Consider the following 143,866-nt stretch of genomic DNA (forward strand, 5'->3'; position numbering starts at 1 on the left):
AAATCTGTGACCAAAACATTTGTTGTTAACACACTGATGATTTTGATAATGAACATCTTGCTCAGCAAAAGAAAAGGGGGAAAAGAGGATTTCAGTGAGATTAGTCATCTTTTGTTTGAGATCCAGCTGGGTATTGCTCTACCTGTGGGACGTGGTGAGTGCTCGCCTTTGTCTCACTTCTTTTATTTTCTTTTACTCATCTTCTACTGCTTCAATTTTGAATTTTTTTTTTTCTTTTGACCACCAAGTTTTCTTGGTTTTATTTGCCCTTTCGTCTTCCCCCAGGCCCCTGGAGTTCAGGCTGGAGGGCAGTGAGGGGATGACTGTGCTGTGTTGAGCTGAACACTGGGGATAACCCACATGGAAACCTCTTTGTCCATCACTGTGGCAGCAGTGACACGATCAACACGGACACTTCTCTGCTTTCTAGGTCTCTCAGTTCTATGTGATTTCTTCACAAACTTCTGCTAAAGAGTCCAAATTACTGTTTCCTCATCCTCATCAGTACCATAATTTTTTGTTTGCCCAGTGCATGCAAATTGCTCTCTCTTTTCACCCTGTGTGTTGTGAATTTCTCTTCTCCTTCATATCTTCCCCTGATAGACAGGTTTCTACTTTCCTCATGAAACAATATTATAGTTTAAAGAAGTCCAATCATTGCTTGTAAGACATCTGTGGAAAGGGTGAAAAAAGTGAGGATTGGATGTGCTAAAACTGTTAAAAGCTAAAAAAAATATTTCTTACTGGAAGAAGAAATGGAAATCATTGTTCAATGGAGCTTTGCTGATTTGGGGTGAAGATCAAGGCTTTGTTCATTGTAGGGAGAAGGTGAGTTGAAATACCCAAGACTAAAAAGAAGAGACCACTGAAAAGAGAAAGCTACTGGAGTGAAATAATTTTGTTTTTAAAAACGGCATCCAGAAACCTTATCTTTGACACATAAGAACAGACACATAGCCAAATATGCTGTAACCTGCTTAGGTTTCCAAAGCAGCAAATTAAACCAGTGGGCTATGCAGTGAGTGTCCATTCAGATGAGCAAAGCTCATTGAACACAACAATACTGTAAGAGAACATGTTGAATACTCAATGCACCAAATAATCTGCCTTCGATACAGAGACAGTCACAGCTTCAGGAAACAAGGCAGCAAACAGTGTTTGTGTGATTTGGGCAGGGAGACAGGGAAAATATTCTGGATGGGAAAATGATAAGCAAAACTACCCTTTTTCCATTGTTTTATGTTTTCCTCTAATAATATTTTTATTATATTAATACAAAAGTCTTATTTCCAGTCAGGACACCTGCCCCAGGAGAAGATTGACTTTGACTTTCTGGATAGAGGTGTTACTTTGTATAGAGTTTTTATCACAGAATTACAGAATCATGGAATATCCTGAGTTATCCCTGGGAAGGGACCCATAGCGATTATCCAGCGCCGCCCCTGTCCCTGCCCAGAGCCCCACCAATCCCACCCTGGGCATCCCTGGCAGCGCTGGCCAAAGGCTCCTGGAGCTCTGGCAGCCTCGGGGCCGTGCCCATTCCCTGGGGAGCCTGGGCAGTGCCAGCAGCCTCTGGGGGAAGAACTTTTCACATATCCAACCTAACTCTCCTCTGACACAGCTCCAGCTCTTGGGTGATGTAATGTTCCCTGCGTCTGTGAGCCCTTTGGGTGCCTGAGGAGTATCATCCCACTTGTTTTCTCCCTCTCCCTCTGCCCAGGAATCAGAAATATCATTCTGGGTGGTGCCAAATCCTGCCAGACCAAATCACAGAAGCCTGTTCAGGTGTAGTGGTGAAAGACTCCCAGAACTGTTGCATAGGTTGAGTTGGCAAATCCCACGTGGCTGCACTGCAGGTTCATGGAGCCTTTGCTTTAATTTCAAGCCTCATGTAGGACACAAGGGTTCCCCTTCTGTTTCTGGTAAATGCCAAGAGCATCAGTGAACAAACACACTGATGATAACCCCAAGCACCATTTATTTGTTTAAACAAGGGCTTTGACCTTGTTTATATGTTCTGTGTAAGACCCAGGTCCTGAATTTTCCCTGCTATGGAGTTTTCTCTGCGGCCTTTGCACCAAGGGGATCTGGGTGAGAATAATTTCAGTCTTTTATTTGAGCCAGTGTGACAGAATCCAAGGTGGCTCACCAGGAAGTGTGCTTTGTGGCTGAACAGTCACTTGGAAAAGTGATTTGGAAACAGTCACTTGGAAAATCGGCAGATTTGGGTACCCAGTAAGTGAGAGAAGCTGAGCTTCAGCCCTGTTGTAGCAGCTTGGAGTTTAACAAAACAGCTGCTAATTTTGCTTGGGAAAGATTTGCTGAAGATTTAGCTTAAGACAATGTTCTGTAGCCACAGGGGATGGATAAGAGAAGGACAGAGTGTCCTTGCAGGCCAGAGAAGGGACTGTCCTTGCAGGAAGGAGGGCATCTCCCATTGTCCTCCTTGCCCCACATACCCCTCATAAGGTGAATGATTTTCATCTGTCAGCCCAGCCCAGGGGTAGTGTGTGGAAGCCTCACATCACAGCATTGTTAGGCTCTGCCCCTACACCGGGCTGCCTTTGCTGATCTGCTGGGGTTCACCTGGGTGGGGCATGCCCTTGAATCAGCCGCATCTCCATTGCTCACCCCGAGCCAGCCCCAAGCCCAGTGGTGGGATTGTCACCCGGGGGCACAACTGAGATGGGAGCACAGCCGGCTGCCTCCAGAGTTAGTTCAGCTCGTTCTGCTCGGCCTGGCTCAGCTCGGCTCACCTCGGCTCGGTTCATCTCAGCCTGGCCCAGCTCAGCCTGCCTCATCTCGGCCCAGCTCACCTCGGCCCAGCTCAGCTCAGCTTGGCTCGGTTCACCTCAGCCTGGCCCAGCTCAGCCCGGCTCACCTCGGCCAGGCTCACCTCGGCCCGGCTCATCTCGGCTCAGCTCGGCCCGGCTCAGCTCGGCTCAGCTCGGCCCGGCTCAGCTCAGCCCGGCTCAGCTCGGCTCAGCTCGGCTCAGCTCGGCTCAGCCCGGCTCGGCTCAGCTCGGCCCGGCTCAGCTCGGCCCGGCTCAGCTCGGCCCGGCTCAGCTCGGCCCGGCTCAGCTCGGCTCAGCTCGGCCCGGCTCAGCTCGGCTCAGCTCGGCCCGGCTCAGCTCGGCTCAGCCCGGCTCGGCTCAGCCCGGCTCGGCTCAGCCCGGCTCAGCTCGGCCCGGCTCAGCCCGGCTCGGCTCAGCCCGGCTCAGCTCGGCTCGGCTCAGCTCGGCTCAGCCCGGCTCAGCACGGCTCAGCCCGGCTCGGCTCAGCCCGGCTCAGCTCGGCCCGGCTCAGCTCGGCTCAGCCCGGCTCGGCTCAGCTCGGCCCGGCTCAGCCCGGCTCGGCTCAGCCCGGCTCGGCTCAGCCCGGCTCGGCTCAGCCCGGCTCAGCTCGGCCCGGCTCAGCTCGGCTCAGCCCGGCTCGGCTCAGCCCGGCTCGGCTCAGCCCGGCTCAGCTCGGCCCGGCTCAGCCCGGCTCAGCTCGGCCCGGCTCAGCCCGGCTCGGCTCAGCCCGGCTCGGCTCGGCCCGGCTCAGCCCGGCTCGGCTCGGCCCGGCTCAGCCCGGCTCGGCTCAGCCCGGCTCAGCCCGGCTCGGCTCAGCCCGGCTCAGCCCGGCTCAGCCCGGCTCAGCTCGGCCCGGCCCCGCTCTCCCGGCGCTGTCCGCGGTGCTGAACGGCGCCCGCCCGCGGCTGGGGAGCGGCTCGGCCCCGGCGCAGCTCCCCGAGGAGAACCGGGATCCATCCCCTCAGTGGGATCCCCCATCCTGCTCTCCCATTAGCTCCCGGCTCGGCACAACCAGCCGGGCGCTGTCCGGGCCCGGGAGGAGAAAACTGAAGGCAATGGGGGGAAAAAAAATAAAATTAAAGAGATGGGGTCCTCCTGAAATGGCAACGGGCCCCGCTGCAGCCTCTTCCTCCTCAAAGCCCCTCGGATACCCCTCGGCAGACAAGTTTCAGCAGCATCCCGCGGCCCTTCCCGGTCTCCCCCTCCCTTCCCACGGCCCAGGCTCCGTCTGGCCGGAGCTAAAGTCCCTCCTTTCTGCCCCCGCCCCTCCCCTTCTCTAATTATGTACAAAACACTTCTTAGAATAAAATGGCCAAGCCGGGGCTCCGCCCTGCTCTCCTCTTCCCCATTCATCCTCTTCAGCCAGCTCCAAGCCCCTCCCCTGGTGGCAAGCCCAGCCTCTCGCTTCCCTCCTGGAGCTCTTTTCATTTTTATTTCTAAAACCCTCTCCATTCTCTCTGCTGCCTCTGCTCTTTCCTTCTTTCCCCCAATGGCTACGAACTGAGCAGCAGAAGAGAGGGGGGGGCACAGGAAGGGAAGGAAAAAAAAAAAAAAAAGGCAAGAAAAAGGAAAAGGAAGAAGGAGAGAAGCGGATTTTTTTCTTTTTTTTTTTTTTCCCTTGCCTCTGTCCTTAATGCCCGCGATCTGGATCAAGGAAGGGGATTTTCTGTCTGAGCATGAAAAGGACTGCTAGAGCCCCAGGATTTTCACGCCTGCAGTATCAGCCCCGCACCCAGTATGCGAGCTGGACAGAGAAGCTCTCCCACAAGTTCCTACCGAGCCGAATAAAACCCGCGGGCGAGCCGATCTCCTCCACAGAGGGACATTAGCATCAGGTAAGGCAGAGCGAGCGCTGCGCTGCGGCTGCGGCGCTGCCCCTGCCCGGGGCCGGCTCCCCCGTCCTGCCGCGCGTTGTGTAACGCGGCCCCGCTGCTGCACCCCCGCCCTGGGCAGCGCCGAGTGACCGGCGGGCTGGATGGACGGACGGATGGTTGGATGGATGGATGGATGGACGGATGGATGGATGGCCGAGTCCCGCAGCTCCGTTAGCCGTTCTGCGTGCGCGGTGCTGAGCGAGGGGCCGAGATTCGCGCACTGGGAAGGCTGGGAGCGCTGCTTTTTACTGGGGCAGCCCCCTCGGCCCGCAGGATGCCCGGAGATTTGGGGTTCAGCCCCGGCTCGGCTGGGCTGGCGGCTCGGCGGGGCTGGCGGTGGCGGTGGGAGGCAGCCAGGATCCATCTGTATTCCGGAGTATCGATACATCCCGGAGCAGGGGGAGACCGTCCCCAAGGAGATGGTGTCATCTGCACTTAATCCAGTGCTCCGCTTTCGCAAGTGACAAGCAAATCGCGGAGGAAAAGGAAAGTCTGTCGCCTCGAATCCCACACTGGGCTGATTGCCTCTACTTCCAGCGGGGATGGGAGACAGCGGCAGAGCCGGGGGAAGGTAGGGACGGCGGGGAGCTGTACCGCACGGTGCTGGAGATGGGTTTTCCCCACGTTCATTTCCCCTTTCGATGCCGCTTGCTAGGCTGGTGTGGAGCATAACTTTGTCTTTTTGCAGTCCTTGGGGAATGGCGGGACGGAGGGCAATCTCCGTGCCATTGCATCATCCCCGAGGTCCAGCACAGCCTGGGTCTAAAGCCCCAGAGACGATCTGGGGAGAGGAGGGGGGTTATAGGTGTGCGTGTTTTGGCTTTGGAGAGTTCCCCCGTGCTGGTGCTGAGGGCGGGGAAGGGGAGGAGGTGTCGCTTCTCGGATGCAGTCTCCTCTTCATGGAGGGAACCCGGCAGCAGATGAAATGCTGGCAGAATCGGTGTCTGAATTTAGCAGTGTGATTGACATCTGCACTAGGCAGGACAGAAGGGTCCTTCATGCTTTACTCTGGCTGCTCATCTGACTGCATAAGGATAATTTCTTAACGTCAGTAAATCTGCTTTCCCAGGAGTTGTAGAGAAGTATTTGGGAGACAGTGAGAGGAGGAGGGATCGAGTAAAGAGGAGATGTGGCTTTGGTGTAAGGAACATGAAAGGTTTTTGAAAAAAGATTCCTTATAAAGGAAAAATATCGATCAGCTCTGCTTGTGAGTAGCAGACAGACAGCCCTGGACTCTCTCCCTCCTACACACCCCAGACAAGGCACCGCGGTCTCCCTGGAGCATGTAGACGCCGAGCACACCCAGCACATGCCACGGGGCTCAGAGCCCCAGCCCGTGCTCAGACACAGCCCCTCGGGCTGGCTCTGCCCTGGGTGCGAACAGCTCTCCGGGCTCTGCGGCCCTGCAGCTCCCGCACGCTCAGCCACACAGGTGGGATCTACACACACGGGAACGGGCAGGAAAAGCTGCAGTGATATTTTTGCTATGTAAATCAAACCTTCAGAAGTTCGCATGAGCACACACATGCTGTCTCCTTTGCAGGGCTCGCAGTAGGTGGTTTGTTCCTCCAGTGTAGCTTTCTCTCTAGTAGTTGGCTCCAGGCATTGATTTGGGGTTTGTCTGACTCCAAAGCCCTTTGCAACTCAGCAGAAAACCCTCTACATTTGGTGTGTCTACGTTTGTTTTATGGCTCTTTGCAGATTCCCAGACTCGGGAATGATTTCACTGCTGGAAAGGCAGACGAGCAGCAGGCAGGGAAGCAGGGAAATGGCTGGGGGAGCGGTGGCAATTCCATACTCGTCATGCCTTCTCTGATCACGAGCTGGAGTCTGAGAGTATGGGAAGAGCTCTGCTGGAGTTGCATAGCTTTTTAATGTGTGTGTGTGTGTGTGAGCACTCTCTAAGGCTAAAAGACATCCATGACTAAAACAACAATGCAAAGCTCCACTTTCTCTCTTACCCAGGTTCAGAGAAAAACACTCTCATCCTCAAGGGACAGATACTGCCTTTGCATGCCCGTTTGATCAGAAATGACAGAGTGGGCACAGGGGAGATGATGTCACTGGTGTTAGAGGTGTTTAACACTCCCCTCTGACCTTCCCCCCCTTCCCCTCTTTCCATAGGGCCTAGTGAGGAGACAAGCCTCCAAGAGCAGGAATATAACGAGGCTGACTAAAGTCCGTGCTAAAACTTTGGAGGGGAGGAACATATGGTGAATTGGCTTGTTTTAGGTAAAATGTGTCCCAAAAGAAAGCGCACTAAATGTGTCTCTGTTCCCTCCTAACCACCACTGTTTACTACACTGGAAGTGTGTGTAAGGCGGATGCTAAACACGACGTGGGAATGGGTCTGCCAGCAGACAATAGTCACTGTTGTCTGTGTGACAGAAATAGTTCAAAGCCAAATCCTCCCATCTTCCCTCACGCAGGAGCCCCACCACCTTTTGCAGGGTGCATTGCTTGGGAGAGCACGGCAGGAATGGCTCCAGAACCAGGGATCCGCACCCAGCTCCTCCAGGAATGGATGTGGGGTTCTAGACTTGATCCAGGAATTGGTATTTACAGCTGATGCAGAGATGTTGAAAAATCAGCTTGGGGAGGGAAAGGTGTGCAGGAAAAACTGCTGAAGAACATAAATTGGGGTGAAGAACCCCCCAAGCACGGCGAGACATGGGGTTCAGAGGTGGGAAATCGGGGAAGAATCAGGAAATTCTCTTCCTCCGGTAGGGAACACCCCCCACACCCCACTCAGCCCAGCACAGCCCAGTACAGCCCAGCCCAGCTCAGCCCCACTCAGCCCGGCTCAGCCCAGCTCAGCCCAGCCCGTCTCGGCTCAGCCCAGCTTGGCCCAGCACAGCTCAGCCCAGCCCAGCACAGCTCAGCTCAGCTCAGCCCAGCCCAGCCCAGTCCAGTCCAGTCCAGCCCAGCCCAGCCCAGCCCAGCTCAGCTCAGCCCAGCTCAGCCCCACTCAGCCCGGCTCAGCCCAGCTCAGCCCAGCCCGTCCCAGCTCAGCCCAGCTTGGCCCAGCACAGCTCAGCTCAGCTCAGCCCAGCTCAGCCCAGTCCAGTCCAGTCCAGTCCAGCCCAGCCCAGCCCAGCCCAGCCCAGCCCAGCCCAGCCCAGCACAGCCCAGCCCAGCCCAGCCCAGCCCAGCACAGCACAGCACAGCACAGCCCGGCTCAGCCCAGCTCAGCTCGGCTCAGCCCGGCACAGCCCGGCTCAGCCCAGCACAGCCCGGCACAGCCCGGCACAGCCCGGCTCAGCCCGGCACAGCCCGGCAGCTCCAGCTCTGCGGGCGCAGCGCCGGGCCCAGGAGGGGGCGCTGTGGCTCCACGCAGCGCCGGGTGCGGAGCGGAGCGGGGCTCGCCCGCACCCCTGCCCGCATCATCCCTGCGCTTCATCCCTGCACACCATCCCTGCACACCATCCCTGCCCGCATCATCCCTGCACACCATCCCTGCACACCATCCCTGCCCGCATCATCCCTGCACACCATCCCTGCACACCATCCCTGCCCGCATCATCCCTGCACACCATCCCTGCACACCATCCCTGTCCTCATCATCCCTGCCCACACTCCCGGCAGCATCCCCTGCTCGCCCCCCTGCCCTCAGCGCTGCCCGTACTCCTGTCCGCACCCTTGTCCTCAGCCCTGCCCTCTCCTGCTCCGCTCCCCAGCCGCGGGTGAGGCGGAGGGGCCGGGGCTGGGCGCTCGCAGCCGGCGGGGCTCTGCTCCCGGAGCCCAGGTGCGGCTGGCTGGGTGCGGGTCGCGTCCTGGGGCCTGCGGGGAGCCGGCCCGCGGCGTGCAGGGAGCGTTCACCCGGTGATGAAATGCAGCTACTTCTGGGACAGAGCCCAGCAGCTTTTCCATGCCAGCAAATACTACAGGGGAAGTGAAAAATCACTTCATGCATTGGAAGTGCAGAGATGAACTTAGTGAGGCAGAATATAAATTACCCGAACTGAGGGAGCTTGTGCCCGGTTGTTTGATTTACACCGTCCTGCTTGCAAAAAGTATCATGAGATTTTTAACAACCATAAGGACCTTGGCCCATTTCCTTCCAGGCCACACAGAGCAGCTTTACAGAATATCCACACACACACGCATATCTCGCCTCTAAACAGACCCGTGGGCTGGGATCTGCTCCTGTGGTTCTCCCTCGTCCCTGGAAGATGGTTGTCAAACAGGATGCCAAGTTATAGAATGGTGCTGGGCTGAGTCGGGGCAAAACGTCTCCTCCCGGAATGTGTGCTGCTCCAGAGTGCTCTCGGATGCCAGGGAGGGTTTCCCCTCCTTGCTGTGCTGCTGCATGGCCACGTCCAGCTGATGTGCTGGGCCTGGAGCACGTCTGGCCAGGACTACAGCGGGCTTGTGGCTGCAGGTGCTGTGGGAAAGGGAAATGTTATCAAGGACAGAGACCTGGGGAAGCAAACTGGATATACCTACTAGATACTTCTGCTTGGAGAGAGGATGGGCAGGGATGGAGCAGACAAATGAGGTGACATTCCCAGGGCTTGGAGTGGGCACAGGACAGCTGTGTCTGGGTTCATGAGCTAAGCTATGCAGTGCCAGGGAAGGACTGGGGAGGGAGGAATGGTAGAAAGAGCAGAAATCAGAGGAGCAGCTGATTTAGGCTGAGCTGAAGGCTATTGAAGGAACTTAAGTTCATTTCGGGAATGCTGGATCACATCCCAAGTGGAGGTGGCATAAACTGGGTATATGAGCATGTCATTTTGGAAAGAAAACGAGTCAGGGCCAAGATTCCCCTGGGCCTGGGCTGGGCAGTTCAACACAATATTTACAGTCCCCTGCTCAGGGAGCTGTTTTCCTGCAGCCTTGAGGCAGGACCTGCAAGGAGCTTCACAGGAGAAAGATGATTTTTTTTTTTTTTTTTTTTTTTTTTTTTTTTTTTTTTTTTTTTTTTTTTTTTTTTTTTTTTTTTGCTATTTGTTCTTCTGAAGTCATGTGTTCTACATCCATTTTATTGTTGCCTGCCCAGTGCAGCTGGCAGGGCTCAGCTCTGCACAGAGCTGCTGCTGTGTCCACTGCAGTGCTGGCTGAGTGGGACTCACGGGGTCACCAGTGGTGGTGGCAGGTTTCTGGGTGTTGACACAGCATTCTCCAGTGCTTGAACTCTCACACATGTGATTGCTGGCTCCTGTTCCAGAAAAACCGCCAGCTGCACTGCTGATGGATCACCTCTCCCAGTGGCAATAGGAATAACAGTAAGTCATAGGAGAGTGAATAATCTAGAGAGGGTCACCTGCAGAGGAGGATGGAGTGAATTGCCTTTGCCAGGCACATGCTGTTGTTCACTGGTGGAAATGCTGCGGTAGAAACTGATGTGCCAGAAGCACCAGTGCAGTTTTGCAGCCCTAGAACCGTTCTGTGTGTGTGTGTTAGCAGTAGGCACCATTCAGGGAAGTATTTCAATGACAGAGACATCTTCTCTCCCAGAGAGTCACAAATTACAGCAAAGCCAGCTCCCAGCTGACACACCAAGCTTGCAAACCAAGTATGAGAGGTTCTCACACATAAGAGAAGCTCCAGAATACCAACAGAAACCAAACAACTTTTTTGGTTGGATATCAAAAGAGAATATAGGAGTAGAGGGAGCTCTCACTCCCATCCGTTCTCTTTGCTCCCAATTTCCAGTAGAGTAGCTCTGGATCCTGTGGTCTTTTCATGCCTGGGACCTGCCTCATTGCTATCCTGATGGGAAGTATGTCCTTTACTGTGGTATTTAGAGAAGATACATCCTGAAGCCTTTCGACAGGTCTTTTTACAGCCTGGACTTTTATATCTTTGCATGTTACAGCTGGAATATGTTGTACAGCGAGTTCCCGTGAAAAGCTTGCAGCCTCTCGCTGTAAATCACCGCAGCCTGTCAAAGCCAGCGCTGCTAACTGGTTCTGTGGCGAGTGAGGATCTCCTTCTTAGGCTTTGATTTAGAGTGTGATTTAGAACCTGGCCTGTACTCTGGGGTCTGCTGTGTCCATCATGGTTTTGGATGCAGTTTTGGCCAGAAGTCCTGAGTCGGCACAACTGATCCCATTTAGCCATTTCTTTACCCTGCCCTCACTGAGTGTGCGGCTGTCAGATACATTGCTAACACTGGAGACCCTTGTGGTAATTTCTCCTTGCAGCTGTGGATGCTGATTTGCTAAGCAGGGTGGAAGACGGGGAGTGTGAGCTTTAAAATCATTGCCTCGTGCAGGCGGCACATTCCAGGTGAGGCTGCGGGAAAAAAAACAAAAAAAACACAAATAAAAGGCGTTTGTGGAAAATTATGAAGTGTCTAAAACTAACTAGGGAAAAATGAACAGAAATGAGTTCAGGGAGGAGGCTGGGGATTCAGAGCAGGCAGGAGGAGCAGGATGAGAAGGTGTGGATCCTTAGCTGGACTTCTGGGCTCAGTGGCACAGACAGCAGCAGGGCAGGATGCGAGTGCAGGAGCAGCCAGGCTGCTCTTGACGCGTGGCTGCTCTTCAGGCAGGTACAGATGGTGAGCGGGTGAGCAGAGCCCTCAGACATATGCTGGGCTGCATATGTGGCTCTGGGTCCCTCCTGGCTCAGACCACCTCCCTGCCTGGAACAGGAATGTTCTTCCAGCCATTTCCCACACGGCTCTGTGCTGGGGGAGGTTTGCAGTCAAAGTCAAAGGTGTGTTTCGAGGGAGCAGTGAGAGCTTTGGAGGGACAAGCTAAGATTGAAGAATGCCTAAGAAATACTGAGAAAGTCAAAGGGAAGAACTAACAAAGGCAGCACAGTGTTTGTGCTAAAATTGTGAACAGAGAGAAGAAAGCAGCAACAAGAATCCCTATAACATAGCCTTAAGATGAGCAGCTATTTCTAGAATTGCTTATTGTCATGTTGTCCAAATTCGGAGTTGCTTCCACAAAACAACTCCAGGCTTTGCTGTTTTATGCTGGCGAATGCTGATAATGTGTTTATCTGCCATTTCCACTCTCCTAAAAGAGAACTGTAAAGTATTTGAAAATGATGGACCATGTTTTAGGCCAGTGAATAGATAAATCTGGTCAACCAGGGAAAAGAAAACAATTAGGATTTTTCCACAATATTTACCTGAAGTAATCAAAGAGTGGAAATTTGAGTTCTAGAAATATTTAGATAAAACCCTTTCTGTGCAGTTAGAGATACATGGGCATCAATCCTTTTATTTGCTTCTTGTGGGGAAGAGCTAAGGTGAAAAGACTGACTGGAACTGGAAGTGTTGCTCAGGGAATTCGCTGGAGGGTGAGGGATGAAGGAGAGATATATTGTGCTGATGAAGCTGGATTGGGCCTTGTTAAGACTGGAAAAAACTGAGAAGTGTTCTAACCACAACAATAGGACACTAAAGGGATCAGAAAGACATGGATGAGAGCACTGTTACTCCTGGGAAAACCTTTCAGTTGTGTGTGGATGTGCAAAGTCAGTGGTTGTCTGAGGACTGTCATCTGCAGTGCCAGATGGAATATCCTGTGTGTGACTATTTCTTTATTGATTCCTTTCATGCTCTGTGTTTCCATAACATTCTGCGGTAAAGGAGAAAGTTACGAGTCATCTATGGAAGTATTTTTTTGGAGGGGAGGGTTTAGATCCAGGACCACATAATTTCCTTGGGAGTCTCCAGCTTTCTATGGGAAAGAGAAGGGATGAATATCCATATCTCAATTCTCTCCCCTCTTTGTCACTGGATAGATGTCAAAATCACTCCTCTTGTCTCAAAGGCCCTACTGTTGCAGGGTGTGTCACTGAGTGCTCAGATGTTGCTCAAAGTTTATCAAACACAGACTTTTTTTCACACCTAGGCTCAATTATCACCCACCCAGAGCAATCAGAACCACAAAGAGCCTTATCTTGCAATTGGAATCACACAGCTAAATTTTTAATTACTGCCCCATGGACATAATGAAACTGATTTCCAAGCCCAAAGCCTAAGCAACAGCAAATCCATTTACACGCTGAGTGCAGAGTGAATCATGTTTATGGTCCATCAGTGTTCAGCTTCTTTGTTCCAAAATGCTGGTCAGGAAGGCAGAAGAAATATTCCCTGGGATATTATAAAGACTAACATATCATCAGAGGGAGAATCAATGGAGATTGATGGCAAATTAGATGGACACTTGAGACATTAAAAGGAAGGATGGAAAATAGAAGTGATATTATAATTGAACCATATTAATACATTTTAAATTGCTTTACAAATATTAACAAGTTAAATAAGGGAAGCCTTAAAATAACTAGTCTGGGAAAGCTGGGAGTAAGAAGGGACGTTTGGGCTCCAGTACAAAGGTATATGAAGGTTAAAATGAAAAGTGATCAGAAGTATTTTAACACTTTGATGATAGAAGAACAAGGGGACGCATCAAAATTAAAGGGCATAACTTTTAAAGCAAATTAAAAGGAAATAGTCCTTTCTTCAGTGCATAGTGAAGGCACACAATTCCCTGCTGCAGGATGTCGCTGAGATGAAAGTCCGAATGGATTTGAAGTGTAAAAAGCTACATAACTTTGTATCAATTAATAGCATATGCAGCCTCACAATCTGGGACAATGGTAATCAGGTCTCAGGCTTCAAAGCAAAGGATGACCATCTTCTGGGGTCAGGAAGGACATTTTCTCTCTGCATAAAAAGAACATAATATGGTTGGCCAGGTAATGTGACTGCCTATAGTTGATCCACTGGAAGCTAAGTCAGCAAGAGATTAGCAAATTGCTTCTGTGGGTGCTGGATTAAGGTATTATAAAAAGGTTTTCATCAATGCCAGACAGAATATCAATCCAGCAATCTCTTCTTCTGTATCAACTCCCACAAAAATAATTTCAGTGATTAGAGCAGATATTGAAGTAGAACATAAAACGGGTGGTTACAGGCAGCAGCAGTGACCCTGAGCTGCACAGCTCCGTTTCCTCTATCAGCAGCAGCATCTATGGGATGGCACAGAGCTGGGATGAGCCTGGAGTCTCCCAGCACCAGCTTCTGCAGGGATACAAGCTCCCTGGGCCCAAGGGCCTGCTGTCTGGACAGAGGAGAAGGAAAAGAAACAGGGAATGCTGTCACCTCTGCTGAGTGCCAGAGGAAACAGCACAAGGCTTGGAGAACAATCCAAATCCTGTCAGTAGAAGCATTTCAGTTTGCAATCTTGCCTTGACAGATTTTGAAAGTAGTTAGTGGCAAGGTAGCAGAACATTATAGAAAACAGGAGCTTAAATACTACCATGGGTTATGGGAAACATTTGGAAAATCAGCCTCCAATGTGTTTGTAAGGTGTCACCTTAAAGAATCTGACCAAGCTGATGTAGGGAGGCTGTGACAGAGATAAGTGGGTGTATAAAATCCTGAGACTTAACCAAAGCAGCCTGGTATGAGTGATAGGGTGGACAGAGATCAGCTATGGAGCTGTGTCCTCTCCCCATATTTTCTCCACAGTCCCATCCCCCTGAGGGTCCCAGGGTGACTCCTCCTGTCTGCCTTGTGTTGGGCACAGTCCTGTCTCCTGCCCAGGGTCACTGTTGTGGTTTGAAAACAAACCAAGTGAGAGGCTCCAAGTCAGAAATACAATTTAATGAGAAGAAAAGGGAAAATAAAATAAAACTAAATAAATGCAATAATACAAAAAGACCACTGACAGAGTAAGAATACAACCTGATCAGGGTGATGGAAGCAGTCCAGGTGAGGTGATCTTCCTGAAGCAGTGATCCCATAGAAAGTTCTGGTAGCTCCAGTCCTCTGGGAATCCAGTGGGTGAGGACTGCTTGTACTGTCCCAAATCTCAGTTTATATCCAGGTGAGAATGCTTGGCTCCTCCCCATGGGCGGAGCATCTCCCAATGGGATGATGAGTCATACAGGAGGTCCTTGATGGCCCATTAAAGAGAGATAACTCCTGGAGGGAATTATCTGTGAATCATGGGCAAGGCATTGATGGGTCATTAACTGAAGGCACCCCAGAGGGAGGGGGGCCTGGGAAGAGCCCTGTTCCAACATTGGATTCATCAGTTCATGAAGATGGTGATAGAATAATCCTATACTACAACCCAGAAGAGTCACCCACCATCACCATGCTGCTGGGAGGGAGGAGGAATGTGCCTTTCCCCATAACTTTCCTCTCCATCAGCCATTCTTTCCCCTTTGCTGAAGACAGAGGTTGGGTGAAGAAAGAACAAGTCTGTTGAGTACAGACAGGGAAGTTCGGCTTCAGCAGGTGACACTTGCTGCGAGCCACTTCTGTAGTGGCCGTGAGCATCTCCAGGTGAAGAGAGAAGGAACTGCTCTGCCATGGTCACGCTATAAAGCAGAAAGGTGGGAGGGATGGGCAGCTGATGGCTGTGAGGAAAACACATCAATAGATGGGATAATGTTCTGACAGGTGTGTGACTGGGAGCAAGGAGGGGGCCGCTGGCTGGTGGGAACACAAAGTTTGCTGGTGGGACAAGTGTCAATGCTCAGACAAATTGCCACATCGGATAAACAGTTCCTTTGCTTCCTGGATGGCAAAAAAGAGAGGGATGTGAGTGGCAGGTGCAAATCTGCTGGTAAGGTGTTGTGGAGGTGTGATGATTACTGTGCTCATGGCCTGGGCTGGGAAAGATGGACCAGGGAGTTTTTGTTCTGCAAAATTCACCAGAAAGATGTATGCATGCAAAAAAAAAATCGCTATAAGGTATGACTGCAATTTACCTGCATTATTGGAAGATTGATTTCTGATGAAAGTAGCAGAGAAAGGAGGGGAATAAAATTTTATGGATTGCAAGAACGGAGATCAGAGGTCTAAAATGGCAGCTGTTAGTATTCGTGAAGGATTGGTTCAAATGGGACTGCAGAGACCAGTGCAAGCTTCTGATTTCCAACCATCTGCATTTAGAAAAGAGAGGGAGACCAGCAGGCTGGCCTTGGTGAAATTCTGCTGGATTTCCCCCGAGAATCAGAATTGTCCCTGCATTTCAAGTACCTGAAAGCCTTAAAACACTGACAAGGCTGAGAGGTGAGGTGAGGGTCGAAAGCAAGAATAGTTGACAGGAATAAGTAGATTGTAGTCTAGGCTGGATAATTCAGGGATCTGTAATAAAACTGCCCAGTGACAGATAGTGAATAAAAGACTACAGGTATATTATGGTTAACAGAGCACAGGACAGATGTGTCTCTGAGGAGGATGAGATAAGGAGAGGAAGGCAGCAGCGGGCTGTTTGGGGATGCAGCAGCACCACCATGTGAATAAAGCAGCGCTGTAGCAAGATAGTTCAATCATGATGCTGTCATTGACATGTTATATATGACCTTGAGCAGGTCACTTAGGCTGGGAGCTTTGCAGAAGAGCTTTTTAAATGCATGTGTTTCCATGCGCTAGAGCTGAACCCCTTCAGTGCTCTGGCTCCGAGCCTCCAGCTCGCACAGCGGATGGGAACTACCCAGGGAGCATGGATCCAAGTTTGGCATGAGGGAGAATCTGGATTTTTTAAAAGAATTCAGCAGCCACTGTCCTCAGGAAATATAATCCCCCAAAGGCTGGTAGGCAGCTGTGCTGACTCTTTGCATTTCCAGAGCTGGGCAAAAGCAGTGCTGGTTTGACTCTCTCTCCCCTCCAACCCAGTAAAATGGCTCCTTCTTGAGAAATCTGGCCTGAATTAATTTTGCTCCTCATTGCCTAAGATCACTGGCAGAGCTGGTCTTTTACTGCAATAGATAAGGGAAGAACACACTAATTGCATCTGTTTACCTCTCTTGCAGACAGGAATGAGGATTTTACATACACAAAATATAAAATGAAGTTTGCAAGTAACACACACACACGTACACACACAGACAGAAATGTGCATTGTGCTTTAAGAGTGCTGAATTAAGGCTGCTGTTTCTATTAATCCTTTTACCAACTTCAGCATTTGCAGTAAATAGCAATTAACGATAAAGCTGCTTGCATTAAATAGAGGAGCAGAAGAGGCTGATAGGTCCTTCCCACCAGTGGATCCTCCTGCAGTGCTTCTCATTACTTTAAGTTTGAAGACAGAGACTTTTGTCCATGGCTGCACATTGTTTTTTCCTCACTGCTGCTCCTCTGAGGCAGCTTTTCTGTAAAGCCTTGACATCAGTGAGGTGCAGTCCCCAAACCCTCGTGTGTCACATCACAGGGACACGCCTTGGATGCTGGGGCATGACCCTCCCTGGGGTGCTGGGGCAGTGGTGGGTGGAAGGGCTGGGGACAAACACACTCTGCTGCCCTTGCATAGCACTGCTCTGGTCTCCAGACCTTCATCAGTGACATTTGGGGAAAAGAAAATCAACAGGAGGGCTGAGACACACTCCGGATTTTATTTTTTGTTGTAAGTTTAAAATTCTGGGCACTTGATGTGATATGAGGACTGATTCCCAGCTCAATAATGCAGTGTTTTTGTGGTCAGAGACTCAGGATGCATTTTCCATGCCTCACATGCAGAAGTGTGCAGCATCTGCTGGGACAGCATTGCAGGACTGTGGGAGATGACAATAAAGCACCAGAGGATTTGTGCTTGCTCATGTTGCCCAACACTGATATTAATAAAACAAAATATGCCCAGAACCAGGTGACCTCTGAGGGGAAGCTTGTTTCCTCCTGGAGAAACTCCAACTAACACAGGGATCTGAGATCTTTGGCACTGTGGGAACATCCAGAGATATTTAGATGCTCAATTCCTACACACATACCTAATTCTCTTTAAATCCTCTGGGTGCAGGAAACTGAGCAGGTGCTGCTTCCCTAAATACCTCCAGGACCAAGCAGGGTCCTGTGGTGGAGAAAGCAGACACAAAAAGGGTGCAGACAGTGCCTAAGGAGCAGGATCCCTGGAACAGGCTGTTCCCATCCCTGTGTGCCTGTGTCTCATTCCGAGTGCTCTTCAGGGGTTTGAGTCAGGGCTGGCTCATGGAAGGAGCTCTGCTGCTTTTTCTTTGGCTTAATGTCACAGGCACTTGGACATCACACATTCCAATTTTCTGTAGGGACTTTGTGCCTGTTTGGGTCTGTGCTGATTATTAAAAAAAAAAAGAAAGAAAAAGGAAAGCCAGAAGAAGTGAAAAGGAAGGATTCAGAGAAATAGAGGGTGAAAAGGGATGGTGTCACTGTCTTAAAATAAACCAGCAGCATATGGCAATTTCTAATGGAAGAAGTAAATTCGCTCTCAGATTATTTCCTGGGAACTTTTCACTCCTTTTTAATACAGGGCTTTGCTCATCTATTTTGCTGTAATTCTAATTATTTCATTTTAAGTTCTGTGATGAATGCAGGTCTAGATTAGAGACAGCAAAGGACTCAGAAAGTCGTCAGCTTAAGGAAACTCAGCTCACAGAAACTCATCCTTGCTGAGATTCCTCATGTTGTTATGAAGATCTGACAGACAGTTATTGGAATTCCTGGTAGGAATAGGTGAATAATGATTTCTTTCTTTCTTTCTTTTTTCATCAGTTTAGTTCTGGAAGAAACAATGAAGGGAAAAAATTACTTTTAGGTATTTAAATATAATTAGTGTGGCGGGGGAAGAACGAAAAGATTTTATATTAGAGACTAAAAAGAAAAGACAGTAGAAAATCACTTCAAAACTTAGATTTTGCATAAATGAATGACTTTTTTTTTTTTTTTTTTCATAACCACATAATTTCCCTTTTGGTAGGTTTTGGTTTTTTTAACATTTCCTCCTAAATCTACCTTATAAACATCTCATCATAAAGCATTTACATTAAGAAACAATGCAGTCATGATTATTTTGATTTTTTTCCCCATCCCACTTTTTGACAGCCACTATCTAATGAATTAAATCTGAATTAATAAACATTGGCAGACAATCCCCAAGCACTTTTCTGAGCCTAATTTTAGGATGTGCTAAAAACAATGTCTCGCATCCTTTAGTGCCTGTGATTGCAGTTTCCTTTTTGCTGCACACAGTTAAAGACAATTCCTACCTCAAATAACAGATACTCAAAGGGTCTAGAGTGATGGGAGATAAAAGGAGAAAGTAAAAAGATCTGTCTGAAGTAAATCAGGAGCAGAGCCATATGGAGAAGAGTACGGGCTTGACTCCATTCCCTGCTTTTTCACCAGCCTGGGGATTAATTATAAATCTCTTTCTCACCCATTAGATTTTTCTCATACTCCTTCTACTCCTGCACTTTCTCATTCACACCTTCAAGGCTTTGCTACTCTTCTTTTAATCCAGCTTCCCTGACTCTCCAATTTTTGCACACTTTCCTCCATCCTCCTCTGCTCCTCCTGGAGAAGATTGCTAACAAAGTGGCAAGCGTTAATAACATCTCTTGGCTGTGCCCGCTGCAGTGGAGAAAGGAGGAGCAAGGTGGGTGAAGGAAAGCTGCAAAGGAGGAAGAGGATGATCTGAACTGATTTCAGGCTCTGGATGAAGGTGCAGGAAGGCAGAGGAAGCCCCTGCATGCTCAAACCCCTCATTGCCATGGGAGCAGAGCCTGAACTGAATGTCTCAGGAGGAGAACAACAACATATCTGCAAGGTGGGATTTGTCTCCTCAGGTATTCAGGGGCCAAAGCAAAGATTTCTAGGACTGGGAGATGTGTGAGGGGAAGCAGCAGCCCCGTGCCCCGTGCTGTGGCAGGAGCTCAGAGCATCCTGCCTTGATTTTTGTGGCTGGGTTTGTGCACAGGGACTTGTGGTGCAGGAGTAACATCAGCTGTGGATGTGCACATTCCGTGAGACGGGGGTAACAGTGCTGGCTGTGCTGGCAGAGCTTCCACAGCCATCTGCTCTGGGACGTGGGGTGCCACCTGAGCCTGGGATGTCACTGTCACCATACCTCCTGCCAGCTTCCTCCAGCCCTGCAGGATCCCCTGGTTGTCACTGCAGCCTCTGCTCTGTGGTCACTGGGCAGAACCTGAGGCTTTAGGGGGCTGAAGTGTTTAAGAGGGGACATAAGAGAGCCCCTGTTTTGGGCTGGCAGCTGCAGCTCCCTGAGGAGCACAGGCCAAGCCCACAACAGCTGGTGGGGACAAACTGTGTTGGTCCTATGGGAACAAAGATGTTGTCTAGTCTGCAGGAGGAGGGACAAAACAGAGGTGTAAATTAGAGGGAAGTTTCCTTGAGCTGCTCTGGTCTCAGAATACTATACCAGGGATAAAATGTCCAAGAATAGCTCTCTGTCATTGTAGACAGGCACATAAGCCATGATAGATAACTTCAGGCTATGTGTTCATGAGCACAGCAGACTCTAAATACCCTTCTTTCTTTGGAAACTCCTTCCCAACACCTTTGATTTTACAGGGATAAGCCAGCTATATTCCTGTTCTGCATTTAATTTAACACTCATACAAAATTATGTATCCAGCCAGCTATTTATTATCTAATTTGATATCTGCAGTTGAGGAAAGACTATTTATCCTTTCCCACAGCAGTGTCTCTTTCTCTGGCAGCTCTGACTAGCTGCTAGGTGCCCTGGGGAATGTCAAGGCAGAATTTGTTAATCATGACCAGCCATGGAGGTGTTTTTCAGATTTGGATTTGGCCAGCTGATTGCACAGGATCTTCCTGCGAGTCAGGCTGTTGAAGACACAAATGTGATGCTCGCTCTGGATTGCTTTCAAAGTCACTTTGGGAAGCTGCAGGGGTGTGCAGGATCCATCCAGGGTGAGGAGTTCTAGCAGGAGAATGTGGAGGGGAACTGCTCACTCGCTTTGGCAGGACACCATGCTAGGGGAACTTTAAAGCACCACTCAGCATGTCCTGTCCTTCCCCCAGCCCACAAAGTTGTGAATCTCTCAGCATTCCCGTGGAAGCCTTGCAGGCATTCATTCTAAATGTGTCCCTTGGAGCAGGAGGAGCTGTGATGGCACCTGGCACTTGCCAAACTGGAAGTCACCCCTCAGCCTGCCCACGAGTGATGGCAGTGCCGGCCAACTGCACAGGTTGTGCTGAAACTGCACTGTTTGGTTTACAAATAGCTCTCAGTTCTTCCAGAGCTTCTTGCCTCCCTTTGTAGAGCTTGGTTGAGCATGTGCTGTTCTTCCTGGTCAGTGATTTCCTCCTGGCATTGAGGAAAGGTCAAGTGTCCACGCCAATTCCTTTGGATCTGTCAGCAGCCCTCAGAGCCTCTGGTGATGAAGGGCTCACGGTTTGCAGAGTCTGGCAAGGATGGGCAGTATCTCCCTGCAGGAGCATTCCTCCCTTCCAAAAGACACTCCACAGTGGAACTTGGAGTATTGAAGCATTTCCCTCAAGGACTCTTCCAGGGGGTAATTCCATGCTCAATTGTACTGTTGCTGTCACAGGGATGGGGCTCCAGTACTACAGATGTGCTGGTGACAAGGGGTAAGGTCAACTTTCAAGTAAATTATCCACAGTTTTCAAAATTGATCATCCTCAAACCTGCTTTCCTGCCTTTGACTTGCTCCGCTGTTGCCTAACACAGAGACAAATTGAGGTACTTTGCTCCTTCCCCACCCCAGAGATGAGGCCACACACACAGAAGCGTCAGCTGGGATGGGATGGAGACATTTGTGGGGCGGGGATGTGGAAACGTCGGCTTTTAATGGAAGTCTCAGACTCCAGCAGTGCTCACTATTAGCCAAGAGCTGTAATCCATAGTGACAGGCCAGCTGGAGCACGAGGACACTTCCAGGCACATCCGCATTCAGAGGTGCACTCCTGGCAGCTGCGTGCGGGATTCAGATTTCCAGCCGTGGAGCCTGTTGCACCAGGCATGTCCCATTTGGAGGAAAAGCACACAGGAAAGGCCCTCTGCCACTGGAAATAAATCTCCAAAAGCTGGGGATGCTTCTTTTTATTCCCACTGCACAAACACAGCTCTCTCTGAGAGAGGTGGTGAGGACTGATCCTTCCTTAGGAAGGAGCAGCCCACGGTGTGTACTGGGAATTCCTTTAACCCTGATGAAAGGGAGGAGAGGAAGGAGAATGGTTCTGCACGGTCGTGCTCTGCTCTCTTTCCACCACCATCATCCTCAGGGGACTTTCTGCCTCTCTCCACATTTAAAATGGGCTCTGTGTGCTCCAACCACCCTGCACTGCCTCCATCTCTGATCGAACCTGTGGCTGCATAGGGCTCCTCGGGGACATTTTCTTGCCTGAGATGAGGAATTGATGGGTTTGCCTCATTGCGGGCTCAGCTCCGTGCTGCACTTCCTTCCCTCCCTTTTGCATCTTGCTTTGCCCCTCTTTTCAACCCACTTTTCCCACCACCTACCCAGACATGTTGGCAGAATTCACAGGGAGCAATTCCCCTCTGCTACATGCAGGGGAGCAGAAATATAGTTTCAGACAAGTGAAAAAAAAATCAGGTAGACTTCTGAGAAGGAGGTGGAATATATCTTTTAAAAGTACGTAAGTGGTTTGGAAGACAGAGGTCCCAGGAGGTCAATGGTATTCAGATTTTAAAATCCCTGATGCTCATGAAAACATTGCATACAAATTCCACTCTGGGAAAATCTGCATTTGCTTCTTCTTCTTCTCCTTTTTTTTTTTTTTTTTTTTTCTTTAAGAAGCAGAGGAGTTGATTTTCTGGTGTGCAGAGGGGAGAGGAGCTGTACTTTGCTGTCATTGAACTGCTTGGAAAAGGGGCAATTTCCTTGGGAAATTCCCGCCTTTTGATATGTGGTTGGTTTTTCTTAAACTTCAATGTGAAGGACAACCATGATCCCACAAGGCTCTTATGACCTAAAAATTTAAAAGCAATCATAATTTGAGATCATTGGTATCTTCTGTTCCTGTGGTGCTGAAGCACTAAGATGCTATGGGAAATGTTTAGCATCGTATGATAATACATAAAATAAACAGCATCAAATATTTGATGCAATAGATAATGGATTCTGAACATATATCAATACAATACACAATATGTAAAAATGTCAAAACAAATTAATTGAAATAACACAAAAGTAATGTGTTAATTTCCTCAAAATTAAACATGAAGAAATGAAAATGAAAATGAAATGAAGAGATAAAATCCAAATGATTTGTTTTGACACTTTAAACATGAAAAAAGTTTGTCAAAATTGACATGTTCCCATGCAACATTTTGATTTGAAGGAAACTGCATTTTCCTGCAAAAAAACTGTTCTGTCAAAATTTTTTGACCAGCTCTACGTACAGCCTTTCTAAACAGACAAGCATCACAGCCAAGACTCTCAAACGCTCCAGGTGGTCAGGAGATGGAATAAGCACAGAGCAGAACAGTCTCAGAGAAGGAAATAAATAAAGCTCACAGCTAGAGGTAGCCTCAAATGTGGGCAACAAAGGGCTGCAATGTTTGAGGTGCTCAGACTTGAGTGGTGTTGAACTTTAATCCCAGACAGGACTGAATGCCTTCAGTTGGTAAGTTTTTTTAGCATATCCGTGTTGCTGAACTGGTGCACTGATGGGCGAGGGTGTTTATGATGCCAGTGCAGATCCTCAATATCCGCTGGGATTTTCTAGTTCTTGGCTTTGGTTGGAGTCTAGCTGATACCAGCCTTCTGTGCTTGACAGATTAATACTGGTGAGGATGAGATGGCTTTATTTTCCACACATCCTTCTGTCCCAGTGGAAGTCCCAGGTTTAGGCCTCGGGGAATAGGTGGAAACGCAGTGCTGCAGGTAGATTGGCTCTGGGATTCAGGGCTTCTGAGAGCAGCTTGGGTAGGAGTTCTCCCACCTTCATGATACACAGATTTTAAATCTTCTCATTATATAAATGCAGTTCCAGGTTAATGTGAGTTTCTAATTTAATACTCTGTTCCAAATTAAGAGTTAATATGGTATTTGATTATCTTTTTGCAACGAGATCCAACCCAAGGCTCATTGACTTCAATAGACTTTCTGGGAAAACCTGCAATGGCAGAGCCTGCACTCCAGATTTCTGACTTCTGCTGCAGAAGCAGCCCATGAAATGCTGTTAGTTGGGACTAATACTCATTCTTGCTCACATTTCTAGCCTGAGTTGATGTGCACTGCATCTAACTTCTCCTCTGTGGGATGTTAGGGCTGCAGAAGGAGCTGGTGGTGTCAGCCTCAGGTGCCAGCCCTGAATACCTAAAGCAGTCATTTGTGCTGCTCACCTCTAAGTCATTTCCCTGGGAGCTGCAGGGGTATGGAGCCCACATCTGGGACCAGCTGTGCTCAGCCTGGCCCTGCCTGCAGCTCTGTTTCCCCACAGAAGCCTGAGTCATGCCATCCTGCTTCCAGAGTGCCCTGGCAGGGCTCTGAGACAGTGCCCGCAGGAGCCAGGGGGACTAAATGCACAGAGACTTTTATGGCCACTTCAAATTCCTGATCCACTCAGTGGGATAAGGAAGATGGAGCTGCCCAAGGCTGGAATTTGCACCTGACAACTCAGAGTCACTTTTCTCTCCCCTCTTCAGCTGTCCCTGCTGCTCTTGGCTCCATGCAGCTGAATGGTGGTGAAATAATGGTGCCCAGGGGAAGCTCCAGTGGTGCTTTTCATCCTGGCAGGCTGTCATTATCCAAGCAGCAGGAGCTGTACCAGGAGAAGGGATGGCCTGTGGATTTTAACCCCTTGTGCTCCTCCAGTAAGAGTGGAGGAGCACAATAACTTGGTCAAAGGGTGAGCTCCATTTAGAGAGACAAGATAAATAGGAAGATAAACCATTTGCAAGGATTAAGTAACCTCAGTTTCCTTTACTGAAATTAGCAGTGGTAGTTTGCATTTCCTAAGCCCTGTGGAGTGGGGTCACTCCATGTGGGGCTTAGGTGACAAAGTCTCTTCCCAGGAATGAACTTCAGAACAGAAATTCTGCGCAGACTATCAGGTGTGGGATATGAATTGGCTTTCTTGGATTGAATATTACATTATTGCTCTCCAGAGGAGTTTTTGGCATCACATTTTTTTCCTCAGCTTCTCAGCTTGCAGGTTCCAGTTGTTGTAATGGAATATGTTAGAAAGGCAAGACTGGCACCAGGATGGAGAAGTTGTGAAAGCAAAAACCAGGATCTCTGGACTCTACCACAGGTCTCATTAAACTGAGCATTCAGATTACTTTTTCCTAAATTTCCAGTAAAAATTGCAGGGAATAGAATGATTTTTGTTCAGTTTGTAGTGTCTGGTTTGCAGGTGTTCCTTTTTCCAAACTGTAAGAAAAGTATTAAATGATTTGGATATTTCCTCTTCTGCATAAATTACAAAATCTATTTCAGCTCAGTCAAAACACACAGCTTAAGAAAACACTTGATTTTGATTTTGAATATATGTTACTCAACATGTAATGAAAAACAAAACACAATCTTGAACTGATCCCTTCCAAACAGAACACTCCACACATTCTGTTCCAAAGAAAAGCTGACTTTATCAAAATGCCTTTCCCCCCCCACCCCCCTTAAATCAACAAATTTCTACAAAGTGTTTTGTCTCTGATGAATTGGCATTTTCCTGACATGAAATGAGCAATCCAAAATAATTCTAAGCAGCTTTCTGGCAAGCCCCAGCTAATTCTGGAACAGTAGCATGAAGGTGCGTGGGAAGGGTACTGCAAGGAGACATAGCACTGAGCTGAGACGTCAGAGATTTGGGTTGAATTCCTCAAGCAGTTCTCAAATGATCTGGGACAAGCCATTAATCTACCCAGTGTCTCAATTCCCATCCTGGTGAATGGAAAAAAGCAGCGTTTCCCCATCTCCTAAAGCTACTGCAAGGGTAAAAATCTATTAACATCTGTAGAATTACTGGACTTTGATATGAGGTGCATAAATACACAAGGAGACAGAAAGAGCTGCATTTTTCTGTAACTTACAAAGAAATTATGGGGAAGTGCACTAGCTAGGACAACACTTCAATAATAGTACGGATAATTTCAAGTTCAGGGCTGTGCTTAATAGAAATCACTGCTCAGCATCTGCCATATATATTTTTTTAAATAAGCAGCTCAGAAAAGTGCAATTTATCATTATTATTATTATCATCTATATTCATTCTATCTCTGCCACTTCCCAAATGAGAGGAGTTCCTCACAAACATCGACAAAAGTGAGCTCATTATTCAGTCTCCCTATTTTTAACTCCCATTGGTGACAATAGCTATCAAACTCCTGCCAACAGTCGGGCTGCTGCTGGGCGGGATTAGCTCACTGCTCCCTCGCCTTCCCCCATCTGTCCCCAGCCACCTGCTGGCCTCGCTCTCCGAATAGACTGGGAGCTTTTTGGGGCATAGCCCTGCTGGTTACTGGCTGTGCAGCACCCACTGTTCCAGTCTGTGTTTATCAGGGTTAGTGCAGAGTCGCTGAGTTATGGAATGTGTTGAGTGGGGAGGAGAGGAGAGAGGAGCAGAGTCAGCTCCTGCCCAGAGCCCCACCAATCCCGCCCTGGGCATCCCTGGCAGCGCTGGCCAAAGGCTCCTGGAGCTCTGGCAGCCTCGGGGCCGTGCCCATTCCCTGGGGAGCCTGGGCAGTGCCAGCACCCTCTGGGGGAAGAACCTTTCCCTGCTCTGCAGCCTGAGCCTGGCCCAGCTCCAGCCCTTCCCTCCCATCCCATCACTGGTCACAGAGAGGAGAGATCCCTCCCCTTCCACATCTCCCCCTGGGGAACCTGAATAACACAACGTCTCCTGAGCCCCCTCTTCTCCAGTCTGGACAAACCTCAGCAGCCTCTCCTATGGCTTCTCCTCTAGACCTTCACCATCTTCACCTTCACCCTGTCACACTCCATCACAAACCTGTGCACGTGTGTGTGTGCACGAGCAGAAGTTCCTTTTGATTATTTTCCCAGCCTATGGAGTGCTGTGAGAAGGATCTGCTTTCCACACAGAGCCCTGCCCCGAGTGCCTGTGGATCCTGGAATTCAGAGCAGTGACTGGCGCCTTAGCCAGCAGATTTATCATCGGGGTTTTGGGGGTTTGACTCCCTCTGTCCAGCACCATCTGATTCTGTGACTTGATGGAGTCACCTGCTACTCTTGCTTCATTTGAGGCCGCCTCTCATCTTCCTCATCATCACACCAGAGTTTATAATTAGCTAAAGTGTAGGGACAAACAGAGCAGGTACAGAGCTGTTACCATTGCCATTCTCACCTCCTTACAGGCAGGGAGTAATATGAGTTTCTGTACAAAACCTGCTCCCTTTAGGCTGGTGATTGAACTGCATTAATAAAAGAGGGTTTGTGGGGTGGTTTTGGTTCACTGAATATTCTGATAAGTTGTAAGCAAAGTGCTGATAAACTGAAAAGAAGAAAGAAATCTTTTCTCCTATAAGTCATTTGGGGTCAAAAATGATATTTTTATCACTGCTGCATCTTAAGGGGGTGGAAATACAAATCAGAAGGAGAAAAAGCTCCAGTAGTTTCAAATAGAGATTTGGAAACCTTTCCCCTTGGAGCTCTCACAACCCAAACACTGACATCTCCCAATCATTATTTTTTTCAGCATGAGCAATTTAGCAAAAGTGAATTTGTGGACTCTGTTGGTATTTTTGGAGAAGTATTTCTTATCTTCTCTCCTTGCCTTTCCTCACCCAGAAAATATTTCAGCTGATGAATATCCCGCAGGTCTAACCACTCATGCATATTTAAAAACTGGAGTGGTTAAAGAATAATGCAAATTTAGACACTGATCAGAGCAGAATTACTGAGATTTGGGGAGGGATTAGCCAATCACTGCCTGAAATAGTGAAATCCCACTTCCCTAAAGAAATAGCTTTACAACCATTTGGGATTTTACGACGTTGTATGCCACAGACACCCAGAGAGTCCGAGCCACTGCTGAGTTGCAGCTGCAGCCCTGACTCAGTCAGATATCAGTGTCTGCAGTCTGAGCTATAAAGACATCTAGGTCAGAAGTGCCCAAATTCTGTTTTCCCAGAACTCAGGTTTATCCACAGCAGTTCATATGACATAAACTCTGACAGATTGGCTTCGCTCTCCATCACATTGCCTGCATTCCTGTGGCCCTGACAGAGGAAAGATGTCCCCAGCTTGGTGGGGTTGCTGGGCAGGGTTTCCAAAGGACAAGCAGGGCTGCTCCTGGGTGTTGTCTTTCCAGTATTTTCATAGACCATCTCTCAGTTAGGGGCAGGTCAGAAATGTTACTGCTCCACAAGTTAAATCCTAAAGGTGTGGGGCAGCAATTAGCTGTCCCGGAATCTGAGGGCACAAACTCGAAGCAGGCAGAGCTGAATAAAATCTAGAGTAGCACATCCTGTACTTAAAATTAAGGGTACATTTAATCTGTTCGCTGAAATGAGGTCAGACATTCATCACTTTCCAGGGTTGAGCTCTAAACTAACATAAGCTGTTTCATCCCTCCCCTGACACTTCAGTCTCTTACTAATTTATCAGCATCCTAAAGCCATGTGTGAAGTTGCTGAAGAGCACAAGTGTTTCAGATACAAATAGCAATTGTTAGCCTCTTCCCTCTGGTAAATGGCAGCAGGCAGAAACCTCTCTCAACCTGCCAAGAGCCAAATGTGGGACACGAGGAAGAATTATTGGTGCATGAAGCTTAAAGAGATAGGGGACTTATTCCTGTGCTGCAAATAATGTGTTCAGTAATTTCTCTTCCCTGAGTCTGCATTTCTGATGGAAATAGTTCACAACAACGAGCACGGGAGAACAGAAGAGATGTGTGTGAGGTCAATTTGGATCTAATAGAAGGGATAAATGAAAGGTACAGGGGTTAGGGGAAAGGTAGAAAATCCCAGGAGGCAGAGGAGTGTTCACAGCAAGTGATGGAGAGGCAGAGCACCTGTGTCCTGTCTGCCTGCTTATAGCAGGGATCTGGGGCTGCACAGCCTCCCTTGGATGAAACAGACCTTGAAAAATAATTTTGTGCAAAATGTATCACTCTGAGCTCTCCCACTGTATAAAAATTACCTTTTAAGTGGCGAAGTAGACATCCAGCTCTATTCTTTATTTTTTTTCCTATTTCAAGAAACAATGGGAGTAACAGCACTTGCCTGCCTTACTAGAGTGCTGAGAGCTTTAATTAATGTCTCTAATTCAATTTGAACTCCTTGGATAAAAGGCACTGCCTTGTGACAGCAAAAGTATTGCCGAAAATAGAATATAATTAACACACAGATATCAATCACAAAGAAATTAAGTGTACATTCAAATACAACTTGCACTTTACAGAAAATACTTGCCTATTTTTCCTCTAAGAATCCTGAATACTCATAAGATAAGGAATATTTAATGTTCCAGGCTGAGTTGGTATTAGAAAAAGCCACCCAGCAAACTCCAAGGGGCTTTAAGAGGGATCTCCATGTGCTCTGGGGGATGTGCCTCCATGCTGGATGGTGCTGGAAAATGACTGTACTGTGACTCAGAGTCAGCACATCCAACATTTTCTTCTCCCACTGCTTGTTTGCTGTGCACTGCAGCCATGTCCTGGCTCACCCACGGACCATGTTTATTAACAGATGTGATGAGTGCATGATGGTGTTTGTTGACACAAGCCAGAAGGACCCAGCTCACTCACTGCTCTGCTTCTCAATGGCATTTAGGCTGGATTTTGTTAACTGCTGCATTGCAAAGCTTGCTGAAATGGGTGTCACTCACTGTAGGACAGAAACACCTTGGGAGTCAGGTGGGCAGCACGTTTGTGTTTTGGAAGGTGCTACAGCCCAATTCTGGCCTCTCCATAAGTTCATGGTCTGAATAATCCCACAAATACCATTGTGACTCTACATTGATAATTGGAAGGTTGAAACCAAGACCCGACATGTAAGGGCACTGCTCAAGGTCATAGGGGGATTTGGGGGGAGAGTTGAGTAAAACACTGGATTCTTGGGTCAAAACTCAGTGTCTGGCTCCCCCAAGCCTACCCTGGAGTCCACAAACTGCTTCTGTGCCAGATTCAGCTGTTAGTTGGCCTTGGGTCACCCACCCAAGGGCTCTAGACTTGGAGGCATTCCTTCCCTGCTTCTTCCCTGGTTCCTTTTGCTAAATTCACACAACATATTTCACAGCAGTGGAGCCCCATAAAGACACCTGAAAAATTAACTTCAGATTCAGGCTTGTTAGGAGGTAGATTGAATGCACCTCACACTATTGCCTTAGACACAAGATAATCCCACTTTACTAAGCTTTATAGGTTCCACGGGGACCAGCCCTGTGGAGTGGATTAATCTTTAATGTGAAACAACATCTCTATGGCAGCTACAGGGGGGAAAAAGATACTAATAAAAAATTAAAGTTGATGTTGTGATAGTAGTCTGGACCCAGTTGTGCTCCACCATCCTCCATTGCCTCAGGCACCATTCCCTGCTCTCAGAACTGAGCCAGGCAGCTTCCAGGATGGAGATATGATCATTTCTTCAGTGGTCTCAAGGCATGTTCTCCCCATTTCTCACATTCTGAATAAGACCCATCACAGCCCCAATCATCCTGACTCCAACTGTGTCCCAAAGGAAAGGAAGAGGGGATGAACAGTTGTGTGAGAGAAATTAGGGGCCATCTCCCCTCTTTCACAAGCTATTATTTTCCCAGTGTATGGTATTCATATGTAGGAGGACACACTGGGATTTCTCTGAGGCCCGTTTTGTTTGGCTTTTCTCATATTTCAGTTCTCACTTGCTCTCTGCTGGAAACTGGAGGGGGGCTGTCCCCCACTTGGGTACATAAGAGCTCCCTTCCTCTCTCTGCAATATAAATCCAATAGACAGTGAAATATTTAAGGGAAAAATGATCCAGGCTGGCAGATGAGGGGAATAGCTCTGGGTGACTTCAATGAACAGACAACCAAGGGAGCTGGAACAACTCGTACAGAGCAGCTGATTGTTATCTGCACACCCAGCCCATGGCAAATACGCGGAGTTTGCAGTTGCTCACCCTGATGAGACAAGAGCAACCAGGCAGGGAAGGAGCCTGGGTGGAGAAGCAGTAGAAATACACTTCTGGACTGCAGTTTGGAGATCCTGAGGGTGGGATGTAGCTGGGAGCATTCTCCTGTAATCACCTTGGGCTCATGAGTGAGTGGAAGCAGGGATGTTCTGTGGAACACTTGGAATGTGTTCTGCTGCCCTCAGAGCGAGGCTAGAAACTCCCGTTTTGTAAGGAAAAGTAGAACCAGTCTCTGTGTGATGTGAGGGACTAAGCACTGAGAACTGCCCTGGTTAGGGGTGAAATGGGAGTCAGTGGAGAAGGCTGATCTTAAAAACATGTCTCCAGAAAAGGAACAACCTTCTCAGCCAGGAGCTGCAGGTACCAGCAGGCTTAATAACAGTAATATTCCATCTGCAATTAGAAAGAAGTTTACATGGGGCCAACGGAAAAATCAAACATTGGCTGACTTCCCCATACTCGATTTTTTTTACTTGATTTTTTCCCCCATTTCTTCCTGTAATGCAACAGCTGAGTGCCATCTTTAACCAGACTTACACAACTCAGTTCTGAGTGCTGCTGAGCTCGCTGCAGCTCCTGGAGCACATGCTGTGCGCACGTGCAGGCTCCCACACAGTCTGGCACACAGACAGGGATCCTGAGCTCCAGCCCACCTGCACAGCAGCCTCACACACCCATTGCCATGGGGTGCAGCCCTGCCATGCTCCAAGGAATGCTCCTGGAGCAGAGGAGATGGCTGTGCTGGTCTGTGCTCTGCTGCCCACCCCAGCCAAGGCTCACACACAGTGCTGTGGCACTCACACACTGCTCCAGCACACCTCTCCTACACTCTTAGCAAAGGCTTCTCTTCCTGGGAATTACAAACTTTTGGAGTGCTTATAGAGGACTCAGGCTCCATATCAGAAGGTTTTCTGGAGATGTACAAAGAAGCCTGCCATGAAACCTCACTGTGGCAAAGCTCTGAGTAGCCTCATTTCTCCTGCTTTAAGAAGTATCTGCAGTCTCTCTGCACCGTGTTTTACAGACACAGGTGGGTCTCACCTCTCCTGAGGACAGCTTGTGTTCCCAGGGCCGAGCAGCCTGAAATGCCACAATGTTGGCATTCCCCCCAAAAGTCCAGGAGGCAGGAGGAGGAACCAGTTGTGAGTGTGGACAGGATTTTTTCCAAGCAGCTCCCAGGGGCGAGGAGCACAACCCAAGAGGCTGAGCTGCTGCAGCAGCCACCTTGTGCTGTGGAAGCAGGAGGGGACCATCCTGTGTGCAGGGTGACAGCCCAGCAGGGCCTCACCTGCCACCTGGGGCACGGTGCCAGCAGCCTCCCTGTGGGGGAGGATGAGCTAAGGGCTGAGAATGGGAGTCAGGAGAGCAGGGCTCTCTTCCAGCTGTATCCATGGCTTGCTGTGTAACCTTTGGCAAGGCACCTTACCCCTCTGATTGCCTTCCCACTCATCATATGTCTTGTCACATGCCTGGGAGAGGAGCTGGCTCAGCACAGGGCTGTCCTCAGCCTTGCTTTGCTGCTCTCCCACTGTGGCAGGAAGAGTGTGACCTGCTCCAGGTGCTGGGAAGGATCTTCCTTGTTGAATATGCACCTTCAGTGTGTCACCCTGCAGAGCCTTGACCTTGGGAAGAGCCTCGAGGTGCCACCATAATTGAAACAGCAGCAGCCCCCATCCCCTGCACCACACACACCTCCCCAGCAGGAAGGCAGGGGGAGGGCATTTTTCTGTGTCAGAGTTTGGCAGGATCTCAGCCTGTGTCTGTGTGTGTGTGTGTGTACCTGTCCATGTGTGCTCGTCGCCAAAGCCTGGGTAATTATTTTGTTTTATTTCTTTTTTTGGCAGCACTTGAAAGTGAGAGCTGGGTCTTTATAGATTGCTCAGGTTGCACAGAGTATGGATTACAGATCATCAGAGAGACATGAAAGCAGAAGACACATTTCTCTGGCACAGCATTAAAGGGACAATAAAGGGGTAATTGTAGCCTAGGGTGCAGCTACCCCCTGTGCCTGGCCTTCACTTGCCTTTGCAGCACTGTGCAGAACTTCACGAGGGAAATGATGGAGGGGCTGGGGTGAGGATGTCTCAGGTCAGGACCTGGTTATTTCAAAGGTGATATATGCTCAGGAGGTTAAAGGCACCACTTAAATACATGAATAAAACACTGCCAAATGCTCTAAGCCGTAACACAGGCAAACTGAAGTCTTTTAAAAGTTGATTTTTCACGTCTGTTTTCGCCCTGAGAGAAGGTTGTCAAAGGATCAGAGCATTTTTAATCTCTCTCTTTCTCTCCCTCCTCCCTCTCCTCCCCTCCATTTCTCTTTCTCTCCTTCCTCCTATCCCCTCTCTCTTCCAACAGGACTCCACAGAATGGAGCAAGAATGAGAGGAACAAGGCAGACAGAAAAGCATGAACTGGAGGCTTGTTGAGTTCCTCTACCTCCTGTTTATATGGGACCATATACTCATACAGCCCTCCCACCAGGACCCAGCAGCTACCAACCAACATGTCTCCAAGGAGTTTGATTGGCTTATTTCAGACAGGGGGCCTTTCCACCACTCACGGAGCTACTTATCCTTTGTGGAAAGACATCGTCAAGGATTTACAACCAGATATAAAATATACAGGTATGTCGGGCTCCTGCAGCTTGGAGGAGGCTTTTGTGCTGGGAGCTTTGCCAGTTCCCGTGGGCTCCAGGCTGGGACTTGATGGGAGATGCACCATTGTCCCTATCTCACCCGGAAAGGCTGCTTTGGTTCCCTCAGCTGGCAATGCAGATTGCTTCAAAGGCTGGGCTGGAGAGCTCTGAGAGGGAGATGAAGGCACTGCAGTGTCATGGCAATGTGCACAGCGCAGAGAGAGATGAAAAGGAGCTGAGGGGGTGGGTGTTCTTCATTCGTGGTGACAGACAGTTCACAGGCAGGTTCCCAAGCAGCTTTTTTTGAATCAATGGAGCTCTGGACAGCCCAAGCCGCTGCACCAAACTCGTACATGTGAACTGCCAATAGCTGCAGGTTCACATAAAGATGTCACCACGCACGTCAGTGTGACAGTTCTCACACTGCTGTGTAGGAGCCTTGGCTGTGTGCTGCCTGCCACACATCTCTGAGCACTTATCTCCATGTATAAATTGGACTTGGCTCCAGAACTGTGGTCTTGGTTTAGATAACTGCAGAGAGTTAAAACAAGCCTACAGAGAATAGGCAGAATTTGGATTTGATTTTGCCTTCTAGGTTTTTAAGCCTTGGTTGTTGCTTGTTTCAAACTCTTCTTGCCAGCTGTGCTATCTAGAACCACATTTTTTTCTCTTCATTTTAATCTGAAAAGCTGGGGTGCTCAAATGAACATCCTATTAAAGCAGCAAACACTTTGGAATGAAGGGGAATAAGCCAGCAAGTGTCAGGAGATTTGTGCTGAAACCCAAAGAGACTGAAAAACTCTCCCAGCCATGTGTGCATTTACATAATTATATGGTCCTGTTGTGCTTCAGAAAGACACTTGCAAACACAGCCATGCAAAGTGGTGGGCAGGGAAGTGCTGGTGAACAGCCCATGGCACTATGCACATGGGGACATGGGCAGCAGGGAAGCACAGGGATCACCTGTGTGCAGGGAGTGCTGTCCCATGGGCACGGAGCCAGAGGCACAGCAACAGAGATGTGAGAGGCATCAGCTCTGTGTGGGGAAGAAAAATGAGTTGTTCTTGTCCTGTGGCCTCCAGGGAGTGCATGCAGCACCCCCTCTCCTTGCAGCATCAAGGGTGGGTTAAAAATACTGTCCTGGCTTGTCCTCTCCAAAACAGCTCAGGGGGAAGACAGCCCCAAGAACTCAAAGCTGTGCTGCCTTGCTTGTGCTGGTGAGCTCTCACTGTCTGTGCACAGAGAGCAGGGAAAATGCCTTTCCCCAAAAGCCCTTTTCCCTGGCTGTGCTCTGCCCAGCTGCCCTGCTGCCCTGCCTGCCAACACACAAAGTGACCCAGGCTGCAGATCCCTGCCCTGCTCTTCGCCTCTGGCACTGGCTCTGCCCTTTGCTAAAGAGCTGTGCAGCCCAGGATGCCACCACAGAGTCTGCAGGGGCTGGGGGGAGAGAGTCACACGATGGATGTGTTCAGACATATCTACAAACTGTCACTGTGAGTCAGGCCACAGATCCATCAAGCCTGGGATCCTGTCTCTAAGCATCACGGAGAAACGGGTCTAGAAGGACCTTGAGAGGTCATTTAATCTGTGCCTCTTCCCCAAGGCAGGCTCCGACATACCTGTGCCACGTCTGACAGAGGTTTGTGGGGAGCCTGTGAGGTCTCCTGTGATGGAGGATTCACACCCTGAGCAGGCACTCTGTGCCATGGCTCTGCCTCCTCCACTTTTATAAAAGAGCCAGAATCTTATTTGTCTGTGAAGCCTGTGATTTCTCATTTTATCTGTCAGGGGGTAAGGAACAAATTCCCCTTTGGTTTGTAGGGAACTAATATGAATTCGAGGTCTTACCTCAGTTCAGGATGACCTTTATGCATGGGGAGTGGAAAGAGCTCTGTTTTCTCTATTTCTGCTAAATATTGCTAGACCATTTATGAAAGACACGTGGAGCAGGTGGAGAACACAACACCCTCCTTCCAGCATGGGAGAAAAGAGGCATCAGGAGTCTGTGTTCATGGGAGGTGTCTCAGAGGGGTCTTGCAGATAGTGACCGTGCTGAGGAAGTCACTATTCCCAAAAGAAACTGGAGCTAAGACAAAATCCAGTGGAAGTAGTTAGGGAGAGAGTTTAGAGAGGATTGCAAGGGCTCCCAGGGCATCTCATGGCCAAACACCACACACTGAGCTGGAGGAGGGAGCTGAGTGCTTGGGGGATGGCAGCCATGCGTGTGGGGATTGGAAATACAGGTCTGGGAAAAACCTGCTCCCACCATGGTGGGCTGAGGAAGCAGGGAAAGCCTCATGAGCTTCAGCAGAGCACATGGAATGATCGGGTGGGAGTCTGGCTGGATGCTGGAGGGCTGTTTGGTTTTAATATCTGGCTCTGTTGGCAGAACTGGTCACTTTAAAAAACTGAGCCCATGCATTTTTGAAGGGATATCAGACTCAGTCTGGCTATGGAGCATTAGTGGAGCCACAGCCAATTCTCACAGTTAAGAGCTAGACTGTGCAGACACTCCCCTAGAACATTCCATTTTACTGAGGCCCACAGGGGTAAAATCTCATTTTGTGGGCTCCTTAAATTGACTCAGAGAATCTGTAAAGCTGCTGGGATTTTGTCAACTGTTTAATTCCAACATAGGAGCTTCTTTCCTACCAAAAATTTCTCTCAATTGCTCTTTGCACTACACTTGCCCAAGGGAGGCACATATCCTGCATTAAGGATATCACTCCTTTCCTTAGGAAAGCAGCTGATATGGAGCATGGGAATTTTCGGTGCAATCTTCTCCTTCAATGCCCCTTTCCTCCCAGACTTTTTTAGATTGGCTGGATTTTAGTTCATTGCTCTGTCAGGCAATTGCTTGGGGCACTTGTGATTTTGCTGAGGGAGGTTTGGCCTGAGCCCTTCTCCAAACCAGCCACAGTGACCCAGAGTTTGGAGAGGATGTGAAATCAGGCCAGAGGACTTCACCCATCCTTAATTGAAACCCTGTTGGCTGTTTAGTGATTTCCCTGGTGTCCTGCTGTGTGGGAACATGGACACATCACATGAGGGCTGTGTCATTTACACTAGAAAACCACCAAGGCAAAGACACTGGTGGTGCTAAGAGCAGCAGGAGGCAAAATGCAGGGTTTTCTCCTTTCTGCCTGTGATGCTAAAGAGGAAGGAAGGTAAAAGCATGGAGGAGTCCTCCTTCCATCACTACTGAAGTCCAGCGCTTGTCAGCAGCAGGCACAGAGCCTGCTGCAGTGGGCAGGACTATTTTATATTCTGCATTAACAGAATTGCTGTAGAACCTCAGTGCTGATGATCTCTTTCACAGGAAGCCTGGATCCAGGTCTGGCATCCTAGCATCAAAAGCCAGTTCACTGTTACAACCTCCAAAATCTTGTTCCCTCCTTCCATGCATTTCATTTCCGTGGATTTTGGGTCTCTTTCTTGTCAAACTTGGATCACTGATTTTCCTGGTACCCTCAAGTCAAGGCTCACACCTTGCACGTGGCATTAGGAGGAAGGCAAGCAAAGGGGGAGATGTTTTATATTAAATCATGAGCAGTAGGAGTGGATACAATTGCATTAGAGAAGCACATTAGTCAGCATTGATTCATACTAATAAGGGTGGTTTAGGGGGGCCTCTGGCAGGAAAATGCTGCTTTGATCATTATCTGTGAGCGCTGGTGCTAATGCAGATAGGATGGCAGATGCTGAGAGTGGTTTGTGGGATATCTGAATATTCATTATCACCAGCCTTGTTGTTAGTCCTCGTCATGAGAGCCTTGGGTACAAAGTACTGCAGGAAGGCTGGAAAACAGATGAAGCTCAGCTTGGCTTTGGGACCAGGGTCCTGCTCAGACCAGGAAACATCCCCGTTACCACAGAACACTTAACAGCTTCAGCCCACTGCTTTGAAGTATGTTGTCATGTCTTTTTTTTTTTTTTTCCCTTTTTTTTTCCTTCTCTCAGAAGTTATTTAGCTACAAGGCAAAGCAAGAAGTGGGCTGAGCACTGGAATACTCCATGCAAATTGCCAGGCAGAGGCACTGGCAGAGGAATTTCCCTGATGATGCTGCTCAGTTGAAGCAAGTTCTAGAAAAACGACAAAAAAACCCACAAAAAACCAAACCAAACAAACAAAAGCACAAAAAACTCCAAAAAACCACCCCAACAAATAAAAACAACCCCCCACAAAAAAACCCCAAACCCCCCAAAACCAAAAAGAAACCAGCGAAAAACCAACAAAATAACCCTAAAACCCAACAAAACACCCCCCTCCAAAAAAACCCCAATCCCCCAACCCCAAAAGAAAACAGCAATAAAACAACAAAATAACCCCCAAACCCAAGCAAACAACCCCCCCCCAAAAAAAAAAAAAAGAATAAAAAGACTATTCTTAAAAGATTTTTTTTAAAGATGCCTTGTTGTTCAGTATCAGAGGTGAGAGGCAAAGAGGAGCGAGGTGAGATGGGTTCATCCAGCTGAGCAGAGAGGCTGCCAATGCCAGTTCTGTGGAAACCAGGGACAGGACACAGTGCCTTGGAAAGGGGAGCTCACAGGTAGAGTGGCAGAGAGTTGACACAGGCAGAATCTGGATTTTTGCCCCGCAGGCTGGTGGTGTGGCTGTGGGTGAGCTCATTTCTGCATGCCTCAATTCTCTTCCACCCCCCGAGAAGGGGAGGTGAGGAGATGACAGCACTTGCTGCTCTGCATTGCTGGGTAGACTTAATGAAAAGCTGCAAGATGTTTGGACATAAGGGACAGCAGCAATATAAAATGGATGGTCACACGGGGCTGCAAGTGGAATGTGTGTGTGCAAGGAGAAATGCATATTTTCCATGCATGGGAGTTTAATTCCATTTTCTGAAATGGCAATGGGGATGGGGAAATCTGGCTCTCTGTGTAAGAGAGCAGGGAAACCCTGGGGTGTAAAAAGGAGATCTGCTCGCCTTGTAACTTCTCCTGCAGTGGGACCAGTTAGAGGCTGCCTGATTTTATGAAACTTGCAAATTGAGAATCCTTCTGAGACCTCTGTCAGGTCTGCTTAAAATACACCAGCATCTGTGGGGGAGGTGATCCCACAGCAGCCAGTCCTGCCCCAGCCTCCCTTTGCAGTGGTGGGACACAGCCAATTGCTCACACACACTTGGTACAGCAAGGGCCCAGAGAGATGAAAAGGAAAAGGAGCTACTGAGACAGGAAAGTTTGGGAGTAACTGGCTGCACAAGCTGGACAGAAATTGGTTGGAATGCTGCCTGGGAGAAAGATTTTTTTTTTTTTTCCTCCCAAAATATTGTTTCTTCAGAACAGTGCAGGTCTAGGACAAGTCAGTGGAGAGGTGAGAGGTGTCTTCATCCTTGGTGGCTTTTAAGGCTTGGCTGGACAAAGCCTCAGCTGATGTGCTCAAGAGCTGGTCCTGCTTCAATCGGAGGTTGGATTAGGGACCCCCAGGGTCCCATCTGACCAACATTTCAGTGATTTCCCTGTTTCTCCAGTTCAGCGTGGACACTAAATTGTGTGCTCATAAAGGGATTTGCACTGGTGAATGCATCCAGCTGCACTAGAGATTTTTGTTCTGTCCTAGAACACCCACAAATCTCAGCAGCTACGTGCTCCCTAAATGTGCCACTGCCTTGGTGAAGAGGAAGAGAAGGATCCTGAAGCCAGGATCTTTGCTGTGCATGCAGCATGGGCTACAATGGACTTAGAAATGCATATGCTGTTCTGCTGCTTGAATTTTCCCTTAGAGGAGAAAAAAAAATAAAGAAAGGAGGAAAAAAGATTGGTCTCACAAAACTGTCTCACAAAACTTTCAGAGTTTTATGGGACCACAAATTAAAAACAATGAGCCAGATTCTCTGTGACATAAATAAGTGAAACTGTTGACTTCAAGGTAAATTCACCAATTTATGGGCTGGAGAATGTGTTCCAGCACATCCAGCAGTGCCCAGAGCTGCACACACAGCACCAGGCTTTGTCCAGCTGCCTGCCCTGGCTGGGAGGACAAGCAGCTTTTATTATTTCTGAGCAAAACCAAAATGAGACTCTTACATCAGGCACTGGGCTTGGCCAAGCTGGTCAGTGATTGTGGGGGTTTTATGGCTGGTTTTATATCAGCATCACAGGTCACAGAATTGTTTTGGCTGGAAAAGACTTCTAAGATCGAGCCTAGCCTGTGCCACATTCCCACCTTGTCCCCAGCCCAGAGCTCTGAGTGCCACATCCAGGAATTCTTTGGATACCTCCAGGGATGGGCACTCCAAAACTCCCTGGGCAGCCCCTGCCAAGGCCTGAGCACCCTTTCCATAAAAAAATTATTCTTGGTGTCCAACCTGAACCTCCCCTGGCGCAACTTGAAGTAATTTCCTCCTGTCACTTGTCACTCAGGGAGTTGTAGAGAGCAAGAAGGTCCCCCCTGAGCCTCCTTTTCTCCAGGCTAAAGTTTACTCCACCCTACAGAAGTCTGGCCTTTCCTGACTGGAATTCCCAAGCAGATTTCATGCAAACTTGTGATTTTCCAGAGCTGAAGAACTGACCTGGGAAAAAAACAGTCTGACAGGAAAAAAACCCAAAGAAAATAATAAAAAAAAAAGGCAATTTTTAACTTGATCACTTTCTGTCTCATTCATTCTGTGGTCAGGGGATAGCAAAGGGACAGGATTGTGGAGATTGAGACAGGAGGGTGACAAAGGGCTCTTCCCAGCAGCAATGTGCTTTGAGGATCTTTTAAAGTGGTTGTGAAGATGTTCTGGTTGGGCTCAGTTCTGCCACAGACAAAATCTATTAGATTCCATCATCTTTTCAGGCTGTTCTTCTCTCCATTCCTCATTGACTGTTTTTTGCTGTCTCTTTATTGCATTGGATTGAACTCGCTGGTCACTAGAGCAGTACAAATAATTGATTTTGTGGTTCACTGGTTGTACAGAACACAAATAACATTAAAATGGGTTGATATGAAATGGATGTTTGTTCAACTTTTCAGGAAAATGAAAAAATTAAAACATTTCATTTCAGGCTCAGTGAAAGTTTTGAACCTTGCTGTTTATTTTCACTTTATTTATCCAATGAAATATTTTTTGCCATTTTTAAGGTGATAAAGTTCATCTCAAGATATGAAATCAAGTAGTGCCACTTCAAAAATGTCAAAAGAGGAACATTTTGATTTTGAGTGTATTGTGTTTAGCTGTTTGTTCTTCAGTTTGAATTTGCAAGGAGTTTTTATAACCTTGAGTTAGGGAAGGACTAAAAAAAAAAAAAAAAAAAAAAAAAAAAGAGACTGCCTGTCCTTATTCACTCTGTGACTTTGAAATCTTGAAATTCCCTAGGGTCCAGCTTTGATTTTCCCTGGGTTCAGCATCTTGGGATAAAGAAAAAAAGCCTGATAATAATTTCCCCAGCAGGGCTGGGCAAAGGAGGGAGAGCCAAGAGGAGAGCAGGATGCAGCTGTGCCTGGGAAGGCTCCTGGTGCTCCCCAAAGGCAGGCTGCGTGCTGTGACAGTGACAAACTGCACTGCACTCTCAGAGCCTCTCTCACACACCCTGGCGGGTTTTCAGTCCTGTTCCACTCCACTGCATGTCTGGAGCATCCCAGAAAACACCGTAAACGGTTCTTCTGAACCAGCATTAAAGTGACTCTTAGCTCAGGTGTGAACTGGTGGGCACTGTTAGGGGGTTTATTCTTTACCTGGGCTTTTCTAGTCATACTGAAGTTCTGCTGACAAGGTTTTCTTTTTATTAGGGTTTCTCTTTATTAGGGTTTTATGTGTTTAAAGGGGACATCAGCTCTTCTGTTTTCCAGTCAGAGGCAAGGCTTTTTAGGAGAGACAGCCCATCGTTTAAGGACAGAGGGAGCTGAGATGAACGGAGGTTCTTTTCTCCGTGTGGGATGAGCAATGGAAATCCATGCTGGCAAAAATACAGAATCTCCCTAGTTTATATTATGCCTGTAAATGAGTGATGTACATTGGTTTGTAATCAGTAAGTGCCATGTAAATAAATGTGTGTAAACCAAAACCTGAAATCCATTTCCATAGTGCATGTAAACAATGAAGCCTCCTAGTGTTGTCTTTAATGTAAATGCTCATCTAAAAATGACATTACTACACGTTTATGCAACTTTACGAAAGCCACAATTTACATTCCTGTCTCAGCATCTGTAAAAGCAGCTGGCAAACAGGACCCTTTCAGTGATGGGCATAAAGCAGACAACTCCATCAGGCAGCATCTCCTTCAGCCTCAGCCTTCATTCTTCATGCAGTGCAGGGGCTGCTGCTGTTACATCCCCTGCATAATGCAGCTCCCTGCATATGTGCAGCTTTTGGTGGATTTGCATAAGCAGAATGAAGGCAGCAGTAGGAGCTGGCGGGGAAAGGCTGGGCCTGAGCTTTGTGCTGGGGTGTCTGGGCAGGCACAGAGCTTGGCCCTGGTCAGGCTGGAGGAGCAGCTGCTCTGGCTGCCTTTGGGCTCAGGTGGCAATGGCTTGGGAACAGCCCTGGCAGCTGCATTGCTTGAGAGAAGGACACACCTCTCCTTCTCTTTGATATTCTTGAGAACAGAGGGCAAGAGGAAGGATAAGTGGCACCAGCCTTTGATGTGCCTGGAGATGCTGGAATATGGGAGCAGAAACTCTGCCCAGGCTCGGGGAAGGGCAGCCCTGTATCCAAAGGTGGGGGCACACACCCAGCCCACAGAGATGGTGTGGAGCGAAGCAGTTAAGATAAGTTCTCTTTCTGATGAGGCTCCTGTGGGCAGGACACATCAGTTCCTCTGAAGAAAAGCACTCCTGTGAGCTGTGTGCCTGGAAATGCAGATCACTGCCTGCCTGCCCTGCCTGCTGATCCAGGGATGCTCTTGGCTGGATTGGCCGAGCTCTAGCACAGATCTCCAGAGCTGCATCTTCCAGCAGGAAAATTTCCCTTCTCCATCCATGACAAAATAGTTTGATCCTCCTCCCAGTGAATCCCAGAAGAAGCACAGAAATATTTTAGTCACTGAACCTTTCCAAAGAGGTCTGCATCCTGCTGGGCTTGGACAAGGATGTCCCCATCCTTCCCCATTGGACACTTCCTGCATGGTGGAGCAGTGTTCCTCTCCACATGTCAAGGGGAGCTGTGCCCAGCAGGGCTGCTCCCAGCATGCTGTGACAGCAATGACTCTGCAAATTCATCTCAAATTCCTCCAGAGCAGCAGACTATGGTACAGTGGCTTGGGAACATATTTTAAAGGGTAACAAGGCAAAGAGAACCTTTAACTCTCTTTCTTTAAAAAAACTTATCTATATCTATATCTATATCTATATCTATATCTATATCTATATCTATATCTATATCTATATCTATATCTGTTTTTTAAAATTATTCTTCAATAATTTTATTAATTCTGTTTTCAAACCAGGCAGGTGCTTATTTCAGCAGAGAAGCTGTTACATTAAAATAAAAAAGTAATCCTGTTAGACAGAATACTTTTGTTCTGGCACAAGTAGCACTGGGACAAGGCATTATAGGTCTTTTTCTATTTATTTCTAGGTCCTTCCAATGTTTCCCTTGGGTTCCAGAAAGGATATTTTTTTCCCTTTCTTTTTTGCTGAGTGCTACCCACCAGGGTCTGTAAATGGAACAAGATGTGTCCCACTAGGGCAGCCTGAGCCATCCAGGCAGCTTTCCTGGGCTAAGCTGCTGAGGACAGGTACAGAACCCAAGGACACAAGGAAACCCTGAGATCAGCTTTGCCTGCAGCACGGTTTGGGTCAGCCCTGTGTGCCAGGATCTCCTGTGCAGACTGTGAGATCAAATATTCCTGTGCAGAGCCAGCACTTCCTTTGTGCCACTGCCCACGTGTGCCCGGGGAAGGAGCTGACACAGCATCCAGGTGTCCTGGCACAGCATCCAGGGCTCCTGGCACAGCATCCAGGGCTCCTGGCACAGCATCCAGGGCTCCTGGCACAGCATCCAGGGCTCCTGGCACAGCATCCAGGGCTCCTGGCACAGCCCAGCTGCCCCCAGGAGAGCCCTGGGCAGGTGACACCTGCTCTGCTGCAAGGCACGGGGCTGATGGAGGCAGCATTTGGCTGCCAGGGGTGTGCACCAAGGCTCTGCTTGCTGGTGGCCAAGCCTGGGAGCTCTTGTGACCAAACCCATTTCACACCAGCAGCTCTTCACCCTCCCAGCACCGGCATGGTGGCCAGGAAGTATTTACAGGAAGCTGCCATGAGGTTTCCTTCACTGTGGAATTGTTTTTTTTTTTCCTGGTCAAATACATCCCATCAAGTGAAAAACATGGAGAGAGGGAGGAGAGGAGATGGGTGGCTAGGAATGGTGTTTATACCCACCCAGCTCTCTGGGCTGAGGCACTGCAGTGCAGGCTGCTGGCAGCTGCTGCCTCCCCCTCCTCCTCCTCCTCTTCCTCCTCCTCCTTCTCCCTCCCTGCCAGACTCCTCGCAGCTGCCTGGCTCTGGAACCACTGTTCCAAGAGGACAGAGATGCTCCCCAGCCCCACTCTCCATGGTGTGGGAAAGCCTCTGACATGCACCTGCTTGACAGGGAAGCCTTGAGGTCCAGCAGTGGCAGCCGCCAGCAGGGCCAAGCTGGGCGTTCCAGAGGGATGGGATCCTCTAAAGGATCTGTGATGCTTCTAAATCAAAGTCCTGCTGACAACACAGAGCACTGAATGTCTGCCTGGGGATCTGCTCCTACAGTCATGTGATGACACCAGAATTTAAGCTTTAATTAAGAGATGAGTGAAGGCAGGGAGGGAAGAGTCTCTAGTCCTTATGGCTACAAAAGAAAGCCTGGAAACATGACCTGAGTGCAACCAACATCTGCTTTAATGTGCAGATGGCTCCCAGCAGAGGGGTGAGCAGCCGGGAGAGGAAGGCGTTCCATCAAATTCTCAATCAGGTCAAGCCAGCTTGTGCTTCTGCATGCACTCAAAGAGTGTTTTTTGGAGAGAGAGTCAGGAAAAGCTGTGCTACAATAGAATTAGATAGAACTGTAGAAGCCTAGAAAGGCTTGAGTTGGAAGGGACCTTAAAGACCATCTAGTCCAGACACTTGCCGTGGGCAGGAATGCCACTCATGAGGTCAGGCTGTTCAGGGCTGTCCTGCAGCTTTTCAGGGCCAGGTTTCTCTCAGCCCCTCCAAAACTTCTGGAGGTGTGAGAGCTGCCTAACTGAACCTGCCAGTGGTGCACAGCATTTTTTAGGCAGCAGCATGGAAATTCTCTGCTCTGGGATAGAGGCAGGAGGTGCTTTGCCTCCTGGAGCCCCTTAGCCCATATTGAAGGGACACCTTTAATGTACCCTTGTATCAACATCTGCTGGCCCCAAACCCCACACTGTGCCTTCTCCTGCCATCAGCTTCAGCAAGGGTAGGGAACAACCAGGCATTTCAGAGGCCAGTCAGGGAAAAGCCTCTGGATACTCTCCATCTCCAAGGGATACACAGGCCTTGTTGAAGGAGAGCCCCGTTTGATGGCTGTGCTCCCACCAGGGTCTGGAGGCTCCAAAATGCCTGACATTGCAGCAACCTCTCATTCCCCTGAGTGAGGGTCATGGAAAAGCCACTGAAGAGTTCCCCTGTTACAGCTGGGACCAGTCTCTGGACTCTGACTCAGTGAAGCATCCTGACATTGAAGCTTGTCATTCCTGCAATAAAAGAGTCTCTTTGCAAGCTGCAAACACAGGTTTCATGGGCTGGTAGTGGCTGGCAGCTCTGCTGGAGCGTGGGCTGGGTTTGAGCACTGATTTGAGATCTGAACATCACACAGCACTTGGGGCATTCAGGTTGGATGAGGATGCACTGACCAGTGAGGGGCTCATCCTCCTCATGGCAACCTGCAGGTGGAAGATGCTGTGTTATGTCAGGAGAGCAAAGTCTTTTATTGCTTGTGCATCCCTGCAAGTTGTTTTCATTATCCACGCATCCCTGAAAGGTGTTTTCATTGTCCAGGCACCCCCGAAAGGTGTTTTCATAGCCCATACACCCCCACCCAACCTCACTGTGCTTTCCTTCCCCTTTCTCTCATTCTGGTCATTTCCTTTTCAGCAAAGGCAAACCTGCCCAGTGAGTATTCAGCATTAAACATTTCAGTGTTAGCTTCCAGCTCTTGAGTGAAAACCCCAGAAAGAACATTACTTTTAACTCCCCTCCAAATGTCTGGGGCTGTCCCTGGGGAGTGCAGGTGCACAGCCAGGGTTAGGCTAATCAGAGAGCTTGGTACACAGGGAAAACCTGTGTTGCATGGTTAAGAGCAAGCAGGAAATACAGGAATAAGACAAGAAGTTTCTCAGCTTCATCTCTGATTAAAGTGGAATGAATAGTCCCACACTCCTTGTTCTCCTTGTTTCCCTTCCCCTGTTTTCCTCCCCTTCTCCCCCATTCATGTGCAGACTGTGAAAGTGTCAGATTCCCCCCTCCCAGCCAGAAAAGCCTCCTCTCTGTTCCTTGGGAGTATTTGATATTTGGAGTCTGTGCTGTACTGTTCAGCAGTGAGTGTTGCCAAGTCACATGATGAACTGTATCTCAAGACTATTTAATGTCTCTTCAAAGCCCACACTTTCAGAGTCCTGTGATTATGTAAATGTCTCAACTCAATTTTTAAAGTAAGTTTATGGCCCTCATAATTGCAGAGGAAAACTTGATAATACAACTCCTACATAGTCAGAAAGCAGAAGGCAAAAAAAAAAAAAAGAAAAAAGAAAAAAGAAAAAAATCCCCTGAAATTTATCAGATTTTAGAAGTCTTATGAATTTTAAAGCCAATCTCTTAATTCTTGACTTGAGATTGACTCATGATTTTCAAACTGCCACCAGTGTGGCTGCAGGGATTGTAAGGCTGCTTTGTTATCTTATTAGGTAACTTACATAAAATATCCAAGCCCATGGAGACTCAGAGATGGAGTATTGCATCTCAGTGCTCATCTGGAGACAGCAGTGTCTTTTCTGTGGAGCTGGTGAGGATCTCCTCTTAATCCAGGTCTCCAGTCACTACTGCAGCATAAATATTTCCCCAAATTATATTAATGTTAATCATATGAATGAGAATAGCCATAATATTGATCTTCATAATACTTAGGTTATTAAATTTGAGTTTGAAGGTAGTTTTGTGGTGTGATTCATAATAGAAAATCTCCTCAGCATGCATAAGCAGGGAGAGAAGGCCACAGAGCAATAGCACTGCAAACCCAGAGAGAAATATATTCCAGAATTTTCCATCCTACCACACAATTGCACAGGGAACAGACACTTGTGGCTAAGTTAGCAGTGCCACAACTGAAGTTTTGCTAATTGCTGGATGATCTCAGATGAGCTGGATTGATCTGAAAGGAGAAAAAAGCCTTTGAATGTTGAAACTAATAGTTCCAATATTTCAATGGGTGTACACATTACCAGGGGTTCTTTATTCATCACAGAATCACAGAAGGATTTGGGTTGGAAGGCATATTAAAAAAAAACACAGTTCCAACCCCCTGCCATGGGCAGGGACACCTTCCACTGTCCCGGACTGCTCCAAGCTCCATCCAGCCTGGGCTTGGACACTTGCAGGCATGTGGCATCCACAGCAAGACTCCTGGAATGCTAGCAGACACAAAAGCAGGGATGCTGGTGTGATAAGATGAAGAGGGATCACCACTGGCACTTGCCTTCCCCAGCAGGTTCACTCAGGCTGTGTCATTTTCTCTGGGAGCCACTCACACAAAAGGGTGGGGAGGTGACAGCAAGTAGGGCTCTGCTGGTCACTCAGAGATGGCTTTGTGCCCACAGCACCGTGGATGTTTGAGGTGCACACAGCTTTTGAGGTGTCTGCAGCGTCTTGCACAGCTTATAGTGGATTAAATGAAATCTGGGAATGCTTCCCTGTGAAATGACTCTGTAATAAGGGACAGGAATTAGCAGCTCTTCCAGCATGTAAAAAAAGAGGAACCAAGAGTGTGCAAGAGGCTGAATGCTACTATATAATAAGCTTACAGGATAATTGCCAACTGTACTTGGACTTAATTTTCTCCTGCAGAAGAGTCATAAAAATAAGTTTATTGTTTTCACTCCAGGGAACTGAGATATTTGGATCAGGTCTTTAAAAAAGACAGTACTTTATCTCCCCCTTGAACATATCAGCTCTGTTGGTGACCATCTCCTGCACGATTGTGAATGAGCATGGAAAGGAAAAGATTTTCTGTGCATAGTGGCAGTCTGTGAGCTGGCACAGAAGTATCTCAGGCCTCTGTCAAGGTCTCTCAGGTGTTTGTAACACTGAAGTAGGATTTTCACTCATAGTGTTTGTGACTGTGCACTGAAAGAAGAGCAGAACTGATGAAATTCTACGAGGGTGGAGGAAAACAAATAACAGAATGGAAAGGTCTTTGTATTTTAGGTGCAATAAAATTGTCTCGGTGAGGTAGAAAAACATTTTCTCCACTGCAAGGTTGTGTCAAAATGCTTTTTTTGTTAGCAGTAGAGTGTTTCAGGCTGATGAATTGGGTTCAACATATTTTTGATATCCTAGTCTCTCTGGTCACCAGTGACTACTGTGAGAGCAAGAGATCTAAGAAATGAGCTATTTTGACAAAATTTTGTCTAGTGAAAACATTAGAAGCTGTTCCAGATTCTTCCAACATGGAACAGAGCCAGATTCTGCATGCCTGAAAGTAGCTGCTAAAAGGAATCCTCTCCTGGGCAGCTCCAGCCACAGCTGAAGCTGGAGCTCTCCCAAACGTGAGTGATTTAAGCTTTGTCTGGAGACACAGAACTGGAGCCCTTACCAATTACAGATGAGTTATCCTCAGAAGCCACAGGGAGAGTGCACAGGGACTGAGGAGTAAAGGATTAGCCAGTGCACACAGAAATATTGAGCAGCTCACTACTACCTCCTATTGTGCTCGTGCCAGTGGAAATCCTTCTCAGAACGGCATATTTTATTCAATTTTTAAGAGCTCTCAATTTTTCATTTAGGAAGGGAAGCTGGAGCAGCGTCTGATCCGTAATCAATCAGCCCGCCCTCACAGGAAAGCTCTGAGGAAGAGCTCTTGCTCTTTGGTTCTTTATCTTCTCTGAGAACTCACAGAAATTGTATTTCTGAATGGGCTTGAGAGGGAGGGAGAGGGAAGAGCACAGCCAGGGCAATCCTCAACTAAATCTCACAGACCTCCGTCCTGTAGTAAATATCCTGTAGTAACCAACCCTAGGGACAGTATCCCAAACAACATTTCCCCAGCCTAGAATGTTTCAGATGTGCTTGGCCCAGACTTTAAAAAGGTGTTTAACCACATTTTGTGGGAAAATAACTGCTTAAGTACCAAATTCCTGTAGATTTTCGGGGGCATTACAAAATCAGGAATTTTTAAAAAGGATCTGCTGTAATCTGAAATGAAGCCATCCGTAACATAAGCCATGAATTTATTCTCCCTGGTAATAAATCACTAGAAATATGCAGTGATAAAAGGAGGAATAACAGACACGGCTCATCCAGGGATCTCAAAGCTCTTTGCAGCCATTAGAGTTCTTTAGGATAGCAGAGGAAAAGTCTGGGCTTTGTTTGTTTGTTTGGAATGAATAAATTAATCATTAGTAAAATATTATGCAGTTCATCAGATATATTATTCACTAGCTATTTGTCAAAATAACAACCAAGTCATATATATCATCAGAACTAAACATTTATTATGTGTGTATATCTAGTCCTGAGATGATTTATTCTGAGATGATTTATTATTGATCAGTTAAAGGTTCATTCTCTTGAAAGTTGAAGGTCAGGAGCTCTTGGTGAACTTGGACCATCTCCTTTTGCTGTGGTTTTGTTCAGGACCTGACAAAAGCAGAATACTGCATCTGAGTGTCCTTTTGGCACTGCCTCAGTAGATCAGCCTTAATTCTGATTATCTCTAGCCAATGCTAGGTCTATGTCAGGAAAATCCATCCACTGACTCAAACTCAAGCTGTGATCTGAGTTCTCTGCATACTTGCAGGATCGGTGTCTGATCCCAACACCAATCCCTTCTGAGTTATCTCAACTGTTTCGTGTCTCCCCACCTCCCATTTGCTGCACAAGAGGGTTTAGGGCTCCCATCTCCCTGCTCCATGTGATAAATCACACAATTTCAGAAATACTGGGGGAGAACAGAGCAGCCTTTTACCAGGTCCTTCCCAGCTCCCTCTCCTGTGCCAGTGAGCTGGACTTCTTCCAAAAGTGCCTCAGCAGAGCAAAGCTATGTGACTGACACTGCCCAACTCCCCTTGTCATTCGTGACCAGCATCCCAGAAGGTTGCAGCTCCTTCCAGGCCTTTATTGGAGTCAAACTTTGCAGCCTCTCCCTTGGGTTTTATTAGGGAAGCTGGTGCCAAATCACCCAGCTCCCTCCTACTCAATAAAAAATGTTTATAACCCAGTAAATTCTAACATATCAGCAGCTTGTTATGGAAGGAAAAGATCACTGGGAGAGAAAGGGGGAAAAAAAAAGTTACCCTTCCATTGGAAATGCTGGCTGGGTACAGATGAAGGAGTCAGCACCAGGAAAATATCTTTTGATATGATAAGTCTCATAATAGAAAATGTTGCTGCAATACAGGCCTCGTTTCTTCAGATAAATATTTAATATAGATCACTAAAGATTAATCGAGTACAGAAAAGTGTCTCTCCTATGGCTGGTGTAAAGAAAACATCTTCTCGTTAATTTATCATGGAGCCTGAAATGAGAAAAATCCTATGGAGAGAAATGCAGGGTACGGTTTCCATAGAGAAGCAGAGCACCACACCAGAATTTATTTAGTGTGTGGGCAGAAGACTTCCCAGAGCCAGCTGCAGCGTGGTGTTCGCGTGATGAAAACTCCCGGAGCAGGAAGAAGCCTCACAGAGACATTCGTCGTGTCTTACTGCTCTGAGTCCTGCACACCCCAAGGCTTCCTGAAAACGGTGAGACCTGAGCAGCTGTGGGCATTCCAGAGCCTGGAGAGAGGCTGTGCACTGGCAGGTGTGTCTCCCCAGCTGCTGGCTCGGGAAAGGGCATCCAGTGCTTTGGGAGCAGGGTAGTGGCCCAAGCTCACTGTGGGGAGAGCAGCTTGCAGGCTCCTTGCTTTTTTTCCAGGATTCCTGATAACCGTGTCCCTTGATGACTCCGAGGCACTGGGGCATTTCACAGTAGCAGGCAGCCAGGAATTCAGGGTGCTGCTGTGGGATTCCCATCTCCCACAATGCTGGGACACGTTCAGTTGTGATGTTCTGACATGTCCCTCTGTGACGGGTAAAGGACAGGATCCCTCTGCTTTCTTCCACCGCCCACAGAAACCATCATCCCAACCATTTGGCAGCATTAAATAGACAGCCACAGAGAATAAATCATAAATAGCAGCAGATACAGTGTGAGGGGGGAAATAAGAGTCACAGGCAATGGAGGAGAGATAAAAGATCCAATTTCAGCTGAGACTGAAATGGAACAAAGAGTCAATGAGATGGAGAGATACACGGGGGTTGTTCCAGATGGCCAACTCTACTGACATGGAGCCTCTGGCACCACCAGCATCTTGTGATGAACTTGTGAACCAAGAGGTACCTCTTGTTTTCAGCTGAAGTGGGCAGGAAATTCCAGCAGACCTGTCCCTGCTCAGGAAATAAAGGAGCTCCCCCATGAAAGAATATTCTAGAGAGCAGAAACAACTCTGCAGAGAAGGAGGCTGGAACATTTTTCCACCTCTCCAAGAAGCCCATCCCACCATGTCCAGTTGTTTCTCCAGAGGTTAAGCTTTCTTTTTCTCTTTGATCTTTCTCTGGAAAGGACACCTTCCTTGTTTAGGGAACATTTTTGCCAAGCAATTGGAAAATGTGAGTCTGCATGTTTAGCCCTCCCCAGCAGAGAGGCCGAGGGGAGGAAGGTTGAATGCCACCAGTCACACGCTCTGTGCATGGCGAGGAGGTGAGCAGGGAATGGAGCTGGCAGGAGCATGCAAAGGCATGGCCTCCATTTCTGTGCCATGTGCAACTCCAGGGGTGTCTTCTGCCTGAACTCACAGGGCACCACAAAATCCTAAACCTCTGGGACACTGCTTTCTTTGCAGTCTGCATCTCTCAAATCTTGACTGCTCCCAGAAACCCAAAGAACAACCAAAACCCTATATAATAATTTTCTCTGATTCTATCATGGACTGTTGGACTCCATACAGGTGCAAATGACCAGCAGCTCTAAGCTGGGACTGTCTAGAAGAAAGACCAACAGATTTTTAATGGCAGTCGGGATGGTTGCAGTTGTTTAACACAAAACTGTTCTGCGTTTAGAACATTTATTTGTGGCATATGGCATAGATCTGGCCAGGAGAATTGCAACGGCTAATTATCAACACTTAATGCACCCATCCCACCCCCAGGATAACCCATGGCTGGCCAAGGGGCTCTGGTTTTGTCCCCTGGCAGCACCAGGGCTGCACTGCAGCTCAGTCCTTGTCACCTTGGTCTCTGACTCTGCCTGTCATGCTCCGCACTCCCACTGCAGCGAGCCGCCGATATAATCTGTGGAACACAAATATGATTTTATAATAAGTTTTCTATGTGGCCAGGATAAAATGCCAAACAGAATCAGCAAACAATCAGTCAGTGAGACTCGGCCCTGGCAATGAGTGCATTGCTGGGCACGGTCCAGTGCCCAGGAAGATTGAGGCTTTAAATACAGGCACCACCTGCCCTTCCAGAGACAGGGAAAAGTGGGGCAAGGAGAGGACACCCAGTGCATCTGCTGTTGGGAGCAAGTTACACCAGGAATAGCATCAGAGCTGCACAAAGACACCTCAGTACGGGGTGGCTTCTCCCTCTGTGTGGAGATGGGATTGGGCAGCAGCTGGGCTTTGGCAGTGGCAGTGGAAGGAGTAGGGACAGGTGCAGGGACATATCTTAGTGAGATAAATGTGCACTTGTTTTGGAGGCCTCTGGGTGCTGCTCTTGCACAGAGCCGGATAATTCCTTCCTCCCACCGTTTTAGGAGCCTCCCTGCCCTCCATTAGGTTTTCGGGTTGAGATAAGTTTATATCAGTTTATATCAGGTTCTATGCCCTGCCGAAGAATATGGTGCAGGACCCTGTGTCTGTCCTGCTGTGCACACTGCAGGAGCTGGGGGAGAGAAAAATGAAAAAGAAGGCTGGGAATCATGACGAGGGGAAGGAACTCCACCAAAAAGCAAGAGAAAGGAGAAAGCTAGATGCCTGGGTGTGGAGGGAAGTGCTGAAAGGCATCCCACTGGCTGGAGCATCACTCAACTACTCTGAGGATTTATCCTAGTCCAGAGAGGGCAGAACTGTGTCCCAATGATACAGATCTAACCCAGGGCAAGGAGGCAGCTGTGGTCCTGTCCCCTTTCCTCCTGGCACTTGCTCAGGCACTGGGGATTGTGAGGTTTCCAGTCAGTAGGAGACAAAATCAGGACCTGCTCTCTACCAGACTGCAAAGATACGGCTTTTTATTTTCTGTTCTTCCGGTATTTGTAAGAATTGAGGGATTCACATTAGCTTTTTTCCTGTCTTCTTTAACCACTCCAGGCTTGAGTCATATAATTGTATAACTCACAACTTCTATTTAAAAAATAAGAATGCGGATTGCAGAGGAAAGCCAGGAAATACAAGTCTTTAAATCTCAAAACACAGAAGGCAAATAAAAAGCATTGCAGATATTGTTGTTTTGCTCAATAGATAAATATGTACATATGCATGTGCTTCTAAATTCTGGGGTTCAGTTCATTCTTTGGGAGCAGACGCTCAGATGTGCAATAGCAAATAATCCCTAACTCAGGTGTGTGTGCATCTTGAATTAGAATAGGAGCTGATAATTTAACTTTGCCCAATCCTGCCCTCCTGAAATTGCCAGGAGGGGAGGTTTTTCATGGAATGATTAGGGTTGGAAGAGCCCTTAAAGATCTTCCAGTTCCAGTCTTCTGCCACGGGCAGGGACACCTTGGGGTCTCTCCTCAGCTTTTCTGCAGCATCTGATGCCCTCAGAATGAATTTTCATCCTCAGAAGGATCCTGTATTTTAACTCAACACAAACCAAGAAGTCTGCCATGAAAGAGAGCAGCACAGGAGAGAGGGGAAGGACCAATCCTCCAGGACTTCCCACCTGGACTCCCACAGCACTGTGTGGGAGATGAGAAGGGCCAGGGGTGTGCATCTGATCCCTCTCACTTTTGGTGTAGGTCAGCTCCAACACCTTCCCCGTGGCATCACTCCAGCTCACTCCACTGCTGGCAGATGGCTTTTGTGTCTTCCATAAAGGGCTGGGATTTGGGAATCCCTGCAGTGGTGATTTTTAATAGCCATATTTCTGACAGGATGTGGGGAAATGGTCTCGAGTTGAACCAGAGGATGTTTTAGGTATTAGGAATTGTGGAACAGCAGGCACTGGAGGGGCTGCTCAGGAAGGTGGTGGTGGGGTTACCATCCCTGGAAGGGTTCAAAAACTGTGTGGATGTAGCACTTAAGAACATGGTTTCATGGTGAATGTGGCCCCACCACATTGCTGGTTGATTGTTGGACTGGATGATCTTGGAGGTCTTTACCAGATTTAGTGATCGATTCTGGCCCTGTTTCTGTTCTCTGTAGCTGATGTGGCATTGTGTTTGCACTTCATCAGCACCCTGAGTGAGGTGTGGAGGCAGAGATGAACTGAGCCCTGGGCAGGCAGAACAGGGCAGCAACTTCAGCCATGACCCCACCATCTACTTCTGTCCTTGCTGGTGAAATACTTTGTCCTGTCTCTACATCTGTGTGAATTTTCTTAATGGTTGTTCTGTATCTTAGAAAAGTTCTTCATCTCCTGCTGCTTTAACGTCTCCATCTACAGCACATTTGTTTAAAGGTGCTTTGAGATCCACATATCAAAGTCACAAATAACAGCTAAAGAAAACATGACTCATGATGGGGAAATTGCCAAGCATGTGCCTGAATAACCAAGTGCCTCAGAGCTTCACAAACAGATCCCAGGAAACAAAAGCATTTGCATTCACAAGTCCCTGTTCACTGGCTAGGACAGGACAAAAATAAAGCTTTTTCTTTATGAAGTGTTGCATAAAAAGCATGGTTATCTTTTCATTGCAGGCCACTTTGCAGCATGCAAAGAGATTGCCTTTCTTCATGAGTTTGTGAATTTTTATTTTATTGCAGTCTTTTTATTTCCTCCATCAAAACATGCTTGAGATTGAAATGGCATGACTAGGAATGAAAATTAAATACATCAAAACTGATTTTTGTAGAAATGAGATTTTGGAGCAACTAGAGAATATTCAAGGCTTTCTCACAGCTTGTGTTCAGTTTTTTTGCTAAAGAGGGATGTAGTCTGAGGAAATGGGTCACCTTTTTCCTAGAGAAAATTTCTTTAGTTTTACTGTAATTCTGAAATGTCACAGGCTTTTGGGGACTACTTTTTATCTTTTTTTAATCTTGAGTAAAGCACAAATGTCTCTGATTATGCTCAACTCGAATTTTGCTGCAGCCATACTCTGCAGCCTAACTTTTTTAGCCCTTAACCTCTTATCTTATGCTATTCGCTAGTAATTTCAGACCCAGTCACCATCTGAATCATATACTGAGAGGGAACATCTTGTGCATACAGCCACTGTGGATATTCCTGCTTGTGGATGCCACTGCTTGAAAAGCAACCCTTGGCCAGTGGCCTGAGTGGAACAGCAGAGCTTGGGAACCAAAGGGATGTGGAACTGCAGCTCTGAGGGTGAAGGCACAGAATTGAGGAGCCATGAGGAGGAACCACTGTTTTCTCCTAAACCAACCCTGAGGAAACAATGCCCCAACACTGTGGAAATTAAGTGGCAAGGAACAAAGAGGGAAGGAAGTGTGGCTTTGTTTTACTATTTTAACAGGATTTTTGTTCACTTGCTCTCTCCTGCTCTGCCATTCACTCCCAGGAGTTTCCTGCAAGACTCCTTGCAATGGCTGAGATGATGGAGGATATGATGGAGGATATCTCCTTGCAGTGGCTGAGATGATGGATGATATGAGTCTTTATTCCATCCCCTGTGCCATTCTGAGGTGGTGCCCATCTGTTGGACCTGGGTGTACCTTTGTGAGCAGGCAGTGCTTGGCCTGCCTGTCCCACTGCATTCCTGCACGTTGTCTTCCTTGCAGATCCCCTTTGTGCAGCCTGGAGCACACCCTTCCATCTGAGGGATGTCAGGGAAGGGGCTGGACTCTCCTCTCTTCACTTCACCTGGACAAACCCCCCACCCTCAGCTGCCCTACAGCCAAGGATCCCTGGTGGGAACAGGTGGCTTTGCCAACTGGTTGCCTTTAGGCATCACAGCCACCCACCAGCTCCTGCCTTGAGTGCTCAGTGGTGTCTCCATCAGCTGAGGATGACTCAGGGCCAAGGGGTGGGCGACAGGGACAGCTCTCCATCACTGCCTGCTCTGCCCACAAGCCTGGCAGCTGTGCCCAAGTGGCTCTGCCAGGACCACCTGGAGGGCTCAGTTGGGTAGAGGAGGCAGGAGCAGCTTTGTATTTAAACATCCTTTTTTGTTCTTTTTTTTTTTCCCCCTCCTTAAATCAGTGAATTTGAACCTTTGCCAAGTGAGGAGCACAACTGACCAGGGGAGGGGTGATGGCTCCATTTTCTAACAACAGCTCAAGTTTTGAAACATGGTTGCATGCTGTGTTGGAGAAAATTCAGTGCTTTTTTTTGAGGAAAAAGGGCAATCAAGGCTAAATTTCTGATATTACTTTCCCAGTATTGACAAATGCTGTGCTTAAGCTGCTGCTGGTGCAGCAGCCAGGTGCCCTTGCCTGTAACGTGAGGAATTAAGGTTCAAGGAGACATCTCTCAGTTTTTTCATCTGAGCAAACTGTGAATCATGATAAGTACAGAGCAAAGTTTGGGGCTGTGGAGTCACAGGCTGAGGTTATCAGCTTGCTACAGCTCAAATTAGGAAAAAAGCCTGTGGTGGGCACACATCTCTATCTTCAGGAAATGAAGCAAGTGCAATTTAATGAAATGATTTGTTCCAAACTGTGTTCTTGTTACAGCCTTTGATTGGTGCCATTGTGCTGCAGGAGCACTGGCAGGCTCTGAATCCACATGGTGAATTCTGGGGCAGGGTAGGCACCCTGCTGACAGGGTCCATGGGGTAGCAAGGGCTCACCAGGACTGAACTTGGGCCAGTCAGCCCTGGGTGAATTGTTAACTGCTCTATAAATTAAACCCTACCTGCCTGTTTTCCACTGAAAACCTGGTTACAAAAGATTTAAATATTCTCATATACTACTTAGCCATAAGAAGAGCGACTTCATCAAGGGTGCAATCCTCTAATCTACCTAATTAGGTATTAGATCAATAAACATATCAGTGTGAAAGGTCTAGTTTGTTGGGTGGTTTTTTGTGGATTTGTTTTGGGGTGTGGGGTTTTATTTTGGGTTTTTTTTGTGTGTTGTGTTCGTTCTGTTTGGTTGGTTTGCTCCGTTCAGCTTTTTCTTTGTTTTGTTGGAATTATTTGTAGTTTTTTCTTGTTCCCCTCCCCCAAACTAATTGCTACAGCACAAGACTGCATCGTTTAGGGCACTTTTTCTGTGTATGCCACATGTTCCTATAATTTGTCTCAGCATCCTGTGTCTTGGCTCCCCTTCCAGCCTGTTGTTGGCTGATGCCTGCCCTCATCCCCCTGGGTTAGGATTGAGTGCAAAGGAATATCCGAGAAGGGAATTGAAAGAAATGTGAAGACGAGAACCTACAATCATGCCAGCTGTCCCAGTTTCCTCAGTAATACCTAAAATTCCTTAAATTACTCAGATGTTTCCATCCATTGCTTCAAAAGTGTTCTTTGAAAGCTTCTTCTTGACAGCTCCTTGACATTCCCAGGATCAGCTTGATTGTGAATTCTGGGTCAAACTTCTAGAAACAGAAATCCAGGAGACCCTGCTATGAAAAATAATATCTGTGTCATTGTATTGGTAACCAGAGAACTCAAAATGCCTCGTTCACAGATGAGTTTCTTTAGGCTATGTCGGGTGTTTTTGTGGGAGAATTGTTCCTGCTGCCTGTCCTGTGATTTTTATCCTAATTCACAGTGAAGGACTGAGGATGTCTCTGTGTTGTTGGAACACAGCACCCTGCAGCCTGTTGGAACAGCTTCCCCAGTAGCTTCATAAGCTGGTCTGGTCTGGGTGAGCTTCCAGGGAGAGAACAGCACCAGAGCAGAAGGTTTGCTATTATTAATAAAGTTTGTTAAGCTGCTGTGGTGAGAACAGCGCTGGGAGCTCTTGGAGAGATGTCACTCCTGCTCCCAGCAGCTCCCCGCAGCCTGATGGAAATTGCAGTGGCTCAGAAGTGCTTTCAGCCCAGTGTGGGGACAACTGAGATGGTGTCAGCAGCATGGGAACCACTCACCAGCGTGTCTGCAGGGTGGCTGAGGCTAATGGAGACTGGTGTTGGGAAGGGTCCCTGCAGTGCTCCAGGTGTGGGGTTTTTTGCAGGGAAATCTGCACAAATAACATTACAGGGAGAGCTGAGGGAATAAATGTCCCCAGGCTGTTTGCACTGGAACTGATGGGTGAGATGGAAAGGCATGGCAGCAGCTGGCTCTGGTGGGATATGGGAACAGATCCATAGAGGACTGATGAAGGCAATTGTGTTGAAGAGGTTTAGAAGTTACTGTGTGTTACTGAGGATGCAGAAATCCATGACCTGGAGATGATCTCAAGCAGGTGAAGGGGTAGAAACCTACTCTGCCAAGTTTTCATGGGTTTGGATTTGAAGCCAGACTTAAGAATTACACCCACATTCAGGCCATGATCAGATTTCATAATAAAAATACTTAATAATGATCAAATTTGATTACTTATCTTTTAACTTGTTCTTACCTATGCTGAATCACTCTCCAATAATAAATTATTTCAGCTTTTTCTAAACAAATCAATCTTTTGGGCACCTACGAATTCCAGGCTGCTTCCTAAGAGACCCAAATGCAGTCCTACCCTAAGAGAGAGCACAAGACTTGGAATCACGTTTGTCTGACTGGATTTTGAAATTCCTCTGACTTTGAAGTAATTTTATTTCATTTTGATTCTTGCAATTGCTTTGTTGTTCTGGACCCCTTTTTTGCCTCTGTTGTGGTTTCAATTTGGTTTCCCGGCCAATGCACCATTTATGTCATGGTTTCACATTCGCCAGATTTCGTTTATCAACTGGGAGATAGGACTTTGGGAGAAAAGGGCAGAACAGACACAACTTAAAAGTAAAAACAGATAGATTTTATTAATATACACTAAAGAAAAAGAGGAAAAAACAAAAAATGAGATATTCTGAGACATTCAAACACCTTCTTCCTTCCCCCCCCCCCCCCCCCCCGCAGCTGTTCACTTTCTCACTCACCACAGAGAGAAAACTATGATTTTCAGTCAGTCACCACCATTTAAACACCATCCTACATCACCTTGGGAGAGGAGCCTCTCTGGGGTTATGGAGAACACACCACAAGAAAAGGTCTGGTGGCTTTTCACAGATCTGCAACAGCCCGGAATTTTTGCAGATTCTGTGCAGTCTCGCCCATAGAACAGCTTTCCACACTGTTTATGGGCTTCCACATGTTTGGGGTATCATTTTAAGAATGCTTTTCTAGTACAAAACAGGGATTTTCTTCCATCTCTAAATTCACCTCTATCTCAAAAGAAATAGAGACCTCCTTGTTCTTTCCCAGGAGCTGGGGACATATTCTCTTCAAAATTCTCAATTAAAACCCATGTATATCAATACACACAATGCTTTGGCTAGAACTTGCATTCCCCAAGCAGCATTAGGATATTAGAAAAACAGTCCATTTCCCCATAATTCACATCTAGAGAAGTCCGGTCAGAAATGTCCACTTCCTCCATCCCATCTTCCAATAGTCTTTCTCAGGTCTTTCACTGACTTTGTCTCAATGCTGTCTCTCTACATTTCAAATCACTCTGACTTCCATGGAGGAGGGAAGAGGGTTAAAGTCTTTGCCCATAGTCTTTTTTCTCCTCTCCAGCGGACTCCCGGAACTCCAAGGCCGCAGGTGATGGGAGGAGGAAGGGAGAGAAGGAGCTGTTCAGGAACACTGATGAACGACCGTCCTCCAGCCCTGGTCAGATCTAAAGCGACTCAAACTCAGATCAGCTCCTGGAGCTCTGGAGAAAAGTTGTTCAAAGTCTCTCCTCCTTCGGCGCAGCGGCTCTGGCAGCCAAGGCCCAGAGCACGGCCCCGTGGTCCTGGCGCAGGGCAGACTGCTGCCCTGCAGTCCTCCTCCTCCTCTGCCCATCGGAGGGGCCGGGAGGGGACACAGGGGACACGGCCAGCCCCGGCTGCTATCACACAGGCAGGGACTGCCCGAGGTCTGGCCAGGCCTGGCCCAGGGAGCCCAGCCCAAACCCTGACTCACGAGATGCTGTTACCTTCTTGACGACCAGAAAAGGAAAGGGAAAAATCACCAGAACTTGTGATTCCAGACTGTGTTTCCAGAGACATAGAAACACTCCCATTCGTTAGCCAAGCTGTCAATCACAATCCATGCTAGAACTTCCTTTTAAAAAAACTTTTCACATTCATGCTAAATCACCACAGCCTCCTTCCCCGCCCCCCCAAAAAACCCACCAACACAAAAAACCAAAAAAACCACCACCAAAAACCAACCCAGCAAAAAAGCCTCTGAGCTTTCAACTCTGGAACAATTTAATATCTTTAAGAAAATTATTAGAGAGATGAAAACTAAACTGTGGAGCAGACTGAACTGCTTGCCTATAAAAGGGCAAGTGTTTGAGGTTTCAGCCAACTCCAAGCACACAGCCAAAGGACAGACCAAGGGGAAAAGCAACAGGGATTCTTCCTTTGTCCTCTGGAGCCAGGTAGAGGAGGTAGTAGTCCAACAACATTGCTTAATTTCTGCCACAGGACTCTGCTGAATGATTCAAACTCTGATTGTCTTCTTGGTTCAGTCCTATCCAGGTAAATGCCCTTAGAGCAATAAAGCTGCTGCAGACAGCACAGCATTTATCAATAGATCAATAGTCAATTTATTTATCTCATTCACCTGCCAGCTGTCATAAGTGAGCCTGTCTGCTTGCCTGGTTGTTATGCAAAATGCTGTTGGACTTTTAGCTTAAGTGATTTTTTTTTTTCATACTTCTCTGGAATCATTTTTTTAGTTTTTTTTTTTCCCCTCTCTTTCATGGCAGAGTTTTAGCCTCTGTCTAATTTGGAACTAGTTTAAATCTACAGACTGGAGGTTTTTTTAAATAGATTAGGGGGGATGAGTGTCAAACCCTCACAGGAAACTAATTCTTGCAGGTCCTTTGAAAAGCTCAGCTTTGAAGAGTGACTTCTTCATGCTGGCCTAGATAGGGAAGGGGCCAAGCTGCAGAGGAAAGTGCTGAAGGAATATTGCAGTGCTCGGCCTGGGGCTGTCTGGCATTTTGAGGGCACAGACTGGAAATGAAACATCACTGACCCCACCATAATCACAGATGCCCCGCACAGGCTCCTATAAAGCCTGATCTGGCAGAACAAGATAAGCACTACAGTGCTGTTGTCATGCTCAGCCCCTGTCCCTTGGCATTGTTTGCAGGATCCAGGGCTCACAGGAATCTGGAGGAGCCCTCGTCCTGAGGGCTGGAGATAACCAGCACTTTGTGCAGCCAGTGGCTGGGACAATTGGGCTGAAAAAAAGGCAAGGCAAAGCAAAACAAAACCCCCAAACCAACAGCTCTGTTGTAGGAGCATCTGGAAGGATTCTGGAAGATTTAGGGCTAACACAGAACTTGCTTTTTACCCAGACAAGGCCTAAAATCTGTCTGGTTTGGTTCACACTCATTCCGACGGCTACTAATATTTGTCTGCAGCACACACAGACACATCCAAAAATGTCTCTTTTAATGATGATGAAGTGCTTGAAGGAAAACAGGGGCAGAGACACCAAAATCTCAGGGAACATCCCTCTGTCATCAGGGAGTCCTGATGACATCACAGTCAATTATGTGGGCAATATGCCAAACAGAGGGTATGAAATAATGTTTGTGTCCTGCTGTTACTTCAGCAAGGCCTCTCACTTTTGGGAGCAGCTGATGACTTTCAAGATAAATTTTATTAAAAAATTAAAGAGCCAGCGAGCAAAAAGGAGATGGTGCCTTGTCCTTGCCCAGTTCCCAGGGCAGGGTGGGGCTGCTCCTGTTTCAGTGTCCACTGGGTGGGCTGCTCTGGCTGCCCTGGAGGATGTACACCAGCACCAAGAGGGGCTGGGGTGTTCTGTCTGGGCTTTGTTCTGTGCCTTCCTCCTCCTCTGCTATTCTTTCCATTTTTAAAACTGTGTCTGTCCTGATCCTTATTTAATGCATTTAATTTCTTTTTTGTTCCGAGCACCAGCCCCCAAGGTTTGTGCTGAGCTTGTTTCCTCACTTACATGCTTTGGTTGTCTTGGCCATTTGGAGATGGGGAATTTAATTTGCTCTGATGGTCCCTCTCCCTCGAACTTCCCTCCCTGGGTCGAGCTGCTCCTGCCTTTGGATCCTGCTGTCCTTTCTGGTGGTGTGGAGTGGGGTCTGCAAGATGTACATATTCTAGACTCTTGACTTTTCCTCCCTCTTCAGTGTTTTTCCCTGTTTTTCTGTTTCCCTGGAGGGGTCATAGTGCTAATGAGCACTGAGACATTCCTCGCGGCTCCTTGTGGCCCTGACGTGCTGGCCTTGATGGAAGCTCATTAATGCAGCCTTGAAGGGGCCGTATTTTCTCATCCTTGTATTCAAATAAAGTGTGTCCCCTTGCTGTTACAGGGAGGAGAGCCTTCAGAATGAGCATGTGCCTTCCTGAGGCAGCACTTCACTCCTCATTGCTCTTCCCTCTCACCCCCCTTCCCTCTTCAGCACCTCCTACCCCTTTCAGCCCTTGAAGAAGCTCCTCTGTGTTTTCTCCAGAGGGCAGCTGCCCTGTGCTGGCCTCGAAGGTATTTTCTGGCACACCCCAGATTCCTTTGGGATCTCAGCCCTGTTCAGACAGAGCACCACCAAGTGCCTCTGCCCCACTACTCAGACCCTGGGTCAGAGTTTCTCCTTATACCATCTCTGCCTCAGGTATTCGGACTCTTCCTCCTCCTTGCTAAGAGATTTCTCATCTTTCCAAGGCCATCCAAAGCTTCCCTGCTGGCAGAAGTTCAGGTCCTTGCTTGGCATTTCCCTAGGGTCAGAAGACTCTGCACCAATCCCAGCTGTACCAATCCCACCATAGGGTGGCCCCTAATCCTGGTCGAGTTTTTACAACTCCTTCACCTGGAAAAGAAGTGATGCACAGGGCAATATTCCTCTTTTTAAAATGCCTCAGTAGCTGTAGAGGCCTTACATCCGTGTCCCAGGTGGTGGCACAGACACTGTGGTGCCACTGGAGGCTCAGGGAAGTAAAGAGAGGCAGCCCAGGATGGTTTTGTGAGGAAAGGTCTCACCCTTTTGCACCCATTATCCACAAATCCGAGGCCCTGGTAAATCCTCCCGAGGTTCACAGGTGGTGACAAACTGACAAGAGCACTGTGTACCTAGCCCAGCACCCTGAATTCATCTTGGCTGATTTCCTGCTTCTGCAGAAAATGCAATTAAATCTAGAGTTGAAAGGTAATAGAAAACCTGTTCTTGGAGGTGTTTCTTCAGCGACTTCAGGAGTTTCAGGCTGGAACATTCCCTAAGGCCGGATCTGTGCTGTTTCCTGCAAATATAATTTTATTTTTATGACCTCAATATTTCTGAATTATTTCAGTAGCCATATCTATTAATGTTAAGTCTATTTTCCAAAACTGTACCATAATCTTGGCCTCAGGTGCATCTTGCAGCAGAGGGTTCTGCAGGTTGCATGGAAAATTGCTGGAATTAAAGGTTTGCTTTCCATGTAAAATACTGGAATTCAGCGAGCCAAGTTTAAAATGTATTTTTTTGACATTAAAAAGAAAGCTTAACAAGGCCATATCATTTGCTTGACCATTGAAGTTGGAGCAGATGACCCTACTGGTGTTCCCTTCCAAACTTAACCCTTCTTTGATTCCAATCCCAATGAATTGACAGCACACAAAGAAATAAACCAGCCAAATGCTATGTAAAACCTATAAAAGAGCTTGAAAAATAACACTAAATAAATTCAAATAATGCATAACTTAGAGGGAATTGCAACTGGTTCATGGATATTCTATGAGCAGAAGATAAATATCTAAGATAGTTGCATAAATTATTCATTATAACATATTTGCTCAGCTTTTCTTGTCAGCTGGGAAAGCCACACATCCAAGCACAGGGAGAGCACAGCAGGACTGGGCTTTCACCTCCCCTATGTGCCCTGGGAGCAGGGAGCCCTGGGGAAGGATGGAATCAATAGCAATTGGGTAGGAAAAATCTCCTTTTACCATCATGCCTTAAATCTGTTCAGGGCTCACCTATTGCATGAGTGGGGACTGGGATTGTCCCTTGGCAGCAGGAAAGGCTGAAGATATGGCAGTGATTTCTCTTCAATTCCTTCTTTTGCCTCCTGCCAGTGATGTCAAAGGTGATGTTGCACCTGATGTAAAAAATGAACCCACTTTTCCTTTGGACACATTGTTTATCAAAATGTCCTTCTCCTCTCCTGCCTTCTCCTGCCTTCACTGCCCATCACTTCCCAGTTTGCGCTGTCCATCTCCACCCCCTGATTGGAGACACTCCCAGGGTCTGGGTGTTGATGTGTCATGGAATCCTGGAGTGGTTTGAGGGAAGGGACCATAAAGCTCATCTTGTCCCACCCCCTGCCATGGGCAGGGACATCTTCCACTCTCCCAGGCTGCTCCAAGCCCCAGTGTCCAACCTGGCCTTGGGCACTGCCAGGGATAGCCACAGCTTCCCTGAAGGAAAATAGGGAGCAATATCTGAGCAGCTGCATATCTTGACTCTATGGTCTTTGGTGCTAAATTATCCATTGCAAAGCAGCAAAACCAAATTCTCTGTACTTTATTGGGAACATGAAATATTCCCTCAGCCCTTTCTGAAAACCTGCTGGCTCTGGAGTGCTCGGGTTCCTCCTGACTTTATGGATACTGCAGGAAGCAGGAATCTGAGAGTGTGCTTGAGTTTTACAGGAAGCAATAATCGTCTCTTTGGAGAGGAAGCACAGATGGCATTCTTCCTATGCTTGCTAGTTATGATCTTTCTGTTGGGAACATGGGCAGGGCTATTTATTATAAAACCTTTCCTGTCTCTGAGCATCCAGCTCTGCCTCTGCCCATGCACTGCTACTGCTGAAGGGACCATTCCTTCCTCAAAGGGGATTTCCTTGTGTAGCAAGCTCTGGGATTAAAATTCTTATCTGGAATGAGTAGACAAACCTCTCTGTAGTGTCAGAGAGAAACTATTTGAATTTAAAGTTTTATCTATCATTAAAATCAATTTTTACACAATTCTGGGACAACAGAGAACCCCTTCTTCTCCATAAAGGGAATACACTGGTGATGTATTTGTTATCTGCAGGCAACTTGAGAGCCAATGATCTGTTTTAGTCACTCCTCATGTTAAGAACCTGTTGTATTGGGGAGTTTTGCCTTTTGACTGAGGTTTTCCTGGGAAAGATGGATGTTTCTTCAGATTGCAAAGTTTGACACTAATGACTCTTGTAACATAGCAAGAGGTGTGTTTTGTTTTGGCATTTTCACCTGGCTTGTGAAAGCAAGGAACTACAGAGGGGGCATTAGCTCAAGTGTAAGGAGATATTTTGAAGTAAATAGCTGGCACTTTGCTATTTTGGTGAATGTAGCTGCTGTCAGGCAGCGTGGAGTGTTGTGAAGGGGCACAATCAAAATAAATACCTGTAATAATTACATTAAGTCAGATAACCTAACACACTCAGAGTGAACTGAGTACAGAATCACCCTGGGCAGAAAAGATCTGGTTTGCGATCCTGGCTTTGCAGCTGAGCCTCCTGAATGCGCCTGTGTGTCAGGGTTTCTGCCAGCCAGGAGGGGTCCTTGTGCTGGGTGGACACTCAGTGATGGGAGTGCTGCCTCAGGGCCAGGTGTTGTCATTCCTGGTTTGGACTGGGTGTTAGAGATTGTTCCACACCAGCCACAGGGACAGGTCTGAGCCCACGATCCTGCTGAGAATGCCAAGTCTGCCTGAAGGTTTCCAATTAGTTTTTGCTGGGTTTCAGTTTGAGCTGGTGCCTGCAGAGAGGACCCCTGTCCCTGTTCACTGCTCAGAATTATACCTGTGCCATCCAATCACTCAATCCGCAAATCCAACCCCAAATCCTTCATTCTGATCAGTGGCCTCTTAATTTCTAATTGTTTTTACTGGTCACTGTGCTGACCTTCTTCTGAAGTTACTGCATTCTATTGGAAGAGTCTCCTTGGTCCTCATCTTCATTCCACTTGTATCTGCTGAATTCAGCTCGTTCCTTGTTAGCAGCATTAATTTTCTCAAAGAAAGTTTACTCTTGGTCAGCCCTTGCACGTGAGGGCTTCCTCTCATTTAGCTGCTACTGCTGAGCCACACTGATGCTAAACAAGGCTGCTCCCAGAGAGCACAGTCATTAAATTTCTTCTCTAGCACTGGGATGAAGTTCATTTTTTCCACAGAGTCTGTACGGGGCTGTGTTTTGGATTTTGCTGGAAGCAGTGCTGGTAACACAGGTGTGTGGCTGAGCAGAGTGTCCACAGGTCAGGGCTGTTCTGCCTTTTACCCCACCCCACCAGTGACGAGGTTGGGATGCAGAGGAGCTGCAGGGGGGACAAATCCTGGACAGGTGACCCCAGCTCACCCCAGGGGTATCCCACACCACAGGACATCAGGCTCAGCCTGTAGAGCTGAGGAAGGAGGAGGAAAGGAGGACGTGCAATGTGAGGAAGTTTGTCTTCCCCAGTCACTCTGATGGAGTCCTGGAGATGGCTGAACTCCAGACTGTGATGGGAAGTGGGGAATGAATTCCTTGTTTTGCTTTGCTTGCCCGTGCAGCTTTTGCTTTATCTGCTAAACTGTTCATCTCAACTCACAAGTTCTCTCACTTTCACCCTTCTGACTCTTCCTCTCTAGGAGGAGTGAGTGGCTGTGTGGGGCTGGGATTAAACCACACCACCTATAATCTAAATAAATTATTTTTCTTAAGCCCAAGTTACAGGAATAGGAGAAGGAAAAGTGACAGAGAAGTCTGTGAGCTGAGGGTCTGGGAGAAAACTTAAGATAGAGCAGGTGCACTGAAGAGAATGGGTATAAATAACATCCTCTCCTTTAAGGAAGGCTTTGCTCAATATTTTTTGAACTACATTAATAGGTTTCTCATTTTTCAGGTGCTCAGCTGGTGATGTTTCAGAGGCCTGATTTTTAGATTGCAGGTGTGCAAGCTTTTCTCTAGACATTTCCCTCTGTGTCATTTCAAAATGGATACCTGCAATAAAGAACTGCTTTTGCAAACATTAACTTTATTTTTTCCCCAGTTGCTCTCAGTTTAAAAGCATGGATTGGAGAATCACTTTGGGTTTTTTTCTAAAACATGAACAAAACCTCTGCTTTCCTCCTGGACTCTGCTTATATCTGAATCCATCCTTTTACATGGTTTACCTCAAAAATTGTTTTCCAAAATGCTCTTTTGCCATACTCATGGTGCTGAAAGATGAAGATGTTTGGAGAAAATGTATTTTCTCCAGCTTTGCTTTGCAGAAGGGTGCTAGGAAGGCTTGTGGGCAGCAGGGATATAACAGTGATCAATTTTGGCTGGATCTGTGGTCTCGACCATTTGCTGACAGAGACCAGAATTTGCTGCTTTATGAAGAAGTGTAAGACCCCAAAGTGTGGGAGAGTGAAAAGACCAGCCTGCTTTTGTTTTAGGGAAGCCCAACTTGTGGGCCTGAGAGATTTCAGCCCGCTAGCAGCTGCTAACTTCTCCCAAGGAAAAATTCCTCAAGGAAGTTTCTTCTCAAAAGAATCTTGGCAAACAACTCTCTTGAAACAGTCTTTCTCCAGGTGGTGTTTTGCTGGTTTTCTGGTTAACCAAAGGGAATAGAGAGGTGTCATTCCTATTCACCAACTATGTTAAGTCTGTATTGGAACACCTTATAAAAGGTAGTAAGAATTTAGACAATGAAGCCTTCTTTTCTATACTCTGCCCTCTGAAGTATTTGGAGTCTTTCGTGTCCTACAGCGACACAGCTCTCTGACAGACACCTCTGATGGCTCCAAGGGCACCTCCTCACCAGCTTGATCCTGGTAGTGTACAGTTATTGTGCAGTAATGTCTCGTTTTTCCTCTTCTCCCCTTCCCCTCTTGTCCTGCTTTGTGGCCTCATGTGTGTATCCATGTGGGGGTGTCCAACAGGATTGGCCCCTTCCCCATCTTCCTTTCCCTCCCCTGCTGACTCTCCCTGCCCCTCCAGATTGGGAGCCTGACCCCTGTTGTGTTCCTGTGTTGTGGGACAGGGAGTTTGCCCGTTGGAAGGTGAGGAACACAGCCATCGAGAGGAGGGACCTGCTCCACAACCCACTGCCCCTGATGCCCGAGTTCCAGAGGAGCATCCGCCTGCTGGGCAGGAGACCCACCACACAGCAGTTCATTGACACCATCATCAAAAAGTACGGCACCCACCTCCTCATCTCTGCCACCCTGGGAGGTAGGTGGCACCCGGGGCTGTCTGCTGCTGTGAGGGGCTGTGGGGAGGTGGGGAGGGCACTGGGCAGTGCTGGAAATGTGTCCAGTTTGGCAGGGAGCTCCTGGGGGGAGTCCAGCAGGGGCTAGTGTGGGTCTGAGAGATTTCAGCCCACTAGCAGCTGCTGACTTTTTCCCAAGGAGAAATTTCTCAAGAAAGTTTCTTCTCAAAACAATCTTGGCAAACAACTCTCCTTCCTCAAAACAATCTTTCTCCAGGTGGTGTTTTGCTGTTTCTCTGGTTTAACCAATGGCATTAGAGAGTTGTCCTTCCTATTCACCAGCCATGTTAAATCCGTATGGGAACACCTTATAAAAGGTAGTAAGAATTAGACAATAAAGCCTTCTTTTTCTACATTCTTTGCCTTCTGAAATATTTGGAGTCTTTTGTGTCTTACAGTGACAGGCTAGGGCAGCAGTGAGGGGAGTATGTGAGAAAACTGAGGAGCTGAGGCTGCTCAGCCTCCAGAAGAGATGACGGAGAGGAGACCTTATTATATTGCATAATCATATAAAGCATGATTATCTTAAGGGAGGTGCCTGGAGCATGGGCCAGGCTCATCTTGGTGGTGTCAGCCACAAGGACAAGAGGAACAGGTAGAAGCTGATGCCCAGGGTGTTCCACCTGCACGTGAGGAAGAATTTCTTGGGAACACTGGAACAGATTGCCCAGAGAGGAGTGTCCCTCACAGAAGATATTCCAGAAGTGGATGCAGCCTTGTACCCTGTGCTCTGGGATGACCCTGCTAGAGCAGTGAGGCTGGGCCAAATCCCCCACTGTGCTCCTTTCCAGTGTGTAAACCACCCTGTGACTCTGGGAGCAGGGGGGGCACAGGCCAGGCTGCAGCTCCCCTTCCCAAAGCCCATCTGTGTCCCTTTGCAAATGAAATCAGAGTGCGAACATGGAGCTGTGGCCCTGTGCTGCTCTGACCACGGTGTGTGTCAGGAGAAACACGTCCCTCAGCTGGGGGACTGTCCTGCCAGCCCCGCACCACTGCCCTCAGCTTCACAGCAGAACCTGTTCATCCCTCTTCTTACAGGATGAAAACAAACGCAGGGGAAAATACATCCTTTCTTGCTGCAACTGGAGGAATTTTAAAGAGCTCCAGGAAAAGGGAGTCCAAGGAGCTGGGCAGGGAGCGTGAGCAGGGGGAAGAGATGGCCAGAAGGCTGAATGCATTAACACAGAGCAGACTTCTGGAAAAACAGCTGTTCAGTAAAATTCAAAATGTGTATGCAAGGGCTGCAGAGAGATCTGTGTGTGCATAGAATGTGTCAGGGATGACATCAGAGACAGCCCTGTAGGGCCATGAACTCCTGAGCAGGTGCTGCTGGTGGTGCTGCAGGGACATTTTGAGTAGTTACCGTTGAACACTGGAGGGGTGAAAATCAGCAGCTCCTATTGATGATTACTCCTGGTTCTTTTTTCCCCTCTCTATTATTTTCACGGTTCTTTTCCCCCTTTGGGCTATGCCTTTCTTTCATTAAAATGCTTTTCTTCCAAGAACAACTCTCTATGAGGAGGATTCTGCAATGGTAAAGGCTCAGTTTTACTTCAGAATTTGTTATTGCTGCTTCTTGCAATGTACCTCACCTCCAGCCTTGCCACACTGCTGTGTTTGTAGTGAACTTTGAGGAATTTCTGGCCATCTGTCTGTTCCCAGAGCATTCTGCAAACACTGGGATGAGATTAGATGTGTGCATATGATTCATTCCCAAATGAGGTGGCAGGTAAATTGGCACAGTTCCCCTCAAGTTAAATGGCCTCTGGTGTGGTGATGTCCTTCAAAGATCCCTGGGCTGCTCCTCCAGTCCAGGCCCCCAAACAAGTCCATTCCATCAGCAAGAAATGTGAAAGAAAAGAGGTTTCCAAGCATTGAAGAGCACAAGTGACTGCTTTCTTCAGGCCTTAATGAAGTCTGGATAAAATAATCTGCTCTTTATTGAGGAATTCACTTTTCAGGACCATGTTTTACAAAACCCAAGACAGCCAAATAAACTGAGTTGGGTTTTTTGTTTTGTTTTGATTTGTTTTTTTTTTTTTTTTTGGGTTTACTTTCTTTTCCATTGACATTCCTCTTATTCTTGCCACTCACATCCATGGAAATTCAAAATAAGAAACACCTTTGATGGTAAAATATATTTTTAATTTTGCCTGGGTGAGGTCGTAAATTATTCACGGGGGCTTGTTTCTTCTCCTGATTTTACAACACAACAGCTTTAAATATGCAGAGACTTGTAATGAGAACTGATATTGGAGGGGAGAGCTAAAGGCCCCCGGCAGCCCCGAGCATGGTGAGCTATGGTAGGGAGAAAAAAGAGGATTTACCTTGGCAGTGGCAGTCCCAGGGAAAATGTAGCAGGAGCTGGGCATGCATTATGCACAGAGGATATGCTCTAATCGCAGTCTGTGGGCTAAACAAGAGCTCTGGGACACAAAAGCAGACGTGTCCTGGCACACTGGCTCTCCCAGGACCTGGGGTCTCCTCAGCAGAGCTCTTGTAGCTCAGTAGCCCTGGTTTGTGCCTGAGATGTTTTGTTTTGTGGAATTCTTTTCCCAGGGAATTTTCTGTAAACAGGAGAAAAGTTTTTATAACTATATCTATGTTATGCATTTCTTTTCCTCGGAGGGACTTCTTGATGTCCCTTTGCTCTGACCAATGGGAGTGAAGAGGTTTTGCCTTTGTGTCACCAATCAGATTGGTCTGTGTAGAATAGGAGAAAAGGGAGATACATCCCAAAAATAAAGGAGTAATTTCCAGCCTTCTGAAGTCAGTCTGTGTCGTTGTGGTGTAGTCAGAGCTCCAGCACTTCTGCCCCGTGTTAGGGCTGTTTGTAGCCCTGGTGTCTGAGGAGGTGACAGACCAGTGACAAACACACAGGGAATTGTCTGCCTTTGGAGGGCCACTGGCCTGTCCAGGAGGGCAGGACAGAGAGCAGCAGCACCTGAGCACAGCAATTTTCACACCTGGCCACAGCAGGAGCAGCTCTGGTGCCTTCCAGCCTACAGAGCTGCGGGGTCCCCTGAGAGCCCAGGAAAACCCAGCTCTGCTCCAGTCTGCTTCTGACAATGGCACTGGCACAGGGTCACTCCGAGGGCATCCAGGCTCTGGGATGGTGCGCACAGAGCTGAGAGCCAATTTTCAGGAAAATCCCTCAAGGAAAAACAACTTTGAACATATCATTTACTTAATAAAGGAGAAATTAAGACTTAATAATGCAGCAAAATTCTGTTAACCTCTCTTGATCCAAGAGTTGCTTTCCCATGTGACCCCTCCATGGGGATGCTGTGCTTTTCCAGCTCTGCACAGAGCAGAAAATAACAGCAAAACACAAAATGGGTTTCCAACAGCAGTGTCCCTGCTCAGCACCCCTCAATCCTAGGGACAGCTCTGGTCCTTCAAGAAAAAGCATAATCGCTCATGGACTTTACTTCTCTATTTTCTTCCCTTGGAGGAAAAAATGAGAGCTTTTGTGGGGAAATCACTGATCCCCAATGCCCCAGAGCACGGATTTCTCTTCTCTGCTGTGTTTCTTAGTGCCTAGTTCATGTTTGGAGGGAGCAAATCCAACAGGAGATCAGCTGGTGATCTGCCACCAGTGCTGCTGCCTGATGTGGTTCCAGCCAGGGTTCCTGCCTGCCCTCTGGCCAAGGCATTCCAGCCTCAGCATTCCTCTAGTGAAAATTAACTAGACTGGAATGAAAAAAAGTCCTGATTTTTGTGCCTTGGCTATTAATATGAGGCATGATATTTTTTTAGTGAAAGTTGGGGGTTTTTCCCAGTTATTGGTGCAATTGATGACTGTGAATCACAACTAAGGGGAGAGTTATCCCAGATCTTCCTTCTGCCACAGCCTTACGAAATGGTGGTAAAGCAGCATCTCATTTCTCTCTGCTGCATCTCCTTGCAGTTAAATGCTTCTGTTACATGAGAGATCCAGAACTTCTGGCTCAAAATACACTGATCCAGTCTCTTCAGTGGCAAATGAGTGGACTCATGAAAACTGACAAAGTTTCTTCAAATCCCCCTGAAAAACACAAAGAAATGAAACTTGAAAATGCATTGAGAGCGGTCAGTGCAGTGACCTCTGTTCCTCACACTAATCACAGACATTTTATTGCCTGTGCCTTGCTGGCTGTTTGTTGTATTCACCTGTTGTGTCTCCTCAGATATAGGGGGTTAAATCCTCTGGAAGATGGATCGGCTTTGTTTGTGTGGACAGAGTGTGGTGTGGCAGAGCCTTGATCCCTGCCAAGGTCTCCTCACAAGCTCAGCACACAAAAATAGTAACGGTGATAAAGGAAATCAAAGCTGGTCATTTTCCAGGGAAAGTGTTTTTGTGAGAGGTAACAATGACGACATTGTTACTACCACAGCTTTGATTGTGGTGGAAGGCTAGTCTGTCATTTTTAACAAAATATTAAAGACGAAGTTTTACATGACTAACTTCTCCACTTAGGTCCTGCAAAGCTAATTAAAAGATTTCAACTGATATTTTTTTTAAATGAAAAGTACCTACTTTTCATAAAAAAGGTCATTTTTTCATCTCAAAGCCAAAGGCTGAATACTCAACACAACTATTGCTTGAAAAACTGAAATCTAATAAAAATTGTTTTTCAGCCAGAATATTTTTGGTTTGTTTTCAGGCATTTGGCTTTCAGATAAAAGCTGGAAAATTTCCAGGGAAAGTGAGGGGGAGGGCTTACTGGGATTTTGGGTTATTTTTTTTGTATATGCAATAAAAGAAATAATTTGGATAAATCAAACTATTTCAGCTAATAACAATTTTAAAGAAAAGTAAGTCCTTGTTCTCTTAAAAAAAATATGCAAAGATGATGAAGAGTGAAGTAATTTTTGGCCTTAAAAGTGGTGGTACATATTTTTTGGACCATGCTATCTGCCAGAGGCAATGTATTCATCAGTGGCTCGTCTATCAAATCAGAACAAGCACCATTCTTCTCATTAAGAGAGTTATGTAGAAATGGCACATTCCTCCCCTACTTGTGTCTTCTCTTAATTTATTAAAATCCAAGTTTCAAGTGCTAAGGATGCAGGGTGGTATTCCACCTTTTTAGACCTCTGACAGTGGGAGCCTTGCGTTAAGAATGAACTGGGTTTTAACGTACCTCACCCAGCACAAATGGAACTATTTGGTAAATATTCCTTTTTAGACATGTTTTGTTACATTCAGATCTCTGCTGATGTTTATCAGTTCTTAACTGCTTCACTCCCAGATTCTCTGTCGTTACCATTCAAAATCACCTGCTTTTGTCCCTTATCTTCTGTGGCATTTTCACTCTCTACTTCTACTCCCTGAATGAGACCCTGGGAGAGGAAAGAAGGCAGCAATGGTGGTTAGTTCAAATTAACTTCCTTGTTTGCTCTTTCCTCCGATTAATCCTTTTTACTCATTCCCTTTCCCCTCCCCTTTTGCAAGGCCACTGGAAGCTGAAGAGGCCCAACTAACATTTGTTTGTGCACTGTACCTACCCACACACTATGTTCTGTTTGCAATCATCACCTATTCCTTCTAGAAATCAGGTCAGACAGAGACTTGCCTAAAATGGGATTTTCTCCTGTCAGGTGTGCATCATTCTAGAGGCACTGCCTACAGAGAGAAGGTTCCTCCAGTGGGACACATGGGCTGAGTCCTCTCCAGCAGTTGTGGCAAAGCTCTGCTGACTAAAAAATGTCCAGAATGTTGTCTACTCAATTCAGTGGAGCTGCTTTATTTGTCTGGTGGACTTGGCCTTGCTGTCTGAAGAGAGGAGGAGGCTTCTGTATATCCCCATGGGGTCCTGATGAGGAAGGGTGGATTCCTCCAAGAGCGCTTGAGGTGTGGGACTTTTCTCTCTTCAGATGTAGTAGATGACACCCTTTGCTGCTGTTAAGATGGCCCTGCCTGGCAGCCTGAAATGTCCTTTTCTCTCTGCTGCAGGAGAGGAGGCCTTGACCATGTACATGGACAAAAGCCGCCTCGACAGAAAGTCAGGAAACGCCACCCAGAGCGTTGAAGCTTTGCACCAGCTCGCCTCCTCCTACTTTGTAGACCGTGATGGCACCATGAGGAGACTCCATGAGATCCAGATCTCTACCGGAGCAATCAAGGTACCACGCACTGCCTGAGGAAGAGGAAAAAAGATTGTCTGCCTTGTATGAGTTCTCTGGGGATTTGGGACAGGGCTTTGCCAAGCTGATGTCTTCTTTGATCACAAGTTTTGTTCCCAGGGTTAGTTTGTCTCTTATTCAGTTTGATTTCCCCAGGGAGACTATTGTCTGGAAAGAGGTGGGCATTCAGTGTGGTGGTTGTGTAGGATAGGAGACTTTCACTCAGTGTGACAGTGACTTCTGCAAGGGAGAGAGGGAGCAGAGGACCCAGATCAGTGATGGAGGTTGGAAGGGAAAGGCAGGTCTGTGAAATGAACAACCCTGTGCCACCTAGGAGCATTTCTGTCCTCAGGGTGTAAGGCTGCAAAACATCTCTCAGCTGAATTTGCTACAAGAAAAGGTGAAAAACTCAGTGTGGCTTTACTGAGGCATCTGGAATGAAACGGACTGAGAGACAGCTTGGGGGATGCAGCAGGAAGGAAGGGAAGCTGCTCAGAGAATACAAAACAGGGAAAATGGCACTGCAAAGGCTGCCTTCTCTGAAAGCAATCATCCTACACTGGGCAGGGATTTTATTGTTGCTGAGTTCACTCCAGGGAAGGTGATGTGGATGGAGTCGTCATTGTTAGCCATTTCTGAAAGGTTTCAGCTCGTTATTGTTCTGTGCTGTCTCATGGCTGAGTCTGTTCCCTTCTGGACGGGAAATTGTATTGAGATATTGAAACAGTGACAGCAGATAATCACCCGTGGTGAATTCCGGAAGGGCAGCTTTCCTCCATGGCGGGAAACCAACAGCAACAGCACTGCAGGTCATCTGTGCCTCCATCCATCCTCAGCACAGGGCTGCTGTTCACATCTGTTGTGAGAGCACCAGGCACCACTCTGGGCTGGCAGTCCATCTCTGTTCCTTGCTTTCCAACAAGAGAAGCCAGGGAATAATTCCTCTATAGGCTTCTTATGTTCTCCAGTGGAGATCCTCTGTGACAAACATCAATCTGCAGGATCCCATTGCCAAGCCCAGGATAACCTGAGGTACACTAAAGAAAGCAGCCACACAATTAATTCTGATTTTTCAGCTTGTGACTGCACCAAACATTAGCAGCGTCTGTGAAGGGTGCAGCATTTTTTCCCAGCTAGGGAAGATGTGTTTTCGATTATATCAGCTGGTAACAAGGAATCCTTGAATTAAAAGGTTTTAAAAGCCTGGAGAAGGTGTGGTGCTGCAGACAAAGGGAACGTTCTCTCTTTTCTACATCCTCTGTAGGTAACAGAAACTCGGACTGGCCCTCTGGGCTGTAACAGCTACGACAATCTGGACTCTGTGAGTTCTGTCCTTCTGCAAAGCACTGAGAGCAAACTCCACCTGCAAGGTAGGGCCCAGGAACCAGGGAGAGGGGTGGGAATGGGAGAGGGGTGCCCTTTCCCTGAGCCTTTCCCCCACTTCTCTTTGCTGTGATTCTGCTGTGTCTGGAAGTTCCCTGAAGCGTCTGGTGGCTTCATGTGGTGCTCAGCTGAGCAGAGCCAGGGCTGACCCCAGTGAAGTGTCTGAGCACCCTCTGCCATTGAATTTTGATGGACTTCTGCGTATGATACACACACACACACACACACACACACACACAAAAAAAAAAAAAAAAAAAAAAAAAAAAAAAAAAAAAAAAAAAAAAAAAAAAGTGACCTCTTCCATCAGTAGTGAAGGAGAGTTCTGCCCATGTCTCTCCACACCTCCCGAACTGCTGATTTGTGTAAGAGGTTTGCAGATCAGCTTTTGAGACCCTCTAATGACCATAATCTTTGGGAAAAGTCACAGAGGTTTTTATTTGGATGCTAGAAGCCATGGCTTCAGTCCCAGATGAGGAGCTAGTCCAGAAGTCAACAGATAGAGGTCATGGCTGAATTAATAAATAAATGCATGCTGGTTAGCAAGAAGTCAACTTCAGTAGAAGGAGGAAATTCACTGGGCATGTAATTTACAGAGGTTATTCCCAAGTTTTTGACAAAATAAGGAAATGTGGGATTTAATTGCTCATTTGCCCAGATGGTTTTATTTCTTGAATCCTTGTACTTGCACAAATTTTAATTTTTCAGATGAATGGGCTACATTACATCTTCCACGTTGAGTATAATTTGGCAAGTGCTGTTTTAATCTTTGGTTTCACAGAAACTGGGTTTCATTTACCAAGTAATGTTGTGGATATAATATTATTGTTGTTATTATTTGCCTTTAAAAATAATAGGCAGGTTGTTTTCACTGTGCTGGTGATTATCCAAATCACTGAGTTCTGGTTCTTACCTAATTAACAATAAGCAGTTTGAGGGGTTTTTTGCACTGTGATGATAACTGCTGGTAATGAAAACCCCAGGATGACACATGAGCTAAGTGGGGAAGCAGCTCAATCAGCAGGCAGCTCGGGTTATAGGCAGACTAGTGGGTAAATCGATAGACCTCGATTGGTTATTTGATTCTACAAGAGAGGAGATAAACCAAGGGAGGGGGAAGAGGGAAAAATTAAGAGAGAGGAGGATGAGGCTGTGGTCTCTGCTGGGAGCAGACAGAGGACCTTGGGGGTCAACCACAGGTGAGTTTTACAGAGCTCCATGGCTGAAACCAGCAGAGGGAGAGGCTGGAACCAAGCCAAAGGGACAGCGAAGGAAAGGAGGAAGGCAGGTGCTCTTCCTAACAGAACAAAGTGACCTTTAAAGCTCTACCTGAGTTTCCTACCTAATCTGGAGTGTGGCTCTTGGGATAATTACCCAGGATCCTTCCTCTGCTCTGAGAAGCCTCATTAGGAATTAGTCACAGGGCTGCAGCAGGTAATGGATCGTGACCAAGTCTCCTCTGATCTGATTAGCAGCTGAGCATGTGCTGCTGACAGAAATCCATGTTCCTGCCTTTGTGTCACTCCAGCTCTGAGCCTGGCTCAATAAAAGAGCAGCTTCTTCATGACAGGGAGGATTTCTCTGTCTGAACTTGCTGCTGCCCAGCCCTGGGAGTTGGGGTTTCAAAGCTGTGCCTGTCAGGAGAGACAATGGGTGGAATGTGGCCCTGATTGCCCTCCCCTGGTTGATGAGGTGGTGATCAGTCAAATGTCGGACAATTTTGGAAGATTGATTTTTTGGATGATTTGAGTTTTGGATGATTTTGATGGTCTTTTCCAACCTAAATGGTTCCATGAAGCCACGTTGGATTTGGGCAGGTTGATTTTGGGGGAGGATGGTGCAGGATGTATGGTGGTTACTGGGACAAAAAAAGATCAGTAATTTATAAACCAGAATTCCTGTGGGCCCAGCATGCATGACATGCACCGGGGTATTTGTCTACATATATATACACAATAGTTATCACAGAAGGCTCCAAAGGACTCCCTTTCCCTCAGCACTCCCTGGAGCAGGATCCCTGTGAGGATACAGGGTAGGATGCCAGCAGCTCTACAGCAGCCTCTTGAGAAAGGGGAATTTGTGTTCCCTGGAGTGGTGTCCTGGGCAGAAATTGGAAAAATTGACTGGAAAAAGCAACATCTTGAAAATTTTGGGGAAATCCAAATTTCAGAGGCTTGTCTTGTTGTATCAATGCTGTTCTTCACAGTATATATCAATATTGGAGCATAGCAGTATTTCAGTGAGGTACAGTCCTTCTGCTCCAAATTTTGCAACAATAAACAGGAAATATTGCATATTGTAATTTGCTACATCAAATATGGTCATATAGTATAATACTACACATAATACATGTTATATGCAAGACTTATATGCTATTAAATAGATTATATTATATTTTGATATTCAATATTATATTGTTATATACGTGTAACTACCCTTATATATTATACATATATAACTACATAGAGAGATATATTATATACCTCCATAGTATCTATGATAGTATAGCATTAGAATTTACATTACAATTCCTATTAAAGCTTTTTCCAGGATGGGCAGAACAGTAATGGCAAGACAAAACATTTCAGCTTTTCAGTGCAGTGAAATGAGGGAGTACGAAAAAAAATACATTTATAAAGTCAAAAGTGCTTTTGGAGTCAACATGCTCTCACAAAATGCTTCAATGGAACTGCATTTTCAACAGAGAACTCTTCTGTGAAAAATGTTTCAAATAGCTCTAATTTAGAGCTGGGGAAATTTACCTCTTTTAATGCAGGAAGCCTTTTATATACAGTCTAAAGCCAAACATCTCTCTCTAATAGTTTTTCTAGGTGATTTAAGGACATGTTCCCTTGTCAGATACTTCATATTCTGCCTGTAGTTATCTAAGATAAACCTATACCAAATTTATGCTGCTCTTCATTTTTAAAGAGGAACTTCATGTGTTACAAAGTGGCAGGATTCCTCCTCTGATCAATAAGTTACCTTCAAAACTAAGATATTCCAGTCAACAGCAAACATACCTTGTGCATCTGTTATCAGCTCCTGAGGCTGCTGTCGGGGATGAGCCCATTCCTTGTGCCCCAGTTTGGATGGAAGGATTCTCCCCCCATGGAAATGGTCCAATATCCCAGGTTTTCTGACGAGCTTTCTCCTCTTCTTGGCTACTGACATGAGATTGTTTCATCAGTAGACAACAGTGGAAGACTGAATATGTGTATATATATATATATATGGTTTTTTTATGTTTGCAATATCCAAATGAATTTATTAGAGAACAACACAGGATCTAGGATATTTTATTAGGGCTGTGGCTGGAAGCAGGGCTTTCCCAGCTAGCACTACTGCTCAGGGGCTGTTATATTACTTGGGATTACAGCTTTCCTGCCTTACAGGTAGCAACCGAAGCACCCAGAGCAGTGGTCTCAAAAGATTGATGCCAGCTGTGCTTTACTGACAGCCACAGCAAACTGCATTCCAGCAATATTTATGTTCTATCTATGGGCTAGAACTACACATGAAAGAGAGGATGCCAGGGCTGGGTGAGGCGCTGCTGCTGGCACAGTGCTTATAAAATCTCTTGCTGAGATCTGATCAGAGAGATGCTCAAAACTCAAGCAAAAAAAAAAAGTTCATATGAATCTGCCCTTTTCTGGGGATTATGAGAAATCTGTGAATACTTATATTCACTTCTGTGGAAATAGGCACAGCTGTATTTCAGCAACACTGATTTCTTCTACAAGGAAATTCCTGGCTGGAAGATGTGGGTCACATGTAATCCCAGCAGCCTGTTTAAAAGCTGGGGGGGGGTTGTGTTTGGAGTGTGCACACCGGTGCTCCAATGAGTGGCTGGATTTGGGGATCACTTGTGCAAACACAGCTCTGAGTGTGTGCTTCTTGTCAAATGCTTCAGTAACTGCTGGGTTCCAGCAAAACTGCTTTCCTGATGAAGTTAAGTATTTATATAAGTGCTTTGTTGAGTTGGTGCTAAGTGTACAGAGGTCTGATTGCCCCTTAAACATAGCATTATTTCTCACAAAAGGAGGTTTTCCTGGAAATGGTTTTTTTTTTTTTTTTTTTTTTTTTTTTTTTTTTTTTTTTTTCAGAAACCATGAGTTTTATGGGCAAAAAGCAAGTATCCACGTGAACACTGCAGTGTTAAAATATGTTGTGTTTTGGAGATTACAGGGTATTCATGTTTCTGCATCTGCTGGAATGCACAGCCAATGTCCCTTGCAATGGGAGTTGCTTTCCCTGAAACTTCAATTGCTTTTTTCACTCTTATTCCCTCCAGGAAATAATAAAATAAAAATCTCCAAAGTCAGGATCACTTGTAGCTGGGCCCAAACAGCTTGTTGTGCTTTATCCAAGTTAAAATTCAAAGAGAAACTACGGAGAACTTGAGAGCCTGAGGTAATTTGATCATATTCAAAGAGCCAGAGCAGGTTGCTCCCCCATGAAGCAGAGTGGAAAATGTATTCATGGGACTTGGACCATGAATGAAGAGTCAATGCACATCAAGAAGTCCAGCTCTGCTCTCATGTGAGCTTGAAAGCTCAGTGAGTACAGCTGCCTTCAGGCTTTCCAGTCCCCTTTGTGGATCAGTTCTCCAGCACTACTGTGCTTTCATTCCATCCTGAAGGAAAGTTTGGGATCCTGGCAGGTGGAACCATCACTAATATCAGTGGGAGGATTGGACAAGGCACCATTCCTCTGTAGTGGTTGTTTCAGATAAATCATAGAATCCTAGAGTATGATTGGAATGGACCTTAAAGAGCAACTCATTCCACCCTTGCCATGGCACCTCCCACTGTCCCAGGTCACTCCAAGCCCCAATTTCCAGCCTGGCCTTGGGCACTGCCAGGGATCCAGGGGCAGCCACAGCTGCTCTGGGCACCCTGTGCCAGGGCCTGCCCACCCTCACAGGGAAGGATTTCCTCCTAATGTCAAATCTAAACCTACTCTCTCTCAGTTTAAAGTCACTCCCCATTGTCCTATCATTATAATCCCTGGAAGAGGCTGAGCTTCAGAACTTCCTGAGGACAGCAGGAAGACGTCTGAAGTTCTGAGAAACGACCAAAGGGACCTCAGAATGATGATCCTCTTCAGGCCAGTATTGAAATGTTTGCAGGGATGCTGTACTGGTCAGCTCTTTGTGTGTTCCTTCCAGTCCCCAACAGCAGTGCAGCAAAGGCAGTAGGATCTGTGCAGAAACAGTGTCTCTGGATGCCAGGCTGGAAATCCTTCCCTGTGCAAGTGTCACAAATATATTCCCAGCTGGAGGGTGCTCCAAGTCACCCCCCCTGGAGGCTGCCGGTGGGCTCAGGGAGAGGGGCAGCTTGCTGCCAGCAGGCACGGTGCTCACCAGAGCAGGGAGAGGGGACAGGCTCCCTGTGCCTCCCACAGCCTCCGGAGCCCCCAGAACTGCTCTTCCAGGGGGCCTCATTAAGGCTGAGGGGCTTCTCTGGATCCAAAAGCAGAAGGGTAATGGGGGTCCCAGGGTCACCTCCTGGTGTTTGTCTCTGGTCTGAGGTGAGCACCACCCATCAGAGATGGGCCTGCACTCCTGAAAGGGGTCACAACCCTTTTTGCCATTCCTGCACACTCTCATCCTCTGAATTGTCGTCCTGTTTCAGTTCCACTCCAGCGAGCTGTCAGGCAGGGATGTGTTAATTCAGCACAGCAGAACCACAAACAGATGGGTAATTGACCTGTGTGCCTTCATTACACCCGAGTTCAGTGCTGCCCTTCAGGCCATAAACTCCTCTGGCTGCCTCTCCAAAGTCTCTGCCCTTTTCCAGGTGGGATCCCCTGCAAAGGCCTGCTCAGAGTGACTGTCCTCTGCCTGCTGCAGACACTGACAGGGCCTGACAGGCAGGTCCTGCCAGGTAGAAGAAAACAGCTGTGAATCCTCAGGGAGATGCTCAGGGAGCCTGGGGGAGGACAGGATGGAAAACCACACACACTGTGCACAGGGCACTGAAACTGTTAGTGCATCCTCTGGTACCTGAGCAAGGCTGAGCTCACACCAGATGGATGGATTCACAAACACTTGCCATGGAGAGAGAGACAAGGGGATAGATCTCTCTGCTAATGTGAGTCTGCCAAGCAACACTGAAATCCTCGGCACTAAATCCATTTGCACTTCTGTAGGATTTGACAGGTAGCCTTGGTAGCAGGGAGGGCTCAGGTATCCAGCTCCTGTGTTTATGCTCTGGGAACTGGGCACTTAACTCTGCAAGGGTGTCTTATAAAGCCCCTCTTCTGTTATTTTCCTTTCTTGTGTTTTCTGTTCCTTCTTATTTTCCCTTTCAGTGTGTATTTTCATTTTTTTGGTGGTACCAAACCCATCTAGTGTCTCTCAGAGCAGCACCATGCCCATTGCTTCTGAGCTAGCACTTGGTTTCAGGAGACAAAACCCGACACACCTGGGAATAAGAGAGGCTGTGCATTCAGGGCCTTTGGACTGTGCTGGGATCTGGGAATGGGATGAAAGAGTGTTGGGGAACGGGAAGTTTCTTGTCACCCTTCCCCCACAGAGGAGATGGGCTCTGTTCTCACCTAAATCACTACTTGCTCTGGAGGGTTGCAATCTGTACCTTCCTTATTCACAACAGCTTTTCATTCTTCACCATGACTTGTCCAAACTGTTAATGAAATGAGTTTTGAAAAGAGGAACAAATACCTGAAATGACTTTTAAATTTACCTTTTATTCCTCCTGTAACCCTGCTGTTCTCTCTCCAGGTCTCCAGATCATCTTCCCTCAATATTTACAAGAGAAGTTTGTCCAGTCTGCCTTGAGTTACATCATGTGCAATGGGGAGGGCGAGTACATCTGCAGAGACAGCCAGTGTGGCTGCCAGTGTTCTGAGGAGTTCCCCCAGTGCAACTGCCCCATCACTGACATCCAGATCATGGAGTATACCCTGGCCAACATGGCCAAGACCTGGACAGAAGCCTATAAAGATCTGGAGAATTCAGGTAACTGAGCAAGATGAACTTTTTTCAATTTGTGGCAAGTCATATCAGGTAAAAATCTTTTATTCCCTCAGTATTAATGCTCTAATTTGGCTAAAAAGTATAGGATATTGAACCCAAACCCAGGCTCGTAGCCTTGAGGGAGTACCCTTTTTTTCTCTATTAAACACACACTACACATGGAGTTATGTGTACAGGGATATTTCCTGTGGAAGTATGTGCTTTGTTAAAAATCTGAATTTCATATGAAACCATCTCCAAATCTCTCTTTTAATAGTTCTATGGAGAAACTTCCACAATATGAATGATGCAGAAATTGCTTTTCAGATTTGCATGAATGTTTTATTCTGCTTTGGTGAAAGCAGTTCAGAGGGAGAAGAACACACAAGGCAGATGAAACCTCCTTTGAGGCAGGGAGAAGAAGAGAAAATGACTCCTCTCCTGCAGGGCAATGTCTGCTGCTGGGAACATTTCTCTTTTCCACTTTCTCCCCAGAAGAGGCTGAGGGTGTCAGTGGAGTTTTTTCTGTGTTAATGCTGGTAATGTGAGTAGTTTAGTCATAGTAGGTGTGTTGTACTCACAGGATACACACTCCTCAAGGCTTCAGGTAGGAAAGAGCAACACTTTCAGTGAATTTTATCCTTTAGCAAGTGGCCTGCCTGCCCTGGAACCACAGGCACCAAACAGAACTTCGTCAGGAACTTGTCTTTGTGCTGATTCTCATCTTTCAGTCTTAACCAGCCACTTTCTGACACGTTTTCTTCAATGATTATTGTCACAACTGCCCAGATCTCCATGTCAGAAAGGAAAACTGGGAAAAAACGACCATCTAGCTCAATTCAAGGCAAATCCTTCATAAGTTTTCTTTCTTTCTTCAAGTTAAAAGTCACCTTAATCCCTCTAAAGGCTGAAATGCAGAGAAGCCTGTGATGTTTCCTTGGAGGGCTGTTGAGGATTTGCTTCATACTTCAACACATGGCCCCTGCTGGTGTTTGTGCTGCTGCACAGACCCTTATGTGCCACTCATGCTGTTACCCTGGTGCTCAGCTGAGCATCCAGAGTGGGAGTTAATGGCCTGGGGCTAATTATCATCTTGCCCAGAGGCCCCCCATGTACCCTGGGGAGCCACAGCGCTGGGCAGTTCCTGGAGCAGGTCACCAGCTAACGAGGTCAGATATTTTCTGTGAGGTTCTATGGGCTCATGAATGGGGTGGGTAGCCCCAGGGCAAACCAGAAAGGTGGGTTTCAGGAGCTTTTGCCAGCTCAGTACCACACAAGTTTACAAGTATTCCTGGCAATGCCTGCCAGCACTGCCCCGCCACTGGGTATGTGTCACCAGTTGTCAGTTCTGGCACAGGATTGTCAAATAAGGTGCTCAACAGCCACAGGTTGGCCTCATCAAACCCCTTCCCTTCCCAGGGTATGTAACCCAGGTACTGAGAAGGTGAGAGCCTGTGCAGAGGAGTTCCAATTCCACGTTCTGTCCTTGCTGTGCTCCATCCCAGCACAGGCCGGGGTAGATAATTACATTCAGGCTCCCTCCCCTGGAGATTTGAATGGGGGAAGGTGTTTTTCATTTGCCATGTTAAAGTGACATATTGCAGTGCAATTTCTGCCATATTCCACCCAGGGCTGGAGGCTTTTCAGGGCTAGATGGAGTGATTATCTTTATGTCTAAAGCTGTTGCATCTGATTCATCACTTTGATGCATCATGCGTGAACTTATCCTTTGAGATGGAAGTTGCTATTACAAAAGACTGCAGTATTAGTGTTTTGCTTCTTTGTTTTAATAAATATTCCCAATAACTAGAGGATTTTCTTCATTATGAGCAGCAGAGGAGAAATCTCTGATGACATCTGAAGGCTTTTCCAATAAAGTGGACTGAAAGGCACAGGAGTGCTCTGAAAGCAAATACCATTTTGCACAGGAAGCAACTGAAAGTCCAGAACATTTGTATTCTGCTTCTGGTCTGTGTTGGATCCTCTGTTAATTTGAAAAAATCCTGCAGGGCGAATCAAGAGTTGCTGTGATTTGGAATAGTATCTTCAAAGTCAAGGAGGCTGCAGTGAACTGAAGCTGCTTTGAATCAGCTCAGGAGGTTTTTTTAGCTCTGTGCTTCACTGCTTCTGGGTAAATTGAGAAAAATAACACTCCCTTATTCTTGGCATTTCAGAATGACTGGTCAAAAAATTCTGTGATTGTGGATTAAAAAAACCCTCCAACTTTTAATTAAGTCATTTGATGGGGTTTTATTTGTTAATTTGTTTGTTTATTCAAGACTATTGCTTTCTGATGTAAATGGGATTTTTTTTTTTCTTTTTAACACTGGCAAAAGGAAAACTGAATCTATGAAAGAGATGTCTGCCCTGACAATTCCCTGTGGTGCCACTTGTGATGCTGAGTCATTGCCATGGGACTGCCTTAGGGACGGGGTGACTCGGCAGAAAAAGGGGCCAAGCTGCATCACGGGAGGTGTAGTTCCAGCCCTCAGCAAGGTTTGCTGTGCAAACAGCCTCGTTAATTAATTGGAAAATGTCAGGGTTAGGAATGAAGTATTCCCAGAAACAGGAATATCCCCATCCATACCACTGGTTTCCAGGCAGAGTTATAAATAAATATAAATAATGAAGAAACTATGCTGGGTTTAAAGCACTTTATTTTTTCCTTCTTTCTTCATCACCCCAGTTTTAAACAACCCCATCCAGCTTTTATTTTGCCAGATTTGCTGCTCATTTGTTTTTCCCCTAACGTTGCACTGCAGTAGCAAAATGTGCACACTGCACCGAAATTCCTGCCTTGCCCGTCTCGATGAAAAATGTACCACATTCATCATCAGAGGGAAAAAGAGCCCGGGCTCCTGCACAAAAAGGCTTTTGAGGAAATTGATTTATAAGGGGCGGGAAGCAAATGCAAGGCTTTTACTGCTGAAAGGTACCCGGAGTAATCAGCATGGTCAACAGAAGCAATTATACCTGATGGTGGTTTCAGAGGCCCACGAAAAAGCAGAGTAGGGCTTGGGGAGGAGAAGGGCACTGGAAGCAGCATTAAAAACAGAGTGAAAACCTGAGAGAGGACTAAAAAAAAAATAAAAAAATCTCTTGGTAATCTTTCGGGGAGAAAGGAGACAACAGATGTCCCATGGATGTTGGCAGAGCAGTGATGATGGTTATTTTTAGGAGGAGCTCGGTTACACCATGTGATGAGTAGGATGTGAACATCCATTTACCATCCATGTCAGGATGAGACTGACTAATGTACAGATAGCCTTTGTTAGGCAGTTAAGCATGAACTACAAGTTGATGAATAACAGGAAATCTGTTATGCAAATATCTTTAACTTTGTGCTATAAGATGTAAATTATTTGGTCTGACTTTCTCCACTAATTCTATGGATTATTTCTTTTTATTTGAAAAGATGTCAGCCTGTACAAGCTCTCTTTTTTCTTCTGAAAATAGGATGAAGGAATTAAAAAAAACAAACAACAAAACAAAACAAAAAAGGATTGGAGAAGGATCAGAAATAATATAGATAATGAAGAGGAAAAGATGGCTGTACTTCCTGTTGAGTTGTTTGGGAAATTTATGGCAGGGTCCTAGTCCAGCCTCCTTCTAGAAGCAGGACCACAGCCAGCACTAGGTCAGATCAGCCTTGGTTTTGTCTAGCAGAGTCTAAAATGAGAGATTTTTATACATCTCTGATCATGTTCCAGCGCTGCATTACCTCCAAGTGACAAAGTTTTTCAGTAAATCATTTTAATTTCTCAAGCTGCAAGCTGCATATTGCTCATTGTTATATAGCCACAGTCTCTCAAAAGAGGAGTTTTGTTCCTATCTGTCAGTACCTTTTGAGGAGTTACTGCTATAATTAAACATCCCTTGGCCTCCTCCTTACCAAATGAGACCAGGGCAGCTCCCCACACCTGACCCTGTGATCAGGCCTGGAGCACCTCGGTGTCCCTGAGCTCTGCTCTCCCAGTCTCTGTCCATCCCTTTTGGGTGGGTGCTCCAGGTGTGGCAGTGCCAAGAAAAGGTGAATATCAACTTCCCCAACCAGCTGGATTCAGCCCAGTATGAAGTTTTTTTCCAGTAAGAACAAGATGTTGGCCCACCTCATCCCTTAAACCTTCCTCAGTTGATAGTGCCCAAGCCTGTGCCAACACATGGGATTTTTCTCTCCTGGTACAAAACATTGCTCTTGTGGTTATTGCCTTTTATGGAGTTCTTATTGTCCTACTCATTGCATTTCTCAAGGTCTCACTGTGTTAAATATAGTTTTCTAGCATCGAAAACTGAATTATTTTCCCCCGAGAAAGCTGGAACCATCTGGGTTTTTCCCTTCTGAGGATGTCCCAGCCTGGTAATCAGAGTCTGACCAAACTTCCCTTCTTAGGTAGGAAGGGCTGATCATAAACAGAAACAGTATCAGAATTTCTGATTGTGATGAAAAAAGCCCCAAACTCAAACAAACCCTGCATAACAGTGGGTTTTTGGTTTTTTTTTTCATTATGAAACAAAATAGAATGGAAATAAAGTAATCAAAAAACCACAAACACAACAAACAGCAACATTGAACAATATATTTTTTGATCAATTAGATTTGTTCCCTTTGGCTAAAATTGACACCTTTTGTTCTAACCTGAGCCCTGCAAACTATTTTATTTTATTTTATTTTATTTTCCTCGTTACAAAATGCAACTCATTTAACTTCAAATGGAGTTAAATTAGAGGTAAGAATAAGAATGCTCTTTTTAAAAAATACAAAAGCAGGACATTTTAACGGCATCCAAACTTTTCCTCTGGAGAATTTTTAAAGCTTTGTTTTTCCCGTTTGGGTTTTTTTTTTTTAATTACACAGCAAAATGCTTTGCCTTCAACAACAAACAACATTTCAGGAGCAGCTGAAAAACAATGTAAATGAGAACTCTTCAACTGACAATGATTACAACTCCCAGCTTTTTGTTTATAACCCTAAGAATATAACCTCATGTTCAGGGAATTTCTGTATTTTTTTCCGCTCCACCCTGTGCATTTTGACTGTGTTCTTTCACCTTGATATTCACTGCAGGGTTTTTTTTTCCTATATGGGAGCAGCAACACCCATGGAATTAGTGGCTTCCAGGGGCAGAGTGACAGAGCAGTGAGTTAATGGACATCACTTTCCCTGGGCAGAGCTGATGGCCTCGTCCATCCCTGTTCCTTCTCCGCTGCTGATGAAAACCTTTGTAACTCCGTTATAGCCAAACCCTCCCGTATTCCTCCTCATTTCTTGTGTGTCTTCCAGATGAGTTTAAATCCTTCATGAAAAGGCTACCTAGCAACCACTTCCTGACCATTGGGAGCATCCACCAGCACTGGGGGAACGACTGGGACCTGCAGAACCGCTACAAGCTGCTGCAGAGCTCGCTGGAAGCCCAGCGCCAGAAGATCCAGCGCACCGCCCGCAAACTCTTTGGCCTCAGTGTCCGGTGTCGGCACAATCCCAACCACCAGCTGCCTAGGGAAAGGTACCTCCATCCTTCGTGGGGCATGGGGGGCTTCTGGTGCTCAGCTTGGGTTTGGGGCTCATCCCAGCAAAGCTGTGTTTGGAGGCAGAGTATGTGCAGGAGGAAATGGTCGCTGAATAACAGAACCAATACAATTCCGACAGAAGCTGTTTATTGTTTATGTTACATGGCAGATACAGATTCTGGGTCTGCTGTCCACGTGGGCACACATCTCTGGGCTGGCCAAGCTGCTTCTTTATGAGCCTGGCACACATCCCTCAGGACATCCAATTGGTCAGGTGTCCATCCTCACATTGTGCTCCCCCTATCCAGGGTTTACATTTTTTGCAGACAGTTTGTCAGGCTCTCTTCTTATTTTTCTTATTGTTGTTTTCTCAATAACTTTAATGAATTCCTGAAAGCTTTAATAAAAATTACAGGTAGTTTGATAACATTACTCACAGCCAGTTTGGCTGGTGGGTCAAAAGAGCCTGTTATACAGATATGTTGCTACAGGTGTGTTGGCATGGACATCTTCAGGAAACAGTAAAATCTGGGAAAGGGTTGATATTCCTGGAGATGTAGGTAGCTTTTGTCACATTCCTGACTACGCTCACGTCCCTTCTATGTGGTTTTACCTACCCAAGGAAGGGCATCACTTACAGGCCATAACTTATTCTTTAAGCTCTGCAAGAATATGTTTAGTCTGTTCTGCAGGCTAAGCTGCTCTTTTGTGGTGTTCCCTCAAGATCCACAGCCAAGCTTTCAGCCTCCACTTGCTGTCAAAAAAGACATGTGGAGCACAAGGTGCTTCGGCCCATTTTTGGATTGTGCTCCTCAGTATCTCCAGAGTGAAAGGAGAGGCTTTAGTTTCACTTGGAATGCATCACATTTTTGCTGCGAGATGCAGCGTGAACCTGTAAAACTTCACTGAGCAGGAGCCTTGCAAGGGTATTACAAGTGGAGAGAGCAGATTTTCCATTACTGCTACAGCAGCTATTGATATCTAATAATCCCCTCCTGTCGGCTCCTTTCAGCCCTAACCTGTAGCTGAGCTTGCTTCAATTAATTTTTGGAGATTTGCATTTCTGGATTTTAATAAACATCTCTTGCTGTGTAGTTCTACATTGTCTGGACTGAAGCAATATTGAAAATCTTGGGGGAAAAAAAAAAGAGTCTGAGTGCCTTTTCTTCCATACTTCTCTTGGAAGGATCAGGCCAAGTTAATATTTGAAGAGAAACTGTTTGTCCACTTCCTTTATTACCGAAATATTCAGTTTCAAGACAAAACTGATAGATTGACTGCTGTCTACTGCTCTCATCCAGCTCCCTGGCTTCTGAACACGCTGACTTCTCATTTCATCACTCTGCAGCTCAGAAAACCCTTCCAGGGCTTAACACCTCTTTAATTACTAAGAAATCTCATGTTTCTAGACAAAGATTTGATGGACTTACTAGGGATGAGGAGAAATATCTATTAAATGTAAGAGATTATGAAATAAAGTCTTTGGAGTGCTTCCTAAACCTGGCCCATCCCTGCCAACTGGATGAGCTGTTCTGACCAGGCTGGGTGCTGGAGGAGCCACAGGCATGTTCAGGTAGGAATTTTTAGTTATGCCACAGCAGCAACAAAGTGAAGCAGCAGTGAGGAAATCTCCGTCCAACCATGTTGCTCTGAAACATTCAGAAAAATATATCTTCAGCATTTATCATCTATTTTAAAAACCCAGCCAAGCAGAAAGGGAGCTTCCAACTACTACAATGAAATCTGGGGGAAGGAGGGTGGAATGGATGATGGCAGATGGGTTTTTAACTGACTGATGTGCTTGATTTGTTTAAGTCAACATCAGCAGGCATATTATCATTTCTTTTCTTGTTTGTCATTCTGCATCTGCAGCTAGGCAGGGGAGCAGTGTGGTAGGAGCTCTGTAGAAAGAGGTGCAACCCATCTTTCTCCTCACAGAGCTGGGAAATACTCTCATTTTCTAATTGTTGCTGTACAGAATGACAGAGGCTTATCAAGCATGCCAGTGGCTTTGAAAGGATGGCATGGTTCTATTAAGAGCAAGCCTCTCTCTCTTTAATACACATAATTGTAAGCCTGCATTATACATTCAAAGGCAATGGAAAAAAAGCAATGAGATTGCTGTTGATTGTCCTCAGGGAAAGGAAGAGGTGATGTTTCCAAAAGGAAGATAAGAAAGGGAGAGTAAGGATTCTGGCAATTAGGCTGATTCTCCATGACCCTTTGCAATGGCTAAGGAGACAGAAATTTCTATCTATCTATCTATCTATCTATCTATCTATCTATCTATCTATCTATCTATCTATCTACATATCTACATACCTATATATCTGTATTTTATCTATAGAAATATAGATGGAGATATAGAGATATAGATATGTAGGTATATAGATATATTGATATCAATATATTTGGTCTGTACTTCTTTTGTCAAACCCAGGAAAGTTTACAGGTTTAAAATAGAGACAAATCTGTTGGTTTAAAAAGGAGACCACTCTCAGTTAATAAAACTTCCATGTCAAATGATCACCTGTAGTTTTATTTTAAAGCACTGGATGTAAAATAGAAATAACATCCAATGGAGAGAGGGGTTATACATGTTCTGGCCTTCAGCCAAAATACATCTCACAGCTGCTGAGAATAAAAATAGCAATTTTTACTTCACTGTTCCATACAGAAAACCCAAAAGTACCCTCAGAGAAGCTAGCGCTGGTTGGAAAGTGGAAAGTGAGTTTGCGAAGGAAATTTTTTAAGTCCCTGCCTTTTTTTCCTTGTAAATAGAAAAGCCAAAAATCTGTCTGTCTCCCTGCTCCCAGCATTGCCAGGGAACTACATCCACAAAACCCTACAAAGCAATTCTCACTCAGAGCTTAGCCTGCAGGTCATATTTATTTTCACTTTAGAATCATGGAATCATTGGGGTTGGAAAAGACCTCCAGAATCATTGAATCCAACCTGTGCTTGATCCCCAGCTTGTCACCTTGACCAGAGCAGTGAGTGCCACATCCAGGAGCTCTTTGGGCACCTCCAGGGGTGGGGATTCCCACCGTCTCCCCAGGAACACTTTAAATAAAAATCAGTGGCTGCTCTGGTACTGGTTTTCAGCTGTTAAACAGTAGATCTTTCCAGCATCCTCCTGCTCTGACACTCCTTAAGGTACAAGGCCTGAGCCTGAGCCATCAGAGGGGTGTGTTTTAAAATGTTACCTCCTGTCAGCTGAAGGGCTTTGGCTGGTCCTGTGTATATTCTTAACATGTCCCAGTTGCAAGAAAAAATGGTGTAATTTATAGCACTTTGCTTCTCTCTCACTCTCTTACACTTCCCATTGACGTGTTTGTAGTCGATGCCCAGCTCTGCCCTGGATTCTGCATTTTTATTTAATTACATCCTTTATTGCTGTCATCAGCAGATGGTGGGTAGTCTCCTGTTTCATTTTCTTCTTGTTTTTTTTTTAATCCTACTTGTGTCTTTGCTGAAAGCTAAGACACACACACACTACATAAAACAACCTCCCTTCCATCCTCTGCAAAGTTCATCTGGGGAACAGGAAATTTACTGGTGTCCATTGCAAGATATCATCTGAGGCGTTTTTTCCCATTTTGTTTTGCTGGCTGTTAGTATAAAGAAGGACAGAACTACCCAGTGATTTTTTCTTAGAGACAGAACACACCCAAAATGGACAGAATGTGGTCACCTGACTCTAATTTATACTGGGTCCACTGCTATGGCCTGGCAGCCCTTGGCCCAGGAACTCAGGGGCATTATCAACACCTAAAACCTGTGTAAAGCCTCAATCCAGCGCTGCATAAATCCAGGTGCATTTGACTGGCTTTCCAAACAGGAAGCACAAGGCTTCAGATGGGTGGAAACAAATTTGTATTGGTGAAAAGTGAGCAAGAATTCACCTGTGAGCAGCCTCAGGCCACCGGGATGGCTTGGAAATGCTTGTTGCTGTCAGCTTGTGGCTGTGTTTTGCTGTGCTGTTCCCTCCCTTCCAAGGAAGAGCTGTCCCAGGAATTTTGAGGAGCCCTGTGCACTTTTTTGAGCGAGCAGGGCTGTCACTGTATCCCTCTACAGCAGATATTTATGGAGGTCACTGCCTTGCTCCCAAGCTCCCCAGCCAGCTTTGTCCTTTCCTCCAGCAGAAGAGCTGCTCTTGGCTGGGAATTGGGGAAAGATTGGGTACTGGCGGCCCTGTACCACAGGAAAAATGTGAAAATTGTCTGTTCCCACGTCCAACACTTCAGAATTTTTCTTCTAATGCCTTTCCTTTTTTTCTCACCCTGTTTTTCCTCCTTTTCTTCCTGCTTTTCATTCCTGCCTGTTCTCCTTCAGTTGCTGCTGTTGCATTTTTTCCCTTTCTCCACCCATTACTCCTGTCCACTGTTTCTCTCTTATTTTTCCTTTTACCTGCACATTTTCCTCTCTTTCTTTCCCAACCTTTCGGCTTCTGTTCCTTGATTATTTCTTTCCTTCCAGTGCTTTCCTCTGTTTTACAGTCTCATCCCTCCACTCTTTCCCTCCCCCTAATCATCTTGCTGTTCTTTGCTGCTGTATCATTTAATGCCTTCTTTGATACAGCCTACAGCTTAATGATTATTCGGAGGTCAGGCGATGCAGGTGCCATGAATTTCACTAATCCAGCTCTGAGAGCCTCTGTCCATAATCACTCCTCTCATTCTACAGGGGCTGAATCCTAATTTGTCATTAGCCAGTCCTCTCACTGCAGCACTACCGAGAACTTTTTGCCCAGAGGAGACAATGAAGTATTCATTAGCCAGGGGGGAGGCAGAGGGGAGGGAGCAGCGGCTGCACAGAGGGTTCTGCTGAGAAAGGAGTCGCTGTAACCAACTTTCCTGGGGCAGTGGGAAGGGGTAAAAAAGGGGGAAATGAGGCAACATGACAAGTGGGTTGTGCAGAAAGTGAATGTGAGTTATGGTGTCATTTTCTAGGAGTCGTTCCAGGGCTGCAGGATGTGGGGTTGAAAGGTGCTGATCCAGCAGCTGTGGGAGTGGCAGGGCTCAGGGGTGGGTGAGTGGGGCTGATTTTAAGGGAGAGATTCCAAGAGGTGGCTAATTAGAAGCAGTCTTTGGGGTTCTTTTTAAGGAGGAATAATTTTAGCAGCTTTGTCTATGTGCATCCTGGCTTCTATCCTGGTTTCTGCTGTTCTGAGCTCTGCACCCTAAGCAGAGGTGGCTGCTTGCCTTGCCTTGTTACGGGTCTGATTTTAAAGGGTAACGCCAATTGCCAATGACCTGAAGAGCAGTTTTCTCCTACTAGCCTGGGAGTTCTGCTGCCCTTGTGATGTCTGATAGCCCCAGAGCCTCTGGCATGGCTTTATCAGCTCCATTCCCATGTCCCTGCAGCACTGCTGGGATCCTTGGCAGGACACAGTGCCTGTCCCAGCTCCTAGTGAAGAGAGAGCTCAGAGGAGCATTTCTAACTGGTAGCAATTTCTTAGAAGGCTTTTGCTCATCACCAAAGGAGTAAGCAGCAGATGAAAGATTCAGTCTAGAAATAGGCCAGAATAACTCCCAGATGCCACGGCAGGGCATCGATGTTCCAAGAGCTCTGCCTCAGACACATCCTTGCAAACACTGCAAAGATGCCAACACTGAGTCCCTGTGAGGCCTCAAAGTGCTAATTCTTCCTTCTCCCCACCTACAGGACAATACAGGAATGGCTTACCCGAGTTCAGTCTCTGCTCTACTGCAATGAGAACGGGTTCTGGGGGACCTTTCTGGAAAGCCAACGGAGCTGCGTTTGCCACGGCGGCACCAGCCTGTGCCAGCGCCCCATCCCCTGCATCATCGGGGGCAACAACAGCTGTGCCATGTGCAGCCTTGCCAACATCTCCCTCTGCGGCTCCTGCAACAAGGGCTATAAGCTTTACCGAGGCCGCTGCGAGCCTCAGAATGTGGACTCAGAGCGGAGTGAGCAGTTCATCAGCTTTGAGACAGACCTGGACTTCCAGGACCTGGAGCTGAAGTACCTGCTGCAGAAGATGGACTCCCGGCTGTACGTGCACACCACCTTCATCAGCAACGAGATCCGCCTGGACACCTTCTTCGACCCGCGGTGGCGCAAGCGCATGTCCCTCACCTTGAAGAGCAACAAGAACCGGATGGACTTCATCCACATGGTGATTGGGATCTCCATGCGCATCTGCCAGATGCGCAACAGCAGCCTGGACCCCATGTTCTTTGTCTATGTCAACCCATTCAGCGGGAGCCACTCGGAGGGCTGGAACATGCCCTTTGGGGAGTACGGCTACCCGCGCTGGGAGAAAATCCGCCTCCAGAACAGCCAGTGCTACAACTGGACCCTGCTGCTGGGCAACCGGTGGAAAACCTTTTTTGAGACTGTCCACATCTACCTACGCAGCCGGACTCGGCTGCCCTCCCTCCTGCGCAACGAGACTGGCCAAGGGCCCGTGGACCTTTCCGACCCCACCAAGCGCCAGTTCTACATCAAGATCTCGGATGTGCAGGTCTACGGCTACAGCCTGCGCTTCAACGCCGACCTCCTGCGCAGTGCAGTGCAGCAGGTCAACCAGTCCTACACGCAGGGCGGGCAGTTCTACTCCTCCTCTTCCGTCATGCTCTTGCTACTGGATATTCGGGACCGAATCAACCGCCTGGCGCCTCCAGTGGCCCCGGGGAAGCCACAGCTGGATCTGTTCTCTTGTATGCTCAAGCACCGCCTGAAGCTCACCAACAGTGAGATCATCCGGGTGAACCACGCCCTGGACCTGTACAACACCGAGATCCTCAAACAGTCCGACCAGATGACAGCAAAACTCTGCTAACCCCTGGACTTAGCAATGGACACATTGGTGATTGAGCCTTTTGCTGTATAAAAAAGAAATAAAACAAACAAATGACAAAAAAATAAAAAAGAAAAAAAAAAAGACAAAAGCAAAAAAAGAAAAAAAAAGAGAAAAAAGAGAAAAAGAGAAAGAAAAAAGTAAAAAGGAAGGAGGAAAAGTGGAGGAAAGGAAAAGGGAAAATAAGATTTGTAAAATGTAATTAATATACAAAAGAGGGGGAAAAAAGAGGAAATTCTTCATTTGTTGAAAACTAAACCCGTTCTAGCAGCTGTATAAAAATGTCAGGCATGTTTGTTATTTCTATAATCCGTCATAAAAGGGTAACACCGTATTCTCTTGACCTTGGGGGTGTTGCTTGCGAGTCCTCAGGGGCAGCAGAGGAAATAAAGGGAGGAGCAGAGAGAGGGGCAAACTTCTGTACTGGACTGTCAAGTTTTCTGCTATGCAGGTGCCAAGACAAAGAGACTTTAAAAAAAAAATTCAAAGCAAACAAACAAACAGAGAAGAGTTATATGTAAATGTAAAAGAGCTACCATTATTCCTACAATGGGAGTAAATGGTTAAAGATAAAAGATATTTCTTCTGTTGAGATTTATGCCAGCTTTATGTTGAGTTATTCCCACAGCCTGTGCTGAGCTTTGCTGGAGGACAGGAGGGGATAGCAGCCCTTGGGGAGTAAAACTGATGCCTCCTTGAGGAGACCACACAGAAAAGGTGGAGGGTGGATGAGGACTTAGATGTCCTCACTTTGGGATTTCCATCTTGGAAGACATTTCATCAGAGGTAGAGGCTCAGCAGATGCTGGAAATTGGGATGTGTTGGGTTGTTTAGCTTGACCTGCAGTTTGTGCTGCCATCAGTGGTGCCAGAGGAGGAGCAGCACCTTAACTCACCCATCCTTCAGGCCCTTCTACTTAGTCCCTTAAAACAGAGAAAGCCAAAATCCTAAAGGCAAAGCTGAGTTTGTCTTTCTGCCTCAGGTGCTGGGTTTGCCAGTAGTGCTGGGTAACCCTCCTCACCCCAAAAACTAAAGCACAGTGCAATGGACTACATTTCCAAGGAAACCTGGAGACACTGAAGGGTACACAGGTCATTTTTGTTCACTGGGAAAGGAAAAAAATCCTTTTTACTGACTTATGTTTCTGTGGCTGTGAATAATATCCTTGTCTCACTTACACTTTGTCCACCAAAAAAAAAAAATACAGCAAATATATGAGAACATTTTATTAAAATATATGCAACATTAGTAAAATGGAGGGGTGGGAGGGAAGAGCACAACAAACAAACCTATCCTGAGTTTACAAGGATAAAGCCAAATTAAAAAGAATTGCATTATCAAAAAAAAAAACCCAAACAAACCCAAACAAACAAAACAAAACAAAAAACTCAAACCAACCTAAAATAACCAAAAGGTGGGTAAAATTTTTGGCATGTGTGTGGACATGTGTTTGGATTTTAAACAAAAAATAGGATGCTGAATGGAGTGTGTGAATGAAGGATCAGCTGAGCTGGGTGATGAAGCCTGAACACTGTGGGAGGTGAGTAGTGAGGTGTTTCTCTTAATTTCACTGGGTTTTTTTAGTTGAAGTTGATTGAGAAGTGCTAGTGACAGACTGAAATTCCTGCCCTCCAGAAAGGGAGAAATAAATCTCTGATCTTGATGACTTCCAGAGCTGGAGGAGCATCCTGGGGAAAACAGGTCTGAGCAAGGGGCACAGTCCTGATTCAAAGACCAAGATTCAGGTTTGGCTCAAGATTTAACATGTTGATTCAATTGATCTCAAAATAGTCCTGTAGGAGTTTTGACTTTATTTGAAGACTTTGGCTGATATTCTGAGAGTAACATCAGTTCTGGAAAGACTTGAATGCATAGTGGTGTTGGTCTTGTGACACCAAGAACTTGGGCAGTTAAGGCTGGTTTCAGTTCAATTTGTATGATTTAGGTTGTTCTCCTCCAAATTTCCTGAGAAGGAACTGGATACGTTAAGGAAAATACACATTTACTGAACTCTCCTGCTGAGGTACCAATTGAGGGCATAAGAGAAGCAATTTGGGTAATCAGTTAAACCCCAAAAAGGGAGATTAGTCACAAAAGTCTGTCTCTCCAAGAATGGGTATCAGAAGAAGAGCTGAGTGAATTAAACAGCAAGGATGTTTTTTAGGGATGTTTCCTTTAGTAGTAGCTTTTTTCTCCTATGTTGTATCAAGACCTCTCCCCCCTGGTCAGTCCACACAAGAGGCCTCAGGTTGCCCATTTTTCCCAGTGTTTGTTTTTCATTTGCTTGGTCTTTGCTGTGTGTAGCAGAAAATCATATTACACCTTACCATTCCAAGAGTGTTTTTTATAGATGTGACATTTTCTGCCTCAGCTTTCTGATAAGAGAACATTTGGCAGCAATCGTATGCATGGAGGTGAGTTTTAAGCAAATAGTAGAGAGTATTCATGGGAAATGAATGTCAAATTTGTAATTATCAGTAGAAATAATGTTCCTGACAGTTACATCCATCTAAGCAGGGAATAGAAATGTACTGTTTAAATTACATGTATGACCCAAAGAGCTGACACTTGAAAGAGCTATGGTTACAGCTCTAAAAATACTGACTGCTGCTTCTGAGCAGCCCGAGCTGCAGTCTGCATACAAGGATGGGATTTGCCCATGGGAGAGTGGCCGTGCCAACACACAGTGAAATTAATTCGATAAATTCTTTCCTTTGAGATAAGGATCCAGGTCTAGAGAGTAGAAGCCAAAGGAGCTGCAATTAAATCTCAGGTCTCATGGGTAACTAGCAGCATATTACCTAAATCTCTCCTGGTGTTTGTGGCACTGGTAGGGATCAAATCCATTGCCCTCATGTATCTTTAATGATGCCTTGGGATGAGCAGCCCTCAGCATTTACTGTCTTCAGCAATGGGGGCAGCTCCATAAACCTTAAGGAGGGTTTTGGGTGCCAACACAACATTAAATCCTGGCTGGCCCATCCAGAGCCAAGTGGATGGCCTGGAGCTGAGAGAGGCACATTAGGTGACATTCCCGTTGTGGCTGGGAAAGGGAAAGCTGGAGTGTGAGGAGAGGGAATGAGTTTTGGCATAGACATGCTCTCAGCATATGGAACTCACTTTGGGAGGGCCTGATGGTGCATCTGGATATGATGGCACATCAACACCACAAAGTGGAGCCATGTTCCAACATGGCTATGTAAAATCTTGTGAAGGAATGAAGCAAAAATGTCATGAGTAAACTCCCATGTCCTTTAAGGTAGGGAAGATTAAGTTATTTGGCAGCTCAACCACTGTTTTGGGCTCACTGAGAAAATGGACAAAACCCCAAACAAGCCAATCAAATGTGAATGATTGCTTTTGATGGTAGTAAATAAATTAAACAGGGCACATGCTCTGCTTCTACTGCTCAGTCCCTAAAGTCCCTTACCCCTTTCCCCAGGTAAGGAACAGTCTGCGGCAGCCAGATCCAGAAACATCCCCCAGGTGTGTTTTAGGGATTTTTTTCTGCAGGCAGTTGGAGATGTGGAGGCATCTGGAATCAGTCTCAGCAAGACAAAGGAGTTCAGATCCCCCAGAGAGTCCATGCCAGTGCTGCAGTGGGGTTAATGGGCTCCTGGGGAAATGATGGCCATAAAAATGTGTTTGACCAAAAAATGACTGGAATGGAGGGTTATTAACAGAGCAGAATTAGGTGGGACCCAGAGAAACCCTTTGCCATAAAACTCGAATGGTCAGTGGGTACTTTGCAGAGTTTAGTGATAAAAGGGATGTTCATACTCTCAAGTCAGAGGAACCATTCTCTGACTGTATGAGAACAAACCCAGCTTCCTTCCCTGGCGTGAGAAGGAGTTAGGGAGCAATCCATCAGATTGTCCAGCTCAGCTAATAGAGATGCTCCTACCAATTCAGGACAAACACATGTCCCTTGCTGTCATTAAATTAGGGACTACATGAAAGTTGGAGCTTCCAAATAACCCAGAGGAAAAAAAAAAAAAAAAAAAAATAGAAAAGCCAATGCCAGATGTCCCAAAGCCAAAGCACGGAAAAAGCAGCAGGTAGGGCAGAATCCTGCTTCACTTCAGATGCAGAAGATTTCTGGGACCATTTTCCTCTAGTCATATGACAGAAATTCATTGGGAGCTTCCTAAGAAACCTGTTCCTTTTAAATTATTCAAATTTAGACTCACCAGCCGGTGTGGCAGAAAGCAAAAGACGTCAGCAAGTCTTATTAACATGCTGATGGTATGGCTTCAGGAGTGTGCAGAACGTCCATTTGGATCAGGGCTAAGAGCACAGCATGGAGTTGCCATGGAAACATGGGGAGGCCATTAATTAGCTATCACATGAAATCATCAGGAAGAACCTGGACCTCAGCATCTTTGGCCTCCTCAGAGGCGAAGGGCACAGCCCCAGAGATCTCCCAGCCAGGCCCAGTGACCCCTGCACAGCTCCAAGGACGAGCCCATTCTGGAGCAGAAATGTCCTCTTGAAGGGATGAGAAGTAGGTGGACAAGAAAGGGGAGGGGAAAACAAGCACTGAAATAGATAAAGGATGGAGATAATTTCCCCTTTTCCTTGCCCCTTCCCAGGAAGCCTGGCTGCTCTTGCATAGAAGAGCACAGGAGGTCTGCTGCTTTTTGAGCTGACAAGGCTCGTGCCAGTGACCTTGAAGAAGTCAAGGGTGGCCCAAAGCCTTGGCAAATCCAATTAATGAGTTTGCATCTTCTTGGGTGCAGCTGGAGTGAGGGAACCCAACGCTCCCTAAAGCCATCCTGCTCCCTAAAGTCATCCCAGGCCATGCTAAACCAGGAATCCCTTTCCCCAAAGTGAGAACATGGGCAAGTAAGAGAGGCTTCTTGGCCAGTTGCCCAGCCTCCCTTCAGAGCCAGAATCCTGTAAGCAAGCTGTGATGGACTTCAGCTGCCATGGATGGGATGTTCTTTTTAGCTCTTTAGCCCACTTGCTAAAACATGGCTCAGGAGGACATTTGGCAGATGGTGCCTCCTGCACAGGGGTGTAGCAAGATCCCCAGCCTGGCTGCTCAGTCCCAGTGCGGCAGGAGCCAATGCCAGCTCTGTGCTCGGTCTCCTAAAGCTCTTTCCTTGAGGAATTTACCCTCACTGGAAGGAAGAAATGGCACAAGGAGGAGGTGCTGCAAGTCTGAGAGCAGAGGCACAGGAGGATGGTCTGTGGTGTGTGTTCTGGGGAGACACAGCAGACAAGGCATAGGGAGGTCATGTGGGAGGCACTTCCATGTTGTTTATACCTTGGAAGGTTTGAAATCATAGATTAGAGCCAATCAGATTATATTATTATATTATTCCTGTTGGAACCAGTCAGATTACAGACTTCTAGCCCAAGAATGCCCATATCAATTATCTCACCCTCACAATTTCTTTGCCTTTATCTAAATCTTCTCCTAATGTCACCAGGATTATTATTCATCTGCAAATTGGATAAATATGGAAATCAGTGGGGACTAAAATACTACATAAAAGCCTTGCTGGTCACTTCAGTCCTTCCCCTTGAATTTTTAACTGGACCAATATGGGAGCTTTGTACAAATGCATTGGTCAACCCAACCTTTCTTCAGTGTAACAAGAAAAAAAGGCAAATTATCCAAGTCTCTGCCCCTTGCATATTAAAGACATGTCCAGGAACAGCCCCAGATACTGTTACCCCTCTTTGTGTCCCCATCCTGAGCATTTATCTGTAGATCCGTGCAATCTCCAGGTGGCTCCTGTCCACTTCCAGCACTTGCTTGTAAGCCAAGAAGGAAATCTGACCTTGTGTAGAGCCAGTAAAAAAACAGGCCATGGATTCCTCCCCAGGAAAACTACAAAAGGTCTAGCTGGAAAAAATCATCACGACAGCAGAATCTGTGGAGAACTGAGATCTGCAGTGGTGACCCTGAAGAGATACAGGCAGGCACAAAAGAAAGCAGAATGCTGACCTCAGTGCTCAGGGAGGATTCTTTCACTCCCCCAACTCATCTTGTCTCTCCTCACCTCCTCATTTCAGTTTTGGCTCAGTGATGAACAAAGCCAGCCTATTACATACATATATATGTATATACACACACACACACACACACACACATATATATATATATATATAATGCAAGCACATCATCATGCAAGCACAGCTTAAAATAATATTTTAATGCTGAAAAAGTCAAATAAATCAAACTGGGGAAAAAATGAAATGGGAAAAGCACACCAACTCATTTTTTTTATTAGGGATGTTTTTTGCCAGTGATAAATCGCTGTGAGATACCATAATTTTTAACTACACAAGAGCTTGCAGTAAAAAATGTCCAACTGAACCTTTTTGGCTGAAATTTTAGGTATAAACAGTTTGAAGTCAAGATTTCTTGACTGGCAAATGTGGGAGGGGGTATTACTTTCTGAGAATCTGAGTTAGCCCTGCGTTTTATTGCTGTCAGTCATGTTGTCTAAGACATAGATCTGTCTAAATAGGAAAGAGAAGTTCAGCTGGGGTGATTTTCCAAGATGCTCCCACATCTCCTCAAACGAGGTGTGCCAAGGGGAGCTGAAGGTCAGGAGTTCTCAAAGCTGCTGCCAGGAACAGAGCCTGGATTATGGTGTGCTGAATTCAAGGGAGGGAGCCAAGAGCCTGACTATGACCTCAGAAGGATAGAAACACAATTACACCTGCTGTGTTTCTATATGCAGGTTTCTGTGAAGTTTTGATATGTGTATATTATTGATCTCCTAACTTATTAACAGACATCTGTTAATTTATCTAGTAATTTATCTATTAATTTAGTGAATGCCCAGGAATAAATACAATGAGACTTGGATTGTCACCTAGCCCTCAAAATGTAGATTATTAGATAAATTAATAGAGGTAAATTAATAAAAAAATAAGGTTGCCACTTACACAGACATGGTCAGTCTAGGGCTAGTCTGATTTTATAGGTGGGTACAAGAAGTCTAAAATGGGAGGAGAGTGACTTGCTATGGCAGAGGCTGCACAGAATGTGACCACAGCCTCTCTGGAGTCTCAGGCCTAAGCCTGACCTTTGAAGATAAAGATTGAAGATGAAGATGAAGATGAGGAGAATGTCAGTGTGGGAATGGTTATTCCAATGGTTATTCCAGGTGTGCTTTATTTCCACAGCCCGTTCCTGGTGTCTGACTGCCCCACTCTCACAGGCAGTGGCAGTGACCTGGAGAAAGATCAATCTCAAGCTGCATCAAGGGAAATATAGGTTGGATATTAGGAAGAAGTTTTTTCACAGAAAGAGTGATAAAATACTGGAATAGTCTGCCTGGGGAGGTGGTGGAGTCACCATCCCTGGATGTGTTTAAAGCAGACTGGATGTGGCCCTCGGTGCCATGATCTAGTTGAGGTGTTAGGGCTGCGTTGGACTCGATGATCTTGAAGGTCTCTTCCAACCTACACATTCTGTGATTCTGTGATTCTGTGAAAGATGTACAGTGTTGTGCTGCCATGGTGTGGGTTTTGCTTCAGACTTCTGACATCCCAAATGCTCAGGTCCAGCCTGAAAGGACAGTCTTCACCTGATTTTGGGGTAAAGTGACCCCCATGACAGAAGTTTCCTGGAGATGAAGCAATCCTTATTTCAGCCTCTTTTCTGGAGCAGGTTCCTTCACCTCATTCAGCATCTCCTTTGTGGTATTGTGCCGTTATTTAGGAATGATTCCTGTTCTGCCATATGTTGACAGAATCCTGTTCTACAAATGTCAGGCATCTAAGGGCTGAAATCTGACTTTCTAACTTCCCTAAGACGTTTAGACTCAGGGTTCTGTTAAGATTCATTTCAGGATGAGAAAGAGAACCTAGATATTGCCTGAGTTGGATTTAGACACTAATTCTGACCTTTTGTATTTTTACAAGCTACTCAATTAAGGTAGATCACTCCTGCCTCACTCCAGGATACTTGTGAACTATCTCCAGACTTTCATTCCCTCTTGATATGAAAATCTAATCATGTTCATTGCTCAAATCAACTCTGGTTGAAGACTAATGCAAAAAGGCTCAGCTTAAGCAGGCAGCTTGTTCAGGAAATGTAGATAAGAAACCCTGGTGGGTTGCTTTGAAAGTCAATAGACTTGGATTTAGGAGGATTAGTGAAGGGCTCAGTCCTGCAAGGTGCTGAGCATGATGAGTTCAACACTGAAGGTCTGAATGTGTGTGGCAGATGCATGAAAGTCAAAGGGACTGCTCAAACCCCTCAGAGTTAAGATAATGCCCATATATTGTTTTGTCTGGAATTCAGAATTCTCAGTGACTGATAACACGCAGGGAGAATCCTGGGCTGTAAAGGCCCAGGAGTGCCAAGATCAAAAACCCAACTTGCCAGCCTGAATTCCTTTGTTCGTCTCAGCAGCTGGCTGGGTGAGGTGAGCCTGGGCAGCCGTGATGGAAGGTGCACAGTGCCCTCCAGCCCAAGTTGAACCATCACAGTGCACCCAGCAGCCAGAGAGGGGCACAGCATGTGCCCAAATGAGCACTGATTGCATCATTTCTTAATGAGAATTGATATCTCTGATGTAGCACTGAGGGACCTCAGTCGCACAGCGAGACCCCAGAGGAGCTGGCATTTTACTGAGATGTAAGAAAAAGGAGATCTGGTATCACAAAATCTCTCAGAGGAGCACTAATTAAGAGGAAGATTCATGTGGCACCATCTGAAGTTCCCAGCGGGTTTTCAAGGGTCAGTCCCATAAAGGTGGACCAGTCCTTCATCTGTTTTTTAGTTGTTGTTTTTTTCTTTGCTGGCTCTGGAAATGTTGGATGGGAGCCATTGCATTTACCATTTCAGTACAATTCCATTCAGAAAGTGTTTTTATGCCTCTCTGATATCTTTATAGAGTGAGCAGCATTTCCTTCAGGTCAGCATTACTTGTACATTTATTACAGGATCCAGCTAATAAAAAAAAGCCAAAAAAATCAGAACAAAAAATAACAAAAAAGCCAAGCAGATGACACAGACAGAACAAACTCATGTTCTAAAAAGGATTTGTTTAAAACAAAAAAGAGGGCAGAAGTAGATGTTGAAAGAGTTGCCCGTGGTCACAGAGTTAGGCAGTGACAGAGGGAAAGGAAGGAAAATCTAAAAATTGATCTCTTGCAGACAGCTCTGGTTGTACCCATCCCATGTCTGTGGTTTTCAAAGTCTGTACCTAAAGGAACAACAGTTAGCTGGGAAATTTAGGCTTTGTTGCCAGCGTGAAGGGAGCTGAGGAGCCAAAACCACATCCACTGTGTGACTGGTTGTGAAATAGCTCACCAGCCGTGGAATAGCTGCAATTTATTTGAAATATCAGGCATTGGCCAGAGGCAAGGTGTTTCAGACCAGGCTACCCAGCTGTTCTAATGGCCCTGGCATATTCTAACTTTCTGTGCACTGCTGTAAAACAATAATGCCATTTCTGCCATCATTATGCATCACAAATCAATCTGGCTGCTCATGAACAGCTCTGACCTGAATCTGTCACTTTACAGCAGCCTCCTGTAGGATTCCAGGTTTACTGCCATATAAGTGCTTTATTAGACATAGAAGGCTGCAATAAGCTGATTAAAAAAACCTTTCTTTTTCCTTTTTTTTTTTTCTCTTTAAGACTTAACATATACTTTTCTGTCATCAGATAAGTACAAAATAAACCTGAAGCTACACCCAAAATACATTATGCAAATAAATCTGTCACTATAAAAAGGATGAACCACGCAGGACTCCCTGTACCAACTCCTCTCTGCACCGCCTTGGCTGCATGAGAGGGAGTCCTGTTGTGGCAACTGTTAATTCTTTAAAAGCCTTGACTCAAACCATCCTTTCTGTGAGTCAGCTGCTGCAAGACACATTTTCTCCCTAGAAAAGCAGCTTTCTGGAGCAAGAGTTTCATTCCAAGAAAGGAAGTTCTAAAGTTAAATGGAGAGCAGCATTCTGGAAGTTTTGGGTAAAAGGCAAACCTTCCATCTTATTTCTTCTCAGGAATCTCAGGGCAGCCTTCTTGAAGGGAAACTCTGGTGAATGATTTAAGAGGCAAGGGCTTTCTCTGCTAGGTTTTGATTACTTCACTCCAGATGAGACAGAGACAGCCAAATGCTAAGCTGGAAATGAAGTGTTTCAATAATTTCCCATTACAAATGTCAACAAAAATGATATTTTGCTGAATTTGCATTTCTGTAAGAGAAAACTGCTCAGCTGGGGAAAAATGAATTGGTCAGCTGTGTTAGCAGAGAGTGAGTTGGGAAGTGAAGTTCATCCCATCTGGGCTAATAGGGTGTGAAAACTTGCCCTTGCTGAGTACATGCAGACCTTCCTTAGTGCTCCTGAGAGCCTTGGGGGAAGGAATGACACTTGATTGCTCTGTCTGCTGTCTACACAGCTGGAATGTGCTGCTCCACACAGGGATAGAGGGTGCAAACCCCGTGGGGTTGCTTTCTGCATTCCCAACTCCCACCCTGATGATGAGGCAGTCTGCAAAGGCTGCTCTCCATAAGACATTTCCATGGCTAGTGCTGCAGAGAGGCAATTAGCCATAAGGGCAATACACTGTGGGTTTTCCTACAGCCTCTAAGGGCCCAGCCCTTGGCAGAGAAGAGGCTAAAATCAATTAGCAGGATGGCATGATTTAGTGTGTCTTGAAAAAGCAAAAAGGTTTTAATAAAGAAAGAAAATAATACAAACACAAAGGAAAGCTGAACACAGTATAGAGACAAGTCTCCTACTTGCTACAACACCTCGAAAAGCGGAGTTTCTTTGTTCTCTCTCTTTAGTACTCAGTAGTTTAGTGGGCTATTTGGCTCTTGGCCCAATGAGATGAACAACAGATTTTGGGTTACACTTTCTGAGTCCAATCCATGCTCCTGTGCTGGCACTGAGCCCATTACAATAAGAAAAACACAGAACTTTCTAGTTAAACTTCCTAAAACGTCTAAAGGTAAACTGAAGCTCTTTCCCTATTTGGAAACACCTGCTGGGGGTGCAGGGGATGCTTTACTACAACACACCACACCTCACCTCAACTGGCTCTTGCCCTTGGGCTCCCACCGCTCCAGAAAAGGATTTTGTGTGTGTTTTTTCACCTCAGTGGAGGCAGCAGGGTTGTGCCTCAGCTCTGCTGGCACAGCACACAGGACACATCTCAGGGATGGCTTCCTGTGGTGGGAAGGAAGGGGCACAGCCTGTCTTGGATAGAGAGAACCAAACCCGGCAGACATATGGGGATCCTAAATAGACCTAGCAGCACAATTTCCTGCAAACCACAGCAGGGGACAAGGCCCTGCTCCCAAAGGACCTGGCTGCTGTGTGGGATGTGCTGGCTCTGGATACAGGACCTTGAGCAGGCTGGTGGCACACATGGCCTAGCAGAACAGTGTCTTTGCAAACCAGAAGACAGCATCGTGAGGATCATCTGCAATATTTTAAAGCACGACTCGACAGGTTGGAGCCCAGCTTGAAAGGCAGAGAGGGTATTTTGAGTGTGACATTAGAGCCACTGATGGTGGCAGGGTTTTGCAGTGTGTGCTCTGCAATCAGGGGACAAAAGCCCCAGATATTTCTGGTAATCAAAGCCCATCTTTTAAATCAGTTATTGAGTTTTTCCTCTTGTGGCAATCGCTGCCCAGCACAAGCTGAATTAGAGTTTTCTTTATTAACCAGCGCTGCTTGCTTCACCTTAATTAGTGCAGACCACTGGAGTTAAGGTGAATGAGGTGAACATTAGATGCAATTTTATCATTGATGTTGAAAAGACAACCAAACCTCAACTCTTCTCCCTGTGAGTACCTGCCTTGCCTTTGTGAGATGATCAATAGCCCTTCCACTGGAGGGAGTGGGCAAAACACCTTTCAGAACTAATAATTGTGCAGGATCCAAGTGTTTTCTAATAAAATCTTTCAATACCTACACAAAAATTCTACTGAAGGCCAGATTTCCTGGGACACCTATAATTATTTAGAGTATAAGAGATAAGAGATGAGAGTTATGGGCCTGTTTCACCTAAAGAGGCTCAATTCAAACAAGGGATCAGAAAGACCAGGATATGGATAATCAAAGTAGAGTGGAAAAAAAAAAAAAAGAAATTATAATAATAAATAATAATAAAAGAACAAGGATCAATATCTTGAAGAGGAAAAAAAGCATTTAATTTTATACAAACCATAAAGTGTACACACATTCTGTGATTTCCCAGAGGTCTCCTAGCTGATTCTATTTTCTTGTAAAACCCACATCTTTACACATCACAACCCCAGCTCCTGTCTTTGCAATACAAATTGTACATCCAGACTGCAGGACACCCCGAGAGATTTATTCCCATGGTGCTGCTCTTCCTCTTTTTTTTTTTTTTTTCCTCCACATTTCAAAGTCAAATATTTATCTTTTGGCATCTTCAGTGTTTTACTTTGATCCCTGACAGAGAGAAAACTCCTTTTCCTTGCCCTCACTCTGGCAAACCACGCAGGCAGAGGCAGTGTGGCTGCCTCAGTGAAGTGGCCAGCAGGCTGCAGGAAGCCAATCAAATTCACACAGTAGATGGGAGTCTCCAAAATTATTGTTTTCTCCAAACTATGGCAACATGTCAACATACTGACACATTCAAAAGCTTGGCATCCTGGCAGAAAAAAATGCTAATTCAGGTTGAGGAAGAGACTGGGACATCCTCTCTTACCTTTGAAAAGATCTGTTTTAAATTCACAGCTCACATGATATGGCACAGCGTGGTTTATGCTGAATTATTTTGAAGATCTGGCCCTTTCTACAAGAGCAGAGAGCCAAAAAAAGTGTTTTATACACAGTGTAGTTAGTGCATCCCAGGCTTTTGTCTGCAGCTTTACAGAGGAATGTCTGTGTGAGGCCTGTCCTAAGTTTATCCTGGCACCAAAGCAGTTTCCTACACCTAAATTTACCTGGACTGTTGTCCAGACTGTGAAAAATGATGATATTGATCCCTTCTTCTTGGTGACAAGGTGTGGCAGACTGTGCAAAAAGGAAATTTTCCTTTCTCTCTCCCACCACTGGCAAACACACCCAGGCCCCCAGGCAGCTCTGCCTGGGTCTTCTGCCTCCAGAGAGGAGGTTGGTGGAGGGCTCTGATGGAGTCACTGCCTCTGCCCCACATGTGACCCCCCCTATCCATGGTATTCCAGCCAAAGCTGTGTCCTCCTGGCCCCAGGGAAATCAGCTTCTGGTTTCTTTTCCAACTTGCTGGCCTGGGGAAGCTCAGCTCATCATCCTTCCACCTCCTGTGACAGGGAGAGGAGACAAAGAAAATAGAAAAGGATGAAAAACAAATCGAAGAGGAGGAAAAATACCCATTTAGCAACAACTGGAGGTGTCCTCAAATGTCCATACAAGCACCAGACTTTCTCAGATGTCTCAGTGAGACCAGGAAAGGCTGGAAATGGGAGAAAAAAGGGAAAGAAAAAAGTTGTTACGCTGAAAACTCACCTGGAAGATGCCATGGAGGTGGGTCTGAGCCTGGCTGCAGCTGCTGATTCGAGCTGTGCTTATCACTCTGTGGAGTTCAGGGAGCTTTCAGGTGATTGCTCTAAAAATACCTTATCTGCAATGGTTAAAAATAATTTCCTCCTTTCTATTTATTGACCTTCCTCTTTACTTTTATGACCTCCCATTCCCAAACATCTTCCAAGGATTTAAAAATAACAATCTGTCTTTCTTCCTCCCCACCTAATTTGATTTATCTACACAGCTCTGTTTAATTGGTTGTGTGTGGAAAATTAAGACCTGAAAGAAGAGCATTGCATCACTGGTCTGACCTCCCAGAGGAGTGAACAACACTCTCTGCACAATCCCTGGGTAATTCAGTGAATTTTGGGTGATTCAAATATGAACTGCTGTCCTCTGAGCTGCTGCTTTGTTGGCCTGAGGAAGAGCAAGGCAAAGAGAGATACTGCAGATGGAGGGGAGAACAGAGAGAGAAGCAGAGCACAGTCACCTGCTTTGTACATGGATTAATGGCTGTATTTCATTCCAGGTACAGCTTTTCCTGGCTGTGCCTTCTCTTGCTGTGTACACAGCCCAAGGTCTTCACAGAATGGGTCAGGCTGGAAAGGATCACAGTGGAGAGACCTGGCCCAGCCTCTCTGCTCAAGCAGGTCTTCTCAGACCTTGTTTAATTGTTACCTCTCAGGCTGTGGAGTGGTATTTACTTCTTCACGTTGATCTTCTGACAGCAACAGGAAGAAATCTTAAGCTCCTCAGAGAGGATGAATTCCACAACGCTGCCACTTCAGACTGAATCATCTCTGGAAGGCACCAGAGATTTCTTCAGGCACTGAGTTCCATAAGGGCCAAGGCTGTGGGAGCCCTCAGGTGCAGGCATGGGAGGAAAGGCTGTGCAGGATGTCTGTCCTGGCTGGATCTGGAAGGACAATTCAGAATTCCACTGCTCAGCCTTTTGCTAGACAAAGGGTATTATTTAGCAAGAAATAGTATCAAACACGGGGGGGAAAGAGTCCAGCAGGATGGATACAGATGCACTTCATTTAATTTAGCACTTCCATGCTCCTCACTCGGTGACTGGGGATGCAGAGAACAGCAGCCACTTTGTGCTGCAAGCACAGCTTTTTAGAAGGACTTTGCAGTATCTTCTGCCCTATTAACACTTGCTGTATTCTACTCCCAGGCTTAATTATTCATCTTATACCCAAAAGTGCAGCAATGATTAAACTGAAGAGCAGTTAGGCGTTTTCAAATTGAAGCAATGCTGCAGTGGTGGAGGAACGAGTGTTTCAAGGGTACGAGTTTGTCCCTCTCTCCGTGCCCAGAGCTCCTCTCCACTGAGCTCTGCCTCCGTGCTCCTCCTCTGCTCAGCCTTTAAAGCACCTCTCTTTGTTCCCCTTTCTCCCCTCATCTCACAATTACGTCTTGTAGCTCTCTCATGCCATTACCTTTCCCCTCTGTTGATTTGACTCTGCAGCTGAATTTCCTCTATTGCTCTCTCTGCAGGCTTGGATCAAAGCCCATTGAAAACAACTGAAATTTTCTTACTGACTGTTGGGATATAATGCTGAAAGAAGGAAACGTTAAGAATAACAAAACTGAACTGCAGTTTTCAGTCTGTGGATTAGGGATGGGTCAAGTGACTTTCTGTTTCCAGTAGCCTTTAATTTCTCTGGCTCCATGAAACTTGAGCAAACCATTTCAGCACCATTTCGGAAAGGCAACGACGTGCAGATTCCAGGAGAAAGCACAAAACAGTCCTCTGAAGTGCCATCAGCTGAGAAGGAAGCATTCTCACCTCACTCTAAATCGTGAAAATAACTTGAGACAAATGCTGATGACACTGAAGATGGCTAACTTCTGCCACCACCAAGTCAGGCTTTCAGTTTAGCTAGTTATTTAAGCCAGAAAGAGACTGTTACCTTTGGAGAATGACTCATCCCACCCACTTCAGACACTGTACATTAGAAGAAGTGACTCATGCTCTGGAGATTCCTCCCGTTCTTCTCACAGCCTGTACAAGAGGGCTGGATCACTGCTTAGACATTTAAACTTTTACAGGATTAACTGGGTAAAGTTAATGCTCCCTCAACTGAAGAAAGCCAGCTCTCTCTGTGCTGCACAATAAGCAGAGAGTGTCTGTGATGGACACCAGCCACTGCTGCTCTGTGACCCTGTGCAGGAGGATGGACCTCCTGTCTGGTCCTAACCAGGTCTGAAGTCATTGATGCCCAACTGGCAGCCTGCTCAGCTTCAATCTAAACCTTCCTGGAAGTCTTTCTGTGCTTCCTCCTACAAAGCAGCAGGTGGACACTCAGTGTCCAGTTTGATTTCAAAAACCTCTTCCCTCCCTTTTGCTGCCCCACTTGGACACTTCATCTTCTGGTGCCTTCATTGCATTGAGCTTCTCATCCTTTGTAGCCTCATTCTATGCTGATGGCTCTAACAGGTTTGGCTTCATGTCCTTGACTTAACCAGGACATCCCAAGATCCTGGGGCAGGTGGGAACAGGGTCCAGACCCGGTTTTGCTTTCCAAATGTCCTTGTAGCTGGGCTGTGGTCACACTCTCTGTGTCTGAGTGGAAGGTTCCAGCCCAGCACTTCACACAAACACTGCAGCACAGCCAGTCCTCTGGAGAGAGAGCATGAGAGCAGGGTCCAGACTTTCCATTTACAGAAAACCACACGATGGGAACAAAGTTAGGACTTGCTCCTGCCCTCTCTTGCTCATAGTTTCTCCTGTGCATTTTAGTTGAGGGCTGCATCAGTACATTCATTTATAGAACTGACCTGAAGACAAATGCACAGAAGCTTTTCTTGCCTTCCCACTGCTATCTTGGAGGCAAGGCTCCAGTCTTTAACCATATGACAGAGCAAGATAAGCCTTACAATAAAAAGCAAACAATGCAAGGCCAGCCCTGGGCGTCTCAGCCACGATCTCTGTTTGTTCAGCGTTTTCCCGGGAGGTTGTGGGAGATACCTGGGAGTGAAGCTGAATGCAGAGAGTCAACTTTGCTGAGGCAAAGAGCACAGCATTCTGGGTTATTAAACCATTTGTCTTCCAGCCCTGGGGAAAAGGAGTTTGCCACAGAAAGTCACAAATGGGCTGAGTTTGTGTATCCCAAGCTTGTTTCTCCCCATTCTGCTGCATCTCCCAGCATGGCACCTCCACAGCACGAGCACCAACTTCTGGTGGGAAGGGAGCAGGGACTGGGACTGAGGACGGCAAAAGAAAGATGTGCCTGACAGTTTTTGAAAGTCTCTGGCTCTTGTCTGCCTGATCTCCAGATCTCCCCTCAACAGTGTTTTCACTTTGTTCATAGGTTTAGGTTTTTATTTTTTTTTTTCAATACAGAGTTAATACTGTCAAAAAAATTCACTTTTGGAGTAAACTACATTCTCCATGGCATGATAATACAATATACTGTTAAATTCTTCTACTCAGGAGGGAATAAAGGATATTTGAGCATAAATGCATTATCCACAATCCACAATAGCAGAGCCTATACCCCTGTGGATAATGCTATTAGTGCTACATTTCAAATTAAAAAGCATATGCTCTTCTTTCAAAAACAAGGGAGTGCTGCCCACTGCCTTCACTTGACTAAGAACAAAAGCTTTTAAAGTGATAAAACAGCATTCATTTGATAAAAACAACCATCTGTATCTGATTTAGATTAGCATTGATATTTAAAGACAAATTGCTGTTAGGGGAAAATTAAATACAAGTGGGAAGGTTGACTTGATCTCACCACAAATTGGTGTCTGCAGTCTCCAGCAGCACTAACCCAAATCCTGACACTAAACCCTGACCTTGAACAGCAAACCTTGTGCAAGGGCTCTTTAAATCATTTTCTTAAAACCCTTCAAATAAACACATTCCCAGACTCACCCTCTGCCTTCCCAATTTATTAGTCTGGATTAGTCAAAGTGGGCTGCTTATTAAGGGGTTTTTTTTTTATATCTTCAGAAAAATTTGGAAAGACACCAAGCTCTTAATGTACCTGATTCTCATAATGCAATGTGATATTAACAAACATCCAACTCCATCAATGATCTGTGCAGCAGGCACCCTTAAAGCATGCAGCTGAGATAACAGGAGATAACATCAGCCACAGCAAAAGGAGAGGGGAGGAGGGAACACAAATGGAGTTTTTATGAGGAGGCTGAATTGAGCCCGACCCTCTGAGGTCAGGACAGAACAGCAATGTGGGAACACTGAACATGGTGTTGTGAAAGTGCACCAAGCTGAGATGGGCACTGTGGTCATCCTCAGAGCCACAGCAAGAAGTCCATCCAGCCAGGGTAGAAAATGAATATTCACATACACACATGTGCTCTTGGAAATGGTGGTGCAGACTCTTGAGGAAAAGACTTCAAGTGTTATAACCTTTCCTTGATTTTTAAATTGGTGATGAATATAACAATGTTAAAGCTTTTATCAGTAGTCCTTACAGGCTGCACAGAGAGGGTCAATATTATGAATTTATTTCATTTTTTATAAAGCATTCCACTGCTTTATTTCCTCTGCCATTCTGCTGGCCACTCCCAAAGGTGGATGTGCCCAAGGAGAGGATTGAGCTGGAGGGTAGGGCAGCACTGGAAAAACACAGTGAAACCAAATTCAATGCTATTATCACTTTGTGCTGCCAAGAATCACCCAGAATCCCCCATCTGCTGGGCTATTTCTGCTCTCTCTCGGAGAGGAGTGGGAACAGTACTTTCTTTCCAAAATGTTCCCATAGGCTTGGAGAAATGTTTGTGGCTGTGCACGACTCCTAATCTCTTTTCTCTGGTAAATGGCTGGGTATTTTTGTGCTGGAAAGTGTGGATGTATGTGCTGTTCCTTTGCTTAACATAACTGAATATATCCATACTCAACTGAACATTTATATATAGCTGTTAAATTTAAAAAAAATAAAATAAAACCCCCAGCATATCATGATAACAAGTTTATTTCCAACCAGAAGCTTCCATCCATTCGGGCAAAACTCACTGCATTTCAAGGCAGTAAGAGACAAGGCCAAATACATATTTTAAATAACGTCAGAGAAGAGAGTTTATGCAGCATAATTCAGATGCATAAGTCCAGGCTAATAAACCCCATTTCCCTATGCAGAACCCCCAGTGTCAGGCAGAAAAGTAAACCAATTTGTCACTGCTGCTGCCTGGTGCTAGCATGAAAGTGTGTGCTATTCCCATCCCTTTGCCAGAGGTCACTGGATGCAACACCTCGAAGTCTGTCTGATGGAAAACAAATGTTCTAAACCGAACAGAAGGAGCTCCGTCATGACTGGGGGAAAGGCAGGGGGATGATATCTTTGGGGCAAGGGGAGGAAAAGAGCTGTGCATGGTTCATTGTGGCACAAGAGCGCTGTAGTCAGTGCACAGGGGGACGGCTGCTTCCAAGGACAAATGGACAATACATGTTTTGCTGGGGCGATGGTGAGATAGTGACGAGGTCTGAATACACTGATACAGCAATTAACTGAACTCCTGTCCTTGGGCAGCTGCTGAGCTTTCTTAAAAATGCAGTTTTACACAGCAGTTCAAGTCTTTCAGCAGCAGGGATGCACAGAAAATGTGCTCCAGTGTGTGCTGGCAGCAGCAGGACACCTCTCCAGGGACACCACTCCCTCCTCTAGCGATATAGAATAGGGAATGTGCTCTCTGGCCCCTGACTAACCTGCCCCTTCAGAGGGTTAGACTGGATAACAGGAAGAAATTCTTCCCTGTGAGGGTGGGCAGGCCCTGGCACAGGGTGCCCAGAGCAGCTGTGGCTGCCCCTGGATCCCTGGCAGTGCCCAAGGCCAGGCTGGACACAGTTTGGAGCAGCCTGGGACAGTGGGAGGTGTCCCTGCCCATGGCAGGGGTGGAATGAGATGATCTCTAAGATTTCTTCCAATCCAAAACATTGTGTGAGCCTGGAACTCCCTGGGGAAGATGGAAGGACACCTCGATGCTGATCCCATGTCAAATACAGAAGTGCTTTTCAGCAAGAAAAACCATGGATGTTTGTAACCTGGAGCTGTTGCCTGTAGGCTAAATTAATCCACAAAAAGATGCAACTGGGCTTGTTTTCCTGTGCAGTTTGGACAAATTTCTTTTATGGTCCTATTGAGCTAGATCCTTCTTTTTATACCCTGAAATGCACAGGCATGAGTCCAGCACTGCCTGTTTCAACCAGCAGTGCATACAGAGCAGGTCTCTGACAGCCTCCAGAGGAGCAACAGCACAGCAGATGCCATTTTGGCTGACCACAGAAGCTGAGAAAAGAGCCCTGCAAAGCTGGAAGTCTTACAAAGCTTAACAGCAGGTCCTACAAAGTCAGTGTCGTGGTGCTACCAGACAGGGATGGGTACACATGGACACAGCTGTGGTCTGGTGAGCAGTGGGCTGGGAGAGCTTTTTTGCCCAGGCTGAGGCCTCCCCACTGAGTCACTGTCTGTGCCCAGCATCACCCCCAGGGAAATGACACTGAACCTGGGCACTGCATTGATTAACTTTTAGCCACAGGTTTATCAGGCTAATTTTGCTTTGTGAATTCTTTCTAATTTACTCAGCTCGTTTCACCTTTCAGAGAGTTATCCTCCTACAAGGGAATAAATCTTTGCACTTATTTGCCAAACATTTTATCGTGGAATTACTTTTTTCTGTCCCACTACTTGGTTGAACTGTAAGGTTCTGCAGGTTGCCTTTTTTGTTCTGTTTGTAGTCCATCCAGCACTTTGACTGGGGGCACACTGTCCCTCTGTGAGATCTATCTATCTATCTATATATATATATATACAACAGACATTACATTGTTAGTCCTCTGCATCCCATGCTCATGTTGTGCTGGTTGGTTCTGACACAACCCAGAGCTCCCATGCTGAGTATCAACCACCTGATTTCATACATATTTCTCCATCAAAGCAGGCTGTTAGGACTAAAGCTGAGAAACAAAGTCAAGTTCCTTCTAATTCCCCAGCACAGGAAATGGAGGTTCAACCACTGAGCAAACAATAGCTGTATTAATTAGGCTGCTATATCTGGAAAGAATTTTGAGGTATTTTCTCATTGTTATTTTGTTCCCTTTTGTGGAATGCCTGTGCCTCATGACCCCGCCTGACACTCTCACCACCATCCTTGCTCTTTCAAGGCATCTTTTATTGCCAGACAAAGGGAGAAATATCTATTTGAATGTGGCACCAGATAGGCCATTGCTAACATCTCTACAATAGAAAAAGGCACTGCAGAATAAAGCCATCCTTGGTGTTATCAGGAAGGCAGGTGAGGGCTGGGAGGACTGAGGTGTTGTCACACATGTCAAGGATTAAAGGTTGCCAGCCCTGGCTTTGGCCACACTAGGGCCATTCTCAGCTGGTGTAAACTACAGTACCTTCCATGAAACAAAAACTATTGAACTGTGTCTGTTGTACCCATGATTTCACTGGAATTTCACGGAATACGTGATGGAAAGAGCCCTCAAAGGTCACAGCACCTAGTCCCTGCTATCTTGGGCAACTGTTCCACGCAAACCCACTCAAAAGCCGATCAAGCTTCATCACAAAACCCATCAGGCTGCTGCTGCCACCCACTCCTCCTGCTGACGGCTGTCCCAGAGCTTCCCTCCTCTGCTGGCTGCAAACCCTCCAGCTTTCAAACGGAATTCATTACATGGGATCCAGCCCCGTTCACTTTCTGGATGCACAATTTTAACCTGGCAGGGGGAAGAAGCAGAGGATGGAGGGACTTCTTTCCATTCCTTTTGCTCCACAAACCTGGGAGAACATTCCCCTGGTGTGGGGAGCCCACTGCATGGATCAAAGGTGAGACTCAGCTTTCAGTTCCTGCATTTCCTCCTCTATTTACATGTAACTCACTGCACTATTGCGCTCTCTGCTATTCCATTGCAGCCTTTCCCTCACAAATCACTCATTTCTTTTGTAGGCAGAGCTATTTCCTCATAGCAATAATTATTTCAGGACAATTAGCTGCAAGGATTTGCCAGTTTGTCCAAAATCCCAGACTCCTCAGAGGCAGTTCACTCACCGGGGGGAACAGGATCACCAGGCCAAACCTGAACATTGTTAAACGCTGCGAGCTCCAAGGTGAGGAGAAAGGTGGATTCCTTCTGCCTCATGCCCCTGAGTGTGTTATGACCCTTTAACATGCAGAATAAATGACACTTTATTCATTCAGATTCATTTAACTATGATATTTCATATTGGGTGCACCATAATTTTGACCCGCTGGGAACATGGGACAACTTTAACACCATCAGGAGCATAAAACTCCTCTCAGTCTTAGCAGGTTAAAGCCTGATCCACCAAGACAACCTGGGCTCAGCTCCTCCTGAGGACACTGTGGTTATGTTTAGTCAAGAAGGCTTCAAAGCTTGGACACATTGCTTTTCTCCCTGCATAGAAATAAACCATTTTTGATCAGCTTTTTCACCTTGCTGAATGTGGAAAATATCAAAGGAAATGTGCTTTATATATGTAAAAAAAAAATAAATCAGCTCAACAAGAAAGATTTCTCCAGAGGGATGATCAGGAGGGGAAACTCACTGCTGGACTTCCATTTGTCTGCAGAAATTATATCTTTATTTTTGCTAGGTTTTTTAGGACTAAAATGACAATGATTAAGAGATTCATTTAGTAAGCTTGTGCTTCTTCCTTTCAGGCACTCTCTCCCTGGAGAAGTTAAATTGAAAATCCAAGGAGGCTTGTGAGGGTGGGGAGCTCAGAGGAGGTGTGGAGAACAAATTTCAGCAGCTCCTGAGGTGGCAGGTAGTGATTTGAAGTGGGGAAGCAGGAGAAGATTGGAGTTGCTGATCCACCTTGGCTGGCTTCCAGCTCTCAGGGCCCAGGAATGGATGAAACAATTGGAAACAATTCTGCTAAAAGAAGAAAATTTTAAGAAGTAAAGAAGAAATTCCTTGCTGAGGAAGTGAGGTTGGTCAAGCCCTGGCACAGGGTGCCCAGAGAAGCTGCCCCTGGATCCCTGGAATTATCCAAGGCCAGGCTGGACAGAGCTTGGAGCAACTTGGGATAGCAGGAGGTGAAAAAGAAAAGCCTGTAAATCACAGCCCCAAAATGTTAAGTCACAAAGCGGACCCAGCAGCTGCAGAAGGAAGTATCCCCTTTTTGCTTTACTTTTTCTCATTTCTTTGTCTTCCTCAGACTAATTCTTCATTTATTTTTTTTTCTTTTTGCCTTCTCTCTTTTCTCCTTCTCATAAAGATTTCTTCTTCTAACTCTATCTCCCACAGCACAATTTTATATTAACACCATCTCATCCTCCTATTCTGCTGTCTCACCATTTTCTGTCCTGGTCTGACAGAGCAAATCCCATTCTCCTGCCATACTCTTATTTTCACTTTTTATTCTTAAGCCACTTCCAGCCTTTACCCCTCCTGCTTTCCTCTCACAGCTTTTCTCTGCCTGGCTTCAAGGCTGTCACACTCCTGGGCTCCAGGGACAAGGGATGCACCAGGACTTTGAGCCTGGACTCAGGTGATGATGCCTGGTTGTGCTCTTTGGGAGTCCTGCAAAGTGAGGGCACTTAACCAGGACAGAAGAGCCCACCTGCCCCTAACAGGCTTTGACAACTGACTTCAGGTGTGTGAAATGGGTCAATAAAAACAAGAAATGAAACTGATGTCAGGGGTTGTCTTTATTTGACAATGAATTGCTTCTTGTGCTTGAATTTCTCTCCCAGCTGGGAGGCCCGTGGCTCTTGGCCAAGGAAATGAGCCCTGCAGCAGAGAAATGAGTATAGACAGAACAGGGGACAAGAGCCAACAGGGCCACCAGCTGCCTCCACCCTGCAGGTGACCCTGCCCGAGGTGTCCATCATTAGGCCAGGCAAAGATATAATAATATACTTGTATTTAATTATTTTATTACTTCATGGCGATATTTTAGATTATAAAATTATATCAGAGCAGGGGGTGGACATAATAACTCGCAACAAAAAGCAACACTGCTGGAAGATTTCCCCTTATAGGTTTATTTTGTCAAGTATTGTTCCACATTTACATTTTTCCCTCTTAAACTAAGAAATAGATCCTCCCTCTGCATTGTGAGCGGCACCTTTTGAAGACAAGAAAGAAAGAGTGAGGATAAAGCAGCAAAACATGAAATGAACCCTGGAGCCCATGCCTCTACTGCCACATAGGAGGGGGGTTCAAAGGGAAGCGTTTGTGATTGAGGTTTCTGAGCAGCAATGCAGGACAGCCCCACCACTGCCTCCTTCCTGCTGGAGATGCTGGGGCTGCGCTCCTGATGCTGCTGGTGACCCAAGATTTGGGAATAAGCCTGAGAACAGCCACCCAAACCCCTTCAGTGACTGAGTCACAGGAATTGTGCAAGTCAGTCCATGACTCAGATCAGGGCTGTCTCAGCCTGGCTCCCCTCCACATCCCTCCTCATCCCCTGGAGGTGCCAAATCCTGCTCCAGTGAGGACACTGCCCCAAGCTGCCGCTGTCACCTGCCAAAAGGGACCTGTTGGTGTGGCAGACAGCTGGATGAAAGCTTTGCTGTTAATGCTTTTCCTGCAGTATGCTGTAGAGGGGCAGACCAGAGCCTGGGGGACACCTGGAGCACACCCAGCTCCCCCAGGATGGGTTTTGCCAGGAGAAAAGGGATTTTGTCAACATCTCAGGGCCCAGCCTGGCTGCAGCACCCGGACAGCTGCACCTGTGGATGTGACATGGCGCTGGGATTTGTTCTGCTGCAGCCTCCTACAGCTGCAGATGGCACTTGCTGTGTCACCTCCTCACTAGGCTGTGGTCCGGAGGCATTTTCTGCTGTTTCCAAGCTTGATTATGGATTTCAGTGGGGGAATTAGGCAAGTTTTAACTTTGTCATGGCTCAGTGATCCTTTATCTTTTCACACAGTGACACAGGGAATTTCCACCTCCCAGTTTTGTCACTGCCAAGGACCACTGGCCTTATTTGGCTCCATGAAAAGTATTCAGTCAGCCCAGCAAGGTGAACCCAACTCTCTGGTTTTAATCTGGATGAGAAATTAATTGCAATAAGATCTCTATCACCACAAGCAACCCCCTACAGCTCGGAGATATTTGGGTGAGAGAGGTACTGAACAAGGAGAAAATATAATAACAGGGGCCTGGCTGGATGCTGTGCACCCACTCACCCCACAAGTGTTCATTAAAGGTGAACTCCTGAGGGGGTTTGGAATCTACTTTTGACTCACAGAGAAAAAAATATTGAAAGCTTTGATAAAAGCGGCCTGAGCTTCCAAATTTCTGGATCTATATGAGTTTTTGAACTCCTGAGGAGTTAATTTATCCAGGTGAGAGAGGGGACAATTAACTTAGGTGTATCAACCACCCACCCCACCACAGCTGGAGGTTCAGGAGATGATGTGGGTCCCAGGGTACCCTTTCACAGTCCTTGGGCTCCTTCAAGACTTTCTGCAGCCCCACTTCCACGGGGGAAATGGCAGCAGCAGATGGGGGTGTGCTCTGGGATGGATGTGCCATCTCCTCCTGCCTTTGGAGGAGCAGGGCTGCTGCCTCTCACCCTGCCCTTGTGCAGCAAGGTCCCCAACACTCAGTGTTTTGGAAAACACATGATTTCTGCAAAACCAGGGCAGGGGTTTGGCCCACAATGTCAGTGCCAAGCTTAAAGACACATCATTTGAAACTGGAGACCATTGAAAGTGGCTGTGTTTTACAAAAGGACCCTCCTGTGGCTGCTTCCTTCTCAATCAGTGAATCACCCTAACCCAAGTCTCTTCTTAATGCAGGATATCACCATATCCATTTTCCCTGGACAGCTGCTGTCCTATTTCTGCTCCTTTTGCTTGAACTCCTGGTTGGCAAGACATCTCCTAACTTGGGGAGGTGTGTGCTGTCACAAGGTTTGTCATTTTTCCTTGTGCACCTTTGCTCTTATACAATGAGATCCAGGCTGTATTTGAAGTCTTCACCAAACTTTATATAAATATCAAAAAACCCAGGGAGTTATATCTGAAATGATCTGTGTAAACATCTTCTGAAAGTGCGCTCTCCAGTCACAAATATAGCACAGCCTAACAAATATGATCTCCCTTGGGCCTGAGGAAGTGACAAAAGTTCTGTATCTTGAACTTCAGAAGCTTTTTTCATTCTGACTCAAGTAATTTCAAAAGTTACAGGGTAAAAATCTGCACCTAGGACAACAGAAGATGAAGGTTTGGAGCAGAGAGATCAGAAATTAAGTGGCTGAAGAACACGAGGGTCTTGAAAACATACAAGCTGCAGAGATGCTTTCCTCCTCTCCATTATTTTGCCATCCTTTATGGTCTGAGATGAAAAGAAATTGCAAAATTGTTGCACAGTTTAGTTGAAATTGGGAAGTTACGTAACTGGAGCCATAATGAGAACAGTGCCTGGACACACAAGGACAAGAACCTCCTGGGTCTGACATGCTGAGAACACAGCCAGGCCAGCTCATGCAGAAGCAGCACAGAAGGAGGCACCTCACCAGCTGTTCCCCACACGAACCTTGTGTGGTTAACAGGTGCTGTAAATGAAGCAAAGCCAACGTGACAGTCGCAGCTGCATTGGCCTCCTTGCTGAGCTCTGTCTCCTGACCTAGTGCAGACATCAGCATCCCTCCCCTTTCTGGGGCATCTCTGAAAGCCCCTCAGCAGCCCAGCTCAAGCCTGGCCTCTTTTTGCTTTCCAGCCTCTTGAAAAACTCACAGCTCTGCCTATTTGGGGTGACTTTTGCTGAGCCATGCTGGCAGTAGCAGCCAACAGCTTCTGCTGATCCTGGGAGATGGATTCTCCTTTCCCATCCTGTTTTTGTTCTCTGCTGCTGCACAGCTCCTTTAATGTCAAGCAGAGGAAAATGGATCAGGTGGAAATGCAGGGAAATGAGCTCACAGGTTATTATGATGGAAACAGTTTAATTTAATTCCGTTTCAGAGCCTGTGGTGTCAGGAGCTTCTTCTTGCAGAGAGCTGGTACCTCTGCACACCCTCTGTTCCCAGGGACAATTTCCAAGTTCACCAAGTGAAAAGCAGAGGAATGGGAAAGTGTACTAGTTTGGAGGCAAACCTATGGGAGATGCCAAGTCAGACCTGCAATTTAACAGGAAAATTGAGATAAAGGCAATAATAAAGAACCACAGGCTTAAACTGACAGAGTCAGGACACAACCTAATACCCTGATGGTCGGGGGGTGGTAACAATGCAATTAAATGGTGGCTGCAGTCCTGTTGGTGTGATGAATGTGAATCTGTCAAAGTGGTGGTCCTGTAGGAGAGTCGAGTCTTCCTCTGGAGGTCCAGGAGTTGTTATGTAGCTCTTGTCCTCTGTGAATCCAGTAAAAAAGGCTGCTCTGCTGTTCCAAACCTCAGATTATATCCAGGTAGGAATGCCGGGCTCCTCCCTCTGGGTGGAACATCTCACAATGGGAAAATCTAATTTTATCAGTCATGCAGTGGGCCCTGATGGCCCATTAACAGCAGATATCCCCTGGAGTTATCATAGATGTGTCCTGGAGGAGGTAAGGAACACTGCCCCACCTGTTTTAACAGCTTATGGAGATGTGATAGAATACACACTTTTGGGAACACCTTCCATTGTGACCCGAGACAGAAAGCCAAGCTTTGCCTGCTGAGTTCTCCTCCCTGCGTGGACACAGAGCATGAACAACCCGTGCAGTGGCAAGATGCATTTCCCCCTTCTTCCTACCCCTGCTCCAAACCCCTGCCATTGTCTCCTCCCCACAGCTTTCTGTTCCCTGCCAAAGTTCTTGTACAGGAGCTTCAAACTCTTTCCTGAAGGATATCACTTTATTGAAGGGGACTCCTTGCTCCCAACTGCTGACATGCTGATCCCGGGATATCAGTGGCCTACTTAAAAAGATTTACTCCTCCATCATCCCCTGCTGCAGTGGGGAAGTTCAATGTATTCGTCTGGCCGCCCTTCCCTTTGCTGGAGTTGGTGGAAGCTGGCTTGGTCTCTGGGCAGTGAAGGGATGATCCCTGTCCTTGAATATGACCCTTGGTGAGACTGAAGCTCCACAGGGACACAGGGGATGCACAGCCTTAGGGAGGGAAACATAAACCAAAGTGACAAACTGCATTTGGGACAACCCCAGGAATGGCTCAGTAATGGTAATAACTGAAGCTTGGGTTCTTCAGTACAGCCCCTATCTATGCTCATTACATTTCCATGCCTTCCTGCTTCCCCCTGATCTACCTTACAAAGCCTGTATGTGTCCCCTGAGTTGCCAGGCTGGCAGCCCCTGATGATGGGCTGCTGATCCCACGAACTGCAGAGCTCCTGAGCCGTTTCTTCTCCCTTCCAAACACATTCCTTGGCTCTGGATGATGCAGGAACCTTCTCACACATCTCTCAGTTAGTCTGGGTACCAGGTTAAGGCTGGGGACAAATGTTGGGTGACAGTTCGCTTAACACTGCTTCCTCCATGACCTGGAGTCCAGCCCTCTGCCTTCTCAACCTCCTGTGGTGTCAAGTCTTCAGATGCTCTTGCTCACACTCTCCTTTTGGTAATATAACTCCTGCACCCTCTGTTCAGTCTGGTCTGTCCTGTAGTCTCCAATGTCCTGCAATTGAATTATCTCCTCCCAGACCAACTTCCCTAGGACCTCTCAAAAAAATTCTGAGTTGATGCCTCCATTCTCAAGTAGGCTGTTGCAAGAAAGATCAATATTTTTTCTCTCTTCCTGCACTAGAAAGGAAATAAAACCATATATCATTGATCCCATACCTTATAAACCCCCAGCCTTGAGATGTCTATCTTGACACATTCACTTGTGACCTCATACAATGGGATGCAGTATCACTGTTGCAACTGTGTAATAAAGGGATAATGTTAATAATAATGCACAGAACTATCAACATCTCCTTCCATCACTCATATGTAGATGACACCCTGTAAAACAAGGCCACCTCTCCTTCCTCTATAGAGCATCCTCTACAATGTGGATGCTCTTTATTCCCATAACACAAATAGGACATGGAGGAGTGACAGGACAAGGAGGGATGGTGTTAAACTGACAGGGAGGAGGTTTAGATTCAAAATTAGGAAGAAATTCTTCCCTGTGAGGGTGGAGAGGCCCTGGCACAGGCTGCCCAGAGAAGCTGTGGCTGCCCCTTGATCCCTGGAAGTGTCTAAGGTCAGGTTGGACAGGACTTAGAGCAATCTATGATAGTGGGAGTTGTCCCTGCCCATAGGAGTTTAAGATCCCTTTTAACCAAAATTTTGCTATGATTCTATGAAATAATAGATGTCTTGAAACCCAGATTTCCCTTTATCTCTAAAATTTGGAAAGGTTTTCATATTCCTTAGTTTCTCTCTGTGCTTTTGTCTTTTGTAACACCATTGGAGATGCTGAGTGAATGCATCTGCTTTTCCACCTCCAGAACTCCTCAGAGAAGACAACTCCAATCATTAAATTCTCCCCTCTCCTGGCCCAGTGAGATCCTGACTCCAACACTTCACTTCCTCTAAAATGGGACATCCATCACCTCAGAGGCAAAATCACTCTACAAATGAGTGGGCTGCTGCAGAGAGATGTCTCAAGCACTGTGAAAGAGGCATTTGTCCAACTGCAACCACAGTGACCAAAACACATTCTATTCTTCCCCTGCTAAAGCCCAGAGCTTTTGGATGAATCTGAGCTTAACTATTTATAATTGACCTTTGCACAAAAGAACATGAAATTTTTATAGCCTAAATCCTCATTTATTAACTTTACTGGAGTGTAAAATATTGCTGTTTGCTATAAATTTGTACCAGGACAAACAATATATATGCTAATTAGTGGCTGTGCAGCCTTTTGGGAGCATCTGTGCTCACCAGTCCTTTCCACCAGGCCACAGAGAAGAATGGAACAGACAAACCACAACTGAGAGGTTTGAGGCTCTCTGTTCAAACAGTTGAGTCTGAAGACGTGAATTAATGGCATTCATTTTAATGAGTCCATTTCCTTTTCATTTCCTTTATAAATTAGCCCAGGTGCCATGCTGTGTCCCTGAGAGAGCCCATCAGAGGCAACCTGCTGAGATGCACCTGCACACCCATCACTCTGGAGTTCTTTCATCACTCTTTACTCAGCTTTTCCCCTTCTTCTGCCTTCCTTCAGCCCACCCATTCATCTTCTCCAGTCTGTCTCCTCAATCTTCACTTTGTCTTTTCAGACTCTTCCCTATTTTCATTTTTGCATTACTTTATTTTTTTGCCTCTCTCTCTTTTCCTATTTCCCCTTTTTCCCCCCACTTTCCTTCACATTGTCTCCTGCTCGGTTTTCCTCACCAAACATTATCCTAGTATTGCTTTGAGGATCTCACTGTTATTTTATAAACTTTGGATCATCCAAGGGCACATATCTACAAGGCTCATCCAAACTCAATGTGAAATAGAACCATGGAGGGAGGGAAATAGAAAATAAGATGTGTTCAGTTTCCCATGGCTGAAGTGGCTATTTCATGCTTAGTTGGCTTTTGGTGCCAAAAAATGAGGTGGTGGGGATAATAAAAGGAGCCTGTTGGAAACAACTCATATTTTCCAGGATCTGCAGCTGCATTTGTTTTCCTATTTCCAGGTTTACCACAGGAATATCAGCAAATACTGGCTGGAAAATGGAGTGGCAACCTGCTAGGAATGAACATGGATGCTCACAACAGTGGCCCAAGGATGGGGAAAATGGAGAAAAAAGCCTTCTTAGGGCTGAGTGGTCACAGGATTCTGACATGAATCTGAAAACATGCTCCTCAAAATCCATCCTCCCTCTTCTCCTGTTTCCCTGCACCTCTCCAGTTCGTTGTCTGCAGGATGTAGGACACTCAAATGAGGAGCATCCAAAATTGTAATAAAGCTCAATCATCTGTGGGAACAGCACAAATCAGAGGGGCTGTGACCAAGGAAGATCCAGATGTAATAAAACCAATAAAAATCTGTGCATATTTCCCCTGGAGACAGATTCTGGATGCTGGTTTTCACGGAATTTAGACCGTGCAAGGAATCTAATTGAGTTCATTATATTGTGGGAAATTGCCAGGGATTTTCCATCAAAATATTTGCAAGTAGTTGGTAGTTGGTTTCTATCAAAATAAAAAAAATAATAAAAAACATCAGCTGGAAAATACCAGCATCAAAAAATTGCTTCAACATTTCCTTTGAAGTAGGCAGGTACAAGCTCTGAAGACTGTGGTAGAGAATAATGGGCCCCAAAATATCATTAATCATGGGTCAAAATGACATACCTGGAGAATTTTAACTTAATTTTTTTTTTTTAATTTTCAAATTATCCTTTTTTTTTTTTTTCTTGCAGTAAAATTGCATTTCTGTGCAACTTTTTCTGTTATCATTCTTATGGATACATTGAAATACCTTAATAGGGCAAAATATGGCATGTGAACCAGGCCTAGCGTTTAGTATAAATGTTAAATAAAACTATTTCCCTAGACCTACAAGCCTTCTGCTTCCTAGGGAGTAATATAAACCCTGCTGTGAAGCTGTCCTTGGGTATTTGTAAAGGTAAATAAACAACAAAACACTTCATTAACAGAATGTTTGTGCAGAAAAGAAATAAAATCAGTTCATCAATAGCTTTGAGTTTATACATATTGAAGTAAAAATCTTCCTGTAATGATTTTTGTTCTATTATTTTCCTCCATTAATTTTCACAAATTTTAGATGAACACAAAAGTGTACCAGAAGCTCCAGGGTTTTTCAACAGAAATGCTGCTGAAGCCACAGCTTTTGCTTCCTTCTGATCTAAAGACAGGCTTCCACCTAAAGCTTAAGGTTAAGGAGAAAATTATTTCAAGGGGTAGGATATGGGGTTTGGGGTTGACATCAGTACTGTTATTATTGATATTTTTAAGTGCAGGTGTCCCTCCCATAGCCCAGTTTACCCCTAGAAGAGGGAGGACGTGACAATGCAGAGACAACTTTGGGTGGATTTTCAGTGTCAGGGCTTTGGGAGGTGTGGTCTGGGTGGTGTGACAAGGAGGAGGGACAATCCATCTCCAGGGGCTCTATTGGCAAGGCTCCAAGCAGGGAGGGAGCAAAGTGGTCAAACACCCACTGCCTTCAGAGATTATGTTTAAAATTGCTGGTCACGAGAAAGATTATGGGCCAAATTGTCTGCTGATGTAGCTCATCTCAACTCCAGCAGAGTTATAGCAGGAGAAGTGTCAGCTGTAGCCAGAGTGTGCCCAGCTTTCCGTGTTCAAACAGCATGAGAATGGCTAAAAAATGCATTAGGTTTTTACAAGTGTGTTTTGAATTCTCATTTATGTGTCCTGTCTATTTTAAGTCTTTAGGATATGCTGGGATCGTGGTGGTGGGGAGCTGTGGGTTCGGTTTTTTTTTTTCCAGCTGCATATACAGAAGAAAAAAAGAAGCAGCACATGCTTTGCTGACCAGAAAGAGAAAAAAAAAATTAGTATTCCCTGATATTATTGTCATTAGGATCAGGAGGTTAATCTGAAAAATCAAAGCAAGCTGGGATAATTGGGCAGTGGTATGAAGGAGGAGATGTCTGGGATTGCTGTGTGCAGAGGGCAGTTGGTGTAGAAGTACATTCCTATTAATTTCAGTGGATACTCTCTCCAGTTTCCTCTCACTGGAGCTCTAATTTACATGAAACCAACCTGGAGATCTCTGTGATCACAAAAGAGTTTGGGCTTGAAGGGACTCAAACGATCAACTAATTCCAACCCCCTCGCCATGGATGATCTTACTGGCACTTCTTTTCACAGCCTCAGCAGGGAGATGAGTTTTTAACGACCCAAATTATAACACTCAAGAATTGCACCTGCCCAAATCACAGATGTGGCCCTGGCAACTTCATTGTGTCATTGACTTGGTGTTAGCTGCTACATTAAATTCATCAATAAAGAATTCAAAAGATCTTCTTTCCATCCTTTTTATTGTCATAGAGGATCTGCATTATTCACACATCTGGATGTTTAAGCATAACCGGAGTTTTATCATCGCTTTCATTCCACTTTTTAAAGGCAAACAATATATCAGCGAAGGCATCATCATAAAAATATTGACCCTGTTCATACCTGGCATAAAATGCTATTGATTTCAGTGGGGCTGTGGGATTTGGCTCAGTCCCATGAAGTCCTGTTCTGCAAAGCACCTGCAAACCTCCTTGCTCGTGCCGTACACCCCCACGGTGCAGCAGCAAAGCCACCAGCACATTTTCCTGTGCTGGGGAAGCTGCTGATTCAAACCTTTCCCTGGCTTTGTGCAACTCTCCTGCTTCACCCCTTCCTGGGGTGACGTGCTGGAGCCAGGGGAGAGTTGGTGAAAAACGAGGTTCAATTTTCTGGTACAATTTTTGAAAGCTTAATAAAAGGATAATAAAAGACAGAAATAATACAAAGGGTTAAACAAAGAAAATGTCCGGGTGCTTGGCATTTATTTGAGAGCACACTTACTATATTTAGGAACACTTTTAAAATATTTTTTCTATTGCATTAGCCTGTTGCATATTTATAGACTACTATGCATTGTTTAAACATTCTTTTGAGTTTAGATGTTCTTTTGCTTGGTTTTAACCTTTGACTTGTCTTTATGCTATTTTGTAGATTAAATTAATATATTTTATTTCTCTTTGTGGTTCCATCTTGTTGTTTTTACCCTCCTTGATAATGGAGAGTCAATGAGTTCTTCCTTTGGGTTCTGGTTTTTGTCACTGTTATCTTTATTCAGATAGGGTAATCTACAAATGTGAAGAACAACCTAATTGCTCTTACTGTTTTCTGAGTTAGTTACATGAATAAAAAGCATTTTAACATCGCATAGTCTCTATTTTAATATTATGCTATGGTCTAAGATATATATATTTATCATGCTACTATTTTTAAATTTTGTTAACAGCAAAAAACAAAAACTACATTTATACAGCAAAGTTATCCTAACATTATACATACAGCATTCATTTTAATATTTGTGAAAAGCCAGTAATATAATATGTATTTCTAACAAGTTGGATGCAGTGAACATGTGGACATGGGAAGGTTCCTTCAGCCCAACTCCCTGCCCTCACACAGCTCTGCCTCACTTATTTTATACTGTAAGGACACAGACTCTGAATTTCAGAAGGCTGAAAATAACTTTTTTATTTTTGGGATGTGTCTCTTTTTTATACTGTTCTACACAGACCAGTTTGATTGGTGAAACAAAGACAAACCTTAGTTACATTAGTCAGACCAGAGGGACATCAAGAAGTCCCTGTAGGAAAAGGAATGAAAACATAGGTACAGTTTGCAAAAACATGTTTCTTGTTTACAGAAAATTCCTTGGGAAAAGAATTTCAGAAAACCAAAACATCTCAGGCACAAAACCAGGGCTACACTTTCTCACTTGCTTTCAGTTGCAGAAAGTGGCCTTTAAGTGTGGTCTCATCCCCAGTCAAATGAATAATGGCTAAGATTGGAGCAGCTCAGGCAGGCTCTGAGCTGGACAGCGTTTCTGGATCACATTCAGCACCTGACAGGCCTGGCAGCAGTGCCCAGCTCTGAGTTCTGGGAGTGAAGGCACTGCTTGCCTTGACTTGTCCCACACAGTGGCTTTGCTGCCACTGCTAATATTTGAACAATGTGTTTGCCAATTACGTTAATAGGAACAAGACCCCTGGAGCCTCAGGAAAAGGCTGAGTGAGCCCAGAGCAAAAGAGATGCTGCTGCTCTGGCTGCTCTGCACACACTGCTGCTGCAAGGCATGGAGAAGGCAGTTCTCTGTCAGATCCCCCTCTCTGTGGACGAACCTAGCAGGAATGATGCTCCTCTTTTCAAAGGCCATTGTGTTCCCAGCTCCTTCTCACTTCAGATCAGACCTGGAATTTCCTCTCTGTGGGAAAGCAGGGAGAGCTTGAGAGCACTGCAGCTCTTCCAGCTTCAGAGCACACACATCCACGTCCATGTACACATCCTGACATTGGAAATTGGCACAGACCTTCTCACCGCTGTTCTTGTGCAACACAAAACACTGCACAGCTGGTTTCATGGCATTTAAAACTCCCATTTGGAGTAATCCAGGGGCATCACCATTATAGATGAGCTCATAAAGCTGTGCTCATTAGTTGACACCACAGTGCCCAGGTCACATCTCCAGGAAGGGGAAGGCCACTTTCAGCTGGGCTCCATCACACATCTGGAGATGTTGTTAGCGTCCTTTTTAATCCCAGAGGCTGCACTCCTGGCTTCTTCAAAATAGCAGAAAATCCTCCTGTTACACCAAAGTTCGTGGTCTCCCTGCTCTTGTTTCAGGTCCAAACACATATCCATTTCCAGCCATTTCCTATATTACGCCACAGAAGCTTCCATTTGTTTCCTACTGAAGCTGCTCAAAAACTGTGGGTTTAAAAGTTCACCTCCAGCCTGGCCATTACTGGCTTTGCTTCTACTTTGGAGAAACTGTGAGCAGCAGGAGCAGAGAGGGGCAAGTGTGAGTCCAGAGAAGTAGTAAACAAATTAAATGCCAGCAGAGCTCTGAAAGGTATTTTCAAGCCCAAACAAAAACCACATCTTGCTCTTTCAGTTTAGATAAGAAATAGGTGGTTATTATTTTGGTGGGTTTTTTTTTTCTTTTTTTTACATTTTTCCCTCCCCTTTTAATGAGTCATCCTTATGGACCTCAGTAAGGTGATTGTGAAGATGGAGGAGAAATTACTGCAAAGTGACAAACTAAAATGAAGACAGTGCCAAGATCTGGCAGGCTGTCCCTGTCCATGGTATTACTTCTCCCTCAAATGAATTCTTCTTGCCAGTGTTTCCCCTTGGCTGTCCTCCTCTCCCAGGCTCTCTTCTCTCCTTAAATCAATCTTGGATCTCTGTGCTTTGGTCCTACATCCTTTATCCTTCTTCTCTGCCTCAGGCCAACGCTTCCGGTTTTCACAACTGTCTCTGTGCAGATTTTTATCCTTCAAAATCCTCTCTTCCAGTCCTTCTCTCAGCTCCTGAGATGCTCCACTCCTTCCCTGCCCTATTCACATTTATCAGCAACATCATGGATTTGGCAGTTTTGCCTTTGCATTAAGGCCTTTCAGAGATTCCCTCTGACTGCTCATTTCATCCCATAATTCTATTTTCTGTCATTTTATAGTTTCTTCCGTGTTGTCTCACACAGGCTGCCCTTCACCTTCAGCCCACACTCCTCCCTCTGTGAGCTGCCCCTCACAGCTCTGCCCCTTTTTTAGCCATTCAGACTCAGTCTTTTCTATATTCTAGAGTAACACCAGCCTGAAGACACTCTTCTGCTTCAGGCTCCACTGCTTTGCTGGCATTACATGCACCATCACGCCACGCTTTTCTCTCTGGAGCTCACTAAAGGCATCTCCTGGGTGACCTCAGGCTCAGCTCTGCTCTCCAGTGCTGTGTTTTGAAATTCCAGCACATACATAAGGGAATTTCTTCCCTCACACCGTCTCTCTCCCAGTGGCTCGCTCCTGAAGCATGAGATTAGGGGAAATGGGAGGTGGAAAACCTCACCTGGAAGGGAGATGTAAACAAATCCCAGCCCCAGTTAGGACATGACTGGAATTCCCTGGTGAGCACTAGGAGCAGCTGGGCAGGGAGAACTTCACCCACTGCCAAGGGCAGGGGTCAGGCAGGAGTCCAGAGGAGGATTGCAGGGAAACACATGGTTAGATACCTGGGCAGGTATATACAGATATATAGAGGCATTGATAGATACAGAGCTATAAAAAATATTTATGGATTTTCTCCCTTTCTCCCACTGCACTGTTTCAATTCTAGTTTTAGCTAGGCTCCAAGAACAGTATCACATCTGCAGCCAGATCTGTAACCAGATCTCAGCAACCCAAGTGACAGTAGGCGTGGGGAATTAAAGTCTACATATGCCTCAGGAGATCTTGTTTCAGCCTTATTTCTTACGTGTCTTTAAACTCCTGAGTGCAAGGGGCTGCTGTACAGAAGGGTGTCTCTATAGAGCCCACTTTTAAATGCCAATAAAAGACCCCCATGAACATCTGCAGTGAGAACAATCCAGGTCTGTGTCAGACTGGAAGCAGCTTGTTTGAGAGCAGGAGAAATGAAAGGACATTAGGCTTTTCTGAAGGTTTAATTTGGAAATATTATATAGAAACCATGATTTATGCTTCTTCATCAAGGCATTTCATCCAGGGGTAAATAAATTTTCACTACTTCCTTACTTTGAGCTTGCCCACAGCCATTTGCAATCCAGGGAAGGAAGGGTTCTATCCCTTCTTCCCCCTTATGAAAGAAATTAAACAATGAAATGAGCTGGTTACCATGTCCTGCTTTGCAGCCAAAGGAAACTTTGCCTTCTCTAGCTGCTGGGAGCAGCTGGGCAGTGCTATGAATGAGTGGGTTCACCATTGCATCCTTCAGAGCCTTGCAGATGTCTGAGAACCTTCTCAAGAGCCCAGTGGAACATTTAAAGCTGACGCTGCAGCATTTTCTTTTGGAGCTGCTGTTCTGTCTGCAGGCACTGGTGGGAGGGAGAAGCCCTCTCTGCCTGGGCTCCCTCAAGCTGGAGTCCTCAGGGAGCCCCCACAAACACCACTCACAGGACACAGCATAATGGGCACTTCAGGAATGGGGCAGGAAGGTGCTGCAGAGCCAGGACATAGCCCACCCTGTCCCACTGGCACTGTTCCAAGGTTGGTCACTACACACCTGCCCCTCAGGGAGCTCTCTGGGCTGGACACAAGCCAGAATTGCTCTTCCCACAAAGCATCCCGTTACTGAACTGAGCAGAGGCAGTTTGGGGATATTTTTCATTCAGGGAGGAGTTTCCCTGCCCAGTGCTGCTGGTCAGGCTGTCACTTTGGCCCCTCAGCTTGTCACTCACTGCCCACCACACACCCCCCTGCCCAACCCCTCTCAGCACTGACTCTGCCAGGTCTCAGCGCCAGAGAGTTCTGAAAAACCAGACTGGGCGTCTCCCCAGACATCTGAGATGCCTGTGCCATTGAAAACACCCACTAATTAAATTTCCCTCTGGATTTATTATCTACTACTGCATGACAGGCATCTTCAAGAGCCTCTCCCTGACCTCCTCCCAGCCACCAACCAAAACAGATGTCTTTCTTACAAGGACTGGAATATTGGGTCTTCCTTTGCACAGGGACAGAAGAGAAGGGGGAGAAGGGGGGAGAAAAAAAGTGTAAATTAAAAGAAATAGAAATCCTGAAGCCTTGCACACCACTAACCATAGCAACAGCATCTCAACACTGCAATCTCCATCCTCGGTGTGCCTCTCCCCAGGGAACAGATCCCTCATGGTGCAGCTCACAGACCATGGATGTGCCTCTTCATTAATGTGGCTTCTTCTAACTTTGGAGGGAATTCCATGATATCCCTTGTTATTCTGAAAAATCCCAGCACTTGGAGTCATGCTACTTTGTATAAATCAAATCAAGCTTTCCTATTCTGTCTTTAAATGCATTAATATTTTATTGCTTTTAAAGATGATTCTTACAGGCCTGCAATTTTCAAAGATAAGTAAGGCAATTTAAACAGAGACAGAACAGAGATTTATAGAAACACTCCTTATTTACTAATCTTTTTGCATAAAATATAGTTTTCCTCATAATGAACTCTTAATCTTTTGTGAATTTGCCATTTTTCTGGGGGTGGAAGTGCTACTACGAGTTGTGACAAGTTCAACTTATTCACTGCAGTAAATATTAGCTGTAGTAATAAAAATTAATTCGTAAGATGGGATAAATGAGCCCATAAAATGGGCTCATCCAAGACACCACCCAGAGCTCCTGGATCTCTGGGAATGACCCTGGGGGACAGGAGATTCTCGAGCAGGGAACCTCCTCAAGAGCCTCATCTACAGACAGGGTAGGTGGGATCCAGGCTGGCAATTTCCGCAGTCCTGGAGAGAGCAGGGGAGATTCTGTGACATCCAGCCACATTTCACTCTCTGGTAATGATTAATTATGCCCTTAAAAGTAGGTTTCACCCGCTGGCTTTGTGTCTCCAGGAAGCTGCTGTGTGAGGCCTGTTCCTGTGCATGTCGTCATGCTCTAATCCTAAACAAACCTTTGGGTCAATGGTAACATCCATCAAATGACCACACAACATGAAAATCCATTGCAGGCTGTATTATTTTAGCACTACTATTGAATAAATTAACCAGGTAGCACAGCGGTAACCTTGGGGTAAATTATTAGGTGGTTTTATTTTTTATTTGGGGGAAAGAAAGAAGATGACACTGTTTTATCATATTTATAATAAAAGTCATTGACATAATAAAACACTGCCATCACATCAGTATTCATTTCTGCAAATAGAGCTCTGACGTTTTATAATATTAACATGTGCTATAAATGTCACTGATATATTAAGATTTTCAGTCTATCTAACCAAAAATATAGAGAGAGGACTGAGGAAGAGATGACTAATTCTAAAAGATTAAAGAGAACATTTTCCCTTGCAATTAAATAATCTGGTGGTGATTGTGAGCTGAGGGTAACACACAAAAGTCCGTTTCTGTGATTGTAATCTTTACCAGCAGTACAGAACGGCCTGGAGCCCTGAGCAACTGGGATATTGGGAAAACCTGGGAATGTTAGGAAGGATGTGAGCTGATGGATGGGCAGGCTGGGAATGGCATTGGAGGATGGCTGCACCTGCTGGGGCAGTTGGGACTGCTCAGGACCTTGAGAAGGGTCTTTGGGCATCTCCTTGCACTGGCATAGACTGGATGAGTGTCGTGGCTGGAGCAGGGTGCTCAGGAGAGCTGTGACTTTCCTCAGAAGTGTCCTAAAAGGACGTCCTTGTGGCACAGGCAGGTCCAAGCCACTGGAGTGATTGAGCTCTTTAGTGAAGGGCAATCCTGTCTGGGTGATGTGGAGGAACCAGACGGACCCTTCTGGTGGAGTTTCCCAGGACATTCATTCCTCCAGGGGATCTAGGGAAAAAACACCACACAGCCGGGAAGAGCAGGGAATGATGGACGGCGGGGCAGGGGGAGGGGTTACACAACTTGGCCAATCAGGTTAGGGATAGAAAATGGACCAATCAGAGGAAGGATTGAAAGCTGACCAATCAACTGGGGTAAAAAGGAGTAAGGAGGGAAGATCCAATGGTGTACAAGCAATTAACATAGTAACTGCAAAGCCTTATGGGGGAACACATTTTGCCGCTCTGAGGGGCAGCAGTTTCCTAAGGTGTCTCCCCTAGGGGGACTTGTCACAGGCCTGCAGTCTGCGGGCTGCTTTCTCTCCAGGGCAGAGTGTCCTCACCATGGTCAAGGCCCCACAGCCTCCCGAGGCTTAACTACCTGCACAGCTGAGGGCTGGACACCTTCCTCCCATCCTCGGGTGTGTAATCCTGGAAAAAAACCTGGGCTTTGTCCTTCCTTTGTCCTTTTGTCCTTCAGGAGCAGCTGCAGGAAAGTGAGTCCTGACTGGCATCTTTGCAGTTCCTGGGAACGCCAGGGAATGCCAGGGAATGCCAGCTGCTCCTCTGGCAGTGGGGAGGAGGGCAGCCCACCAACAGGAACGTCAGAGGGACAGCCAGGGCCAGGACATGGTGCCTACTGGAGCAAAACCCCAGGGATGGGCTGATAGCAGGGCTCTCCCTGCCAAATAGCATCTAAGCTTTAACATTAGGGCCCTGGTTAATGACGGAGAGACACTGGGCAAGGAACAAAGCAGCCCCCTCGCACCGTGACTGATTTCTCCTGAGAAAATCTTCCTGAAGTTCCTGAGTCCCATCAAGCTTTTGTGGAGCTTACAGATTCTCCCAGGCCTTGGGCTTACAAAAAAAGCTCTGTGCTAAGTAAGTAATTTTAGGTTTTGAACCCAGCACATTCTGGGAGGAAATCCAGAATAAATTAACATATAATAATAATAATAACTTAATCAATAATTATGAACTTGTTTATTCTTCAAGTCTGAAGGTAGTGCATAATCCAGTCTGAGAATTTCATCCCATGAGTTTTGCATTACATCTAGAATTTTTGTCCTACTATTTTTATCAGAAGAAGCTATTTGTGTTTTGAACAAGGTCATTACAGAATTTTTGCACCAGCACAGTTTATGGCTCAGTTATGGGGACTTTTCCTCTTTTAAGCAACAGTTAAAGCAGTGCAGCACCTGAAATACATGCCCTGACAGCTGACACATCAGTATTAATTATTTTTCCTCCTCCATGGAAATTACATCTATTTCTACAATACGTAGTTTCCCTAAAAAGCTTCCTGCAAAAGGGTGGGAGAAAAGAAGCAAACTGTAAATCATTTTTATACATCTATATCTATGGATATATCTGTATATCCATCTCTATCTGCCTATCAATCTTTCTTAACCTCCTCTTTTGCACTGAGGTGCTGACATCTTCAAAATGTTTTTATCAGCTCCCCAAATGAATAGCACAGACATTGCCAAATTTCAGTCCACAGGAGAGAAAACGTGTGTACTTTTTTTTATTCATTTATATTCGGGGGAACAGGGCTGGTGTAATTATTCCTGCATAGCTAGAGGGGTAGGGAAGGCCTAAATAAATGTATTCCTAGACAATTGGAGTAACGAGTTTTAATTAGTTTTGCAGCTTATTCTAGTTCTGTTTTGCCAATGTTGCAGCTCTGGATCTTTGACTGGGAGCAGGCAATGGGAACTAAACCAAATAATCAAGTTACACACACACCTTGTTGACCTTCAGCAGTGACATCCTTAGTTACTGGAGACTGGAGCATTTGTTTAAGGGTAATTTGATCATGAAGTCCTCCTGGAGTTCCTGCTGCTACAGGACTTGAGAGGGGTCTGGCAGGGGTTATTTGTGTCACTTGTCAGGGTTTCCTCTCCCGGGAGTCCCAATTACAGCCATGGCAGGGAGGGATAAATTTAAATCTCCAGGCTCCAGGTTCTCTGCAGATGAACTCATTGGTACCCACAAGAACTGTTGCATTATAAAATATCACGTAAAACGACAGAGACCTTGGGTGGCTGAGAGCAGGAAAAACAATAAACATCCCACAGAGAGGAAATTAATTTCTTCTCCCCCTCCTGCCTTTCGTTTTTGCTCCAGAATATAATAACGGGGAGTGTTTGGATTTCAGGGGCTGCTGGGGCCACGGGCGAGAGGAGGAGGGAAGGAGAAGCAAAGGCAGCAGAAATGGAGATTTTGTACTTACTAAAGCAAGATATTTTTCAACCTGCACACAGCTCGAAAGTTCACCACTGAATTATTAAGTGTGGCAGGCTTAGAATCTGCTTCGGCAAATAAAAGCTGTATTTCTTTGGGAAAGCAGGGGAGCCCAAAACTTGGGACTGTGGGAAAGCAGAGCAACTCCAGCACGTGGAGCAGAGCCAGAACCTTGACATCATTCCCAGTTCCCAGGAGGAGGTCTGTGGCCCAGAGTACTCCACTTTGTCACTGTCCTTCCCCCACTGTGGGCTGCTTGTCTTTTGCCTCAGCCTGTGGGCAAGAAGGGATCATGGAGCGGGAGGAGGAGAAGCAGACACAATACATCAGAGGAACTGGACTCACATGAAGATTCTTCCTCTAAAAAAAAGATCAGGATTAATGGACTGATAGGGGTAGGAAAACAAGGTGATGTAGCTAATCTTGCACTTATCTAGGTGTTGCCAAAAAATCTCATTTTGCAAACAGTTGGAGAACACACAAACATGCACGTTCCTGTCCAAATGATATGAGGGGCAGAAATGCCACCTCCTTGCCCTCAGTCACACACTGCACCTGGTTAAACCAGTTAAACTGCATAATAACAGACTCTGCTCATCCCTACAAACATCTCTATTCTCTGACTGCAGGTGCAATTCTTCCCACAGCTGACCTGGCAGCAAAGCATCTCAAGGTTACAGTGTGGTTACCCCACTGGAATGAGGAGAAAGCTCCGAGCTGCTCTTGCAGGCTCAGGCCAGCATCACTGAGAAGATGCTGTTTGATTCACACTGCGAAGATTCCTCTTTCTTCTCAAGTGCTGAAGACTTAATTACGTTTTTTTAGATGATAGCTTAGATCCAGGAGCACGAGCTGCATTGTACAAACAGCAGAGCTGACTCAAGCAGACACCCGAGACAGTCCAGCCCAGCCCCCTGGCAGCGATGATTGCTTCCCCTGTGAGATTAAAAAGTGAAGCAACATGAAGGGTTAGAGTGTTTCACAATGAATTCTGATTTATCAAACATGATTAGTGGGTTATGAATATGGATGTGATTTCTAAAACCAAAAGAAAGTTTGTGTGTTTCATCCTTTTAAAAGATTAATTTAAACTCAAGAAGCTGTAACAGCCATACAAGCAGATTGTGTGAGAGTCAGGAAATACAGGAAAGGAGTGAGGGAGGAGAAGATTTGGAAAAACCAGCTGAGTTTTAACAGATGAACAGTGTCCAGGGATTTACTGGAGTCTCGTACAATTAAATACAGTTTTTAGAAGACAACAGAGTTGTCTAAAATCTGTTTTGACATTCCTTGTTAACCCTTGTGCTTTAATTTACTCCCAGATACCATAAGCTCAGATTTGAGGGAGGGAATTCTATCTCAGCCATGCAATTTGTCTTTTCTCCTTTTTCCCCCAGACACAGCCCTCAAGGTGTGGCATCAGTTCCCATCTGCAGGAGCCATGGTGGAGGTTCTTTATCAGGGACTTCCCAGAGGCCAGCAATCTTCCTCCAGCTGCTTAAACTGCCCTTAGAGCTGTGCTGCAGCAGAAAAGGAGCATAAAGGAGAAATTAGGGGCCAAGAAGAGGCCCGGGGTGGCTCTAGCAGAGCTGCCTGGAGATGAAAAGATGCTGTTTCCCAAGCGTGGAGCTTAGAGTGAAGAGTAAAGTTTCTCACTGAAGGCTCATGATAACAACAAAAGCATTTGAGAGCTGGCTGCAAACCCACCGTGTCCTGGACACTGCAGAGCTGACCATGGCCAAGGCTAAAATTCCAGGTTTTGTGCCCAAAAGGAGAATGAATCTTGTCCTCAGAGCAGCACAATCACAGCCAGTGCCCACGTTTCAGGGCTCTGGACAGGAATGAAGAGCTACTCCTCTGTGTGAGGACCTCATCCCTCCAAGCAATATCCCGTTTTCCCAGGATGGGCTCTGGCAAAGCAGACAAGGTCTCTGCTCATCTCCATGGTATCCGAGTGTCTCATTTATTACAGAAACAAACAACTCATTTCAGAGACAAGTTAAGGTTGCTAAGTGACAACAATGTATTTACTTATCACATCATTCGCAAAGCCCTCACACTTAAAAACAGGGAAATGAATGATTAAGGACTCCTGAAACTCTATGCTACCCACATAATAAATATATGTTTTTAAGCAGACTATAAAGAAGTGTACTTTTTATTTTGACAAAACAACCTCATGCTTAACCTGTGAATTGTTTTCTTTTATTTTTCCCTCTTTTATGTGGCATTTTTATTTCATTGAATATGGTGCACACACATTTTCTTTTAAAGAATATTCTTAGTTGGCAAATACCATTAGTTAGTTGAAGTATTTCTAAGTACCATTACTGTTAAGTGATACTGAATTTGCAGTAAGTGAAGATGTGCTCATTTTTATACAAAAAAATAAAAAAAAAAAAAAAGTATTTCCATAATATTGTTTGTCTTCAACATTTATTTGGTAGGAGGTGTGTTTCACATATTTAAAAAGGGTTTGTTTTCTGTTTAAGTTCAAGAAGTGATGACAGAAAATTATCTCTCTTGGGTCAGAATTAAGATTGTGGGGGGAACTTACAACACGTTTCACTGTGCTGGAAAAACAATTTGGGTGAAACAGAAGTTCATCTAAAGTCAAGAAGAACTTTGACATTGCCTTTGGATGGGTCAGGATTTCACCCTTTATATGCTTTAGGTAGGGAATAAAAGATGTATGATGCTGTTAATTATTTATCCCTGGCTTTCATGCACTTGTGTTTTGTATCTAATCTGATGGGGCTGAGGGAGCAGTGCTGGTACTTCATTGTAACTTGTTGGTGGGCAAAAAAAGCTGTTTGTTTCAGGATTCCTGAGATCACTCAGGTGTTTATTTCTGCCTTTCTGCATTTTTTTTTTATTTTATTTTTGTGTGGATGAATTGAAATCCAGGGTCTGCCTTCACTTATATCTTAGAAAGGTGTGAACCTACCTCACTGGAAGAACCTCCTGTGTGCTGGGAGCTTGGGCCTAGATGGGTTAAATTCAAGTTTTGGCCAACCTTTGTTGAGCTGATAATCACAGGAACTCAAAATCTTCTCCTTGCACTGCCTTCGAAATTGCTGAGGGTGAGGTTTCCACCAGGGCCATGGGTAAGTCTGGATTCTTGGGCAGTGAATTTTTCCATGCCTCTCTCTGAGCCACGCTGTGGCTGAGATTTCCAAACAGTCAGGATGTAAAGAGGAGGACAGATATTCAAAATCACTCCCCTTCCCTCATCCCTGCAATTACAGCACTGGCAAGGAGAATTGTGAGAGGATTCAGTGCTCATTGAGCTGTGCTCTCTTGAAAAATGTGACCACTTGCTTGGAGGTCTAAATGGGAGCTGGGTAATGTCACTTTGGTTGCTGGAAGAATTAGTCAATGACAAAAGGGCAATCACAGCAGCTCTTCTCCATTAGCTTCATCTTTCCTGCAACAATATCAATTATGGAAGCTCTAGCCCAAGGTTTCCAATAACAGCTATTTCTCTACAATGTTATTATTTTTTGCACATAAAAATGCCTTTTGCATGAACCACTGTCAAGGTCTAATCTAATCTATTTATTTGTATTTACAAGGCACTTATCTTCTGTAGCACCTAAGAGCTCCACATGAATTAATAGACAACACTCATCCCAATACCACTGAAAAATCTCCTGGACTAAAATCTTCCCTCTTGGATCCCAGGGAAAATGAAAAGCCCTATTAAGAGCACAGCCATGGAGGGACCAAAACAAAGACCAACTTTGCCAAAAGCTGCTGTCAAAATTCTTGTAGGTACCAGTGGATTTGACATCAGCAGGGGTTTGTTCCCAGCCCAGCACTGCTGTTTGCACCACCTGTGTCAAGGTAGGACCTGGCCTCCCCTTGGTGTCACCTTCTCAACATGGGTGGTGTCCCTTCAGGCCAAGAGTTTCCTGACAGAGATCTTGGGTTCCCTCCAGGTGTGAGGTTTCTGTAGCAGAGAAAGGAATTCTGATTTCAAACCTGCCCTACAACTCCCCCAAATCTGCCCTACAGCTCTGGGGTGCCCATGGTGCAAACATGGGATGGGCGTGGGGCAGCCAAGTGACATCTTCCTCTCTAAGAGAAGAAACCTGGAAATTCTCCCTGAGGACCACGAATCTGGGTTTCCTCAGGCAAATCACTGCATCTGGGACTGGGAGGTAGAAAAGGGAGAGCAGGAAATCCCATGTCCCTGTGCCTGGGGAGGGCAGACAGCAGCTCTGGAGCAGGCTCCCCAGGACTCGGCACGATTGAAGGCTTGCTCTGGGTTTGCTCAGCCCTGCTGTGATTCAAGAGGCTCAGTCTCCAAACAAACAAGGATTTAACTGAATCATAACTAAAGCCAGCACCCGCATATTCCTACTCCTTCCAAAGGATTTGTCTAGTTTGTATTTTTAGGATTAGGTTTGCCTCTGATGAGTAGTTATGGCACAGAATGGAGAGAGACGTGTCCTCTTGTTCAACAGTGCTTTATCCTTTTCACTCTCTACCACAGGCAGAATTTTCCAGCCAGCAAGGGGCCCAATGCCCCTTTCTCCTGAATTCTGCCTCTGGCTGGACTGTGTTATATGGCTGGACAAGAGTGAAAGAAAAATGGGAAGAAAATACCAGCCTTTAACACAGCAGTATATAGATATATTTTTAACACCAAACCAGAATAAATTTCCAGCTCTCCCTTTTCTTCATCCTTAATTTCCCTAAATGAGACACTTTCTGTGATGAATTCTCCCTAGGCAAAATAAAACCAGGTTTTCTTCTGATTTTGGCTGCCTGGGTCAGGCCCAAACTGCCTGCCCATACATCTCAGGGCAGGCAGAAGTAATGGGGGAACTGGGAAGAGGGGGAGCTGGACAGCACAACAGGAAAATTAAATTCTGTATATAGAAAGGAGAAAATGGATGAATTTTGGTGAGGGAGAGATAAGGACACTTCAGCTGCCAAATTCCTCATGAGAAGGAGTGTTGTGTGGGAGAGAGGAATGGCTTAACAAGAGGTGGAAGAAAATGATGTTATAATAAAGCCCGGGCTGAGCTCTCCGTGCTGGAAATGCAGGTATCCAACCCCAGCTGAACGTGAAGCAGGTTCTCAGCCATGAGAGAAGGCCCTGTTCAGAGCAGCTGTCACTGCAATCTCCTAATTGGAAATAATTTGGATTCTGTCTCAAACCACAAAGGCCTGAATTAGGCAGTGCAGCCTCCATCAGGAAGCATCTGCTGCCAGCTCCAGTGGCAACAGTTCAGCCCCCAGCACTGCCTCCAGCCACCAGCTGTCCAGGGGTGCCCCTTCCATCCCCAGCATCCCGGGCAGCTGAGGGTGCAGGGGCAGCCCAGGGAGAGGGAAACAGCCCCGGGATGCCAGGGAGAGCCATGTAAGGAGCATGGCCAGGGTTTACAGGAGGATGGAGGGAGGGAGAGGTGAAGAAACAGCCCCATTCCAGAGCATTGTTTGACAGTGGCTGCTCCAATGTCACATGGCATGAAGGGTCCTGGGAAAGACTGCTGCCATGTGTGCTTTTTTCTGGTTATGTTCATGGCTCCTTTGTGCCACTTATGTGTGAGTATAAAAGTATAAAATTAAGTTTGGGTTCATTTATTTACTTCTGGTTTTGTGTGATGAGGAGGAATGGAAAAAGGAGTGACTGTAGTAAAGAAAAAAAGAGTAGTTGAGCCTTTTGAAGGTTTTCAGTGTGATGGGGACCCAGGAATTTGACAATTGAATCTGTAGCAAGAAGGGGTGAGTGACCACTGAGGCTTTCTGGGTGAGAGGCAGTGAAATGTTTGTGTGGAAGGACAGGAATCCTGGCAGAGCTGGGGCAGCAGGTCACCCTGGGATCATGGATCTGCTTCTTCACAGCTCACACAGAGTGGCTGTGTGTGCCACACTCATGCCTCAAGGGTTACAGCTCCACACCCCCTGCAACATCCTGCTCCCCTCCGTGCCTCTTGGTGCCAGTCAGATGGAAGGCTGCTGCCAGCTGGGCTCCCCTGCTCCCTGGGAGCCCTCCCACCACAAAACAGGCAGAACCAGCTGGAAAAATAAAGGTGGCATGGGAGCCCACCAGGCAAACGTGAGTTTGCAAAGCCTTCTGTGGCCAGTGCAGCAGAAGCAAATCCTTCCAGGCTGTACTTTGTGAACAAGCAGGGGATGAGTGATGCTTTGGAAACCACAGACTCCTGCACAGACATCACCCTGTAGGGAAGAGGCTGAGCAGAAATCAAGTGATTACTACAAAATGTGCTGTGCACAGTGCTCTGCAGTACCTCCCCCTCTGCATGCTCCAGGCTGTCTTCCTTCCATCCATCCACCAAACTACTGAAGTCCTATAAATGGGAATTGCAGACAGCATATGAAGTAATTTTTACAGCTGAAAAGAAGTACAGAGTTAACAGATGCTTTTAAAGTGCATTAATCTAACCTGGGTGCCTTGGAGCCATTTTTGCTCCAGAATTGCACTCAGAGGTTTTTCCTCCTGGAACTTGGGAAACTAAAGGCACCACGGAGGAGTCTGATATCTCTTGCTAACAAATTGGATCAAATTGCCTGGGTGCTCTATGCCTGGGGCAGATGCTGCAGTGAAGATGTAAAACACTTGGGAAAACCTGATTCCCCTCTCTGTGATGTCTGCATGATGCTGGGCTGTGAGATGGAGGAAAAGGGGACTTGGCTGGCATTTCTTTCTCCTAACAGAGTTTAATAACCAGTGAGTTATTCCAGCATTCCTGTGGAAGTTTCACCCATTTTCCCTCCTACCCTGAGTCTTAATTAGCTGAGCAGGTTGCCTGCCTGTCTTGTAGCGTGTGAAGTTCAGCACTTAACAAACACAAAAGTGATTTGTTTTCCAGGCCTCTTGAGGACACCAGCTTACTCCTCTCTCAGCTTCAGACACAAGGAAGGGGGATGGAGAGCCCTTGCTTTCCTCACAGGTGTTATCCCAGCACTTCATAGCTCTGAGGAGATCAAGGCTGCTTTGTCCTTAGCACTGCAGCCCTGTGTCCTAAGAGATTGTCCCTGTCCTTGAATGGTTACTTGGCATGGAACAGGTGAGATGGGAAAAGGAAAGCCAGGATCAGCACAGACTGCCATCACAAGGGGGGCTGGAAATGTGTCTCCTGAGGCACAGGCTGGTTTTTATCCCTCAGGGACCACTGTCTTTAGGCTGCCAAGATCTGCTCACAGCAACACTGCACGATTCCCCTGCCCAGGAGTGGTGCTGACTGTCACAGGGTGGGAGAAGGGAAGAGAATCTGGAAATCAATTTACTGTATCTTGTGGATAGTTTTATGCAAAATTCACTTGCTTTTCCACTGAGATGTAAGCATATTAAAAAACGTTCTCATCAGCTCCTCAAGTAAATATCAAACCAAGTGCAAAATTTGGGTTCAAGGGGAGAAAATTAGTGACTACCCCAAGTGCAAAAAGGCAACAGGGCACCTTTGGGGGAAAGCTGTTGTAGTTTGTGTTTTAGAGGAGAGAAACAGGAACACTGGGGATATTTGGAGCTAATATATGGGTGCAGGAGGAAGGAATTTACAGCTCTGTACCCAAACCCTCTCCTGATCCATCCAATGGCAAACTGGCAGCTTGAGGTTGTGTATTTATGCTCATGAGAATCCGTCTTTTCCTCACTACAGCAGAATACAGTCCAATGTACATAGAGTACTTCTATTTCCTTTTCTTCCTCTGGATTGTAATTCAATCTCCAGTTCCAGGGTACTGCTTTCCATTCCAGGCTCTGTTCTATAGATCACACTAATCCTATCCATAAATTAGTTCATTTAATGAA

General features: G+C 46.1%; 1 protein-coding gene across 1 annotated transcript; it reads left to right on the forward strand.

Moving 5' to 3' along the window:
* Nucleotides 1-4,279: 4,279 nt before the first annotated feature.
* Nucleotides 4,280-94,536, forward strand: BRINP1 (BMP/retinoic acid inducible neural specific 1). Its single transcript, XM_066332465.1, has 8 exons — nucleotides 4,280-4,630; nucleotides 32,798-33,065; nucleotides 67,453-67,643; nucleotides 73,619-73,788; nucleotides 75,053-75,158; nucleotides 81,914-82,150; nucleotides 87,429-87,651; nucleotides 93,323-94,536. Exons 2-8 carry the CDS (start codon nucleotides 32,848-32,850, stop codon nucleotides 94,461-94,463), a joined length of 2,286 nt encoding a protein of 761 aa, XP_066188562.1. The 5' UTR covers nucleotides 4,280-4,630; nucleotides 32,798-32,847; the 3' UTR covers nucleotides 94,464-94,536.
* The last annotated feature ends 49,330 nt before the right edge of the window (nucleotides 94,537-143,866 follow it).

This window comes from Sylvia atricapilla, chromosome 19 (assembly GCF_009819655.1).
Source record: "Sylvia atricapilla isolate bSylAtr1 chromosome 19, bSylAtr1.pri, whole genome shotgun sequence".
Lineage (NCBI taxonomy): Eukaryota > Metazoa > Chordata > Aves > Passeriformes > Sylviidae > Sylvia > Sylvia atricapilla.

Bases quoted from the DNA above. Each gene is read 5' to 3' on its own strand.
- BRINP1 (XM_066332465.1), top strand. From the start codon at position 32,848: ATGAACTGGAGGCTTGTTGAGTTCCTCTACCTCCTGTTTATATGGGAC. The intron at 75,159-81,913 runs GTAGGGCCCAGG...TTCTCTCTCCAG, and splicing joins GAGCAAACTCCACCTGCAAG to GTCTCCAGATCATCTTCCCT. The intron at 82,151-87,428 runs GTAACTGAGCAA...TGTGTCTTCCAG, and splicing joins TAAAGATCTGGAGAATTCAG to ATGAGTTTAAATCCTTCATG.